The 144,179-nt window shown below is 42.1% G+C and overlaps 1 protein-coding gene across 1 annotated transcript; it reads left to right on the top strand.

The window, feature by feature from the left end:
• Nucleotides 1-27,103: 27,103 nt before the first annotated feature.
• GATA5 (GATA binding protein 5) lies at nucleotides 27,104-82,957 on the top strand. The gene is made up of 6 exons (XM_089661559.1): nucleotides 27,104-27,850; nucleotides 58,910-59,079; nucleotides 78,709-78,834; nucleotides 81,161-81,245; nucleotides 81,468-81,589; nucleotides 82,092-82,957. The coding sequence occupies exons 1-6, from the start codon at nucleotides 27,325-27,327 to the stop codon at nucleotides 82,236-82,238; spliced, it is 1,176 nt and encodes a 391-aa protein (XP_089517685.1). The 5' UTR covers nucleotides 27,104-27,324; the 3' UTR covers nucleotides 82,239-82,957.
• Nucleotides 82,958-144,179: the final 61,222 nt, after the last annotated feature.

Raw genomic sequence — 144,179 nt, 5'->3', positions numbered from 1 at the left:
ACGTCTGACCCTTACTTCCCCAAGCACATGTACACCTGGGATCCCAAATCATGGTCTTTACTCACAATGTCCTAGTAAAGCTGCCACTCACTCCAGCTTCCATGTGACCCTCTTCAGTGAGGAAGAAAAAGGAACCTTCTCCAGACCAGATGAAGCCCTTCAGAAAAAACTTTTAGTTAAATTTCTTCCAGGCTCTCAGCTCAGCATCTACTGAGGCCCAACAGCAACTCCTCCAACACACTCTAGCTGTCCTCCAGGGACAGGAGCCCAAGGAGAAGATGAACCCTCCTAACAGAGGAAGAACACTCCACCCAGCAGAGCCAAAGAAAAACTAAATGTAGCCTGACTGGAGCGGGACGCTACATAGAAATGGAGGGGGGGTAGACAGTCATATTTGCAGGCTTTCTTATTTAACGCTGGTAAAGCTACAACAATTGATGCCCCTTCCACCCTACGGCCTAATGTACACATGAACTCCTCCGGACCTTTAATTCTCCTGCCTGCAGAAAAACGCTAAACACTGCCAAAATGTGTGTACATGGTATCGTGTCAATGTTTGTCAACGGTACCATGTTTACCCGCGTCGGACATTTATTTATTTGATTGGCCAGAGTATTTTCCATTACCATGAATAAACACCCAAACACTAAACACAGCTAGCATTCAGACACATTTACGTGTATTTTTTGGCCAGAACTTCCTCTCCTGAAAGTGATTCTTCTGCATTCAGGGGAAGAGCGTTTAACTGCCCCTAAACTCTGTTGCTGCTAAACTTTGGTAGAAGTCTATGTACATGGACACAGGCTTTTATTGAGTTGAGTTCAAGGGCTTTGGCAGGAAAAAAAAAAGGGCAAAAGCTCCGAAACTCACATTTAGGAGCAGCAGTGTACATGAGGCCTACTGATGTTATTCAAGTGCAGTGTAAATCTCTTAAGTCTTTCCCCAAAAATTGTTTGAATAAAGTCAGCTTTGAAATGACAACATATTTCAAGTCTACTTTCTTAAAGTTTTTTTTGCTGGTGCACATTAAAAGTGTTCCTAAACCCCGGACCCCGCATTCACTATATCTGGTCTATATCTGGTCTCCCACAGTACACAGAACATGGAAATGCCATTATTTTAGTAAATACAAACTGCTAAATACCTTTTCTCATCAGCAGTTAGAGCAGTCTTGTTACTTCTATCAGTGTCCAGTAGAGCACATGTTAAAGCTTGTAGGAGGAGTTTTCTTTCTGCTCTAGGAGGATGCAGAACCCCTGGCCTCTGTCTGGACAGTGCTGATTGGCCCTGTGGTAATCACATGCACTCTCCGAAGAAAGAAAAAAATTCTCTCTAGCAATACACACCAAACTGAGCATGTGCAGAAAGGCTACTGGTTCAGTCGGTATCAGGTGGTCATTTCAACAAGAGGAGGGGCAGAGAAGACAGGATCAAACAGCGTTTTTACACAATGCAGAAGATGAACCCCTTAGGTTCCACAGTGAGTATAACAAGCATGCTTTATGCAGGGGTGGCCAACCTGCGGCTCTCCAGCTGCTGCAGGACTACAAGTTCCATCATGCCTCTGCAAGTCAGTAACTTCCCATCTTTGCAATGCCTCATGGGAAATGTAGTTCCACAACAGCTGGAGAGCCACAGGTTAGCCACCCCTGCTTTACTGCATATACAGACTGATTGTACTGTTGTGGGTTTAGTAACACTTTAATAACTATATGGCTGATGTCTGATCACAGCAAAGGGGTTTTCCATCTTTTTTATAAAAATTATCTCCTGATGAGTACAAAAGGCGGCTGCCACTGCATGCCAGCTGGTAGTGTCTGTAGGCATAATATATCACCCAGATCACCAGCAATGAATTATTCCTTCTAAGGATAGGTCCATAGAATGAGTTGTGCAATGCTCCCCCACTCAAAAGCAAAGACAAACAGATGTATAAACTAGTTTCTCTTTCTCACTGCACCTCACTATTGTAAAAGCTGCTTACTGAATGCTTGTAATCCTGTGATGTAAGCATGGGGCTTGTGATGTTCTCTGGTGGCCAGTCAACAGTATTTCCCAAGGCATTCAGTCATCAATGTTAACCGGATTTAAAAGGCACAATGTTGTAGACATAATGGTGAATGTAATTGTGGTTGGCATACTGTACAGCACTAATGTCTGCTTGATGGCTGGAGTGGAGATGCTACCCTAGACTTTGCATGGGGAGGGGGGGTTACGCCTTAGTTTACTGCACTGTGCTCTCCTGCTTAGTGTGGTCAGTTTTAATAGGAAAGCAGAGGGACTGGCAGGAACACCGGGGATTTCACACAAAGGAAGCAATACAAAAACAACTGTCAGGGATCCCCGCGGCGCTGGTCCCGGCGCAGGCGCAGTGCGCCGCTCTCTGCAGGGACGCGGGCACCAGTTCCTGGCCGACCGTGGCATTCAGGCTTGCGCATGCGCAGTAGGAACCGCAGTCGCGCGCCGGGCACCAATGACAGCGCAGGGCGCGATATTTAAACGGCCCTGAGCTGTCATTCAGTGCCTTCTGGTCTCTTCTGCATACCTGTACCTGTGATCCTGTTTCCTGTAAGTTGCTGACCCGGATTGGACCTGACCCTTGCTGTATTCTCCCACACTGACCCCTGGCTTGCCTGACCTCTCTCCTGGATGCCCCTTATTAGATCTGACCTCCTGTTGCTGACCTGGCATGTGACCCGACTATTCTCTGCCCGCTGCTTTGTACCGCACCGACCCCACTGTTACCGACCCGGCTTGTCTGACTTTGCACCTGCTCATCCATCCATCCCACCGGGGTCTCCCGACCTCCTCACATCAGGCTCTTCCCCGTGGGAGCCCCTAGCGAATACCCCTACCACTGACAGGCGTACTCAGGAGCCACGACCTGGTCTCAGGGTACTCCAAGTCCATCCCCACCATCAGGGGCTCTGGTGAACAAGTACTCTGGGGCTTAGATTCCGTGCTCTGGGATTCCGTGCTCTAATCAGTGGAGTGCTAGTGGTACCGCCAGGCGGTCCCTTACAACAACAGGTTACTTTTCCATACAAGTACATGGTACAGCAGGCACATATCAGGAATATGAAGTGTTAGGTTTACATACTTCTAAAGCATATCTAAACCTAAAAACAAAGGTGTAATAAATTACAGCTTACCATCCTTAGATGTGGTGTTTCTTCATTACATGGGGGTTAGCCCTTTACAGATTATTCCATTGTTTGTCCTTTCAGTTCCACTCACAGGAACTGTATCTCTGGATCAACAGATATTTTCCGTAGTTGCCAAATATGCCTGAAAAAATTTAAACTAGTACAGCCACCACATCTAGGTCTAAGAAGCTGCAATATATGACATTTTTGTTCTTAGATATCCTATAGCATTGCTTTCCTGATGATAATGGTTGCTATGGGTAACCATAGGGGCGGACTGACAACTCTTGGGGCCCCCCGGCAATAGGGGATCATGGGGCCCCTGTGTCCTTGCCCAAACTCAAAAAAGCCTATGAAAAAGGTACCAGGGGCATCTCATGGGGCCCCCTACTGACCCCGGGCCCTCGGGCAGTGCCTGAGTTTCCAAATGGTCAGTCCACCCCTGATGGGTAACTACATGGGTATTGCAAAAACATTTTGTGTATAAACAGGGACCCCTTATCAATGCCCTTCAGCAATCTCATTTTTATTTTAAATACACTGGATGACAGATATATTTGCATGTCATCCTAAACCCTGAGCCCTGGAATGAGAAAAAGCCTGCATTTTTATAGATTTCATTATCAGAGGTCGTAATTTTTGCCGCTGTTGAACATAAAGGAGAGTCTGGGGCCAAAAGGACTTGTCTCTCTTGGATAAAGGGCCAGTAATGGTACATAAGTATTTCTTTCCTCTCGTCTCTTGCCAAAGCCTGACAGTCTTGGGGTCACTCTGGGGCCACTCACTGTATTTATTAGAAATGAAATTTCCCATTTAAAGTACTTTCTGGCTGGAACTCTTGCTGCACACTTAATGAATCTACATTTGGGATTTTGCTGGGCGATTAGAACAAATCTATTTGTTTAACATTTCATTGGCACGAATGCTCCCCCTTTTAGTTCAAACTGAAATCGAGGGTTAGGTTCAGCGGATGGGTTCATTTGTCAAAAACTACCCACACACAAGGGAACAAACAAAGTGTTCCTACAACTATATTTTAAACAGTATACCTATGTGCATTTCAGTACAAACACTTCAGGTTTTCAACAGGCAAATCTCTATTCTGAACTAACATTTCCATCTAGTCAAATCAAATTTATGCCTAGTTATCTTGGCCTAAATTTTGCAAGTACAAAATTCAAACATGCAAACTCGAGGCAGGTGGTACCGTGGCATGGCATCAACATGGCCGCGCAATTGTCAGTCAAAGTAACGCAGTGCTGTATTGCAAAAAATGGCCTGGTCAGGAAGGGGGGGAGTATATCCTCTGGAGGGCGAGGGGTTAAGACTAGCATTCTGACCACCACTGTAAAGGTTTGCATTCTTCCCCTTGACCAATGGGGGAATTTTCCCCATGGACCCCCTATGAAATGAAATTTTTAAGGGTTCCTGGAGACCTGAAAATTATTTTAGGGGTTCCTCTGGGATAAAAAAGTTGAGAAATGCTTCTCTAGCTTATCATGTTTTCTGAGCGAGCGCTTATTTTGAGTTCAGTTTTCAAATCATATAGTTTAGGCGCCAATTTCCCAGAGCTGTAGGAATTTGGCACAGGCAGTGTAAGGATTGGGCACACGGCATGGGAGACTTTCACTGCTGATAAGGTAAGAATTCATTGATAGTTAAGCTGATAGTTTAAGGATTACGTGTTGGGGAAAAGTTAAAGCAACCCTTTTCTTCACCAGTGTTTACAGAAAGCATTGCCAAATACCAATTGTTCAGCCTATAAACAACTCACCGATGCAAGATTACTGAACGGAATCTCTCTTACAGTCTGTCCCCGATACGCCGCTATTCTGCTGTTGGGCTCTATCATATTGCCTCTCGGAAAGCAAGAGTAGTGTATAGCCAGAATGGTATTTTGGGTCAGTGTCCAGCGAAAGTGGTTATGGATGGAGATAGGTCTTTAGCTGTGAACTTTTTTCAGATCTGAAACCGCGCTGGATCATCATCTTCACCATACTCAGATATTGTTTGGCTGGAGTTCAGCTTTGACACTTAATCTGACCCTAAAACCTAGCTGTTGGCGTTGCTTTAAGTATATAAAACTAACATTTTGTTCATTTTGGAAGGATTCAGTAAGGGTGAACCCCACCAGGTTTGTGTGCCTTCTGTGGAGATTCACATATTGGGGAGTTTTCCCTTTATTGCCTGTCCTTTAGACCAGCCTCTCTCAACCAGGGTGCCTTGAGGTTTCTTCAGGGGTGCCTTGAGGTTTCTTCAGGGGTGCCTTGAGGTTTCTTCAGGGGTGCCTTGAGGGTTCTTTAAGAGTGCCTTGGCAAAATGTCTAAAAATTGCCCAAAACTTTTATACAAGTCAGTGGGTGGAACAAGCCTGCCTTTTAGTTACACAAAGCCACAGGTTTTCATTGTGCACCATTACGACCTTCTAGCCGCCAGAGTCCTGACAACCAATGACATCATCAGTTGATAAGGAGGATGTCAGCTGCCTGCACAGCATCCTAGTTTGACCCTCCCCTGCCCCTCTCCATCTCTGCTGGGGTCACATTAGCTCAGTGATGGAGAAAAACTGAGGGAGAAGAGAAACATTGGAATACTAGTCAGTACCAGTGTGCAAAAGTGTATTTGTTTTGGAAGAATAAATCACCTCTAATGTTGGGTGTCCTACATGTGTGGATGTTGCTGCATTCTATAAAGCTATTAGAATAGTTTTTCACATTTTAGAATCGGGTGCCTCAAGACTGTCCATAATTTTAAAGGGTGCCTCGGGACTGTCCATAATTTTAAAGGGTGCCTCGAGACTGTCCATAATTTTAAAGGGTGCCTCGGGACTGTCCATAATTTTAAAGGGTGCCTCGGGACTGTCCATAATTTTAAAGGGTGCCTCGGGACTGTCCATAATTTTAAAGGGTGTCTCGGGACTGTCCGTAATTTTAAAGGGTGCCTCGGGACTGTCCGTAATTTTAAAGGGTGCCTCGGGACTGTCCGTAATTTTAAAGGGTGCCTCGGGACTGTCCGTAATTTTAAAGGGTGCCTCGGGACTGTCCATAATTTTAAAGGTTGCCTCGGGACTGTCCGTAATTTTAAAGGGTGCCCCGGGACTGTCCATAATTTTAAAGGGTGCCTCGGGACTGTCCATAATTTTAAAGGGTGCCTTGACTGAAAAAAGATTGAGAAACATTGCTTTAGACACAACTGGATTTAAAAAAAAAAATTCCAAAGTGGGGAAAATCCCCTGTCAGACAGCTGTCACTTGAATAAATGTCCCCTTTGAAGGATTTCTCTTCTTCTCCTGTGTTAGTGATCTCCCTTACTTTCAGTACCAATGACAGTGGTCTCTAAGACACTTAGGGGCTTATTTACTAAAGCTGGTTCACTCAGAATCTCGTGCACTTCTGCATGGAAACCAATCGGCTTACAGGCTGTAATGCTAATGAACAAGCTGAGGTTAGAAGCTGATTGGTTACCATGTGCAGGTGCACGAGATTCTGAGTAAACCAGCTTTAGGAAATCTCCCCCGTAGAATGAACCACCCTAGCAGGGACACACACAGCAAGAAATAAAATCCTAACGGGTCCTAATCCTTCTCTTCTGTACCCGACACTAAAAAACAAAAATGTTTTGGGTCTACACACACTTTGAAACCTATCTCTAGCACCAGCGTTTCCCTGGTAAAATAGTAGCAATAAGACTGGAGTTTCATACTTGCATGATTGCGTTGTCTCTTTAAGACCATCAGTTGGGGCTTTTGGGGTGGCTTTGCAGCCTTCAGACATGTATACAGTCTTGATGGGGAATATATGATGTGATCTCTTGCAGGACTGTTTGTAGATTTCAAGTGCTTTTCTGAGAATGGGGAAACTATAATATGAAAGATTTCAAGTAACTACTTCTACACTTACTATTGTTTTTATTTCACACAAGAGTACAGAAGAAGTAGAACTTTTCCTGCCAAAAACAAACGTACAATCTAATGTCCCTACCACAGTCATCCATGTTCATCCATTTACTAGAACCTATGTGGGTGAAGATAAATTAACATCTACATGTTTTTGAGTGGTAGAAAGATATGAAGGCATCTTGGAGGAAACACACAGTAATAAGGAAGACATCTAAATTAGGGGCAGACTGGGCCGGTGGGAAGGGGAGCAACTGCCTCCGGGCCACTCTGATGCCCCGTAAAAAGGCTGCACCCCTTCCACTGTAGACATACCTAAAGGCTTTCTGGTGAAGAATAGTAAAATGTCCCCGCCAGTGTCCTACCAAGTGCGAGATGAGGACTAGGACAGAAGGCAGGCCGCTCCCCTCCCCCTGGTATGAGTGGTGTACACCGTGTCTGAGCAGAAGCCAGATCTGTGCCCCACTGGAGCCTCCCCTGGCCAGCCTCAACTGAGCCACCCCCACTCCCACCTGCAGCCCCTGGCCAACCCCTGCGAGCCAGTTCGGAAATCGGAGTTGGTGCAGCAGGCGTTGTGCAGCCTGACCCATCCAATGGGCAGAGAGTACCTGGAGCGGAACTTTAGCCTGGGATGGGAGTCAGGAGGAAGTAGGGAAGAGGAAGAGCAGGAGAAGGGCTGAGTCACTGCACCATGGGCCTCTGGGTTGTACTTGCCCGCTGGGCCAAAGGTTGGCAATCAGCCCCTGATCCCAACTCCACACAAATAGGTCATCAGTGTAGTTTGAACCCGGGACTCAATCTCTGCAAGCCAAGAGTGTTCTATCATACCTGACTAGATGAGTTTTGATGCCCTTCCCAGCACAGCCACAATTCTGGTCATTGGACACTGATACATTATCTCATGGTGCTCTGGATGGCAGTCCTACATGTTGCATTTTTTGGTGTGTTGACATTGAGTTTGGCATTCAAATCAAATAAGATAAACACCTTCAAAAACACAATAGTTGATTTACTAAAGGTAAACAGGCTGTTCACTCTGCAAGAGAAATTGCATTTTGCGAAGGAATTTTCCTCAGAGCTTAGTGAGTGAGGTGAATCTCTGCCGACGTCCATCATCTAATCATGTCCAAGCAAAAATGCTGCTTTTTTATTGTCTTTGTTGAATGTGATTGTGCCCTTTGCAAGCTAAACTTTCACCAAGATGTGGGGATGATAAAGTGCAACGTCCCTTGCAAAGTAAACAGCCTGTTTGCCCTCCAGAGGATTCCTCCCTCCCTCATCTTGACCAGGCCATTATTTGCGATACGGCGCTGCGTTACTTTAACTGACAATTGCGCAGTCATGCAACGCTGCACCCAAATGAAATTTACGTCCTTTTTTCCCAGGAATTGAGCTTTCTTTCGGTGGTTTTTGATCGCCTTTTTATTTTTTTGCGCTATCAAAAAAAAAGGTTGACAATTTTGAGAAAAAAAACAGTATTTTTTATTTTTTGCGCTATAAAAAAAAAGGTTGACAATTTTGAGAAAAAAACTACTGTTGATTTTTTTGCTATAAAACATGTCAAGTAAAAAAAATTAAAAAAAATCTAATTTCATCATATATTTAGGCCAAAATGTATTCTGCTCCATGTCTTTGCTAAAAACAAATCCCAATACGTGTAAATTAATTGGTTTACCTAAAAGTTATAGCGTCTACAAATGGCGGTATATATACTGGAATTTGTTTTTTTTTTTTTTTTTGGAATGGCGGCGATCAACGACTTATAGCGGGACTGCGGTGGGTATTCTGACACTGGGGGGAATTGACTGTCACTGACATCCCCAATGACACCAATACAGTGATCAGTGCTAATAAAAAGCACTGACACTGTACTAATGGCACTGGGCAGGAAGGGGTTAACATGTGGGGTGATCAAAGGGTTACCTGTGTGCTGTTTTGCTGTGTGTGCTTCACTGTGTAAGCATGCTGTTTTGTATTGCTCTGCTATGCAAAGCCATGCAAAGCAGTGTGCAGAAGCTGACAAGGGAGAGATCTGTATTGTTTACATACAGACCCCTCCACTGTCAGTGATACTCAGTGATCGCCGGGTACTGGCGGGGAATCACCAGCCGGGGACTCGGTAATCGATATTTGAGGCCACCAATGGCCCAAAGGCCTCCTACCCGTAAATGCTAAATCATATATGTGTGATTTTGCACAGCCCTGCCGCTCTGTAGCAGTATTTCTGCTATAGTGCGGCAGGCAAACTGTTAAATCAGCCCCAATTCCTTTCAAATACTTGTCAACACAGAGGGCATGCATGCATGTCCCTAAATGATCAATTGTATTGATGACAATGCATGAATATGATCATCAGCAAGGAATGCCTTCCCAACTGATTTGACTGATCTCTCCCATTGCAGTCATCAGTGACCATTTTTTCATCCTAGAATGTTGCAGTTCTCGCTCATGTATGTTTAATCTTTGAATAATTAAACAAGAATTATAAAAGAACTTTTGCAAGTAGCAAAAGACAATGAAATCAATACCAAGTATTGAGGAGATTATTGTAATATATATAATTTACATTTAATAGGTTAGACACTTCTGTCAGGTAAGTGCAGCTCTCAGTAGAAGCAATCTGGCCCCATACTGACCTCTGTCCAGTTCAGCGCTTGGCTTCCTTTCCATGTGACACACATGCCTTCCATAAAGGTAGAGTGAATGTTCCCAGCACCCAGGATTCTGGATCCTGGCCCCTCCTCCCGGGAGTAGGGGGCTCTGTGCTTTTCCACCACCTATAAATTAATGTGTGTTGGAGGTTTGCAGGGAGATAGCATGGTGATAGAGTGAAATGAGAGTCAGGGCTGGAAGGAGTCAGCAGTCAGAGAGGAGCCTGGCTCGCTCCCTGAAAGATTACTCACACTCCTCTGTGGAGCCCTGCTGCATTCCCAAAATCCTAACAGCTCCCTACTCCTCCTGCTCCTAATGAATCATGTTCTGTAACCTTTACCCCGGCCACCGCCAGGTTAATCTACCAAAATACACTCAGCACTCTACCTTCAAGGAGAAAGAAAGCTCAGACATCCCAAGACTTGTGCTCACTGTGGAAGCCAGCATGGGGCTGCCACTGGAATCATACAGTTTGCAACAGTGTGAGCACTACAGAAAATTGGATGTCAAAGCCTATATAGGGCAGCACAGTGGCTAAATGGTTAGCACTTCCACCTGGCAGTACTAAGGTCATTGGTTCAAATCCCAGCCACGGCACCACCTGCCTGGAGTTTGCATGTTCTCCCTGTGCCTGTGTGGGTTTCTTCCGGGTACTCCGGTTTCCTCCCACACTCCAAAGACATGCTGGTAGGTTAATTGGCTCCTGTCTAAATTGGCCCTAGTATGTGTATGAATGTGAGTTAGGGACCTTAGATTGTATGCCCCTTGAGGGTTAGGGACCTTAGATTGTACACCCCTTGAGGGTTAGGGACTGATGTGAATGTACAATATATATGTAAAGCGCTGTGTAAATTGATATATAAGTACTACTAATAATAATAATAATATAGGGTCATCAAGCCTTCCGCCGTAACATTCACTTTGGTGTTACTGCCTGCTGGTTTAGGGCTCCATGTATACGGGGTGTTTTGGAAAACTCTTCTGAACGATGGAAACTGATTGCTGGAAAACGTAGGTTAAAAAAAAGTCTATTTAGCCACGTTTGCATACCACATTTATGTGTGTTAGCCTTTAGAAGTGTTTTTAAAAGATAACCTCAGGAGCCCTTCCCAAATGCCCAGAATGCACTGAAAAACAGTAAAAAAACCAAACTATTTCAGACATTTTGCAAGAAATAGAGAGAGCAGAAGCAGAGAGAGCAGTATGTGTTGTGATGACCGGTCTTTTCTGGTTGTATTCACTATGGATCCCATCATGAACATAACCATTTTTCCCTCACGCAAAACCTGGAACTGACTGCGCTGGTGTGCCGGGTCCATTTGAATACATGGAAAACGCTTTGCATGCATTTCTGACGATGAAGAAAGGCTCTGGACAGCATATGGACATGGAACAGTTAAAAAACACTTCTAACTGAGTTTACAAGCATTTGGCATTTGAAACACCGGTAAAATCTACTCCTGAACGCAAGTTTGTTGCGTTCAAAAAAACGACTGTAAACTCAACTGCCTGTAAACGACTGTAAACAACGATGTGTACATGGACACATAGGAAAACATTAGAGAGAGTTCAGGGGCTGCTGATAAAAACGCTGAACAGCTCCTGAACGTCAGTTTATCAGCTGCAGTGTACATGAGTTTCATGTCCATGGGTATCTATGCTTAAAGGGGAACATTCACCTGGAAAAAGAGTGCTTGGACAATAATAAAAGTAACATGTTTTATAAATGTAATTGATGTTACAGTGCACTACAAGGCTCACCCTGGGTGTGGCTGTCTTAAATACTTTTTGTAGCATTGCAGGAGTCCAAAGCCTCTGTAGGTGTGAGATATAAAAATAAAATGTCTCAACAATATACATTTTACACAGCTGCAATAGCGGTAAGAACAGGGGCAGACTGACCATTTGGAAACTCTGGCATTTCCTGAGGGCCTGGGGTCAGTAGGGGGCCCATGAGATGCCCCTGGTACCTTTTTCATAGGCATTTTTGAGTTTGGGCAAGGACACAGGGGCCCCATGATCCCCTATTGTCCGGGGGGCCCCATGAGTTGTCAGTCCGCCATTGGGTATGAACTTAGTGTTACTAAACCCACAACAGTACAATCAGTCTGTAGATGCAGTAAAGCATGCTTGTTATACTCACTGTGGAACCTAAAGGGTTAATCCTCTGCATTGTGTAAAAAGGCTGTTTCATCCTGTCTTCTCTGATCCTCCCCTTCTTCTACTGTCCCCCAATCCATCTGGTGATAGAACAGAGCCTTGAGGGCAAGCTGCACATACTCAGTTTGGTGTGTATCGCCACAGAGTTTTTTTTTCTTGGGAGAGTGCATGTGATCATCACAGGGCCAATTGGTGCTGTCAAGACAGAGGGTCAGGGGTTATGCAGCCTCATAGGACAATCAGGGTAAAATGAAAACTTCTTCAAGCTGTAACCAGTGCTCTGCTGGACACTGATAGATGTCACAAGACTGCTCTATACTGCAGATGAGAAAAGGTATTTAGTAGTTTATATTTACTAAAATAATTGCATTTCCATGTTGTGTGTACTGTGGGAGACCAGATATAGTGAATGCAGGGTCCTGAGAGACCAGATATAGTGAATGCAGGGTCCTGGGAGACCAGATATAGTGAATGCAGGGTCCTGGGAGACCAGATATAGTGAATGCAGGGTCCGGGGAGACCGGATATAGTGAATGCAGGGTCCGGGGAGACCAGATATAGTGAATGCAGGGTCCGGGGAGACCAGATATAGTGAATGCAGGGTCCGGGGAGACCAGATATAGTGAATTCATGGCCCTGGTTTTAATAACAATTTAAAACTTGAAGTAATTTCTTTAATTTGTCAACCTGATGTACAAAATCTTGCATCATATATATGACAAATTCCCTTTAATAAAACAATGTACAGATCAAAAGTGAAGAACTGAACTAATCTAAAGTAATATATACTTACATGATCTGGACTAATTGGTATCGCTCCAGACACTGAGCCTCTGATCCAACGTGGATACATTGTGTGTCGGCAAAGGAGCCTGTCTGTGCTCCTGATCAGGTAACTAGAACCTTCAGGGGCCCTGTTGCCAGAAACCATGAAGGGTCCCCCTGACCCCCGGCCAGGGCCCCTCCCTCTGAACTCAGTGGTGGAACTCCAGGGCCCAGTCACAAATGCGACCTTTGTGACTCTGGTAGTTCCACCACTGGTGTCAGTAGTTTTTGGGGTTTTTTAAAATAGTTTTTTACCATTTTATTTTACTTACAATATAATTTTTATAATTTCCTTTTTACTAGTTTTTTAGGAGCTCCATTGGGGGGCTTTAGCGAGATATCAGGAGTCTAAACAGACCTCTGATGTTCCACTTTTGAGACAAAGAAAGAAAATTGAGGACACAGCCTTCAATCTCCATCTCTACAGCCTCAGCAGCACAGAATGATTGGACAGGAATATCTCTGTACAGAGCTTCCCAGTTCATTCACAAACTGAAGCATAGTAAACACAGTTTACAGATTACTATGCCTCAGTTTTGAATGAACAGAGTCAGTGATTGGTACCGATCACTGACTGTATTCATTCAGAGAAGAAAAGGGCCAGTAAATGAAGTAATGATGTCATAAATGTGTAAGCTGCACTCTGTTACATTTTTGATATATACTTATATGTTTTATAAGTACACAAATCTTTTACACAGTTAATCATGTATTTATTAACACGATTTTTTTTTTATGTAAAGCAGAAGTTTTAAGGCCCTTTAAAGACAACCAGCTACCATTAGGCAGGAATCTGATTGTTCTGCTTTAAGGTAGAATTCCAGATTGATACAAGTGAAATGTTCAGTATTTGTTTTCTTATTTATTAGGGACACAGGATTCGGTTATTCTGTGACAATTGGGTTATACTGCCACCTCCAGGATGAATTGGATACGTCTGATCATGGGTGCTCTCTCAGGCTCCTGCAGACGGTCAGTGTTGCTGTCTGCCTGTACCTCTGATATGGGCACCAGTGTCCTCGCAGTTCATTGAGAACTACAAGCTGTCAGCCACAAAGACTGCCAGTACTTGTAGTTTATTTGTTCACAAAACTCTGTGATTGGATGATGCATCCACGTGGGCAGAGCCCCGCACAGCTGCGCTGTTTTCAAATTGTGACAGCTCGTGCGGGTTGAAGACCCCCACACTGTCACAGGGAGGGGAGGATCGGGAAGAAAACTGAAGGCGTGGAAACATGTTCCACCCTAAGAATGGGTGGAGCATGTTCCCAAAGGTGAACTTATCTTAAAGCAGAACTAAACCCACCAATTTAAAGTGGAGTTCCAGTTGAATAAAAAATAAAAGTCAGCAGCTCCAGAAACTGTATCTGCTGACTTTTAAAATACAGACACTTACCTGTCCCACAATCCAGCGGTGTCCTCACCACAGCTGGTTTCACCGGCAGTCTTCTCTCCCTGGCGCCGGCATCTTCGGTGTGGACATCCGGCTTTGACAGCCTGCGGCTTCACAGCTGGGTGCCTACTGCGCATGCGCGAGTAGCTCTGCGCTTTGTGAATGGCCCCGTAGTCTTCTGTAACCTGTCACGTGTCCCAGAACCAGGGGCGGACTGACCATTTGGAAACTCGGGCACTGCCCGAGGGCCCGGGGTCAGTAGGGGGCCCCATGAGATGCCCCTGGTACCTTTTTCATAGGGTTTTTTGAGTTTGGGCAAGGACACAGGGGCCCCATGATACCCTATTGCCCGGGGGGCCCATGAGTTGTCAGTCCACCCCTGCCCAGAACACTACAGAGCGGGAGGGGGGAAGACAACTTCCGCTTCCGATCGCCTTAGGTGATTGCAGCAGAAGTGGGAGCGGGTACCTGTCAAATCCCCCCCCCCCACACACTCCCCAAAGGTGCCAATCCTTAATGGATAGCGGGGGACAAAGGCTTAAAGTGGAGCTCCACCCAAAAGGGGAAGTTCCGCTTTAAGGACTGCTCCCCACTCCCCATTAAGGATTGGCACCTTTGGGGGGTGGGGGGGAATGGGTACCCAAATTTGACAGGTACCCACTCCCACTTCCGGTCCAATCGCCTACGTGATCGGAAGCGGAAGGTGTCCTCCCTCCCTGTAGTCTTTTGGGACATGAGACAGGTCCCAGAAGACTACAGGACCATTCATGAAATGCAGTGCTACTCCCACATGTGCAGTGAGTACCCGGATGTGAAGCCACAAGCTGCACAGCTGAGTACCTACACTGAAGATGTCCGCCTCCTGGAATACAGGACGGCTGGTGAAACGGGCTGCGGGGAACACACCGCGGGACCGAGGGACAGGTAAGTGGCTGTTTTTTAAAAGTTAGCAGCTACAGTTTTTGTAGCTGCTGACTTAATTTTTTGACAGGGTGAGTGGAACTCCACTTTAAAGAGGAACTTCCCTCTTTGGGTGGAGCTCCACTTTAATGGTTTCCCAAAACAATTACATTCAAGGCATGCTGTAAATGATAACTGTTACATTTGCAGAAGCTAAGATGGCAGCTTTCTTGGCTGTAAAGGATAGCAGGGTTTAGTTCTACTTAAACTGCAGCAGAGAAAAGTCAGATCTGCCTGGCAGGCAGGGCTGTGCTGTGTATCAGAGCTGTGGATATCTCAGGACTGGATGGACAGAAATACAAATACTCTCTCAAATGTATTATATCTGTGTGTTTAGCTTTACTTACTCCCTCTAGGTCTGACACTGCCTGGTGTCAGTGGAGCAGGGGCAACCTGAAATATATATAGTGTGTATGTATGTGTGTGTATATATGTGTGTGTGTGTATATATGTGTGTGTGTGTATATATGTGTGTGTATATATGTGTGTGTGTGTATATATGTGTGTGTGTGTATATATGTGTGTGTATATATGTGTGTGTGTGTATATATGTGTGTGTATATATGTGTGTGTATATATATGTGTGTGTATATATGTGTGTGTGTGTATATATGTGTGTGTATATATATGTGTGTGTGTATATATGTGTGTGTGTGTATATATATATATATAACATTTAAAATAAACATTTTTAAGATTAGATTTTTGGAAAGGAATAAAAAAACCACAGGAGTGCTGCTTGATATGTGTGGAACACAGCAATATAAAACTGACAAAGGTTTCAAACCTTTTCCTTTTTAAACAGAACACAATCTAGATTTTTTTTATCTCCTTCTGATGTTGTTTTTTTTATCTTCTTAAACTGTTTTCCATGAATTATACACAGACATTTCAAATGCATTTGGCATGAGTTTGGTGGGCTTCACATACTGTGTATGGAAATAGAAGCAAAGCATTAACTGATCCTAAATTGACCTTAAAGTGTATCTATGGACCTTTTTTGTTTTCGGATAGTTAAAACTATGGTCAGTTTATTTTTTTCTCTGTTGAAGAGATCTCTCTTTGCTCACTTTCCTGTAAACACATCAAATGAAAACACAAAAAGTGAAAAGAAATCTACAAAACAAAATAGAAGGTTTCCCCTTCATGTTCCAGTGACAAGTCACAATTTCTGATTTACCATTGTTTTATAAAAATAGAGAAGGCAAATCTTCCCAGTAAGGACAGCAATAAAGACATGACAGGGGGTCTAAGCTTGACCTATTATATACAAACATTAAAAAAAATGTTGACTATACGTACACTTTATATCCCACGTACATGAGACCATACTTTTTAATGCAGCAGTTTATGAAACATGTACAGTAGTAGACCTCATGGTAGAGTATAGGGGTTGATGAGCCTGGCTGAGTTGTGGCAGAAGCAAGCCATTTACCTAGTTATACTCCTCTCAGAAAGTAAATGCTTCTCTGTAATTGATGGGTAGGCACATCTGTGTTAATTATATAAGCTTTGGGGATTTTTGCCCCCATATTTTGGTACAACCTTTTACCCAGTTTAATCCCCGATTAGAATGCATCAATATCTAATATATAGGAATGATGCATTAATGTCTGCCAAGTCAGGTCTTTGCTGTGAGAAAGTTGTAGCTGTTTTCCCAGAACCTTTCATTTCAGTTAACTGACTGTACTGCCATGTCCACTGAATTCAAATATCTTGTATTGAGTATCAGAGTGTGTAACGAGTGCTGTTATACTAGAAATGATTTTCCACAACAGTGTAAAAATGATATCGGATCATTTCATTAATATTTTTCTTTCAGCGTAGTCTCATTTTTTCGTGACAATTTATGGGTTATTTTTATGGGTAGGACTGGGTTTGTTAGTAAATAGCTTTCGTTTATGTAGTAATTATATATAACAATGTAACTATACTATATATATAGTTATATATAGTTATAACAGAACAGTAAATTCAGTTGTGTATACTGTATACACTGGGAAATGACACAGGTATTCAAATGTATATTGGTTTACACGCGATGGCCGTTTGGTGTTTTTATCTGCCTGAGAGACACTTTATGAACCATTTGTCATGTAGAAGATTTATACGTTTTTCCAGCGCTTCTGTGTTATCATTTATGTAACTGTCCCGAAGATTTCTCTGTCTCTCCTGATCAATCCATCTACCGTTCATTCTTTCTTTATTTCTTTCTTTCTCTCTCTTTTCTTTCTCTTTCTCTCTCTTTTTCTTTCTTTCTTTCTTTCTCTCTCTCTTTCTTTCTTTCTTTCTTTTTCTTTCCTTTTGTCGTTCTTTCTTTCTTTCCTTTTCTCGTTCTTTCTTTCTTTCTTTCCTTTTTTCTTTCTTTATTTCCTTTTCTTTCTTTCTTTCTTTCTTTCTTTCTTTCTTTCTTTCTTTCTTTCTTTCTTTCTTTCCTTCCTTCCTTCCTTCCTTCCTTCCTTCCTTCCTTCCTTCCTTCCTTCCTTCCTTCCTTCCTTCCTTCCCCTTCCTTTCCCTTCCTTCCTTTCTTTCCCTTCCTTCCTTCCTTTCCCTTCCTTTTCTTTCTTTCCTTCCTTCCTTCCTTCCTTCCTTCCTCTTCCTCTTTCCTTTTTTCCTCTCTCTCTTCCTCAGTAAAGAGGATAATTCCATGGGGAGGTCATGTGAAGTCATGACCCCAGTGGGATCTACAGGGTGACTATTGCCTGACATTCTTCTACACAGTGACATGGACTGGAATCCCTGTTCGTGGACTAGAAGTCACAGCATGACCTGTCACCTGGGGGATGTATAGATCTATTGTTCTCCACCAGTATTGGGGCCGTACTTTGAACAGCGCATTTGTCATGTGTCGTTAAGTTAAGCAAGATTCCTATCTTTATACAATGAACAATCAGAAAGTCTACCCCCACATAGAAGGACCAATGCTTATCTTTTGTCTGTCTCCACACACTGACCATTGATGTCTGTCTACTTCCATAAACGGAGCAATCATGTCTGTCTGTTTACCTGATGTGTTCCCCTATAGAACGAGCAATGGTGCCTGTCTAACCCCATAGACGGTGCGATAGTGTTTGTCCCTATAGAAAGAGTAGTACAGTACGGCTACCACAATAGGCACAGCAATGTATATTAATAATGGTATAGGGAGCCATGTCTATCTGCATCTTACTTGTGCTCTCTCTTCTCTCTCTCTCTCTGTCACCTCTCTCTGTCACCTCTCTCTCTCTCTGTCACCTCTCTCTCTCTCTGTCACCTCTCTCTCTCTCTCTCGGTCACCTCTCTCCGTCACCTCTCTCTGTCACCCCCCCCCCTCTCTCTCTCTCTCTCTCTCTCTGTCACCTCTCTCTGTCACCTCTCTCCGTCACCCCCCCCCTCTCTCTCTCTCTCTCTCTCTCTGTCACCTCTCTCTGTCTCTGTCACCTCTCTCTCTCTCTCTCTGTGTCACCTCTCTCTCTCTGTGTCACCCCCTCTCTCTCTGTCGCCCCTCTCCCCCCCCCTCTCTCTCTCTGTCACCTCTCTCTCTCCCCTCTCTCTGTCACCCCCCCTCTCTCTCTCTCTCTGTCATCTCTCTCTCTCTCTCTCTCTCTCTTCTCTTCTCTCTGTCACCTCTCTCTTCTCTTCTCTCTGTCACCTCTCTCTTCTCTTCTCTCTATCACCTCTCTCTTCTCTTCTCTTCTCTCTGTCACCTCTCTCTCTTCTCTTCTCTTCTCTCTGTCCTCTCTCTCTTCTCTTCTCTCTGTCCTCTCTCTCTTCTCTTCTCTCTGTCACCTTTCTCTTCTCTTCTCTCCTCTTCTCTCTGTCCTCTCTCTCTTCTCTTCTCTCTGCCCTCTCTCTCTTCTCTTCTCTCTGTCACCTCTCGCTCTCTTTTCTTCTCTCTTCTCTTCTCTCTGTCCTCTCTCTCTTCTCTTCTCTCTGTCCTCTCTCTCTTCTCTTCTCTCTGTCCTCTCTCTCTTCTCTTCTGTCACCTTTCTCTTCTCTTCTCTTCTCTTCTCTCTGTCCTCTCTCTCTTCTCTTCTCTCTGCCCTCTCTCTCTTCTCTTCTCTTCTCTCTGTCACCTCTCGCTCTCTTTTCTTCTCTCTGTCCTCTCTCTGCCCCCCTCTCTCTCTCTCTCTCTCTGCTCTCTCTCCCTATCTCTCTTCTCTCTTTTCTCTCTCTCCCTCTCTCTCCCTATCTCTCCTCTTTTTTCTCTCTCTGTCCCTCCCTCTCCCTCACTCTCTTCTCTCTGTCCTCACTCTCTCTTTTCTCTCTGTCATCTCCTCTCCCTCTCTGTCCTCACTCTCTTCTCTTTCTCTATCTCTCTCCCTCTCATCTCTCTCTTCTTTCTCTTTCTCCTCTTCTCTCTATGTCCCCTCTCTCTCTCTCCTCTCTCACTCTCTGTCCTCTCTTTCTCTGTCATCGCTCTCTTCTCGCTCTCTATCTCTCATCTCTCTCTCTCTTTTTATCTATCACGTGTTGGTCTCTTTCCAGGACAGTACAACTTTGTGAGTGGCATTTCCAGATTCAGGGGTACAGAGCCTAGCCATCCACCTATCCATCATATATGCAGCCCCTTGGTATGGCTGTCTGCAGATAAACAGGCCAGGCTGATTAGATTAGCCTGTCTCCGGGTCAGTGGGGTATGATGTTGTCTTCTTCCTCCCCACTGTGCACACTGGGTGACCCGGGGCTCTCTCCCCATCACATGGCCCGTAGAGTGCTGGGTGACAGGGGACATCTGCTGTGCAATGACCTGCTTCATCACACTATCGTCCTGTAATACGCTGACAGGCTGATCATTCTGTATGGTCACACACGTCTATTGGGCAGAAGTGTCCTTATATGTGACATCCACCTGATTTTCATGTCATTTCAGTAGTTTATGATTTATAGAAGAAGATGAAGCATTCAAAGGAGTGGGGGAAATTTACTAAAACCTGAGAGTGCAAAATCTGGTGCAGCTGTGTATGGGAGCCAATCAGCTTCTATCTTCAGCTTGTTCAAAGAAGCTTTGACAATAAAACCTGGAAGCTGATTGGTTTCTATTCCGAGCTGCATCAGATTTTGCACTCTCCAGTTTTAGTAAATAGCCCCCTTTGTCTTCATTTGTGTAGGTCATCTCCAGTTTAGACTGGAATGTTCTCATGTGTATTCTTTATTTGTATCCAGTGGATGACATCTACTTTATGTGTAACTACAGTGATACCTGCAATACAAGGGTTCTATGTAAGAGAAATCATATTTATAATATATGTCTATATATAATCCGATTTTGCACTCTCCAATTTTAGTAAATAACCCCCAATTTTTATTTATTTATTTTTTAAGTCTGCGAACGTACGAAAAACCCGTAAGTGTTCACAAAAAACGTGCAAGTGCAAAACACCACACAAAAAAGTGCACTTAGGGGTGTGTTTTGTCCTTCCCTTAAAGGGGATGGACCTCTACCCTGATCCCCCGGCACGAAGCTCCAGACAGGGACAAGGTTCCCATGTGGTCCCATGTAAATAACCCCCAATGTGATATACAGAGAAGGGTGTATTATAAAAAGGTTATTGATATTCTACAGGTATATAAAGTCAAGAGAGCAGATTATGAAGACACTCTTCACATATTGAAGGAGATTTACTAAAACTGGATTACTCAGAATCTGGTGTATCTGTACATGGGAGCCAATCAGCTTTTAACTTCAGCTTGTTCAATGAAGCTTTGCCAATAAAACCTGAAAGCGGATTGGTTTCTCAGCAGAGCTGCACCAGATTTTCACTCTCCAGTTTTAGTAAATCAACCCCAATCATGTCCTATGAAGCAGAGTACATGGACAAAACACATTTTACTGAGGTCCTTCAATATCAAACAGTATACAAAGACAGCAAATGCCTCCCCTGTTCCATCTGAGGTACATCTCTGGTTCTAGTAGCAGCTGGAATGTGCTCTTCATTGTCATTACAGTCACTGATATTTTCATTTATGAAAATCTATATAATATGAATATATTTCCTGCTAGACTTGCTTTTTGTTTTTTTGTTTTTTTTTTAAGCGTTCGAGGTGTCTGAAGTTTACTGTAGGAAACAGTCCATAGGGTGCCGAGCCGACAAGTCAGAGACTGATACACACGTTATATCATAGAAATATGTCCAGGCAGTCACTGCAGGAATCTCCTGGAGACCCAAATCAACACTAATGTCTGATTACAAAATGTAAAATAAAATTAGTTTCCCATTTGAACCTGTCACTACTAATTCAAAAATACATTTTTTTTTTCTAAAAGAAAATGTAATATCTCATTTGTTACTATATGGATATATAGTAATATATATATATATATATATATATAGATAGATAGATAGATAGATAGATAGATAGATAGATATAGATAGATCTATATATATAATAAAATTATTATTTTTTATTTTTTATATATATATATATATATATATATATAAAATAAAAAATAATAATTTTATTATATATATAGATCTATCTATATCTATCTATATTATATATATATATATATATATATATATATATATAGACACACACAAACATAATATGTTGTTCCTGGACCTGAGCATGTGTGTCCCTTTCCCATTGTCGCAGTGTGTCCAGCAGCAGCAGGGGTGTTTGTTATTGTCTGGGTGACACTGTATCACTATGTATATATTGAAGACTGGCTTTAGTAAACATGGTCCAGCGTTCTGTTACAAATAAACAATCTTTTTCCTTGTGATAACCAGTAGAAAGGCCTTCAGACTGGCGCAGTGTGATCTCAGAGATGGCGACAGATGTCCTTCCCATACCTCCAGATCCCTGGATGACTGACAGTCTGGGACTAAAGGGGAGTGAAAGGTGGATGTGCTGCCCACAGCAAGCAGCCAAATCTGTGTTTACAATTACATTGGCATAAGGTGTCCTTTTATGACACAGAGAATAGCTGCGATTCAACGGATCTCAGCTATTCTCTGGTCATTCACAGTTTATAACACTCAGGAGATCCTGTCAGCCCTTCTCTGGAGATCTGTGTTCTCCGTCCAGATTCTCCAGCCCAGAGCTGGAGAATCAGAGGGACCGAAAACTAAGCAGAGATAATTTACCTCTGCTTAGTAAACTGATCTTTTACTGTAATCTGGAGAGATTATAGTAAAATGAGCCGTTTTTCAGAGTTTGTAGACCGTTATCCAGCGTTTGTAGACCGTTCTCCCTTCGTTCGGAGAACTGCTTCATAAACTGCATTCACAGGAGAACTGTGTTCTCCGAGAATGCCGGAGAACTGAGCAGCGATCTATTACCGCTGGTTCATAAATGGACACCTTGGTTAGTGAGTGACACAGATCTGAGTTTCATAAATCTCTATTGTGGCCACTATGACTGGTTAGTATCATGATAATCTGTGCTCTCATAGGTAGAGAAGCTCACCCAGATGGTGCAAAATATACACGGTGCTATTTATAATGAAATTATTGTGTAGTTAAGCAGGCCATACATTATACAATTTTCTTGAGAATTGTGCTTTAGATTGACCAAAAACCATATAATATGAGGTCAAACCTAAACAACACTTTCAATTGTATCCAATTAGACGGGCCCTTGCACTACATAGATGAAGGTAAATCTAAAGGAAATTGAACAGAAAATTGTATAGTGTATGGCCAGCCTAAGTGTATAATATTTGGCTTTTATCATAAAAAACGAATTGAATAGTACAGATGATCTGTTTACATTAGGGCTTAGATGCACATGGGTGATTGTCGAGGTGAGCATTCTCTGCTTCTGGAGATGTTTTCATTCCTTGGTGCTAAGAATGGAGCTGTGTGACCCGCGCCATGGTTACATGGATGGACGGATATACTTGCTGCTAACAATACTGTTTTTACAATGTGAAGAAAATATATAAAATATTGTCTGTTGTATGCAAACATAATCAAATGATAATATCGTTCTGAAAACCAACACTACGGGGCATAAATATGATGTCTAACACTACCTAATGAGACGAAATATTGATACATATGTCTAATTTATATATATATATATATATATGTAACACATTTGTAAATTACTGGATTTGGGTTTTATATGAACAAATATTTTATTATTTGTAAAAATATATATATTTTTATATTATATGTAAATGCACCCGCCAACAGTCAAATACTCAGTAAATACAAATATACATTTTTTTCATCACATCTCATATATATATATATATATATATATATATATATATATATATATACAAACAAACACGCCATAGGGTATACAATACTCAGACACGTGTTCTGCAATTTATGGTTAAGTTTTGTATTGTCCACAATTCTCTCCCCTATATGACAGATTCATATTGCACACATTCCCTTTAATGTACTTTCACAGTCGCTTCACATAATAAAACACTGCAATATATATTAACATCTCTATGATTGCACCGCTTATTGAAGTGCTATGTTCACATTATGGCAGATATGAAGATCTGTTATTGTACATTCTATACAGCCCCATCATAAACTGCAGATAAACCCACACATAAAACTGATGTATTCAACACCGAAATACAGACATTCACATCTTATTTTTTACCCGCTGCTAGAAATGTGTCCTCTTTATTCCATAGTGTATTCTGGCATCTTATACTACTACTGACAATTGATCTCCACACCATCCACCATAAATGAGTATATAATAATATTAATAATAAATAATAAATACGATTTTAATATATATGGAGAGAAAGAGAGAGAGCGTGCATACGATGCAGAGTACATATGACTAACTACTTTTTATTTATGTACAGAAGCAATATAAAGATCGGTAATTATGTACCCTGTAACCCTTATGCAACAAATAAGGTGTCACTTCACTGACGGTGTTGTTGTGTGTATGATATATATATAATTTTTTTTATTTTTTCGCTTTTTAAGGATTTTCAGTGTTGTACTTAGATTTTTTTTTTGTTCTCATTATTACACATTTACACCTTACACTGTGGAGGAGTTTTATTAAAACTGTAGCAGTCGGAATTGGGAACAGCTGTGCATGGTGGCCAATCAGCTTCTAACTTCAGCTTGTTCACTTTAAGCTTTGGCAATGAAAGCTAGAAGCCGATTGGTTTCTTTGCACGGTGTCTATCTGATCAAGTCTCAGTAATTTCCCCTTTTGTATATACTTGTATATGTAATACATCATGATACCATAATAAGCTGTATACATTGCACAGTTGTACATCTGTGTGTCCTTAGAGGGAGAAAATGTATTGTGGGGTCTCTTTGACATTACTATATATATATATATATATATATATTATACTGATTGTAATATGCTATATACATTGCACGGTATGCATTCCAGGGAGAAAGTGCATTGACATGACCATCTTGCTATATATATATATATATATATTCCTATACTTAATATACTATAGACGTTGCACAGTGAACATATGTGTGTCCTTAGAGGGAGAAATGCATTGTGGGGTCTCTTTGACATTACTATATATATATATATCTATATTATTATATATATATTTTTAAACACTGCCTGTAATATGCTATATACGTTCCACGGTGTACATTCCAGGGAGAAAATGCATTGACTTGACCATCTTCATATATATATATAATTAATATGCTGTATACGTTGCACTGTGTACATTCTGTATGTGTCCTTAGAGTACAATGTGGGCTCTCTTTGACATTGCCATCTATACAATATACAGTATATATATATATATATATATATATATATATACAGTATACTGATTGTAATATACTATATACATTCCACAGTGTACATTCCAGACAGACAGAAAATGCATTGACATGCCCATCTTCCTCTATATATATATGAACACGATCGTATACTGGACATGCTGTATACATTGCACTGTGTACATTCTGTGTATCCTTAGGGTAAGAGTACATAGTGGGGTTTCTCTGACACCCCCCCCCCCCCAGCCCCCTGTAGGAAGACACAGTGCCAGTGGGTGCCAGTTGTCAGCGTGTTGCTCTCTCCATGATCGCCCATAGGGATGCATAGCCTGTGTCAGCTCAGTTCACCAATCCCCAGGGACAGCAGGTCCTACCTATCACGTGACTCTGCCCATACAATTGCCCTGCTGTGAAGTCTGCCCCAGTCACTCGCACTCCCAGGTCAGCGCAGCAGCAGCAGCAACAAGGCGTCTTCCTGAGGACTCTCACCCGATCCGGGCGTCCTCCCTGCAGGGTGAGCAGCAGTGGGATCCTGGGCCCGAGCTCTCCATCTCCTGCAGGGCCCCGAGCAGAGTGAGTACCTCTCTCCCCCCTGCAGCCCCATATCTAAGCAGCTGCCCTTATCTGTCAGATAAAGCAGGGGAGGCAGATCCGGATACAGTGCTGGAAGATCAGCAAGGACACTGATTTACACCGCAGCCGCCTGATAATCTGCCGCATAATGACGGATGGATCGCTGTTATCACAATACAAATGTTTGCGCTTGATGCACGATTTATACCCCGTGTTATCAAAAGGCTGGAAGCCGCGTGAGTACAACAGAGACCCAGTGTCCCCAACACAGCCAGGCGGACTACACCTCTGCCAGCCGGAGACATCCTTATCATTTGGAGGCAAATTGTCATTTGCAACCATTCTCCTTGCTGGTTAGGAATGGCAATGTCTCGTCAAGCCATGCCAGGCATACAGAGAATGCCCACACGTCCCTGTCATGGGCCCTGGATTCGTGATTTCATTTTCTGAAGCAAATTGCAGCATTTACCAAGCATTCCTCTTTTGTAGGGGGTGACCATTCAGCCATGACAGGACTGAACGTGTTTGATGTCCTTTCATCAAGGACAGAATGCCCAAACCTTGGCATTATTTTTCTTTTTCCAGATTGTGGTAACTCCAGGGCAGGCTATCCCTGCAGGGCCTAGACTTCAGTATGCCATTCATGGATAGGATACCCAGGTCCCCCTGGGATGTGTCCTTGAAGATATGACATAAAAGGAAAATGTATGTCGTATTTGATACCTGGAAGGGCAAACTTGCGGCTCTGAGCTTGCATTTGTTATTTACACTCTACAGATAAATATTTGTGGCAATCTTTTTTTGCCCTCAATTATGGGTCAGCCGAGGCCTTCTAGTCTGGGTGGGGGGTAACAACCTACATGTCCTACCAGGGGAGGAGTACCCAGTGCTCTTAAACTGCACATCAATTACAATTTGCTAACCCCCCCCCCTCCCCCCCCCCCCCCCCATTGACGGGTAACTCAGAATCCTTCAGCTTTGGAGGAACCAGGTGCTTAGGGTCTGAAAGGCATGCTTTGAAACCCAGAATTGTCCAGATTTGGGGGAGCTAGAGATCCGAGGGTGCTCAGGGCTGGGGGAGCATCCTTGTAACCCAGCTTCGTACAGTTTTGGGGGAACCTAGAGATCTGAGGGTGCTCAGGGCTGGAAAGGTTTGTAACCCAGAATTGTTCAGTTTTGGGGGAACTAGCGGTCTGAGGGTGCTCAGGGGCTGGAAGGGTTTGTAACCCAGAATCGTCCAGCTTTCGGGGAACCTAGAGATCTGAGGGTGTTCAAGGGGCTGTAAGGGTTTGTAACCCAGAATCGTTCAGCTTTGGGGGAACCTAGAGATCTGAGGGTGCTCAGGGCTGGAAAGGTTTGTAACCCAGAATCGTTCAGCTTTGGGGGAACCTAGAGATCTGAGGGTGTTCAAGGGGCTGGAAGGGTTTGTAACCCAGAATCGTTCAGCTTTGGGAGAACGAGATCTGAGGGTGCTCAGGGCTGGAAGGGCACCCTTGTATCCCAGAATCAAACAGTTTTGGGGAAACTAGAGATCTGAGGGTGCTCAGGAGCTGGAAGGGTTTATAACGCAGAATCGAACAGTTTAGGGAGAACCTAGAGATCTGAGGGTGCTCAGGGCTTGGAGGGCACCTTTGTATCCCAGAATCAAACAGTTTTGGGGAAACTAAAGATCTGAGGGTGCTCAGGGCTTGGAGGGCATCCTTGTAACCCAGAATGGTCATGCTTTGGGGAACGTAGATATATTAGGGTGGTCGGGGTGTGAAAGGGCATGCTTGGATGTGTGGAGTGTGTGCCCTGCGATCTGAGTGTTGGGTGTATTGTCCCCCAGAAGTCAGTTCCCTCCCCCTGCAGAGTTTGGAGTGTCTCGTTAAGTTTCCTTCTCTCCGCACTGTTGCAGGTAACTGTCCTCTGCAGATCTGGAGGAGGGATCCCCGCCTGGTCCTGGAAGAAGGGATCCTATCAGTCCTGGAAGCCTTGGGAGCTTTTATTTCCTTTCCTTCTTTTCCATCCTGCCATTGGATCTAATCTGCACTGAGAGAAGATGTACCAAAGCCTGGCCCTCACCTCCAACCACGGCCAGTCCGCCTACACTCATGACTCGGCCAACTTCCTCCACCCGACCACCAGCCCTCCGGTCTACGTGCCCACCAGCCGGGTGCCCGCCATGCTACAGCCCCTGCCTTACCTCCAGAGCTGTGAGAGTGCCCACCAAGGGCACCACCTGGGCAGCCATCCGGGGTGGCCACAGACGGCTAACGAGAGCCACGCTTTCAACGGCAGCAGCCCCCATACCCCCTCCGGCTTCACCTACTCCCACAGCCCACCGGTGGGCAACAACACTGGCAGGGAGGGAGCCTACCACCACCAGAGCCCCCTGATGCTGAGCGGGGGCACCCGGGAACAGTATGGCAATGCCCTGGTACGTTCCGTCAATGGCTCTTACTCCACGCCGTACCCCTATGTCAGCCCGGACATGACACCGACCTGGGCACAGGGCCACTTTGACGGCACCATGCTGCACACCCTGCAGGGGAGATCGGCCTTACAGGGCAGGAGATCCAGTCTAGGTAGGTATAGTCCAGGGTGGCACAGCCCTCTCTTTATAAAAAGCATTACGCATTATACTGGGGAATCAAACTGAATGTTAGCACTGGAATCATGGAGAGAAATCCTATGTATGAATCTACTATTCGTGTATGGAGATATTGCTTTTTATATCAGTTTAATCTCATACCTGTCATTGTACATTAGGTATAGAAGCATATTCAATTATTATTACAATCATTATTATTATTATTATTTGCAGCCTATACATCATGGTAATGTTGGGACTTCTGCTCTACTATTCCCCTGACTTCCCTAGTGCAGGATAATTGGGAGAAATCTTAGTCCATGTTATACCAGATACAGCCCTGTGCTTGGGTCATTGCTTATATTAATATAGAATGGGATTTTGTTTGCTATGTAAATCATTTTAACCTGATACCTGGCAATGCACAGTATGTATAACAGCACGGAGATTGTTATTATTATCTATTATGTTCATGTTAGGAGCTCTGTTGTACCATTCCCCTCACTCCCCCAGTCCATTATATTTGGGAGAAAGTGTGGTGGGACCCCTGGAAATCTCAGCCCCCCCCCCCCCCAACTCATTTAATAACAGATTCAGCCCCGTGCTTTGATCATTGCTTTTATTAATACACAATGACAGCTGTTTGAGTTTAGAGGATAAAAACAAAACATTTATCACTGTGCTGGCAGTGTGTGTGGATCCAGATTCATACATATTAGTATTTTTCATCAAGTTATTATAATCGTGTCTATACAACAAGAAGGCCAAGGTGGGCTGAATGAACAGTCCCCCCCTTGTATGACAGAGAGAGAAAGGAGGATAGAACCTATTACTGACAAATGTGATTTTGGTGTCCTTTTATGACACAGAGAATAGCTGCGATTCAACAGATCTCAGCTATTCTCTGGTCATTCACAGTTTATAACACTTAGGAGATCCTGTCAGCCCTTCTCTGGAGATCTGTGTTCTCCCTCCAGATTCTCCAGCCCAGAGCTGGAGAATCAGAGGGACCGAAAACTAAGCAGAGATAATTTACCTCTGCTTAGTAAACTGATCTTTTACTATAATCTGGAGAGATTATAGTAAAATGAGCCGTTTTTCAGAGTTTGTAGACCGTTATCCAGCGTTTGGAAGCCGTTCTCCCTTCGTTCGGAGAACTGCTTCATAAACTGCATTCACAGGAGAACTTTGTTCTCCGAGAATGCCGGAGAACTGAGCAGCGATCTATTACCGCTGGTTCACAAACGGACACCTTTTTGTTGTGTTTTTCTTGAACTTCCCTCCTAACCATTGGATACAACTAATAGTATTAGTATTTCCTCATTCCTAACCATTAGATACAACTATTGGTATTATTGTTATTATTTAGTATTAGTATTTCCTGCCTCCTATAACCATTGTATACACCTATTATTATTATTATTATTTAGTATTAGTATTTCCTGCCTCCTATAACCATTGTATACACCTATTATTATTATTATTATTTAGTATTATTTAGTATTAGTGTTTCCTGCCTCCTATAACCATTGTATACGCTTCTTCTTCTTCTTATTATTATTATTTAGTATTAGTATTTCCTGCCTCCTATAACCATTGTATACGCTTCTTCTTCTTCTTCTTATTATTATTTAGTATTAGTATTTCCTGCCTCCTATAACCATTGTATACACCTAATATTATTATTATTTATTTAGTATTAGTATTTCCTCCCTCCTAACCATTGGTTGTAACAAAGTATTATTATTATTGTTAATATTATGTAGTATTAGTATTGCACCCCTCCTAACTATTGGATACAACTAATAATATTATTATTATTTAGTATTAGTATTTCCTCCCTCTTAACCTTTGGATACAACTATTGGTATTAATATTCCCCCCCCCCCTCATAATCCTTAGATACAACTAATAGTATAATTATTATTTAGTATTAGTATTTCCCCCTCCTATAACCATTGTATACACCTAATAGTATTATTATGATTATTTAGTTTAGTATCCCCCTCTAACCATTGGATGCAACTAATAGCATTATTATTATTATTTAGTTTAGTATTTCCTCCCTCCTAACTCCTGGATGTAACTAAACGTATTATTATTATGTAGTATTAGTATTTCACCCCTCATATTGGATACACCTAATAGTAATATTATTATTATTATGTATTAGTATATCACCCCTCCTCACTATTGGATACACCTAATAGTAATATTATTATTGTTATTATTTTTTATTATTAGTATATCACCCCTGCTAACTATTGGCTGCACCTAATAGTATTATTATTATTATTTGGTAGTAGTGTTTCTTCTCTTCTAACCATTGGATACAACTAATATCTTGCAAAATGTAATGCTGACATTCTATAAAAAAGTGAGAACATGACATGTTAGAGAATCAATGATCACCTAAGATACATGTTATATATTGTACACGATCTGATTGTAACGTTGACCCCAGTAATCAGTAATAGGAAGAATAATGTAATGTGCAGTGTGATAGTAAGGGAACGATCAGTCGATTACAATGAAATGTTAATGTATTTTCTTACAGCTAGTAAGTTCCTAAATAGTTTTGCCGACAACCTCTGGTCACTTCAATTAGAATAAAGATTTCTGTTATTTGTTCGTCTAATAGAAGGCAAAATCTGACATTGATTTGTATTATTCTGTTATGATATTTCTCCACACAGGGTACAGGGAAACGTAACTAAACATTTCTATTCAAAGGTGTGTAGTTAGAAAACTAGCATACCCTGTACTTCTGTGGTCTCACCTATAACATTCCTGTATACCGCTCAGATAAAAGAAGTCGATCTCTCTCCTATATCATGGTGTCATTTAAAAACAGGAAATAAAAGCACTTCAAGCAAAACAAATTACGATAAACATGATTTTAAAATACAATTATGAAATGACAATGACATTCTGATTACAATATTCTAATCTCATTACAATGCCCAGCGAGTGTGTATACATTACATTAATTACCAATAGCAATCTCTCTGTACTTGGCCTTTGGCCTGATCATTTATATACCTACTATTGACATGCTAGTATTTCGGAGCAGATAATTTCTCCTATGTGGCAATGGAGGTATTTTATCTAACACAGAGCCCTGATAATATTCAGTTCCCGCTGACACCTGCCTGTCCCTGTGCTGTAAATACCCACAAATGTCTTCTTATCTCATTCCCAGCCTCTTCATGTATGTCAGGGGATTCTCTGCTTAAAGAAAACATTAATGGGGGTGATTTACTAAAACTGGATCACTCAGAATCTGGTGCAGCTGGGCATGGTAGCCAATCAGCTTCTAACTTCAGCTTGTTCAATGAAGCTTTGACAATAAAACCTGGAAGCTGATTGGTTTCTTTGCAGAGCTGCACCAGATTTTGCACTCTCCAGTTTTAGTAAATAGCCCCCTTTGTCTTCATTTGTGTAGGTCATCTCCAGTTTAGACTGGAATGTTCTCATGTGTATTCTTTATTTGTATCCAGTGGATGACATCTACTTTATGTGTAACTACAGTGATACCTGCAGTACAAGGGTTTTATGTAAGAGAAATCATTAGAAGCTGTAAAGAGTAGAAAAATATGATGGGGCTTTTATGCCATTCTAGAAGTATCCATCCATCCAAAGAGAGCCTTGCAACACCTCTCAGCTACTTAATTATCATATGGATGGATATTGCAATGATTGTGTAATAATGTCATGTACATTTCATACACATATAATGAAACCGGTAATATGTACCTATTATTATAATATGTGTGTTTTCTAATTACCATTCTGCATAGTGACTGTATTAATTGGAGAGACTTTGGAATTGCAACAAACATACAAAATAATAATTATAAAATTGACTAGTTGTAATAAAGCTGTGAAAACTAATAACTAGCTGTATAGATGTGAAAGCATATAGTATTATTATTATTAATAATAATATAATAATAAATCTGTAAAAACATACAATAATAATGATGATAATAATAATGACTAGCTGTGGTAAAGCTGTGAAAACATATAATAATAATAATAGAATTGTCTGGTTGTGGTAAAGCTGTGAAAATATATAATAATATTAATAATAACAATAGAATTTTCCAGCTGAAAGCTGTGAAAATGTATAATAATAGTAATAATATTAAAATTGTCCAGCTGTGGTATAGTTGTGAAAACATATAATAATAATAATAATAATAGAATTGTCCAGCTGTGGTATAGTTGTGAAACATAATAATATAATAATAATAATAATAATAGAATTGTCTAGTTGTTGAAAAGCTGTGAAAACCTATAATAATAATAATAATAATAATAATAGAATTGTCCAGCTGTGGTATAGTTGTGAAACATAATAATATAATAATAATAATAATAATAATAATAATAGAATTGTCCAGCTCTGGTATAGTTGTGAAACATAATAATATAATAATAATAATAATAGAATTGTCCAGCTGTGGTATAGCTGTGAAACATAATAATAATAATAATATAATAATATAGAATTGTCTAGTTGTAGTAAAGCTGTGAAAACCTATAATAATAATAATAGAATTGTGCAGCTGTGGTATAGTTGTGAAAACATATAATAATAGTAATAATAGTAGTTCCTCCGTCCCGGTTGTGTACATACAGTGGGTGGTGGGAGAAGTGGGTATTTCGGGTGGATGAGGAATATTCGTGGTTCGTGTTGGTGTCGGACTCATGGATCCTGTAGCACGGTGTAGATCCGTGTATTCCGTTGCTGGGATCGGAGGGACACATTCATAGAAGAGGTATTCGCTGCTCAGGAAGCGGCTGGATACAATGTAACAATGAATGGTCCTTCTTCTCCTGAGTGACTGTATGTATGGGGAAGACACCGGGGATCCCGGATATTCTCTGCTCCAAACCGCGGCTGGGCCAGGTCAGCTAGACATGCCGGGCTCCGCGAAGGTAGGCTCACCGCACACTGTAGTCCACCGGATCCCCGGCCTCTGTACCTTCACAAATCTTTACAAATTCACACTGAATACTCCCAATCTGGGCAATGTCACCGTCACCTAACAACACTACTACTAATATTACTAATAATTGTCTAGTAGTAGCTGTAGTAGTGTAAGTAGTAGTAGTAACAAAGTAGTAAATATTACTAGTGGAAGTAGCTATGGTAGTAACATAGTAGTAAATATCAGTAGTAGATGTAATAAAGTTAGTAATATAATGCATTATATTTTATGTTGTGGTGCAGCAGAATGTTGAATTCCTTTGCTGAATATACATTTAGCTTTCATGATACTATTCTATTGTGTTATTAATATACATAGACTATTACATAATAGCAGCAAAACAATTATATATATTATTATTATACAGGATTTATATAGCGACAACAGTTTACGCAGCGCTTTACAACATGAGGGCAGACCGTAAAGTTACAATACAATTCAATAAAGGAGGAATCAGGAGGTCCTGCTCATTAAAGCTTACAATCTAAAAGATTTATTACATTTATAATTGTATTGCCATTAGGGAATATGCTATGTATATTATTAACGCAACAACTATCTATCTATCTATCTATCTATCTGTCTGTCTGTCTGTCTGTCTGTCCGTCCGTCCGTCCGTCCGTCCGTCCGTCCGTCCGTCCGTCCGTCCGTCCGTCCGTCCGTCCGTCCGTCCGTCCGTCCGTCCGTCCGTCCGTCCGTCCGTCCGTCCGTCTATCTGTCTATCTATCTATCTATCTATCTATCTATCTATCTATCTATCTATCTATCTATCTATCTGACCCCTGATTGTCTCTAAACCAGATATATATATATCTGGTTTAGAGGCACTCAGGGGTCTTGCAGATTAGGAAAATGAAAAACAGGAGTTTTTTTATTGTCATCATTTCCATGAAGTTCAGTCTGTCTTTCCCAAAACCAGTTTTGGATTTATATGGATTTTTGTGGGTGAGCACCTGGGCTTTTATCTCAAACATAGAGTGCCGTGGCTACCTTCCTAAATAAATATATATATATATATATATATATATATATATATATATATACATATATACACACACACACAGTGGGGGAGATTTACTAAAACTGGAAAGTTCAGAATGGTGTGCATGGTGGCCAATCAGCTTCTAACTTCAGTTTGTTCAATGAAGCTTTGACCATAACATTTGGAATCTGATTGGTTTCTGTAAAGAGTTGCACCAGATTTTGCACTCTCCAGTTTTGGGAAGTAAACCCCTGTATATACTATTATATTGGTATTAGTAAACATATGAATAGTTGCTAATAAAGTGTATTATACTTCATTATATTTCACATTGTTATTCTGTAATGTTGAATTCCTTTAATGGCTGTAAAGGATTGTTGCATATAATGGTTTTAAAATGATTTATTACATGCTGGTAAAAATAATTCTAGTTGTCGTAGCTATTCTGCTATTATTATTATTCAGTGTGTAAATATTTTATAGGTTTTAATGTTACATTTGTGGTATCGTACTGAATGATGGTAATACTACTGTTACTGCTATTTGTATCAATACTACTACTAAATATTAATAATAATACTGCGGTGTATAACTGAGATTACGCAGCAGGGTTATAAACTCTTCCCATAGTTACCCCAATTTATAAAGTCGGGAATCTTACCCTATAAACCACTTCCAGTATTCTGGAGTTTTCTTTTTTCATTTATTAAAAAAATAAATAAATACAAGAAGTGAACTGAAGCAGACAGGTATTGTAGAGGGATGCAGGAACGCAGGATTATATAAAGAGTTTGCCAGAGGGATAAATACACATAGTTTAAGAAATAAATTGGAACCTTCTGTAGGTCAGATTAGGTTTATTCTTTCAGTGCCCACAAAGTGTAAATCCAGCCATACACCCGGCAATCTGAATGTACAACCTTTTCAAACTTCTTTAAAACTAAAACTTTGTAGCAGAAGCCTTATCAAACTCTCCACTTATTTGCATGTAGTCAGGCAGGCTCTCATACTGCATAGTTTTTGGTTGAAGAGATTGTTCAATCAGATTGCAAGGTATATAGCTACAGACTGTGCAACTATTAGATGTCATTGATACACCTTCAGATAACTCCAGTTAATTTTCATGGGGGGGATTAGTGATTGGAAAGAAGAAAACCTTGTGTGATGGTTGTTCCCACTTGGTGAAATGCGTATTTCTGTAACACACCACCCATGTGCTCTGTGTAGGCTAAAATCAAGCAGTCATCCAATGTGACCATTTGTGTTTAGGGGTGTGCTGGTCGGCACCATTGTCCGAGGACAGTCAGATTCTGCCTGCATGACTTTTCTTTCTTAGTGCCTATTAGAAAATAGTTATATCTGCTGCAAATGTCTTTGTTGTAGATCAGGGGTGTCAAAATGGTGCCCTACAGCCAGGGGTGGACTGACAACTCATGGGGCCCCCAGGCAATAGGGGATCATAAGGCCCCTGTGTGTTTGCCCAAACTCAAAAAAGCCTATGAAGAAGGTACCAGGGGCATCTCATGGGGCCCCCTACTGACCCCGGCCCTTTGGCAGTGCCCGAGTTTCAAATGGTCAGTCCGCCCCTGCCTCCAGCTCTTCCTTTTGGAGTCATGCTTGTAACTGTCAATCTTGCAATGCCTCATGGGACTTGTAGTTTGGCAACAGCTGGAGGGCAGCCAGTTTGACACCCGTGTTCTAGATAATTCCCCCATTATCGAATGGTCTAGCCATAGTGATGTCTTTGGATGAAATTAGGCAAGGCAGCCCGGCTATCCAGAGAAACAGGGTGATCTATATGCTGTTCAGCAGATTCCCAGAGATAAATGAGGAGGAGCTTAGGAGTTCTGAAACAGAAAGCTTCTGTAGCAGATAATGGACTTTATTTGGTGAATAAAATGTTATCCTGTGAAGAATAACCATCCAACATATTTATCAATAGTCAACAATAAGGGAAAGATGATAACTGAATCTGTCTATGAAGGGGTAGGCAATCCTTCATGCTCAAGCTGTTGTGGAACTTCAAGTCCCAAGAGGTATTGAAAGATTCTGATAGTCACAGACAGGACTCCCAGAGGCAGATGCATGATAGGATTTGTAGTTCCACCACAGCTACAGTATTAACGTTGCCTACCCCTGACCTATGAGACAGTGAGAGATGTAGGCACCCTGTCCTCCCGAGCCGTAGCATTCACATTTCAGTTAGACCATCTATGGAGGAGCAGCCATACACTGACACTTATATGCTGTTCTATAAGGGGAAAGAAGTGCAGATATTACCATTTATAGTGACATTATTTACACAGACATTTTCTATAACGCAGGTGACTTCTCTATACCGCGTACCATACAGGAACACTGCATGTTGTTTATTTTGCCTTCCAATCTCCTTAAGTCAAAAGCGACCGCAAACATGGGGCAGTACTTTGTATTGTAGTGTGTCTTCACAGCTCATTAGGGTCATATTTACATGGCTTTACTCAACACAACAATTTTCTTTGCATTGATTGTATGCGTAAAGCTGTTTGTGAAGTTGTCCAACTTCAAACAATGGTAAATTATCATGAAAGGCTTATAAAACATTAAGCACAACCTTTGCAATGTTTTCCTTTCTGTGTCTCAGCTCAGGGCCTTTGGATGCAACATTTTGTGGGATCTCCTAGGAAATATGTAAAGATGTTTTAGAAACAATTGAGTACTGTCCGTGATACTTTTTTTTTTTGCAATAACATACAATTTTGAGGACAAGCTTCCGGGGTATGTCCCCTTCTTCAAGGTCCAGGCAGTACTCAGACTAACATACAATTTTGAGGACAAGCTTTCGGGGTATGTCCCCTTCTTCAAGGTCCAGGCAGTACTCAGACTAACATACAGTTTTGAGGACAAGCTTTCGGGGTATGTCCCCTTCTTCAAGGTCCAGGCAGTACTCAGACTAACATACAATTTTGAGGACAAGCTTTCGGGGTATGTCCCCTTCTTCAAGGTCCGAGCAGTAATATTATTATTATAAAATTGTATGTTAGTGCAAATAAAAAAAGTATCACGGACAGCACTCAGTTGTTTTTGTCGCAAGTGCACTAATACGGCTACATTCACCTCAAGTAAAGATGTTTTAGGAATTTTATCTTCCTAAGGCTATTGTAGCATCACGTGAGTGTGGTGTCATAGAGTATTCTGAATCTGAATTAAAGCACTTCCCTCCTCCATTTTGGATGCAACAGGATTGATTTAGTAAAGGAGCAGAGACTGTTCACACAGCAGTGAGTGTTGCTAAATGAGATGAACACTTGTTGAATACTCAATCGTGAGCACGTATGTGAAATGGAAAAAAAGGCACATGATTGCATATTTAAAGTGAACACAGATTAGCCTTATTTACTAAGAATCACTTGGAAAACTGAATACACTTCTACTTTACAATGTGAACAGCCTCTACTTAGGTGTACGTTTATCAAGCAGCAGTAAATCACAGCTGCTATGTTCTCTGGCATTCTCAGAGGAGACAGCTCTTCTCTGAGTGCCTGTTTATGAAGCGGTGTAGATCACCTCTCCTGATGAGGAAAGAAGTGATCTACAAACGCTTTGAACTCTGGAAAACAGCTGTTGTTGCTGTAATCTCCTGAGATCTAGCGAGATTACAGTAACAAGAGATCAGTAAAACACACAGCTGTCAGTTTATTAAGTAGTGGTAAAGTACCTCTGCTGAGGTGACGGCTCTCCTCAGTACACAAGAACACAATGAAAAAAAATCATGTGTATACAGTATATACATATATATACATACGCACACAAATCACACACACATATATAAAAATATGGTTTGTGTATATATATAGTGGCAGTGCGGTATCCTGCCATGGTGGAAATCACGATGGAGACCCAGGATTGTCAACCATACAGGTTGAGAGGCTCCAGGCAGTTCTCATAATACAGAGGAAACTGGCTTATCAGTTTCCTCTTTGGTTTGTAAAGCCTGTTTGGGACCTGTAGCCTAGAGATTTCTAAGAGATTTGGGAGGGATGAAATCTTCAATCCTGGGCCCATATTTTGAGAGCAGCCAGCGCGCTGATTGCACAGGTGTGTGCAGGCCTTTTTGTGGAGGCCAGGCCATGATTCTGGGCTCCACCCCGGCAGATAGGAGTCAGGAGGGCTCCACCCCGGCAGATAGGAGTCAGGAGGGCTCCACCCCGGCACACGGGAGGTCTCTGTCTTGGAGTCAGGTGGGCTTCACCAAGGAGAGGTGGAAGCCAGACTAGCTGTGTGCGAAAACAACCTTGTGGAAGGAGTCTGTAGGAGACATATATAAAGCGGTATAGCTGAAAGAGCCAGAGGTCTGAATTGGTTTGATGTTGGATACCCCTGTGTGGGAAGCATTTGTGTTTCTGGAACTTTTTCTTTTAAATAAAATTGGGCAACAAGGCCCTGAAAGAAGCGAGTTGCTGTGTGCTTTAACAAGAAACGCACTACCATTCTGAAGCGAGTTCCCACAATATATACACACACACACATATATATATATTTATAAACTTTAGGGTTTTGGGGGTGTTGTGAAGGCCAGAGGGGCTTTCCCATTGTCTTGGAGGCTCTGAAGGAAGAAGAATAAAGTCCAAAAACTTCCACCTTCCTCAGATCTCCAGCGATTCTCCCTTCTCTTCCCGATTCTCCACTTCTGAACTGGAGAATCTGAAGGGAGAATTTTCACACCGATCGCCAGTGAAGGGTGGACATCGCTCCTTCATGCATTGGCTGTTTCTGTGTCTGTAGATTCTCTGTGTGCGGAGAAGATCAGCAGAGAACATGTTCTCTGCTAATCTTCTCTGTTTCATAAAAAACTAATGTACTGAAATCAGTTTCATAAACGGACACCTTAGTACAGGATTTATAGAATAAAGGTGTCTTTTTATCATGCAGCGGTAAATGACCACTGCTCAGTTCTCTGCCATTTTCAGAGGATCAGTTCTCCTCTGAATGCCTTTTTATGAAGCGGTGTAGATCACTTCTCCGAATGAAGAGAGAAGCGATCTACAAATGCTTTGAATGCTATAAAACGACTGCTGTTACTGTAATCTTGTGAGATTACAGTAAGCGATCAGTCAAACACAGTGTACTAAACCAGGGGCTGACTGACCATTTGGAAACTCGGGCACTGCCCGAGGGCCCGGGGTCAGTAGGGAGCCCCATGAGATGCCCCTGGTACCCTTTTCATAGGCTTTTGAGTTTGGGCAAGGACACAGGAGCCCCATGATCCCCTATTGCCCGGGGGCCCCATGAGTTGTCAGTCTGCCCCTGTACTAAACTGAGGTAAATTATCGCTGCTTCGTTTGCAGTTCTTTCAATTCTCAAGCTCTGGGCTGGAGTATCTGGAGGAAGAACAAACAAATAAATAAATTATGCATCATGGTGAAAAATCTGTCCTTGTCCATGTGAAACGCAGCCTCACGGTAATAGTGCCAGAAAGACGGTTGTCATTAACTGTAACAGCCTCCTGTAACTCTAAATGGCATATGTCTGTATCTGCATAGATGGCCTCATTTCCTTTGTTATTCAATGGTTAATTAATCTGTTACACACAAAGCAAGAACACCGTATTGTAGGGTAAATGGTAATGATCTGGAATTTGTTTTTGCTTTTTACATTTGTGCTTCTTTTACCGAGTGATGAGTGAAAAATCTACTGAGATCAGAGAACTGAGAAATATGGAGGCTGCCACTGCTGACACCAACGATGGTGTTCTATTCTTTCCACTAACACCAATGATATGGCACTATTCCTCCACTGACACCAATGATGGGGCACTATTCCTCCACTGACACCAATGATGGGGTACTATTCCTCCACTGACACCAATGATGGGGCACTATTCCTCCCACTGACACCAAATATGGGGCACTATTCCTTCTACTGACACCACCGATTGGGCACTATTCCTTCAACTGACACCAATGACGGGGCACTATTCCTTCTACTGACACCAAATATGGGGCACTATTTCTCCCACTGACACCAACGATGGGGCACTATTCCTCCACTGACACCAAATATGGGGCACTATTCCTTACAGTGACACCAACAATTGGGGCACTATTCCTTCTACTGACAGCAACAACGGGGCACTATTCCTCCCAATGACACCAATGACGGGGCACTATTCCTTCTACTGGCACCAATGATGGGGCACTATTACTTCCACTGACACCAACGATAGGGCACTATTCCTCCCACTGACACCAATGACAGGGCACTATTCTTTCTACTGACACCAACGATGGGACACTATTTCTCACACTGACACCAACAATGGCATTCTATTCCTTCCACTGACACCAATGATGGGGCACTATTCCTGCAACTGACACCAATGATGGGGCACTATTCCTTCCACTGACACCAACGATGGTGTTCTATTCCTTCCACTGATACCAATGATGGGGCACTATTCCTCCAACTGACACCAACCATGAAGCACTATTCCTCCCACTGACACCAATGATGAGGCACTATACCTCCTCCTACTGACCACAGGTGCTTTGTAATTTTGTTACTCCCACCAACACCCGGCATTTCTTACTCTTGCTGGCCACAGTCCGACCCCCCTAAAATCTGAAGGGTAGTAAACTGTCCCTTTGTTTAGAATGTTTGCAGGCCCCTGAGCTATATAGCAGAAAGAGCTTTAGAATTCTGAGCAAGTATTCAAAATGTCCTCTGTGACAGTGTAGTCTCAGTATGGACAGTGTAGTCTCAGTGTGGACAGTGTAGTCTCAGTGTGGACAGTGTAGTCTCAGTGTGGACAGTGTAGTCTCAGTATGGACAGTGTACTCTCAGTGTGGACAGTGTAGTCTCAGTGTGGACAGTGTAGTCTCAGTGTGGACAGTGTAGTCTCAGTATGGACAGTGTAGTCTCAGTGTGGACAGTGTAGTCTCAGTGTGGACAGTGTAGTCTCAGTGTGGACAGTGTAGTCTCAGTGTGGACAGTGTAGTCTCAGTATGGACAGTGTAGTCTCAGTGTGGACAGTGTAGTCTCAGTGTGGACAGTGTAGTCTCAGTGTGGACAGTGTACTCTCAGTGTGGACAGTGTAGTCTCAGTGTGGACAGTGTAGTCTCAGTGTGGACAGTGTAGTCTCAGTGTGGACAGTGTAGTCTCAGTATGGACAGTGTAGTCTCAGTGTGGACAGTGTAGTCTCAGTGTGGACAGTGTAGTCTCAGTGTGGACAGTGTACTCTCAGTATGGACAGTGTAGTCTCAGTGTGGACAGTGTAGTCTCAGTTTGGACAGTGTAGTCTCAGTGTGGACAGTGTAGTCTCAGTGTGGACAGTGTAGTCTCAGTTTGGACAGTGTAGTCTCAGTGTGGACAGTGTACTCTCAGTTTGGACAGTGTAGTCTCAGTGTGGACAGTGTAGTCTCAGTTTGGACAGTGTACTCTCAGTATGGACAGTGTAGTCTCAGTGTGGACAGTGTAGTCTCAGTTTGGACAGTGTAGTCTCAGTGTGGACAGTGTAGTCTCAGTTTGGACAGTGTAGTCTCAGTGTGGACAGTGTAGTCTCAGTTTGGACAGTGTAGTCTCAGTTTGGACAGTGTAGTCTCAGTGTGGACAGTGTAGTCTCAGTTTGGACAGTGTAGTCTCAGTGTGGACAGTGTAGTCTCAGTGTGGACAGTGTAGTCTCAGTGTGGACAGTGTAGTCTCAGTTTGGACAGTGTAGTCTCGGTGTGGACAGTGTAGTCTCAGTTTGGACAGTGACAGGCTAACTGGAAATGTCTCTCTGCTTAGTGCTAATGACATGCCAATGTTAGTCACCAGCTGCAGTGATCTTTTTCCTCTGACCGTCACCCTTTTTCCTGATCCAGAACTGCGTGTTGTCCAGTATATACATATGACTTTGGGATAATGAGGAGGTACATTGGCCATACACGGTCAGACCAATCTGTCTTTGATAATCATGGCTGACTGCCTTTTTGTTCTGTTGCTTCACTTAGAAAAATTGTCCCCTAAGGACCTTTCCATAGTCCGCAGTGTGTACACAAGTCATTTGGCTGCCTGGCTCTCATTGCTGAGCTGGAAACTTTGCTGGCTTTGACAGGTGGAGATAAGTGAACAGCTACAGGTTTGGTTATCAGAGAATGATCACTGCAGGGGAGTAATTGACCCGAGATATTAGCCATGTCAAAGTGATCAGTGTGCAGAGTGAGGTTACACAAGGCAGCGGACAGCTGTGATTCCCTCATCAGGATTTATATAGTCAGGCCCTTCTTCAGCTCACTGTTTGCTAATTGCACCCTATTTTTCCCTGGAATCACCTGGGAGTTGTGTGATCAATCCCTGTCAGGGAGCAGGGGTGCTGGGTGCAGGGCCAATACAGGCAGTAGTCATAGGCTGTGCTTTTTATTCTTTGCTATTATACTGCGCTTTACCACAGAAACCGAGTATTGTCGTCTGCCTAGTACACATGATGAGACTATCGGAGGAATGATCATCCATCTTTTTTTGCATGCTAGTCTCATATCAAAAATGAAGAGATTGCTAAAGCTACAAAAATTCTCATTAGGCAGAATACAACTTCCCGCGATGATGTAATGTATTCTTTAGTTTCCGAGCATGTGTAGTCTTGGTTGCTCGATTTTTTTTGGACGAATACTGTACTGATTAAAAGAAAATAGTTTCTTCTGTTATCTTACAAGAAAATGTTTTGTGCTTGTCCCTTCGGATAATTTCTCATGAACTGTCCTGATCAGCTCTCAAAAGCTGTGTACCAACGATTAGATTATCAGACCGTCAAACCGAAAAAGGCCTTTTTTTTCCTCCTGATTTTCTCATCCTGTGTACTCGGCATTATAGAAGACTCACCATTTGTTTTTCCTTTCTTAGGCTACGTTCACACTAGCCTTGTTTTCAAGCGGCAGAAAGGTGTTTGGGAAGCGTTTTTACCGCTTCCCAAACGCCTCGGACAATTCAGCCCATTGCAGCACATGGTGCTGTTCTAACGGGAGCGGTAGAGTCATGGCGCGTCGCGGTGTGGCAAAACGGACGCCTCTGGTCGAGTCAGGAGCCGTTGAAGCCTCCTATTCTAGTCTATGGTGCCGCTCTGCAAACGCCCGGCCGGCGTTTGCGGTGCGGTTGCGACGCAGTTGCGGGGCGTTTGCGAAGCAGTAACACCATCCAAACTTCATTATAGGCGTTTGTGGGGCGTTTTTAACGCTTGGACTGAGCTGCGCATGCCGCGTTTGCAGAGCGTTTGTGGAGCGTTTGCCGAGCGTTAAAAACACTCCGCAAACGCCGGACCAACGCTTGCCAAACACTATAGGGGCGTTTGGCAAGAGTTTGTAAAACAGTCAGGTGTGAACGAGCCCTTACTTCTAAGTTATTTTGTCTCCCTCACTTCTCTTTTTTTCTCTTTCCTATCTTTTCCTTCCCTCCCTTCTTTCATTCCTTCTTTTTCTCTTTCTTTTTCAATTCTATTATTCTTTGTCCTTTATACTCCCTTTCTATCTCATTTCTATCAGTTTTCCTCTTTTTCTTTCCCTTACCTTTTTCCTTTCCCTTCCCCCTTTCCCTTCCCTTCCCCCTTTCCCTTCCCTTCCCCCTTTCCCTTCCCTTTTCCCTTCCCCTTTCCCTTCCCTTTTCCCTTTTCCCTTTCCCTTTTCCCTTCCACTTTCCCTTCCCCTTCTCTTTTCCCTTTCCCTTTCCCTTTTCCCTTCCCCTTTTCCCTTCCCCTTTCCCTTTCTCTTCCCCTTCTTTTCCCCCTTTCCCCTCCTCTTTCCCTTTCACTTTTTCTTTTCCCTTTTCCCTTTTCCCTGTCCCTTTCCCTTCCCCCCCCCCCCCCTTCAAGCTATCCTCCTTTTTTTTCTCTCTCATTCTTCCTCTTTTTTTTTCCTCTTTCCTTCCCAATCACTCTAGCCCTCAGTTTTTCTTTCTCTTTGGAATATTTTTTTTAACAAATGACGCTACAGTGTACTGTTGTACAACAATTTCAACTTTTTTTTTATTATTTTAAAATTACGATACCACTGCTAAGTAATACACTGTGGAAAATTCATGCTGTCACCTGTCAGTTCAAATCTCTCCTATATGTTGTAGACAGCCTGGAATATTAAATGCTGGAGGTATTCAACATGGAGGTGTGTAGACTGAATTTAGGTTTATGTTGTGTCTTTATTCTGAACTGTGACATTGAGCAGCTATAAATCTAAATGTTCTCTTCATGGGATTACTGAATTTGAATTTGAGGGAAAGGAGAGGTTTAAAGGTCATCTCAGAAGCTCCTGTAGGTTTTGTTAAGATAATCCTTCATATCTGTCCCATTGGAACAACAATTTCATTTGTAAAAAACAAAAATGTAAGAGGAAACCCGTCATAAGACAATATACCGCCATCACTGCTTCTTTTTTTTTTTTGTAAGAAATTGTTAGATTCTTGGCTGTTAAGCTCGTCCTGTGAGGTCTTTTATGTGGATGGTTTTCCTTCGTATTCCTCCTGTACATTATTAGCGTGTAAACTGAACAAGGCCGCAATCTGATCATTTATCGAAACAACTCTTATATCATTTTTAGCTGAGCTATCTAAAAAATGTTTACTTTCAACCGTATCAGTCAAAAGTTGGAAAGATGCAATACTGTAAACACACACAAATATACAAAAGCTACTATAGTCTAAATCAGCGGTTCTCAACCTGGGGGTCGCGACCCCTTTGGGGGTCGAACGACCATTTCCCAGGGGTCGCCTAAGACCATCGGAAAACACATATTTCCGATGGTCTTAGGAACCGAGACACCGCTGCTCTGTCTCGCGATCTGTGGGCGGGATGATATGCTGCCCCTGTAACCTGGCCACACCTCCGGGATCACTCAACAGCTCCGCCTCCTCGCCGCTGATTGGCCACCGGAACTGTAGCTCAGGAGAGGCACACAGGCGGCCAATCACTGGCGAGGAGGTGGAGCTTGGAGAGGAGGAGCCGAGCGGGAGAGCGCGCAGATCGAAGAAGATCGAGGGAGCTGCAGGACCGAGTGAAGAGGAGAGAGGCCAGAGAAGGAAGACAGCTGACAGGTAAGTGCAAATTTTGCTTCTGCAGGCTGTAGATGGGAGAGGGAGAGAGCGAGCCCAGGCTGGAGCAGGGGTCAGCAAGGTAAGTATCATTGGTGTCAGTGGGAGGAATAGTGCCCCATCATTTGTGTCACTAATACCAACGATGGGGCACTATTCCTCCCCCCACTGACACCAACGATGGGGCACTATTCCTCCCCCCACTGACACCAATGATAGGCACTATTCCTCCCCCCACTGACACCAACGATGGGGCACTATTCCTCCCACTGACACCAACGATGGGGCACTATTCCTCCCACTGACACCAACGATGGGGCACTATTCCTCCCACTGACACCAACGATGGGGCACTATTCCTCCCCCCACTGACACCAACGATGGGGCACTATTCCTCCCCCCACTGACACCAACGATGGGGCACTATTCCTCCCCCCACTGACACCAACGATGGGGCACTATTCCTCCCCCCACTGACACCAACGATGGGGCACTATTCCTCCCCCCACTGACACCAACGATGGGGCACTATTCCTCCCCCCACTGACACCAACGATGGGGCACTATTCCTCCCCCCACTGACACCAACGATGGGGCACTATTCCTCCCCCCACTGACACCAATGATAGGCACTATTCCTCCCCCCACTGACACCAACGATGCGGCACTATTCCTCCCACTGACACCAACGATGGGGCACTATTCCTCCCACTAGCACCAATGATAGGCACTATTCCTCCCCCCACTGACACCAATGATAGGCACTATTCCTCCCCCCACTGACACCAACGATGGGGCACTATTCCTCCCCCCACTGACACCAACGATGGGGCACTATTCCTCCCCCCACTGACACCAATGATAGGCACTATTCCTCCCCCCACTGACACCAACGATGGGGCACTATTCCTCCCCACACTGACACCAATGATAGGCACTATTCCTCCCACTGACACCAATGATGGGGCACTATTCCTCCCACTGATACCAATGATGGGGCACTATTCCTCCCACTGACACCAATGATGGGGCACTATTCCTCCCACTGACACCAATGATGGGGCACTATTCCTCCCACTGACACCAATGATGGGGCACTATTCCTCCCACTGACACCAATGATGGGACACTATTCCTCCCACTGATACCAATGATGGGGCACTATTCCTCCCACTGACACCAATGATGGGACACTATTCCTCCCACTGACACCAATGATGGAGCACTATTCCCCCCACTGACACCAATGATGGGGCACTATTCCTCCCACTGACACCAACGATGGGGCACTATTCCTCCCCCCACTGACACCAACGATGGGGCACTATTCCTCCCCCCACTGACACCAACGATGGGGCACTATTCCTCCCCCCACTGACACCAACGATGGGGCACTATTCCTCCCCCCACTGACACCAACGATGGGGCACTATTCCTCCCCCCACTGACACCAACGATGGGGCACTATTCCTCCCCCCACTGACACCAATGATAGGCACTATTCCTCCCCCCACTGACACCAACGATGGGGCACTATTCCTCCCCACACTGACACCAATGATAGGCACTATTCCTCCCACTGACACCAATGATGGGGCACTATTCCTCCCACTGATACCAATGATGGGGCACTATTCCTCCCACTGACACCAATGATGGGGCACTATTCCTCCCACTGACACCAATGATGGGGCACTATTCCTCCCACTGACACCAATGATGGGGCACTATTCCTCCCACTGACACCAATGATGGGACACTATTCCTCCCACTGATACCAATGATGGGGCACTATTCCTCCCACTGACACCAATGATGGGACACTATTCCTCCCACTGACACCAATGATGGAGCACTATTCCCCCCACTGACACCAATGATGGGGCACTATTCCTCCCACTGACACCAATGATGGGGCACTATTCCTCCCACTGATACCAATGATGGGGCACTATTCCTCCCACTGACACCAATGGCGGGACACTATTCCTCCCACTGATACCAACGATGGGACACTATTCCTCCCACTGACATCAGTGATGGGGCACTATTCCTCCCACTGACACCAATGATGGGACATTATTCCTCCCACTGATACCAATGATGGGGCGCTAGTCCTCCCACTGATACCAATGATGGGGCGCTAGTCCTCCCACTGCAAAATTACAGTTCTGAAGTAGCAACGAAAATAATTTTATGGTTGGGGGTCACCACAACATGAGGAACTGTATTAAGGGGTCGCGGCGTTAGAAAGGTTGAGAACCACTGGTCTAAATGAACAAAATGATTTCTTTTAAATGGAATGTGTTGTAGAATTATTTATTTCAGGTACTTATATATAGCACTGTCAATTTACACAGCGCTTTACATATATATTGTACATTCACATCAGTCCCTAACCCTCAAGGGGCGTACAATCTGAGGTCCCTAACTCACATTCATACATACGCATACTAGGGCCAATGTAGACAGGAGCCAATTAACCTACCAGCATGTCTTTGGAGTGTGGGAGGAAACCGGAGTATCCAGAGGAAACCCACGCAGGCACAGGGAGAACATGCAAACTCCAGGCAGGCAGTGCTGTGGTTGGGATTTGAACCAACAACCCTAGTACTGCCAGGCGGAAGTGCTAACCATTTTGCCACTGTGCTGGCTATAGTGAGGGGGGGGGGGGGGGGGGTTATGTTCAGCCAGCCCTCATTGGTGGTATTGTTGCCCCTGTAGATTTATCCTGCTGAATTTGGTAGGAGGTTGATATGTTTATCCTATGGCTTTAGTACTTACCTGGAATAAGCACGTCACCAGAAGTTCTAACCTGTGGTGACTAATTGGGGTTGACCGGAAATCACTAAGCAACTCATTCACTCCCTTATTATATCATGATTTGACTACTGTAACTCCCTCATCGGCTTTCCTCACCGCAGGCTATCCCCGCTTCAGTCTATCTTGAATTCTGCGGCCAGACTCATCCACCTTTCTAACCGCTCCGTATCCGCCACCCCTCTCTGCCAATCCCTCCACTGGCTTCCGATTGCCCAACGGATAAAATTCAAAATCCTAACACTGACGTATAAAGCTGTTCATAACACTGCCCCAAACTACATCACCGATCTGGTATCCAAATACCACCCAAAACACACTCTCCGCTCCTCACAAGACCTTCTACTCTCTAGCTCCTTGGTCTCCTCCTCCCATGCTCATCTCCAGGACTTCTCCAGGGCTTCCCCCATCCTCTGGAACTCCCTACCCCAATCCATCAGACTATCACCTACTCTGCCCACCTTTAGGCGCACCCTGAAAACCCATCTCTTCAGGGAAGCCTACCCCGCCCTCAGCTAATTACTGAACTCCTCCACTCTTCCTACCACTCCATCCCCCACAGCTATTTCCTCCTGTACCACTCTCCCCTCCCTCCTAGATTGTAAGCTCCAAGGAGCAGGGCCCTAGAACCCCTCGTGTATTGTATTGTTACTGTACTGTCTCATGTATTCTCCCATTATAATGTACAGCGCTGAGAAAACTGTTGGCGCTATACAAATCCTATATAATAATAATAATCTAGTAAAAAAGTAAAGGCTGTTCACTGAACAAAGTAAATGTTCTCTGCACAAAGTGTATTTTTACTTTACAAAGTAAAAATTGTTAATTAATGTGAACCTTTGATCACTTTGAATGTCCAATGAGGGATTTTTTTTTTTTCTAAAACAAGATTTTTGTAGCACATGACTGGGTATTTGAAGTGAAGATGGCTTCAGTTTATGACATTCGTTTTGCAAGCCGCACATACACTTTACAAAATGAACATTTGCTTTGCTAAATTATCAACGTACAGTTTACGCTTTTAACAAATCAACCCCAAAAGGTATTGAAGCCAAAAGAGGATCATGACAACCATGTAGCTTGCATCTTCCAGTATTTCTATCCTCACAATTAGAAAGCATGAGGATGACTTCTAAGGGGTGAAATGACCTAGAGGCCTTGCGCTGAAAATGTCAGGACTGGGCAGCAATAATCTGACATCTGCGGGTAATTTCAGAATTGCATATTTGTTATAATGGACTGCAGGGGCGGACTGACCATTTGGAAACTCGGGCACTGCCCGAGGGCCCGGGGTCAGTAGGGGGTCCCATGAGAGGCCCCTGGTACCTTTTTCATAGGCTTTTTTGAGTTTGGGCAAGGACACAGGGGCCCCATGATCCCCTATTGCCCGGGGGCCCCATGAGTTGTCAGTCCTCCCCTGATGGACTGTAATGAAAAAAAAAATCTACTAGGCAAAGATTGTTTTGGTGTTATGTGTACAGAGCTGCGGAATATGTTGGTGCTATGTCACTGATTAATCAAATTTTGTGTGCGCAGAACACACTGTCCAGGCCTCTTCTCATTCATCTCAGTGTCAGGGTCGTCCTCAGACTGGAGGATGCTCAGAGATTGTTTCACATTGACTGGGGAATCTGCCCCCTCCTCCCACTCCCATGGTCTGTCATATGTCAGCCGCTGAGGCTGGGATGATAGATTTGTATTGTAGGAGCTCACCGAAAACTGTGTCCGAACCCTGAGCTGCGAGCCATGAGCATTCCATCAGCTCCAGCCTGCCTGTCGCCAGCAGTCAGCGCCGAGAAACTATGTGATGGAGTTCAGGAAAATTTCCAAGCCCCCTCCTCCTTTTATCATCTTACAATAACATTGGAATAATCTTTTATTGTCCAGCTCTGGGGGGGGGATGCCGAAAAAACACAAGCCATGCGGTTCTTAGACGTAATGGAATCGGACGAGATAGAGAATCAACCAGAATCACCCATGTTGGCTTAGATGAAGAAATCTGCTAACAGTGCGGAGATCCTAAGTTCGCCAATGACTTACAGTCACAAACCTAGAGTGCTCATGGTTTTGTTTATGGGGTTCTGGAGGCAGTGGCGTCCCTAGGCAGGTGCGGGGGGTGTGCGCCGCACCAGGTGACACCGGACCCTCTCCATGAGCTCCATGAAAAGGAAAGTTTTAAAGCAAGCCAACGATCCCCGCAAGACGGATCGGATCTGCGGATTGAGCATAATGGATCGGAGTCCGATCCTTTATTTTCCCCAATCCGCAGATCCCATCCGTCTTGCGGGGATTGTTGGCTTGCAACCTATACGGGATTAACTGAACTAGGTAAGGCTGTGCAAGATTCGGGACTTGTCTGTAACCAGGAAATGCGGCCGCGATAGCAGGAACCTCCTCCATCTGACATCACTTCTCGAGCATGTGCAGACCGGACCCGTGATCAGTTAACCCCGTATAGGTTGCATGCCGACGATCCCCACAAGATGGATCGGATCTGCGGATTGACAATAGTGGATCGGAGTCCGATCCATTATGCTCCCCAATTCACAGATCCGATCCATCTTGCGGGGTTTGTTGGCTTGCAACCTATACGGGGTTAACTGATCACGGGTCCGGTATGCCCATGCTCGAGAAGTGATGTCAGATGGAGGAGGTTCCTGCTATCGCGGCCGCATTTCCTGGTTACAGACAAGTCCCGAATCTTGCACAGCCTTACCTAGTTCAGTTAATCCCGTATAGGTTGCAAGCCGACAATCCCCGCAAGATGGATTGGATCTGTGAATTGGGGAGCATAAAGGATCGGACTCCGATCCATTATGCTCAATCCGCAGATCCGATCCATCTTGCGGGGATTGTCGGCTTGCAACCTATACGGGATTAACTGAACTAGGTAAGGCTGTGCAAGATTCGGGACTTGTCTGTAACCAGGGAATACGGCCATAGCAGGAACCTCCTCCATCTGACATCACTTCTCGAGCATGTGCAGACCGGACCGGTGATCAGTTAACCCCGTATAGGTTGCATGCCGACGATCCCCACAAGATGGATCGGACCTGTGGATTGGGGAGCATAATGGATCGGACTCTGATCCATTATGCTCAATCTGCAGATCCGATCCATCCTGCGGGGATCGTCGGGAGGGGTGACACCAAGTGTTACCACACCAGGCGACACCAACCCTAGGGATGCAACTGTTTGGAGGCATGTGACCTGGCCGCAAACTGGCATTGACACCATAAACCTAAATGCTTAGCCAAAGTGTGATGACTGTCATCTCCTGTCTGGGACCACCTTTGTGCTAGAGCAGTGGTAGCCAATTAAGACTTTCATGGGCCCAATACAGTACTCAAACTACTGGCGTTTGTTATAGGAAACATTATCTGCTCACCCTCTAGGAACATAGTACACTCTTTGTACTTATTAAAAGATAAGAATACTTTAAATTTGTAAGTTCCCAAACTGGTTGTTTAATAATATAGTAAAACACAGCAGAACTGAGAGTAATTGCAATGAAACTCCGAGACATGGGAGATATGTTGTCCCATCACAGGTGGCCTTCTCTGAGTAATTCCATAGGAGACACTACAGGCAGTCTCAAGTAGCTTCTTGCAGCCCCGAAATGGCTGAAAGATAAAAAAAAAGATGCATTGACCCTAGGTTCACATCTGTGCGGGTGGTGCCGCTGCGGATCCGCGTGAAAATGCGTGCAGCCACACCACCCACACAGACAATTGCGGATCCGCGGGCGGGTACCATTAATTCTAATGGCACGCTGCCAGCACTGGAAAACACAACCGTACTGGGAACCGAGGTTCCCGTGCGGGCTGCGTTTTCCAAAGTAGTGCAGGGACGTCTTCCCTGCGTGTCATGGGCACGGGAGTCCATTCAAATGAATGGGCTCTCGTGCCCGTGCAAAACGCAGCCCACACGGCCACATAGACGTGAACCGGGGGTGAAGTTTGGTTAGAAGTTTTGACACATTTGTCTGTCTTTCCTTCACATGACATTTTCCCTAGACATGACATGTCAACATCTTGATTTGGCAGGATCAAGCAGCAAGCTTGCATCTATTGCAGAGCGTTTGACTCTGTTTGCGTCCGGGGAAAATGATCTGTTGAGTAGGTTAAACCTGAGTAAACCCGAGGTGTGAATTCTCATTCAGGTAAGAGCATGCCTGCATATCTCACCAGCCTTCACTGTTATGACTTCTGATCCAACCAATGGGTTGCAAGATCTGTTAACCCCGTAGTGATCTGCAGGATCAGCTTCAGCGGTTTGCAGCCTGTAAGGGATTAACTGTGGCAGCTCTGTACTAAAGTCGGAGATCGGCTTCTTCGGCCTGAAACCAGCACATGCGCAGTTCCTTCAGGGGATACATATCTTCGTGGGTCGGGATACTCATTTTACTGCTACACTGGCACTGCTCCTTCCTCTCTGGAGGGGTGACACCACATGTTACCGCACCGGGTGACACCAACCCTAGGGACACCTCTGGTTGTATCAGGCATCGATCTTCCCCATGCCATGTATGACAATCCCAACAGGATCAACACTGGAAATCCATGGCAATGTCAACATATGCAAGGCATAGATAGACCAATATGGGAACTGTAGATAGGGTTGCCACCTCATCCCTTTAAAAGCAAACACATATTAATGACACGGGTTCTGGGGCTGATTTAAGGTGGTAATTAAACTCACTCAGTGCCTTATCTGCATTAAATCTGCCTCAGAACCCGTGTCATTAATATGTGTTCGCTTTTAAAGGGATGAAGTGGCAACCCTAACTGTAGATGACAGAAAATATACCATTCAAGAAGAAATTTAATCCACATGCAGATTATTTTTAATTCCTAATACATTTCAGCATTGACAATTGTTTGATTGACATAGCAGACTTCTCTCACTTCAAGAAACGTATCGGTTGTTTGCCAACCTGTGTGTGAGTCACTGATCAGCCGCAGAAACACAGAAAAAGTGCATAGGCGTTTTTACCACGCTTTTGATGCATTTCCTGAGTGTTTTTAAGGGACACGTAACTTAAAAACTGTACCAAAAATACTTCTCAGAGGCGTTTTTGAGGAGCTTTTCAGTCGTTTTTCAGGCGTTTTCCATTGATTTCAATGGGAAGAGGCGTGTTTTTGGGGCAATTTTTTCAACTCCCCAAACATGCCCCAAAGATGCTTCAAGCAGGAGTTTTTACACCGCAAGCGCAACGCCTCAGTGTGAACACATACATAGATATAAATTCACATACACAGGGAAGCATTTTTCATGAGCCTTTCAGGCGCTTTTTTTTAACACAAAAACACTTGAAAATCTCTGCAGTGTGAAAGCAGCCTTAGCCCGGGTTCACACTGATGCGGTGCGGAATTTGCAGCGTTTTCTGTGCAAATTTCCACACCGCTTCACAATCGCACCCCGTTCATGCGAACCGCTGCGGGTGTGTATGTCAAGTCAACAACCCCCCCGAAATTGGTCCACAAAACATGGTGTGATGTGCAGAATCGGTTCACACCCATGCGGTCCCATTCTAGAGCGGATCCAAAAAAGGGTCCTGCATGTTTTTGGTGCGTATTTGTCTCCAATTGCACCGCACACAAATCGCATGTGATTTGCAGAGGATTGCGGAGCGGTTCCTGTGATTCACCACACCACAGAAGTGTGATGTACCGCACCACAGAAGTGTGATGTACCGCACCACAGAAGTGTGATGTACCGCACCACAGAAGTGTGAACCCGGCCTGAGAATCAGAACCTGACAAGCTCTTCGAATCTCCCCAGCTTATTTGTAGGTTTTTAAAGGCATATTGTAGTTTGTTTACCTGACCTTTTACATTGATGCATTTCTTCATTCTTCAACCCCCCCCCCCCCCCCTTCCAAATGTATCAGAGTGCCATTGTGCAGGGGGGGCTAGTGGTGTATCACTCACACAGAGGAATACATGTTAATGAAGGAGCACTTGGCCACAAAGTACATTCTTCATGTAGCACACAGAAAATATTGTCCTTCTGTACATTAGAGTCAGGTCAGCCCCTTCACCCAAATAGTGATTACAACATTCAGCATTAAGTCGAGTGCAGCTGACATGTGACAAGATGTGAATGCACAATGTGTTCAGGGAGAGGTTGGAGTATTACGGTTATTAAAGCCGTACCTAGAAACACACTTCTGGATAATCTGACAGTTGCCACATCTACCTCTAACTTCCACAAGCCGCCTCAGGCTTTTAAAATGACTCCTGGAGAGTTTTTGTACCTATTAATATCTTTTTTAAATGTACCAGTTGCATAGCAAAGTCCTTCCGTTTCTGTTTGTTAGGTTATGCTATCCTCGCTTTATATCTTTTCAGTGTGGTAAGGAGTACAGTCTTAAGGTGTGTTTATTTTTTCAAAACATTGTTTCTGTGTATAATGATCGCGTGTACGTGGAGGTAGCTATACATGTTTATTACATATGCAGGCTCTGCTTCCTGCTTTGCAGTCCTGCACAGTGGTTGTGCTTTGGGTGAACAGCAGTGAATACCTGGGTTTCTAAGGCAAAGAAAGTATAGGGAAACCTGTCTGAGAGATACTTAATAAGGACGATAGATACATTGTTTAGGATTTGGGACTCGTACGTTGTAGTCCCTCCCTACGGACCCGACAGGCACTCGTCAGACACAGGGGCGGACTGACAACTCATGGGGCCCCCAGGCAATAGGGGATCATGGGGCCCCTGTGTCCTCGCTCAAACTCGAAAAAGCCTATGAAAAAGGTACCAGGTGCATCTCATGGGGCCCCCTACTGATCCCTGGCCCTCGGACAGTGCCCGAGTTTCCAAATGGTCAGTCCGCTCTTGGTCAGACATATACATTATCGCATATGTGCACACAAAGTAATACATATATACATATTTGTTATTAACTACATATATTTTATCCCAGTTTGTGTATAACAAGATCCAAGGCCCTGAGGAAGCAGTTTTACCACGAAACGCGTCAGCATTCTAAATTAGGAGCCTAGGACTTCATTCACACTTGCACGACTGTGAGTGCAACTTTCATGTGCATTTCATGCAACTTTACACTCTCTGGCACTCAAGTCACAAGAAAGTTGCATCAAAGTAGTGCAGGAACCTTTTCAAAGTCATTGTGACTTTAAGTAGCATAGGTTGGAACGTGTGCCATTTAAATCACTGGGCTGCGACTTGTCATGTGACTTTTATTCCAAAGTCACATGACAAGTTGCACTAGTGGAATCAGGGGCGGACGGACAACTCATGGGGCCCCTGGGCAATAGGGGATCATGGGACTGCTGTGTCCTTGCCCACACTCAAAAAAACCTATAAAAAAAGGTATCAGGGGCATCTCATGGGGCCCCCTACTGACCCCGGGCCCTTGTGCTTGAATGGTCAGTCCGCCCCTGAGTGAAACAGAGCCTTAAAATGAAGCTTTGTTTTAGCTTTAGATAGAATTAGGAGTGGTAAGAACTCCTGTCAGGGTCCCAGTGACAGGGACTGAAAGGGTGGAAAATCCAAAATGTTGAGGTGTCACAAGAGCATAGGCATTAGATCTACTTTTAATATGTGAAAGAAGGTAAAAGATTCTCCTGAGTCCGTATAACATTAGCGTCAAAATGTCTGTGCAGATGATGGTAAAGTACCCCCCAGGATTGTCATACGTAGGATGTGTTTTGGGAAAGCAATAATGTACACAAAACCGGTGACCACCGTGAGTCAGGAAGAGGCAGTCCTAGACAGAATTGGGCCAGTTGGGGCACATTTGATCAGTGTGAGAAAAGCTGTCTGAGAACAAATGGCTTTTGTTGGCTGTAGGTTGTTTCACTTTTTTTCTGTTGACGTTAATATCTGGATGTTATTGTATCAGTGTGTCAATGTTTCATACTTCATGAACGATTCATCTTCATACAACTGGTGAAACTTTCATAACAAAACATCGATTTTCCCAGGAAGTGATCGGGGGGACGGCACATCACCTTGGTGTCTGAGTATATTCTGTCCCCCTCCAAATGTTGAGACAAACTTCAGAATGGCATTTGTTTGCCGTGTACACCTCAGTCTAGCAGACGCAGAAATGTTATTTATGGCTGGTAAAACCGCCGCCAAAATGCAGCCCAGGACTTACGGCCGAGGAGCAGTTCTGTCTGCCTGAAAGAAAACTTTATAGCATTCCAAATTACAGCTTTCATAAATATATTTGCCATTTTTCATTTCTTGAAAGGAAAAAGGGGAGGCTGCAGTCAGATTTTGGAATGCACATGTGAAAGCGATCAGCATATTGTAAATAAACTTATCAATGTGTTAATGAATTCAAAATGTTTGTTTGTAAAAGTATAGGCAGCCAGGAGAAGTGTGTACTACTTACATACTGTGCTGTTTGCTTGCTTAGCTTTGCTGTACAATGGCCATACCTTAGTGATTGACTTATCTCACTGCAAGTGTACCCAGCAATCTGTGTTCTCCAATCAGAAATACCTGGTAGCCACGTGATCAAGGCTGCTTCAGAATTAGGTCTTGTTACGGAGAGCTTGAAAGTGTTTTTTTTTGTTCTACCCATGGCAAGCAAATTGTATTTTTTCCTATTAGTAGATTAGTATTGTGGTATTACGTGCTTTGTTCATTCAGGTTTAGTCTGAATTTGAATGTCAGGTCCTCTTTGTCCTGGTTTCAACAACTCCTGGGCTTGTAAAATACTGCAAGGATCAAAGTCTTGTGTGTATCACCCATAACAGCTAATCAGGGTATATCTTGCACTGATGTGACTTCAGTCAAATTCATTTATCTGGTCTCTATGTGCTACTGTACTTTGCACCTAGGGACCATTCTCACTACAGGCGGACCTCGGTTTACGTAATTTTTGGTTTACGAATGAAAATCCATTGAAAATAATGCCTCGGTTTATGAATTTTTGGTGCAATACGAAAGGATTTATTGGTTTTCAATGCATTTACGATTTTTTTTCAATCATGTCCCTGTATAGTACTATGCCTTTAAAGTGCACTTTAAAAAGAGTTTTGAACAGATAAGACTTTTTTTACTTTTTTCTGACCTCCGGAACGGATTAATTAGTTTTCAATGCATTTATTAATTTTTTTTTTGATCATGTCCCTTTATGCCTTTAAAGTTCACTTTATAAAGATTTTTGAACAGATAAAACTTTTTTTGACTTTTTTCTGACCTCTGGAACGGATTATTTTCTTTTCAATGCATTTATGAATTCATTTTAATCATGTCCCTGTATAGTATTTATTCCTTTAAAGTACAATTTATAAAGAGTTTTGAGCAGATAAAAATTTTTTTTACTTTTTTCTGACCTCCGGAACGGATTATTTGCTTTTCAATGCATTTATGAATTCATTTTAATCATGTCCCTGTATAGTATTTATTCCTTTAAAGTGCACTTTATAAAGAGTTTTGAACAGATAAAACTTTGTTTGATTTTTTTTCTGACCTCCGGAACGGATTGATTGGTTTTCAATGCATTTACGAATTTTTTTGCAATACGAACGGATTAATTGGTTTTCAACGCATTTACGAATTAATTTTTAATCATGTCCCTGCACAGTATTTATGCCTTTAAAGTGCACTTTATAAAGAGTTTTGAACAGATAAAAGACTTTTTTTTTTAACTTTTTTCTGATTAACTGGTTTTCAATGCATTCCTATGGGAAACCACATTTCAGTTTATGAATTTTTCGCAATACGAAAAGTCCTGCAGAACGTATTAAATTCTTAAACCGAGATACGCCTGTATTGTGTTACATGCCTTGTTGCCACATGATGCCATTCATTCTGAACGGCATCCCAAGCACCTTGCCAGTGGACTGACACACCTTCTGGTCCAATACCACAAATGCTATATGCACCTTTTTGTTGGGTTTGGACCCCCACTCAAATGATAGGGCTGCCATAATGCAATGCATGTTAACATGTGGCATAACGCAGCACAATAGTGTGAATTTGTCGTTTGTGTTTGCTTCTGTTTTACTTCACACAACAAGGAATGTTTCATTCAGCTTTCATATGCTTTCTTGTAGCCTTTACCTCCTGCATGTTTGTATCTTTCTATGGTCAATTTGTTTCTTTCAGAAATGTATTTGTATCATCAGTCAGACAAGTTCATTTTTGTTAAAGTGGTTGTAAACCCTTCCATATACCCAGTGAAGGGACTATCCTCAGATGATACACACAAGTGAAACAAATCCACCTACGTAAGTTGTACCTGTTTATCTGCAGTCTTCTCTTCTCTACAGCAACTCAAAGTGCTGAATTTTTAAAGCTTGTCTGAGAGTTCAGAAAAAAGGAGGTGGAGAGTTAAAATTACACTCTGCAGAGCTCAGTGAGGAGAAACCTGAGAGCTGATTGGCGGAAAGACGCACACCCCTCCACACAGCTCACAGGAACAGAGCTGAAGCCTGTCAATCTGCTGGTGGTCTCTCCCCTGTCGCCATTTTTGTCTTGGTGTCAGGAAAACTTGTCAGAAGTGATTCATGCTGAAAGCAAAGGAAAGGGGCGGCAGACAGAAATGACAGTGCTCTGGATTGAGACAAGTACGCACTATAGAGAGATATGCTTCATTCATATTTCATGTCTGAGGTTTACAACCACTTTAAGCATGGGATTCGGCAGATGACCCAGATATTTTGGTAGAAGCAACTAAAGTGTTTGGTATCAGAATAAAAAAAAAAAAACAACGCTGATGATAACACAAGTTTGAAGGAACTTCCATAGGAAATGATCAGTTTTTGCAAGTGACCGTTTATCTGCAAGGGACAAACCAAGGCTTGCTGTTGCCATACTAAAGAACATCATGATACAAGCATACATTGGTAGAAAGCTATTGTAATTACAATCCAGTGAGCAGTTTGCTTCTTGTTGTCTCACCAGTGAGGAGCTGAGTTTGTGGTCAGTGTTGCCATACCTACTGTACATACAATTTACTGTGCCCGGTCTTCCTCCAGAGATGACATACAGCAGTGTAGTGAAGATCATCTTTCATTAGTGGAGCTGAATTCTATATTCTTGCCTCAGACCTGCACATTTTTTGAGCAGCAACAGAAGTTCAAATCCTTCTAGATTACATATAGGGACACCATGGAAGTGAGGTGATCAGTAAAAGAACAAATGATATTTTAGATACAGATAGTGTTTCACTTAAAAGTGCAATCTGCTGGAAATGCTGTGACTTGTCCTGTAACATCTAATCACTGTAATTCTCCACAGAATTCCTCGAAGATTTCCATGCTGAGGGCAGGGAATGCGTCAACTGTGGGGCAATGTCTACACCTCTGTGGAGACGAGATGGCACTGGACACTACCTGTGTAATGCTTGCGGACTGTACCACAAAATGAATGGAATCAACAGGCCACTTGTGAAGCCTCAGAAAAGGCTGGTAAGAGAACCCCTTAAATTGCAAGAAAATGTGTAGATAGAATTAAATGAAATTCAATGTTAGTGATATGTCACACAGATTTTAGTTTAGTGCTTAGATATCATAAAGAAAGCCTGTGAGAAGATAAACATGGGGGCTTCCATGATTTGTTTTGAAGGCATAATCTCTGTGGTTGTCACCCTGACCTTTGCTTCTAATTAAGGGTCACAGTTCCTGAGGGTGGATGATTGTAGACACTGCAGTAAACTGCTGTCTTCACAGACACCAAGGTGTCAGCCTTTCTTAGGGAATGGTAGCAATAAGTAGTAGAATTTTAGTTTCATTCAGTTGGTTCTTTCTCTAAAGCTGGCCATAGATGGATAGAATTTGGAAATCCAGCTCATTCCGTTGGTTCTTCCTCTAAAGCTGGCCATAGATGGATAGAATTTTTAAATCCAGCTCATTCAGTTGGCTCTTCCTCTAAAGCTGGCCATGGATGGATAGAATTGTGAAATCCAACTCATTCAGTTGGTTCTTTCTCTATAGCTGGCCATATATGGATATCATTTTGAAATCCAGCTCATTCAGTTGGTTCTTCCTCTAAAGCTGGCCATAGATGTATAGAATTTTGAAATCCAGCTCATTCAGTTGGCTCTGTCTCTAAAGCTGACCATAGATGGATAGAATTTGGAAATCCAGCTCATTCAGTTGATTCTTCCTCTAAAGATGGCCATAGATGGATAGAATTTGGAAATCTAGCTCATTCAGTTGGTTCTTCCTCTAAAGATGGCCATAGATGGATAGAATTGTGAAATCCAACTCACTCAGTTGGTTCTTTCTCTATAGCTGGCCATATATGGATATCATTTTGAAATCCAGCTCATTCAGTTGGTTCTTCCTCTAAAGCTGGCAATAGATGTACAGAATTTTGAAATCCAGCTCATTCAGTTGGCTCTGTCTCTAAAGCTGACCATAGATAAATAGAATTTAGAAATCCAGCTCATTCAGTTGGTTCTTCTTCTAAAGCTGGCCATATATGGATATCATTTTGAAATCCAGCTCATTCAGTTGGTTCTTCTTCTAAAGCTGGCCATAGATGGATAGGATTTTGAAATCCAGCTCATTCAGTTGGTTCTTCCTCTAAAGCTGACCATAAATGGATAAAAATTTGGAAATTCAGCTCATTCAGTTGGTTCTTCCTCTAAAGCTGGCCATAGATGGATAAAATTTGGAAATCCAGCTCATTCAGTTGATTTTTTTCTCTAAACCTGGCCATAAATGGATAGAATTTTGAACGAACATTTTTAGGAAAATCTTAGCTAAATTTGTACGAGAACTCTCAAAACATTGGAATGTCTTTTGAAAATTTTTGTTTGCTTTTAACATTTGATTTAGGAATAAATGGACTTTACCAAATGAAAACCACATACACTGTTAGAAATTCTTTCTTTTTAGAAAAATTTTCCATCCTGCTCCTTTTTGAGCTTCCTCATCACTGAGGTCGAAAACAATTTGACCCATCAATGGTTAGAAAAATTAACAGACTTTCTCAGAACATTCTTTTGATTTGAAACTCTACCCACTCTACTGGGCGGCAAAGTGGCTTAGTGGTTAGCATGTCTGCCTAGCAGTAAATGGGTCATGGGTTCCTCCTGCATGGAGTTTGCATGTTCTCCCTGTGCTTGCGTGGGTTTCTTCCAGGTGCTCCAGTTTCCTGCCACACTCCAAAGACATGCTGGTAGGATAATTGGATCCTGTCTAAATTGTCCCTAGTATGTGTATGTATGAATGTGAGTTAGGGACCTTAGATTGTACGCCCCTTGAGGGTTAGGGACCTTAGATTGTCCACCCCTTGAGGGTTAGGGACCTTAGATTGTCCGCCCCTTGAGGGTTAGGGACCTTAGATTGTACGCCCCTTGAGGGTTAGGGATCTTAGATTGTACGCCCCTTGAGGGTTAGGGACCTTAGATTGTACACCCCCTGAGGGTTAGGGACCTTAGATTGTACACCCCTTGAGGGTTAGGGACCTTAGATTGTACACCCCTTGAGGGTTAGGGACCTTAGATTGTCCACCCCTTGAGGGTTAGGGACCTTAGATTGTCCGCCCCTTGAGGGTTAGGGACCTTAGATTGTACGCCCCTTGAGGGTTAGGGACCTTAGATTGTACACCCCTTGAGGGTTAGGGACCTTAGATTGTACGCCCCTTGAGGGTTAGGGACTGATGTGAATGTTCAATATATATGTGTAAAGCACTGCATAAATTGACAGCACTATATAAGTACCTGAAATAAATAAATTACCCATCTATGTCCAGCTTGACTATTCTGCACGGCTTGTATAGCCTGATTCAATGACTTTAGTCAGTCACCATAAATATATGGGTTGGCCATACAAAGCTTAATTTTTGGAAACAATGCAACTTATTTTAGCGCTGCTTACAACAATCCAACAATAAATGTAGGATTTTATAGCTTAGCAATCATAGGCACTTTCTAGTTCCGGAAGTGTCTGGCATTGCAAATAATGTTTGTTCAGCATGCTGAATACTTGAGACTATATCCGAAAAAGTCCTATGATTTTCCCAGCTTAGCGTATTTGGCATTAGGACATTTTACTGGAGAAAAATTCCTGCAGTGTTCCATTGCTTCTATTGCTGCTATTACTGTTAAGCGAGCTGCTTTTAGCCCTGACACGAGGCAGGGGAGGTGTCCATAGTACACCTTTGAAACGACAGTTGCTTTAGATTAACACCAAGAATTGCAGTTTTTTTTCCAAGGTGCTAGATATTTTCCCTATAGATTGATGTGTGAGGCTAATGAGGTTGTCAAAGGCAGTGATCTGGAAAAGCTGCAGTCTATAAAATCGCTTTCCTAAGTCCCCTCTGGAGCATTAGTGACGTTGTTATGAGCTTCTGGAGAATCCATCGACATTTAATGCGATGCAGCAAAGAGTGCCAACAATAGGCCTTGTATGAATGCGTATAAAGGGGGGGTTGTGTTGGATTTCTTTTATTATCTAACCTGTTGCCGGGAAGATTTTTAGGCATTTTTGTTGACAATATACACTGCGGTCAGATAAAAAATATTAAGTTGGAAAAATGGTGTTGCGCTACTTGCCCTAAGAATGAGTGAGCCTCAATGCAGAATGACACATAAAACTGCTGATAAGTGAGTGAACAATCCCATAAAACAGAAAATAAGTGAACAATCCACATAAAACAAGTAACTAGTGTGCACAATAATATTCACAGGAGTGCATCCACAGGATGTGTAACAAGTGGCAGCAACGTGGTCAAAAGGTGAAAAAACAACAAATGTCAGTGGATAAGTGACATAAAGGATAACATATAAAAACCAAAACCGCTGTCAATGTCAGTACAAAGTAGCATGAGGAAAAATGAAATGAAACGTGGCCAAATGGTGCCTAGAAAACATCAAGTGAATTGGATAAATAAGGAAAAAATTGTAATCAAATGGCAATATAAAAAGTGACACCAAACATAAGCGTGGCCAATAGGTGAATGCAATAACATGTAAACAATGCAATCAATGGCGAGAAAAAAATGGGCGAAAAAAAGTCCCAAAAAACAAATGATGTGTGAATCTTCCGCACAAAGCCATGTAGAATGCAGTAACCAAACAAAAGGGCAATAAAAAATATTTGTGTTCAGACCGGCTGAGGACAGTGACCCAAACTTCCATCTTAGCATTTCTCTTATTCCCCTGGATGTCCAGTAAGCCATGGCAGTCAGTATCCATGTTTTCTGAAAGACCCAAAATCTGAGTATGCTCAAAAATACAGTGTGTTTTCTGATTCATAACATCGCCCAGCGTAGTAGTATGAGAGGGAGGTTGCACGGAATTATGCAACAAAAGCTCCACCCATAAGAACTTTGAAAAACCTGCTTGAATCTTGCTGCATTGGAGAGTGTAAACCTCAGGTTCATTTTAAACTGAATGCACTTGCAGTGACAATGTTTTTTAGTTGGAAGTCTGCAGAACCTCCCATTTATGCAGACTGGGTCAAACAAATGGGTGAGATGCTCAGGCTTCAAAGATATATATATATATATATATATCTCAACAGGGCGGGAGTCAGCAACCTGTAGATTGCGATTTGCCAGTAGATTGCAGCCAGGTCACTGGCAGATCACGGTCTGGTGGGCTAGCTGACCTGCCATCCCAGAGCATCAACCAGAGTACAATGCAGAGGAACTTCTTGTACAATTGGAGCTGTAGACAGGAGCAAGAGGCGCGTAAGCCGATGCCTCCTCTGTAGTGCCGGCTCTTGCCCTATACAGAGTGATACCAACTGCACTCCGCCTCTCATCCCGGCTAGCATTCTCCAGAGTGGTGTCAGCAGCAGGAAAGTAGAAATCTTCAGGTCAGTGTGAAGCAATACACTGGGCATTATAGTATAGTGCTGCTTTCACGCTGATGTGGTGCGGTTTACCCACCCCGCGGGTGGAGTGCAGTGTACCTGCAGCTTTTCTGCAGGTTTGCTGCGATTAGCCATAGACTTCTATTATATTCTGTTTGGTGCTCTCCTGAATGCAGGAGTTTTGGTATGCTTTCAGAAAGTGCACCACACCTGCAGGATATAATAGAAGTCTATGGCAAAACACAGCTAACCCAGGAAAGTCGCAGATGCACTATGCTGCACCCGCGGTGCAGGTAAACCACAGCACATCAGTGTGAAAGCAACCTTATAAGGGGGCTCAGGACAGTAAGGGTTCATTTACGTTTGAAGTTTGGGGGCTGGTAAAACTACGTAGTTAAATGGAGAAGGTGTGGAGCAGCATTTTCTTCATGAAAAGTAAGCATTTCAACCTTTTTACTACTCTTTGTTTAATGATTAGCACTGGCAGCACTAGGGTGTTTGGTTCGAATCCCAACCAGGACACTACCTGCATGGAGTTGGCATGTTCTCCCTGTGCTTGTGTGAGTTTCCTCTGGATACTCCAGTTTCCTCCCATACTCCAAAGATATGGTGGTAGGGTTATTGGCTGCTATCCAAATTGACCCTAGTATGTATGCATTTGAGGCAGGGAGGGATCTTTTTTTGCTCCTCTGGGTCATCAACACAACTAGTTTCAGTGCTGCCTATGGAGGAGAAAAGAGCGAGGAAATGCAAGTAAGGTGCAAAAGGGGGAGTCAGTGGATTCCCCTTTGCAAGGACACTGTCACATGAGAGCAAGGTGACATTGTCTCTTTAAGGCCCAACTCAAGCCACACCTTTATAGATGAATCAGAGTGACTTGCCAGCCACAGGTGTGATAATTACTAGAGGATCTCAAACATGAAACACATAACTACAACTGTGTTGGAAATATCTACAAATATATGTTGCGCTCCTAAATACTTCTCAATAAATAATAATTAAATTATTACCATTAAATTAATTCAAATTATGATACAAATACCTAATAAAAGTGTATAAATACCAAAAAATATTTAAATAGATAGTTTCAACTAATCAATCTCCTCCAAATAAATATCAAAATAATTCCACATGAAATACTCCTCTAAAAAAATATTTTACCAAGTGCTCATAAATCATCTAAATCATCATGATTTATGAGCACTTGGTAAAATATTTTTTTAGAGGAGTATTTCATGTGGAATTATTTTGATATTTATTTGGAGGAGATTGATTAGTTGAAACTATCTATTTAAATATTTTTTGGTATTTTTATACACTTTTATTAGTTATTTGTATCATAATTTTAATTAATTTAATGGTAATAATTTAATTATTATTTATTGAGAAGTATTTAGGAGCGCAACATATATTTGTAGATCAAGCCACACCTTGTTATTTATTTATTTTTATTCCAGGTACTACTATAGCGCCGTCAATTTACTTCACAGGCACAGGGAGAACATGCAAACTCCAGGGAGGTGGTGCCATGGTTGGGATTGGAACCAACGACCCCAGTGCTGCCGCTGTGCTGGCTATGGTGGGGGGTTATGTTCAGCCAGCCCTCATTGGTGGTATTGTGGCCACTGTAGATTTATCCTGCTGAATTTGGTAGAAGGTTGAAATGTTTATCCTATGGCTTTAGTACTTACCTGAAGTGCTAATCATTTTGCCACTGTGTGTGGGGGAGGGGGGTTATGTTCAATGTTCAGCCAGCCCTCATAGGTATTGTTAATTCAAATGGTAGATTTTTATTGCTGTCTGTTTTCCATTTTCCATTGGATAGATTACTTTTACTTCTTATGTGTTCCTTGGAATAATTAAAATTTCCTAACCGTGACACAGACAACAAAATAATCTTGACTGATCTAGAACTCTAATTCTATTTAGACAGTCTCTTGCCACACAGAATTGCCACATTGGTGACCTCACTTTTCTCCATTGCAGTGAAGCACACACCCATTTCCAGCTTTGTAAAGGGACAGTAAAGGAGCAGTAGTAATGGGCAGACTGATTGTACCCAATACGGTTGTTGTATGACTTGAGTACAACCAGCACGTCTGATTATTTTACATGCGATTATTGCCAACAACTATAGCTGCTAGCAATAATCACTCTCTGTTCTCCCAGCAGGGATGGCTCTGCTCCCCCTTTTCCCCCCATCCCCACGCTGGAAGAACACAATTGCTTCATGGGAGGGATTCCCCCATCAACACTAACTGGTGACTGGGGAATTGAGCAATAAATTGCATCGTCTATGGCCAGCATTAGAACGCTGGCCTTTTCTCCCCTTTTAGACTAAATCCTGCTTTCCCACATGGAAGAAAAATATATTTTAAATATATATTAAAAATATTCTTCTCAAATATATCGACATATATTTGAAATACTACAATTTTGGCCATATTCAATATATTTCAAACTATATTTCAATAAATATATATTGTATGTTGAAATGCGTTTTTTTATTACAAAATATATGAAAAATATTTAGAAAAATCCATTTTCAAATATTCTGTATGTCTTTAAAAATACATTTAATCTACATTTTTGGAATGCATTTACAAATATATGTAAAAATATATGTTAAAATTACTGTTTTATATGTTAAAAAAAAAATCTAACGAATATATTTAAAAAATATAATTTTTTAAAAATATATTTTGTAATATATAAAAAAATGCATTTCAACATGCAGTAGTGTATATATATATATATATATTATGTGTGTGTGTGTATATGTGTATATGTGTATATATATATATATATATAAAATTTTTTTTTATTTCTTGAAATATATTGAATATGGCCAAAATTGTAGCATTTCAAATATATGTCAATATATTTGGGAAGAATATTTTTATGTGGGTTACGAGAGAGTAGTAAAGACACATACTATGAAAATGGTAGACCTTTGCAGCCCAGGTCTCTGTAACTTCAATCCAATTTATCCTGTGCACCGACGACCACGTTTTGGTCAATAAAGGGAAGCAATAGACGCCCTATGTACTGCTGGAGGCCACACAAGTGTGAACGTGGCCTCTACAAGTAATAGGCACATGATACAGACGGTTATGACTTGAACAGCTAATGAGTTAAGCAACGTTTGCTTGTCCCCTTGTATTACCTTATCTGTTATAAAGCTGTAGAATGTAGAACAGGTCCAAGAGGAAACAGAACATGTGTTCCATATAGCCAGCACCACTGTGTGCTTATTGTATACTGAGTCAATACAATAATCAGCAAACACAAAGTAGATCTATTACCAGGACGATATAAGGAAGAATACTGTGTCAGTGGGGAGACAAGTACTGTTTAACTAATACACCACAAACAATCCAAACATTATAGTAATTGGTTATCAAGCAAGCAGGTACAAGGCAGTTACATATGGGAAGGAATCGGTGGCATAGCTCAGCAGCTAGTGAAAGTCCTTCCTGCTAGATGACATGACCTGTTATGTAAATATGGCGCAGTCTGCGGGCCCTTCCTGTCAGCTTTTCAATAAAATAGATATGTACCATTGTTAGCAGGTAGGAAAAATAATTACCTCTGTACCAGCATAGTGTGCTCCAACTCCCATTGGTGTCACTTTATCATGTTGCTAATAATAAAACAGGAACTTTAAATATCATTTGCAGCCAAAGGAACAATGGAGTGAAACACAGTAAATGGGAAATATGAATGAATCATCAAGCCATATGATAACATAAATAGTACATTTTGCATCAGTTTTCTTTTATGCCCCTCTTACAAATAAAGGGAAGAAACAGAACTGTGTAGACCAGCAATCCATGAACTGCCATGAATAATCATCAGGTGGGTTGATATCTTCAAAGGGATCCTCTTGAGTTTGAAATATGGAAGCTGCCACAAGGGCTTCTTAAATAACCCAGTCCAAGGTAATATAGTAAATATTATTGGATTTATATTCAGAGTTACCAAACACACCATAGCCCAATCATGGAAGTCTCCCATCCTAAGCTCCCAAGATGGTAAAACAAAGCTAAATGGCACGACGATCAATGAGTTAACACCTATTTCATTAAAATAAAAACGGGGATCTTATGTATAGCTTTATCGCAGATTTGAGAGCCCCGAGTTATATGACAATAACCTAAAGGTTGCCCAACCCCCAGTGATGGGGGATTTCCTCTCCTGTACCTGTAAATCAGGGGCGGACTGACCATTTGGAAACTCGGGCACTGCCCAAGGGCCCAGGGTCAGTAGGGGGCCCCATGAGATGCCCCTGGTACCCTTTTCATAGGCTTTTTTGAGTTTGGGCAAGGTCACAGGGGCCCCATGATCCCCTATTGCTCGGGGGCCCCATGAGTTGTCAGTCCGCCCCTGCTCTAAATGTCTCTTCAACCCCCCCCCTCTCCAATTAGTCTTACTGGACTTGCAATTATCATTATTATACAGGATTTATGGCGCCAACAGTTTGCTCAGCGCTTTACAATATAAAGGGAGACAATACAGCAACAATACAGTTCAATACAAGAGGGATAGGAGGGCAATAGTTTTCCTTCTTAGCCCACTAAATCATTCTCCTTTCCTGTACTGTCTCTTATTTCTTATTGGTAATGTTGATTTAAAGAATTACTAAGTCCTCAACAGTGAGCTCAGTCTGTATATGTAGTAAAGCATGCTTGTCATACTCACTGTGGAACCTAAGGGGTTAATCCTCCACATTGTGAAAAAAGTCTGTTTGATCCTGTCTTCTCTGATCCTCCCATTCTTCTACTGTCCCTAATCCATCTGCAGCTGTAGTTGCAGTGAAAGGTGGTTCTACAAAATATTGACTCTGGCAGGCCGAATACAAATGCACACCACACTTTTCATATAACTACAGTTGCAAGAAAAAGTATGTGAACCCCTTGGGATTACGTGGAGTTTTGCATGAATTGGGCATAAAATGTGCTCTGAACGTCATCTAAGTCACAACAATAGAAGAACACAGTCTGCTGAACATAATACTACACAAACATTAGATGTTGCCATGGTTTAATTGCACATAACATGTAAACATTCACAGTGCAGGGAGGAAAAAGTATGTGAGGCCCTAGCTTAATGACTCCTCCCAGAACTAATTGGAGCCAGGAGTGAGCCAACCTTGACTCCAATCAGTATGATGATACTGGATGTGTTGCTGACAGCTGTCCTGCCCTTAAAAAACACACACCTGTTTTGCGTTTACTGGTTTCAAGAAGCACTGTCTGATGTGAACCATGCCTCGCAGAAAACAGCTCTCAGAAGACCTACGATCAAGAATTGTTGACTTGCATGAAGCTGGAAAGGGTTACAAAAGTATCTCCAAAAGCATTGATGTTCATGTGTCCACGGTAAGACAGACTGTCTACAAGAGAAAGTTTAGCACGGTTGCTACTCTCCCTAGGCGTGGTCGTCCTGTAAAAATGACTGCAAGAGCACAGCGCAGAATGCTGCATGAGGTAAAGAAGAATCCCAGAGTGTCAGCTAAAGACCTACAGAAATCTCTGGCACATGCTAACATTTTTGTTGACACATCTACAATAAGGAAAACATTAAACAAGAATGGAGTACATGGGGGGACACCACGGAGGAAGCCATTGCTGTCCATAAAGAATATTGCAGCACGTTTGAAGTTTGCAAAAGAGAACCTGGATGTTCCACAGCACTACTGGCAAAATATACTGTGGACAGATGAAACCAAGATTGAGTTGTTTGGGAAGAATACACAACACTATGTGTGGAGAAAAAAAGGCACAGCACACCAACATCAAAACCTCATCCCCACTGTAAAACATGGCGGAGGGAGCATCATGGTTTGGGGCTGCTTTGCTGCCTCAGGGCCTGGACGGATTGTTGTCATTGATGGGAAAATGAATTCCAGAGTTTATCAAGACATTTTGCAGGAAAACGTATGACCATCTGTCCGCCAACTGAAGCTCCGCAGAGGATGGGTGATGCAACAGGACAATGACCCAAAGCATACAAGTAATTCAACAAAACAATGGCTGCAACAACACAGAATTCGCCTTCTGGAGTGGCCCAGTCAGAGTCCTGACCTCAACCCGATTGAAATGCTGTGGAATGACCTTAAGAGAGCGATTCACACCAGACATCCCAAGAATATTGCTACACTGAAACAGTTTTGTGAAGAGGAGTGGTCCAAAATGACTCCAGATCGTTGTGCAGGTCTGATCTGCAACTACAGGAAACGTTTGGTTGAGGTTATTGCTGCCAAAGGAGGGTCAACCAGTTATTAAGTCCAAAGGTTCACATACTTTTTCCTCCCTGCACTGTGAATGTTTACATGTTATGTGCAATTAAACCATGGTAACATCTAATGTTTGTGTAGTATTATGTTCAGCAGACTGTGTTCTTCTATTGTTGTGACTTAGATGATGTTCAGAGCACATTTTATGCCCAATTCATGCAAAACTCCACGTAATCCCAAGGGGTTCACATACTTTTTCTTGCAACTGTATTTGTAAAAAAATTTGAAAACCATTTCTCATTTTCCTTCCACTCCACAATTATGTGCCACTTTGTGTTGGTCTATCACATAAAATCCCAATAAAATACATTTACATTTTTGGTTGTAACGTGACAAAATGTGAAAAATTTCAAGGGGTATGGATACTTTTTCAAGGCACTGTAGCATATATTTCAGCTAATATATATAGAACAATACTGGAGACCCTGCTTGGTAAAGCTATCCTCACTCTGTATCATTTGAAAAGGGTCATGCATTATTTTGATACTCCATTATTGATCTGTGTATTGGCATTGGACCATTGACCTGAGCTTGTATTTACCCACATTACTTATATATAAGTTTTTTGAGCATGAAAAAGGGAAGCTGCCATTGGTGGTTTTTTTGGGAGGTGCTGTCGTTTTTATCCTGATTACCTGGCTATGGAATAATGCAAGCCAGTCCCACAGACACTCTAACAAAGGGTTTCCCAACTAGGGGTCCTCCAGAGGCGGCTAGGGGTTCCTTGAGCAATTTCTGCCTCTAAGTCCAGCTGACACCATTAACCTCCCTGGCGGTATTCCCGAGTGTAGCTCGGGGAAAAGTTTCAGTACCACAAGCAGTAACCCCCCGAGCTACACTCTGGCTTACCATGCGGCGCTTCTCCGGGATCTGTTCTTCACTTACCTTGTCTTGTGCTCCCGCGATGTCCCTCCTGCAGTGTCCCCGGCAATGTCCTCTGGCGGATGCCGGCATCTGTCATCTGGGTTCCGTCCCCTGCAAGTGTCGGGACGTACGGGGATGGAACGGCGGGAAATTTGAAAATGACAAAAAGTGACATTCACTAATACACTAAATTCATATAGTAAAACATTACTGTATAAAACCATTTCACATACATTTTGTCCCGAGTGCTTTGTCCGGCGCCCTGCCTGCTTTTTTACCGTTCTTTCTGCCTGGAAACTGAGAAACGTCCATGGCGTCCAAAAAGCGTCCCTTTAGGTCAAAAGCAGTTTTAGACCGGCTAGAGAACAGCGATAGTAAATTAGAACCACTTGCAGAATTGAGTGATAATGATTCGTGGGGGAAATTTGTCATCAGACACTGAAAACGATTCTGCGACTTTGCTCAGCTATGTGCGAACTTGGCGCTATATGTCAAATTTCAGTGTTTTTGATTTGATTATATTATTGAATTCAATTTATTATTATTATATTATTATTTTTTATGATTATTTATTAAATTATAATTTATGATTTCGTGTTTCAAATTGTATCATACCCGGGATGTTTACTAGACTCTTGTTCGGACAGATTTCAGTGAGTTATTCCTAAAAATTACAGGCCTACAATAAAAAAAATACATATTTCCATGCAAAAAAATGTACCGCTTTGAGCACAGAAATATGGACATAATCAGACCACTAGGGAGGTTAATCTTTTTTGCTGTCTATAAGGGGGTAATTCTTCCCAATGACCACACGTGTAAGGAGCATTCTTCCCAATGACCATCACACTAATGTAATTAGTAATGTCTCCCAACCCTCGCCAAAAGGTTTAAATTCACAAGTCTCTACAACGTTGATCCTGCTCAGAACTTCCTCCGTTGTTTACAACGTTTTATTGCACTCTAGATGTAATGAAATATATTGTAGTTTACAACCCCTTCTCATTTTCACTGTTTTTATTTTCTCTTCTCTTTGAATACATTTTTTTTATTGAAAATGCAATGATAGACATTATTATTATTATTATTATTATTATTATACAGTATTTATAAAGCGCCAATGGTTTGCTCAGCGCTGTACATTACAAAGGGGGACAGAACATGTGACAGAACAATACCAATACAATGCAAAACATGAGAGGATCGAGGGCCCTGCTCTTTTGAGCTTACAATCTAGGAGGGAGGGGATGGTGGTACAGGAGGAGATAGCTGTGGGGGATGGAGTGGTAGGAAGAGTGGAGGAGGTCGGCAGGTTAGCAGGGGGTGGGGTAGGCTTCCCTGAAGAGATGGGTTTTCAGGGTGCGCCCTAAAGGAGAGGAGAGTAGGTGATAATCTGATGGGTTGGGGCAGGGAGTTCCAGAGGATGGGTGATGCCCTGGAGAAGTCCTGGAGGCGGGCATGGGAGGAGGAGTCCAGGGAACTAGAGAGAAGGAGGTCTTGTGAGGATCGGAGTGTGCGTGTTGGGCGGTACTTGGATATTAGGTCAGTGATGTAGTTCGGGGCAGTATGGTGGACGGCTTTGTATGTCAGTGTTAGGATTTTGAATTTGATCCGTTGCGCAATCGGAAGCCAGTGGAGGGATTGGCAGAGGGGGGTGGCGGAGACGGAGCGGTTGGAAAGGTGAATGAGTCTGGCAGCCGTATTCAGGATCGACTGAAGCGGGGATAGCCAGCGGCGAGGCAGGCCAGTGAGGAGGGAGTTGCAGTAGTCGAGTCGTGATATGATGAGGGAGTGGATGAGCTGTTTAGTGGTTTCTGACATTGTATCATGCATGTTCCCCCGAGTGGGAGATCTTCATATCACACAAATTACAGTCTAAGGTGGATAGACTTCTTCCGTGCTGTGTAGTTATACCAAGTTGGGAACACTGATAGCATGCAATGACTGCACAGAGAGCGAAAGGTTTCTGTGCCGGTGGGTAGTGTGACCACTACAATGTTAAACAGTCCTAAGGAAATGTTAACATAAAGCTACCAATCTTGCAGAGATAGATATATAAAGAGTAATGCAAGGGCTGAAAACTTCCATTTTCTGGATACAATTGTGTCCCAGCCTCCTTTCAGTTATGACCAGAAGCCAAGGCCATTGATTACATTTTCATTGCTGAAGATGAAGGACCATCCAGTATGAATTCCTGTTTTTCAGATCATGTGATCTATTGCCTAGGCTTTTGGGTATATGAAGAGCACTGAAGGGTGCTTTTAGCACCATTTTTCTCAGAAAAGATGAGTTTTTCAGACATTCTTATTGAACTATCCCATCATGGTGATTAAAGTCGCCTTCTATTTATTTTTGTTTGATCCTTTTTTTAGAGTATGATGCCTCTATGTGAAACAGAGTTCATTCATCCAAGTTGTTTAATACTAACGTTCACATTTACACGTATATGTATCAACCGGAGACAGTCCAGAAAATCATAATAGAACCTCATATTTGTTCGACCGATTCGCTGTGCTTTTTTAATATAAACAAGCGGCCCAGTTCAAAGTCAGAGAGCGAGGTTCTTGCAGACAAGGTCAGAACGTTGCCAGGGAAATGTGACCGGCCCCCTTTCGTTTAAAGTAAACTGAGAGGAAATTAGGAGTAAAATATGGTTGTTCTCCTGTCCTTGACAAGCCCCTGGGCCTTGCCATCGTCCATCACTAGCGCTGGAGATTTAGGGTTGAGGGAGGAACATTTGCAGAGACAATATTTTTGGAAGCAGCTAATGGAGCCTCTGCCTTTCTCTGCCTGTCTCCAGTTCTGGAGCTGCCAGTTGATGGAGGATTAACCCCTTCCTGGGTCCTGAAAGGCTTGCAGACTTTCAAGATAAAGATTAGAACTTTGTGCAAGAAATTAATCTCCTCTAACACACTGACACTTAGGGGTTTATATACTAAAACTGGAGCGCACAGAACAGGGGCGGACTGACAACTTATGGGCCCCCCGGGCAATAGGGGATCATGGGACCCCTGTGTCCTTGCCCAAACTCAAAAAAACCTATGAAAAAGGTACCAGGGGCATCTCATGGGGCCCCCTACTGACCCCGGGCCCTCGGGCAGTGTCCAAGTTTCTAAATTGTCAGTCCGCCCCTGGGTGAAATTGTGATGCGGTGCGGAATTTGCACAGAAACGGCTGTTAATTCCGCACCGCATCAGTGTGAACCCGGGCTTAAAGTGGACCATTAACTTGAAGCAAATGGCAAACAGGCAGGATTTTTAATGTACAGGAGCAGGGGCGGACTGACAACTCATGGGGCACCCTCAAGGGGCGTACAATCTAAGGTCCCTAACCCTCAAGGGGCGTACAATCTAAGGTCCCTAACCCTCAAGGGGCGTACAATCTAAGGTCCCTAACCCTCAAGGGGCGTACAATCTAAGGTCCCTAACCCTCAAGGGGCGTACAATCTAAGGTCCCTAACCCTCAAGGGGCGTACAATCTAAGGTCCCTAACCCTCAAGGGGTGTACAATCTAAGGTCACTAACCCTCAAGGGGTGTACAATCTAAGGTCCCTAACCCTCAAGGGGCGTACAATCTAAGGTCCCTAACCCTCAAGGGCGTACAATCTAAGGTCCCTAACCCTCAAGGGGCCTCCTACTGACCCTGGGCCCTTGGGCAGTGCCGCCCCTGGCACAGAATCTGGTGCAGCCAATCAGCTTCTAACTTCAGCTTGTTCTTTTCAGCTTTGCCAAAAAAAATGGAAGCTGATTGGTTTCCATGCACAGCTGCACCAGATTTTGCACTCTCCAGTTTCAGTAAATCAGCCCCAAAGTGCCCGTTCACATATATGTGAATTTGTTGCATTTGAAATATGTCATGTGACATATGAAATAATATTGGCTTCTATGGTGCCTGTTCACATATGGTGGAGTGCAGATTCAGTGAGAATTGAAATAGAGCCCTGTCAGTTTTCTGAGCAGTGTGGTCCAGCTCAGGTGCAAATTCAGGCTCTTTGACTTCTATGGGAACGCTTCTGAATCACATGTGTCATCAGTTGTAAACAGGATAAAATCCTGGCCTGATCCTGATATAAACCTGACCTGAACCGCTGATCAATTAGCCATGAAAACGGAGCTTCAATTTGCACTGCACATGTGTGAATCTACACTTAGTATTTGCTGATTGCCAAACCATTATGGAGTCATTATCAAGATGATGATTTTTTTTCCTTTTTTACATTTTTAAAAAAAAATTTTGTTTTTCGCTTTCAAAATTTGCTGTAGTGCTTCAGAGCTACAGTACATATGGGGTCATAAAAGGGTATTCACTGGGCCACTCTTCCCTTCTTAAGATGAAAGGGCTCAGTACATACAAACAGCTAGCAAGGTGTCTCAATGTATGATCTGTTCTGATTTAATGAGTGGTGCTTGCAGTGTTTGGATGGCATTATTATTGATTTACTAAAACTGGAGCACTCAGAATCTGGTGCAGCTGTGCATGGGAGCCAATCAGCTTCTAACTTCAGCTTGTTCAATGAAGCTTTGACAATAAAACCTGGAAGCTGATTGGTTTCTATGCAGATTTTGCACTCTCCAGTTTTAGTAAATCCCCCCCAGTGTCTCCAGTTTGATTCAATGGCTGCTTTTGTTCAGGACAAGCAGGAAGTCCAGTATATAGGAAAACAGTAGACCCAGTTCTAATTATATTCATGGGTTTGTGTGAAACTAATTTATGTTGTATATAAAAACGAGAATGTCTTCATTAATTTTATTGTGTACTTGTTTTTTGGTTGGGGATAGTTTTTAGTGTTGCACAAACTTCCTACTTCTTGTTCCCACAATAAATTTGAATTCGATAAATCCAGACCAGACCCAAATGGATGGGTTTGGTCAACTCAGGCAAAATAGTCATTAAAGGACCTCCTGTATAAAAACAAAAAGGAAGAGAATTAGAGATATTGACAACAGTACCCAGATTCAAGCAGCCACAACTCTGCTATGAGAGAGGTCATACTTGCTGATGTTCTCTATCTGTAGCAGGGGCGGACTGACAACTCATGGGGCCCCCGGGCAATAGGGGATCATGGGGCCCCTGTGTCCTTGCCTACACTCAAAAAAAGCCTATAAAAAGGTACCAGTGGCATTTCATGGGGCCCCCTACTGATCCCGGGCCCTCGGGCAGTGCCCGAGCGCTCGAATGGTCAGTCTGCCCCTGATCTGTAGTGTTTTCCAGAATACATATGTAAGAGATTGGCTTACCATACATATCAATGTGTTAAAGTGGATCTAAAGCCTGAAGGTTTGTACATTGTACATTCTATACATGAAGGTAAAAAACCTTCAGTGTGCAGCTCCCCCCTCAGCCCCCATTTATACTCACCTGAGCCTGATCCTGATCCAACGGTGTGCATGAGAGCAGATGCTTTCCTGGGTCTCTGCCTCCTCATTGGCTGAGACACAGCAGCGGGAGCCATTGGCTCACACTGCTGTCACTCACAGCCAGTGAGGAGGGGGCGGAGCTGAGCCGCGGCTCTATGTGTCTTATGGACACATAGAACAGGGCTCAGCGGTGAGCATGCACCATTGCCTCCATAGCAATCGGCTTGCTATTGGGTCACTTGTCAAAAGGGAGGAGCCAGAAGCGCCAGCGAGGGACCTGAGAAGGAGAGGATTGGGGCTGTTTTGTGCATGGTAAGTATGACATGTTCCAGGTCTTCCTCACCACCAAGGAGAAAAGGGTAAGGTTAAATGATTGGCCCACTTAAAGTGCATGTAAAGCCAAAACTAGAGCTCTCTGTCAGTGGGACAGAACGTGATAGAAAAATCCAATATTTTAGAACCATCACAGGAACAGGAGGTGAGAGAAAGTCTTCTAATGGGGAATACCCATTCTGAATAGAGCTGTTTAAGAGTGGAATTTCTGTCTGTTTGTATAGATTTACTCTCACTTCCTGTTGCATCTCTGGGACAGGAAGTGAAGGAAAATCTCCCCAACAGAACACAGGCAGCAAAACTAAAGTGACCACGGTTGCTCCCTGCTCTATAAAACAAAAACAACATGAAAGTGTTGACTATGCTTACACTTTGCTGTCATTTCAAAACTCAATTTTATTGTTTTAAAAACTACAGCTTTCATTAAACTATTGCCAGGACAGGACAACACGTGAAAGTGAAGGTAAATTTCTCTAAAGGGGTTCCAGATAGCGGTACCCACCTGACTGGGGTTCTATCCCTCTTCCATTCTTTCCAAAACTAAGAAAAGTTCTTACTGACAAACACTTTAATCCTTTCCTTCTGTATCAACACTTAAAATGAATCGCTGATTGTACACTGTAATGTCACGGAGAACTCCTTGACAGAATTCCCAGCTTTAACTCTGCTGCATTCTCCGTACTATAAAATGCATAAAAACACACAAAAAAGGCAGTGAGATCCCCGTGTGATGGCTGCAGCAAGTCCTTCTTTGCTGTTTTAAGTTGCCTATTACAAAAATGCCTCCATACAGTTAACAGATTAACGTCACACCATTCTTCATTGCTATAAAGTTACGCAGGGTTACCATAGCAAAAACGCAAGAAAAAAATGAGGTGTGATGATGTTGCACAGCCATGGCTGTAATTTTTCCCTTTTTCCACCATCTTTCTTTCCACTTTCGCATTGCGAAGTGACACATTCTCATGAACAAGTCCACTAAATCAGAGTTAGCCATGTTGTAATGCGGCTTTCAATGCATCTGCTATGATTTGTTGCTTGGTTTAGGGCGACGTGGTGTTTTTAGACCAGTAAAGCACTTTTTATGTTAAAGTAGATGTAAATCCTTACTGGATGACATTTCGTTTTCCCCATGTATCATAAATAGTTGTCATGTTTATTTTTCATAAAATACTGTTTTCATAATTTTTTTTTTCATCCTTTTTGCATATTAGTCCTGCAGGTCTCCTGCACCCTCTTGTGACCATTTCGTGTCTACCTGTACTTGCTCCAGTGTTGCTTGCATATCATTGCTCTAGGCTGTCCTGATGATGATGACAACAGTGAACCATACCTGTGCAACGTGTCAGGATGACAACGCAGGAGCATGTTTGGAGCAGGGGCGGACTGACCATTCGAGCACTCGAGCACTGCCCGAGGGCCCGGGTCAGTAGGGGGCCTCATGAGATGCCCCTGGTACCTTTCATTGGCTTTTTCATAGGCTTTTTTGGGTGTGAGTGAGGACACAGGGGCCCCATGATCCCCTATTGCCTGGGGGCCCCATGAGTTGTCAGTCCGCCCCTGGTTAGGAGACAGTTGTTCCCACATAACAGGAGGTGCATGAACTCTGACCTTCATGGCGGGGTCACCAGGTGTTATTCTACTGAAAACTACAGAGTAAAAAGTAAAAAAAAGTCTATGACTTTCCCAATCTATCTCCACTGGGTTTGGGGACTCACTGATTTTTAGACTTGCGGGAGAAAAACTTTCTTCTTCCTTCTTGATCTCCAGCTGACTGATTTCCCTTCCTTTCCTCTCCCTCTTTCTCTGGTTTACCCTCTACCTCTATCCTCAGGTTAAATGAAACGCCACTGTCTGGCTGCTAGTACCTATTGTTTGATCTCTCGGGCATGGCTCCCGAATCATAGAAGCCGCGTTGGAACCTTGGTTTCTAGGCGGCATTGTACTGATTGTAAAGTTTTAAAATGTTTTATCATTGCCATCTCACTTTCTTGGTTGTTTATTTCATGGCTTGTGCGGGCAATAAGTTGTTTGTACTAACCAGCGTTTCAATAAAATTCTTTGACAAAGAAAAAGTTAAAAAATTATAAAAAAAAGTTAATGTTTATAAGAGATTTAAGTTCAATCTGCTTTGCTTGAAACAGTTGTCAAAAGTGCCTTACATGAAAGCATCTATGTTTCTCCTGGCAACCAATAATCTTTTCTTTTCCCCCCAGAGCACATTAACAATTTTAAGGAATAATTTTATTAATTGTGAAGGGAAATAAAATGAATTCTTTCAGACACTGAGCACCATTAGGTCACTTGTTTTAAAGTGTAATGACAGTATAAAACATGTTTCCAAAGCATGCAAATTCCAAACTACAAAGAAAGTAACAGAAACACCTCAGTGAGTTATTACTTTCTCTCTTCCTGCAGTCTTCCTCTCGACGTGCTGGACTCTGCTGTACAAATTGCCACACAACTACCACAACCTTGTGGAGGCGAAACTCAGATGGAGAACCAGTGTGCAACGCCTGCGGCCTTTACATGAAATTACATGGGGTAAGAATCTGTGTCACAAGAGGGCTTTCATAGCATTTTACTGGCAGTGGTCTGGATGGCTGGAATATATAAAGCATCTTGGTAATGACCATGGACTTTTCAATAAACAAACCTGACACAGTCTAATTTGTTTTAAAAAGCAGAATGGAGAATGCTTGTGTTGTGAGATTGAATGTCATAAGAAACAAATCCATATTTCTTCCCCGTATTTATACATGGTGTTTAGCGTTGTTTAGAAGATCATCTAGACCAGCCTTCACTTAATGGTGGACCGCAGTCTCGATCTGGACCTACTGACAGCCCAGTCCAGACTTTCGGCCCACCACTCTGCTGTGCTGGATCCTCACTAACCTGCAGTCATTGTTTGTTAGGATTACTGGCATCATAGCAATCAATGATGTCGTGTGTGTGCCCCACCCCCTGCAGCACACTTCTCCTCCCAATTCCAGTCCCCACCTGGCTCTAATGGAATCTACTGATCTATAGTGAGACTCTGATGGGGAATCTGGAATCTACTGATCTATAGTGAGACTCTGATGGGGAATATGATGTGTGGAGACAATCTGATGGGGGAAACCTGATGTATGGGGGTACTGTGATATGGGAGCACTATGATGCGGGAATCTGATATGCGGTGGCCTTCTGATGGGGACACCTGATGTAAGGGGGAACCCTACTGAAGACACCTGATATGAGGGCACACTGATGGGGGAACCTCATGTATGGTGATGCCAGATATTATTTATTATTCATTACAGGTACTTATATAGCGCCGTCAATTTGCACAGCGCTTTACATATATATTGTACATTCACATCAGTCCCTAACCCTCAAGGGGTGTGCATTCTAATGTCCCTAACGTACTAGGGCCAATTTAGACATTATCCAATTAACCTACCAGCATGTCTTTGGAGTGCGGGAGGAAACCCGCACAGGAAGAACATGCAAACGCCAGGCAGGTGGTGCAGTGGTTGATATTCGAATCAACAACCCTAGTACTGCCAGGAGAAAGTGCTAACCATTTAGCCACTGTGCTGCCCACTGCAAGGGGGTACTCTGATGGGAGCAGCTGAACTAAGAGGTACTTTAATGGGGATGCCTTATGTAAGGTGGTTCTATTTGCTTTTACTTAAAGAGATTTGGACCTCGGCTCAAAGAAAATTCTAGCAATCAGAACTCCTTGAATTTTAATTAATTTCCCCTAATCTAGACATTAGGAAAATCAGTTATAGTTTTTCTCATTGTTGATTGGGCTTCCTTGTGGAAAAAAAATGCAACCCAGCTCCAGTCACCTGTGCTTCCTTATGCAGTCAGTGTAGAAGCCACAGGGAGACACTCTTTATAGATACATCTATTCCATCTACTGTAACCAAAACCTCTGTTGATAGTTTAGACACTGCAAGAGCTAATGTTGCCGATCACACGAGAATTTCCTGCCTGACACTTTTGATTTTTAGATTACAGTTTGTCGAGTTGGGTGGTGCCGGCAGTGCCACCCATAGATCAAATTTCAGCCAATTAATTAGGAATTAAATGGAATTTGAGCCATATATCACCAGCATATCACTATTTAACCCCGAACATTGTATAAAACTTTCCTAATCAGTGCTGAATATATCCTCTTCAACTAACAAGCTGAGATATCTGTGCAAGGACATAATGATCAGGAGCATTCAAAGTGGTTGTAAAGGCTACAGGTTTTTTTACCTTCATGCATGAAGGTAAAAAACCTTCTGTGTGTAGCTCTCCCACAGCCCCCCTAATACACGCTTAAGCCCCCTCTTGATCCGGTGATGTGCTTGGGAGTCTTGGCTGTCCCGGGTCTCTGTATCCACATTGGCTGAAACACAGTAGTGGGAGCCATTGGCTTCTACTGCTGTCAATCACAGCCAGTGAGAAAATGAAGAGAGAGTGGGGGTGGGGCCTAACCATGACTCTGTGTCACTTATGGATGCATAGAGTGGGGCTCGGGAGTGAGCACGCACTAGTCAAGAGGAAGGAGCCAGAAGCAGCAGCAGGGGAACTAAGAAGGAGAAAACCGGAGTTGCTGTGTGCAAAAACATTACACAGAGTAGTTAAGTATGACATGTTCTTAAAAGGAAAAAACCCTAAACCTTTAATATCATTTTAAAGCCTCAAGAACTGAGTTTGACCTGTTTACAGAACTTGAGAACAGGTTTGGGAAACAGCTATAACTGTAGGCAGAGCCAGGTAAAATTGTAAAAAAGGAGAGAGAAAAAATAGTCACTGAATTGTTAAACACTAAAATCAATGTTACCTCTCACCCCCTATAGAAATGTTTTAAAAAATTATCCTTTTGCTTTAGGTTCCTCGACCTCTAGCCATGAAGAAAGAAATCATACAGACACGAAAGAGGAAGCCCAAAAATGTTAAGGGAAAGAACTCCACAGGTAATCAAAGATATCAGACTATCAAATTAATCTTCAAATACTAAAGGGCTCTTCAACACACAATAAAAGGTGCAGTGCCCTATTGTGACTGTCCACTCCTTTCTTTTCTGAGCATTTAATGTCAACTGTCCAGATTGGTCCCCTGATGCACTTGTACAGTATATGTGGTATTTTGTAGCTGTTGGCATTCCATCTCTAATTAAATCTGGTATGCTTTTCTAGGGTCATCAGCCTCGGCTAATACCTCACCGTCCTCAGTTACAACAGACACTACACCGGTATTAAAAACAGAACCCGCTCTCTCTGTACAGTACTCGGGGCAGGGAATGGGAGCTGCTTCCCAGGTAAGGCACCCAAATTGACAGATGGTGGCTTTCTTTATTCTCATTAACAACTTTACAAGTTTACCTTGTACATCAAATTACATCTGAAATTTAAATGCTATGACCAACATAAAAAAACCTTTCCCTTCCTTCAATCAATCTTGTAATTTCATGATTATTGTTATTATTTTAATGTGTAAATATGTGAGAGCAGCCGCGTTGTACAGAAATGACTATAAATCATGGCTGTGATAGCAGAAAAATGTACTGCAAGTAATAGAAATGTTATATCCTTTTGCATAAGGAACAGAGGGCTGTATATCTAATTAGTAAAAGAAAAGTGATTTTAAAATTTGTATTAATAAAATAACAAAAGCATGGTGGTTCGCACCCATAGCCGTACCCAAATAATGAATGTTTCATTATGGGATCACACATGAAATATGGTCAACTATGGTTGTTAATCTGCTCCACTAGCATAATAGCATAGATGGTCTCATGTATTATTTTGTTTTGTTTATAGGGTCAAACAGATGATCTTGTACCTGGGTCCCATGAGCTAAAATTTATTTCAGATGAATACCCCTTCAGTCAAACTGGCTTGAGCCAACAGTCAGGAATCAATGTTCCTCTTCGTCAGGACTCATGGTGTGCACTAGCGCTTGCTTAAATTAAAACTACTTTGGACCAGAGAGACAATTTTGTCTGAAGTAGACATGTGCCAAAGGGGGTCTCTCCTCAAAATACTATAAAGCAAAACAAGATGGGAACTTAGGGGTTACAATCAGTGGCTGCAAGTCTGGAAACCTCAGAAAGAACAGATGTTGTGGGTATGATGTCTGGTGTTCCCAGCATCCTGCATCTCAGGAGGAGAAGACCGCTTTCCCTGAGGAGGATGTAGCATCTTGTATGAGATCCAGAAGGTGATGGGACAGGGTCAGTACAATCACAGATAACACAAAATAATTTACATTTTGCCTTATTTGAAAGCCTTAAATTGTCTCGGCTACAGGGGAATCTTCTTATCCAAAATCCTTGACATCCTCGACAATCAAAAAAAGAAACAAAAAGTTGGAACTGGAGATTATCAAATGTCAAAAACACCACCTCAGTCCTTGGGAAAAAATAAAAAGACAGCATTCCTAACATAGCCATTAAAAAAATATATTTTGCCAAGTGCTAATTACTTCCCTTTTCATACCTTAAGTGCAATTGGTTTCACTTTCTAATGAAGAGTGAAAATATGGCGCAGAGATGAAATTATTTTATCTAACTATTGGCACAAAGTCGTGTGCACTTTTTATCTGTAAATTACATGTTTTTATTCAGTTAAGGTTTATTGTAATAATTGATGATTTATAAAATGCCAGTTTAAGGCAAAACTCAGAATGTGTAATAGTTTTTTTGTGTGAATTTTTTGGTTAAAATTTTAAAGAGAATGCTATCCAAAGCATAAACCATGGAGTTCTTTCTTTGGGTTTGGTATTTCGAAGACCTGAAAAGAATCTTTTGTCATGTGGCATGTGCCAAGGGTGCTGCTGGTTGCCTTGTTGTTGTATTGAAACCATTGAAAATGTTGCTCTTTCAAAAGAAATTCTGGATAACAGGATGTAGAAGAATGGAGAAATTCTAACGACAGTCGCCTTTTCTGTTGCATAAGTGCGCCTTCAATAAAAATGTTTTTCCTGACATAATGGCTGAAGACGCATGCAGGGCAGGTGGGAAAGAGATTATCCTGTGAGGTGCAAACCTTGATCTAGGAAACTTGTTTAGTATGGCTTTGAGTGTGTCATTTGTTGTGAGCTCAAGGAGCAATTTCTGTGCAAAAATTTTTGGCAAGTGTGAAAAAATGCAATAACTTATGTATGCTTTCAGAAATAGACATGTTAATCATTTTATTTTCATCAATTAACAAAATGGAAAGTAAATGAATAGAAGAGGAATCAAAATCAAATCAGTATTTGGTGTGACCACCCTTTTCCTTCAAAACAGCATCAATTACGTTCTTCTAGGTACACTTGCACACAGTTTTTGAAGGAACTCAGCAGGTAGGTTGTTCCAAACAGCTACATATCTTCTGTGGATGCCTCAAATCCGTCTGTCTCTTCTTGTAATCCCGGACTCCATGATATAGAGATCCGGGCTCTGTGGGGGCCAAACCATCACTTCCAGGACTCCTTGTTCTTCTTTACTCTGAAGATAGTTCTTATTGACATTGGCTGCATGTTTGGGGTCATTGTTCTGCTGCAGAATACATTTGGGGCCAATATCACGCCTCTTTGATGGTATGGAATATCTGCCTATATTTCTCAGAATTTAGGACACCATTGATCCCGACCAAATCTCCAATTCTATTCGCAGAAATGCAGCCCAGAACTTTCTTCACTGTTGCCTGCAGACACTCATTATTGTACCGCTGTCCGGCCTTTCGGTGAACAAACTGCCTCCTACTACAGCCAAATATTTCAGATTTCCACTCAACAGTCCAGAGGACCTACTGCCATTTTTCTGCACCCCAATTCCTATATTTTCATACCTAGGACATGGAAACAAGGCTAAGCTGCCCAACTAAAGCCTTGTACAAACAATGAGAATATCAGACGATTGATCGTCGGGTTTGTTTTTGCATGCTAGTCTGATATCGACAGTAAGGAGGTTACTAAAGTTTCAAAAATTCTTGTACGACAGAATAAAAATTCGGAAGTGATGTAATGCATTCGTATTGTATTTTCGGACGAAAACTGTGCTGATTAAACGAAAATCGCTCAATCTGGAATCGTACAAAAAAAACATCCGTGCTTGTCTCTCCAATAATTTTGAACGAAAGCTGTATACTATCAGATTATTGTACGATCGCTTCGAAAGCCGTATTTTTCGTATGATTTTCTGATCGTGTATTACTAAGCTTTCAACTTTTGCACAGTACTGTATATTTCAAGATAAGGCCATTGCTGGATGAAAGTCAGTCCTTAAAAAAAATCTCTTTGTTACCTTTATTCTCTGATTTCTTCTTTCTTTACTTTTCTATCTGCAAATAAAAAGCAGATTGAAGGAGGCCAAAGATTTAAAGGTTGCCTTTTTAGACACCAACAAACCCATTTTTGTTGTTTCTGCTTGATGACTAGGCGTTTGCTAGTGGTAGTGGTGGCTTTAGCTCAGATGTCAGAGCAAACTGAAGTCCAGTCATTTGAAGGCTTCAGCGTTCCTCAGTGGAATGAGGATTATCCATAAAGTAGAGTTCTTTGAAGATTGTTTCTAGGCCCTTCATTACATATTAGGGCTCCAAGGCTGCAGACAGGATTCAATGCAGGACCTCGGACTGATTTATAGTGTGTAGTTAGTTTGTTTTTTTGAAGCCCTTGGGAATAGGATGTTGCCTGAGAAAAGCTTCTCCAGCAGCAAGCAGTTTTTTTTTGTCCAAACTGCCTCCAGACAGACCTCTGATTTGCAAAACGTACTCTCCGTACATACAACATCTAAGCATGTTCTAATGTGATGTGACACAAAGCATCATAGTTGTTTTTTTTTTTTCATTTTTGTTGCTTGACAGCCGTGTGCTGTGAATGTGTCTCTTTACCGTCTGCACATTTGTATCATTACCTGTCATCCCCCCACGATTTCTCCTGCAGATAAAAGTCGCCTCCACACTTTCACTAAACGACTCACTAAAAGAGACCTTCAAAAGGGCGACTACAGCTTCTTATCCATTTTATTAACTGTGGAAGAAAGAAAGCAAGGCCCTTCCAATCTCAGCCTTTGTCTGACCTCTGCACCGGTGAAATAGCTGGTTCTGTTTTCAGGACTGAGGATGTAATGCACATGGAAAGGTGGATTGCACTTAAAATTTATATGCCTGCTCTCACTCCGCAGGATAAATCAAACTGAATTAAGGTTACTAGTCACAAGAAATTAATGGCGTTTTTCTTTCTTTTGGCTCCAAAGCAGCCTTGCTCTGAAAACTTTTTTTTCTTCTCGAAGGTTGCTATGAAATATAGTGTCACCATATTTTACAATGACAGTGTTTCGTCTTGCATGTTTGTGCCTTCTGTTGGGGACAGTGTAAATCCATTTTTAAATGTTCAGTGACAAATACAGCATAATTACACAAATAACGGTTTCCCATATGGCTGTGCCTTTTTCTTATACGGGCGGCACAGTGGCTAAGTGGTTAGCACATCTGCCTGGCAGTACTAGGGTTGCTGGTTCAAATCCCAACCACGGCACCACCTGCCTGGAGTTTGTGTGTTCTCCCTGTGCCTGCATGGGTTTCTTCCGGGTACTCTGGTTTCCGCCCACACTTCAAAGACATGCTGGTAGGTTAATTGGCTCCTGTCTAAATTGTCCCTAGTATGTGTATGTATGAATGTGAGTTGGGGATCTTAGATTGTACGCCCCTTGAGGGTTAGGGACTGATGTGAATGTACAATATATATATGTAAAGTGCTGCGTAAATTGATGGCGCTATAGAAGTACCTGAAATAAATAAATATCCCTGACATATTTCCACCCTGCAGAGATCCCCATTTTTAATCTGTCCTTGGTTTTCTCAGTGAACTGCTGACAATATTTACACCAGTGACCATGTTAGGGTTGTATGATTTTTACGTAAATCATACTTTTTTGTACACTTTTTTTTTTGATCAGTTCTTTCTTGAAATAGTACAGGTTTCTAAACTGTACATGGTTTCTTAAAAAAAATATTTGTTTTACAAATAAATATTTGATAAAGGGCAAATCCATTACACTCAGTTGCCAAAGTTTGCTGGTTTTCTGGTGAGCCCAGCACTGTCTACGTGACAAGAAGCACCCTGCTAGAAGAGAGTAGTGGTGTATCTCTCCTGTGCGAGCCATTCCGTATAGCCTATTCACACGTGCGGTACGGATGGAAGCTCAGGTTTCACAGCTAATTGACACAGTAGTTGCTCAGCGGTTCATGTCAGGTTTACATCAGGTTCAGGACAGGATTAGGTCAGGATTTTATCCTGTTTGCACATGTGCAGTTTAGAAACGGTTCCCATAGAAGTCGATAGCCTGAAAATCGCACCTGAACCTGTCCGCACTGCTCATAAATTGTACTGGATGATTTTTCAAACCGCACTGAATCTGCACCTCTAGTGCACCGGACATATGTGAACAGTCACCATAGGCAATGTTATTTCACATGTCATGCAGATTGGATGCGGTTCAAACCACATCCAATGCACATGTGAACTAGCACTTAATCTGATCTTTCTGCTAGTCAAATAATAAATTCACATTTTATAACGTATTATACACATTATAACATATTTCATTTTACACCCGTATTCAGGGTATAACATGTCACTGCTGCAGCTGCCCCCGTGCCTCCCCATCCCCCCGAGTCTCTGCTGTGACAGCATGCTGGGGATCTTTTCCCCATGCCTGCTGTCATGATTTAAAAAAGACGTGGCCATGTGGGGCCCTGCCCACCTGTCCGCATTATTAACTCGGAGTTCTGTGAATGAGGGAACTACAACTACCGGCTGCGTTTGCTACAAAACTTCAGTTGCTCTATGTAGTCCATAGATTCACTGAACTCTCTAGGTAGTTCATTGGTTCTTCCTGTCATTGTGTAACTGCCTGCTCGTATGAGGCATCAGCTTACACTGACAGTCTTCAAGAGCCCCGCATTGCACCCATGATCTGCTGATCACAGGTACAAAACTTTACAGGCTCTCAATGAAAAAAAAAATACATTCACAATTTTTACCTACAAAAAAGATGTTCATTTAATATTCTTTTTTAAAAGGTTAACTTATCCTTTAAATCTATTTCATAAGATCCGTTGTCGAAAAAAAAGATGCTCTTTCTAAAAGCTCACCACCTACTGTCTACCATTATGAAGTCTGGATATGTATTAAGTAATGTATAACTAGCTAAAGTAACATAAACCGTTTTCAAAATGTTAAGTTCTGCTCTTGAATTAAAAAAAAAAGAAAGCTATGCGACATATAAATATTTCTAACAAACAAGAGGCTATTCATATAGGATAAATTGTGTGATAAATGGTATTAAGGTCTTTGCAAAAGGTAAGGTTTTTACAGTAGAGTGACTTTAGTATGTGTATGTATAGAAAATAAGGTGATAATTGAAGTTTCCTTTTATTTCTGAGGATGACGAATTGGTAAAAACAATTGTGACAGAGAGTATATCAAGGTCATACAGAGGGATGCAGTCATCTAGTGACCCTAAATCCTTATCAACAGGAACAGCAGAAGACAATCTTTAGGAGACAACGTATACAGGCAGTAATACAGACCATTAATACCACAGGACAGCTTGTTCAGGTACTTATGCAAACCATGATTACGCAGTACAACAGTACAGAGAATGGTACAGACCATTATTACTATATGAAATTTTTTTTCAGGGAGTAGTACACACAATGTTATTACTACAGGTCTTTTTCCAGGAATTATTACAGACCATACATACTACAGAACAACTTGCTCAGGTAGTAGTGTAGACCATTAAAATGGGACATCTTGTTCAGGCAGTAGTACAGACCATTAATACCATAGGACAGCTCGTTCAGGCAGTAGTACAGACCATTAATACCATAGGACAGCTCGTTCAGGCAGTAGTACAGACCATTAACACCATAGGACATCTTGTTCAGGCAGTAGTACAGACCATTAACACCATAGGACATCTTGTTCAGGCAGTAGTACAGACCATTAACACCATAGGACATCTTGTTCAGGCAGTAGTACAGACCATTAATACCATAGGACATCTTGTTCAGGCAGTAGTACAGACCATTGATACCACAGGACAGCTTGTCCAGGCAGTAGTACAGACCATTGATACCACAGGACAGCTTGTCCAGGCAGTAGTACAGATCATGAATACCATAGGACAGCTTGGTCAGGCAGTAGTACAGACCATTAATATTATAGGACATCTTGTTCAGGCAGTAGTACAGACCATTAACACCATAGGACAGTTTGTCCAGGCAGTAGTACAGACCATTAATACAATAGGACAGCTTGTTCAGGCAGTAGTACAGAACATTAATACAATAGGACAGCTTGTTCAGGCAGTAGTACAGAACATTAATACAATAGGACAGCTTGTTCAGGCAGTAGTACAGACCATTAATACCATAGGACAGCTTGTTCAGGCAGTAGTACAGACCATTAATACCATAGGACAGCTTGTTCAGGCAGTAGTACAGACCAATAATACCATAGGACAGCTTGTTCAGGCAGTATTACAGACCATTAATACAATAGGACAGCTTGTTCAGGCAGTAGTACAGACCATTAATACCATAGGACAGCTTGTTCAGGCAGTAGTACAGACCATTAATACCATGGGAGAACTTTTTCAGGCAGCAGTACAGACCATTAACACCATAGGACATCTTGTTCAGGCAGTAGTACAGATCATGAATACCATAGGACATCTTGTTCAGGCAGTAGTACAGACCATTAATACCATGGGAGAACTTTTTCAGGCAGTAGTACAGACCATTAATACCATAGGACATCTTGTTCAGGCAGTAGTACAGACCATTAACACCATAGGACATCTTGTTCAGGCAGTAGTACAGACCATTAATACCATAGGACAGCTTATCCAGGCAGTAGTACAGACCATTAATACCATGGGAGAACTTATTCAGGCAGTAGTACAGACCATTAATACCATAGGACAGCTTGTCCAGGCAGTAGTACAGACCATTAATACCATAGGACAGCTTGTTCAGGCAGTAGTACAGACCATTAATACCATAGGACAGCTTGTTCAGGCAGTAGCACAGACCATTAATACCATGGGAGAACTTATTCAAGCAGTAGTGCAGACCATTAATACCATAGGACAGCTTGTCCAGGTAGTAGTACATGCCATTAATACCATGGGAGAACTTATTCAGGCAGTAGTACAGACCATTAATGCCATAGGACAGCTTGTTCAGGCAGTAGTACAGACCATTAATACCATAGGACAGCTTGTCCAGGCAGTAGTACAGACCATTAATGCCATAGGACAGCTTGTTCAGGCAGTAGTACAGACCATACCATAGGACAGCTTGTTCAGGCAGTAGTACAGACCATTAACACCATACGACAGCTTGTTCAGGCAGTAGTACAGACCATTAATACCATGGGAGAACTTTTTCAGGCAGTAGTACAGACCATTAATACCATGGGAGGACTTTTTCAGGCAGTAGTACAGACCATTAATACCATAGGACATCTTGTTCAGGCAGTAGTACAGACCATTAACACCATAGGACAGCTTGTTCAGGCAGTAGTACAGACCATTAATACCATGGGAGAACTTTTTCAGGCAGTAGTACAGACCATTAATACCATGGGAGGACTTTTTCAGGCAGTAGTACAGACCATTAATACCATAGGACAGCTTATCCAGGCAGTAGTACAGACCATTAATACCATGGGAGAACTTTTTCAGGCAGTAGTACAGACCATTAATACCATAGGACAGCTTGTTCAGGCAGTAGTACAGACCATTAATACCATAGGACAGCTTGTCCAGGCAGTAGTACAGACCATTAATACCATAGGACAGCTTGTCCAGGCAGTAGTACAGACCATTAATACCATAGGACAGCTTGTTCAGGCAGTAGTACAGACCATTAATACCATAGGACAGCTTGTTCAGGCAGTAGTACAGACCATTAACACCATAGGACATCTTGTTCAGGCAGTAGTACAGACCATTAATACCATAGGACAGCTTGTTCAGGCAGTAGTACAGACCATTAACACCATAGGACATCTTGTTCAGGCAGTAGTACAGACCATTAATACCATAGGACAGCTTATCCAGGCAGTAGTACAGACCATTAATACCATGGGAGAACGTATTCAGGCAGTAGTACAGACCATTAATACCATAGGACAGCTTGTCCAGGCAGTAGTACAGACCATTAATACCATGGGAGAACGTATTCAGGCAGTAGTACAGACCATTAATACCATAGGACATCTTGTCCAGGCAGTAGTACAGACCATTAATACCATAGGACAGCTTGTCCAGGCAGTAGTACAGACCATTAATACCGTAGGACATCTTGTCCAGGCAGTAGTACAGACCATTAATACCATGGGAGAACTTATTCAGGCAGTAGTACTGGTCATTATTTTTACTGGACAACCTTTTCAGACAGCAATACACACCTTTATTACTGCAGAACATTTTTTTCCCAGGCATTATTACAAATCCATAAGAACTACAGAGCAACTTGCAGCAGCAGTATATACCATTAATAACATAGAACAACTTGTCCAGGCAGTACAGACCAGTACAAATAGAAGCTAAATAGGACAAACAGTAGTACAGAAACCACAGCGTGATCACATAAGCTCATGTATCATTTACAGGATGTTGACAAAAAAAAAAAAGTAGGCTCTTGCTACCAAGGTTGCAGCTTCTCCATGGTCCTGTGTCTCTGTGGGCCTAAAGGCCACTTGGAAAATCTTATTTAATACTAATGGTTATATGTGTGTTTGGTGCCTGAGGCATATTTAAATCACCTGAGCCCTGATGCAATATACTGTATGACTCAGGGTCCTACAAGACCCATATTGGATAACACATGCGCATTTCAGAAAACACCTTGCCAGTAAACGGACCATAGGGATACTTCAGTAGGTGCATTGGAAGAAGGATATAGACATTTGTGAATTAGACCCATATATGGACATTCCTAATCCTAGATTACAGTGGAGAGATGGTCTCGTTTAGATGGTTTCTACGCAGTAAATATATGTATTTATGTCACCAAAACCCATTTAATGTTGGCATGCTGGTGACATATATACTGGCTGTTGAAGATGGTGTCCTCTGCCCTGTTGATTTTTGCACTATAAAACTTTATGGTCAAAGAATGGATAGGGCAAGTGCATCGTATGGTTCCAAGCAGATGTTCTCACAGGAACATCTCCCTTCTTCTCTAGGGATTGCCAAAAACTTGTTATGTCAGGAGGGCCAAGATTATGGTATGTACTGAAGCATTCAGGAGATTTTTTGTCCTGAGGGTGGTCAAAGCGTTCCTCCACATTGGACTGCCTGTAATATCTATGGGTGGCTTGATCAAGGAGACTGCAGACAAATTTGCATGATTGTAGAATAATTTTTCACCGGAAAGATTGCTCAGCAGCCAGATTGTGCATGCATGGCTGATCACCACCTGAAGGCAACTTCAGGCCAAATATATTCCTTCAAATGACCCCATGACAGGAGGAGGGAGGGAGATTAGGATATTATCAGCCACAGATACATTTTATATTCAAGGTTCTGGCATTTAGGATCTCTGCATAACCTACAACCAACTGCCACTGCAGCTCCAATACTTGTTTGTGCTACTGTGTGCTGCGTGCCCTACCTGCACGATTATTATTTTTTTATGAGTTCCATTGTAGCTGCACAAAGGTCACCTCCCCTGGCGATTTTTACATTTTAAAGACTGTCAGCCTTTCATTTCTGCTCCACAAGAAAATTGCTTGTCTTGGAAGTATGTGATGCCTTTGGTCTGGTAAGACGGTCTGCAGTGCAGTGGTCGTGATCTCTGGACCCTTTATTGATGAGGACATGAAAGGGCTGCTGCTTGTACTAGCTGATATTTCTCAGTTTGCTAGCTCTGAGCTCAGTGTTTGCAGAGGAGTGAACTTTACACTTTAGCTGTCAGGTACAGGGGGAGGTCACCAGGTGAACTGGAGGAGAGTACTTAACCCTGTCAAATCCACTGAGGTTAAATACAGGTCCACGGTAGTAAACAGTCCTTGCCTAAATTTAAGTAAACCTGTGAGGACACAAATCTGGGAACTGCCATTTCTGACTTTAAAGCTGCAGGCTCTGAGGCTGCCATATTGATTACAGCTTCAGGATAGCCATGCGGGATGTGAGCTTAGACTGGCATTTTGCAGTTACTGACTCACTAAGTAATAAAGCCAGGATGAGGTTGGTGTGTGGTCTACAAATAATCTGGAAAGATATGCCGATTGTTTTTTGCCATCTAAAGTTGGTGCAAAAACATGAGCACATGTGGATTGGGTGGGATTATCAGTCTTTCTTTCCACCGAGCAGGCCATTGCTAGGGTTTGGAAGCAACCAACCTTTTCCTTGGTAGAAGTAAAACATTTAGACACAGTGATCATTAAAAACCTATCTGCCATTTTCAGCAACACAATACCATGCTTTCTCAAAGATGGGTCACCTTGGATCTCATGGCCTGCTAGCATTGAAACCCAACACTGATGCTTTAACTCCTGTATAATTTATAGCGTATTTTAGTGCCTGAATAAACCTCCTCACACTCTGCCACCACTATCTGTCTTTGTTTTTGTTCTAATACCCTGCAACCCCCTACCCCATTGCCCCTCCCCCCGTTCTCTCCTCAACCACCTTCCCATTCATCCTGTGTCTCTAACAAATCCTATGTTCCTTGCTAACCACCTCTTGTTTCTTGGTTACATGTTCTCTAAACCTCCTTCCAGGCAGGAAGGCCTAACTAGGGCCTGGGCCCTCCTGTAGATAACCAAGCCCTTATTTCTATAGAGTACGCACATGTTGCCACTGTCCCTATGGCATTGACGGACTGACCATTTGGAAACTTGGGCACTGCCCGAAGGCCCGGGGTCAGTAGGGGGCCCCATGAGATGCCCCTGGTACCTTTTACATAGGCTTTTTTGAGTTTGGGCAAGGACACAGGGGCCCCATTATCCCCTATTGCCCGGGGGCCCCATGAGTTGTCAGTCTGCCCCTGCCCTATGGCATATATGGAATCAAAAGTTAATTAAATCAAATCAACAGGTTAGTTATACAGAATTAAGGTTAATAATTCTGTCTGCCTAAAACTGCTCTCCTTCACAATCGGTCGTGTTGCTTGTATTTGCATGCACATTTCTTTATTCTACTGTTCAAAAGCCAATTCTCAAACTCCAAAACTCTCATGTGAAAAGTGTCAAAAATCATACCCAAAAGCCTATAACTAATTAACAACCCTAATGCTCAACCTAACCTCACCCCTGTTTACAGGAACCCTATCCCTTCCTCTAATCATTAACCCACAGTCTAACTTCTAAACCTAATCCCTAAACATAACCTTACAATAGCCGTAATCCTAACGCCAATATTACTCCCGTGCCTAACATTATCTCCAGCTACAAAAGTAAAGCCAAAATATATCACCTATAAACATTGAGGCAAAATAGAATTCGGAGGCAAAAAGCCTACAACAAAATATCTGCACCGAGTACAAACGGTCAATATATTGAAGAAGTTTGGACAGTGGTAACAATAGAAGTGAAACTAGTAGAGGGCAGGTAAGGTGGCCCAAAACTTCTGTATTTTATAAAGCTATCTCTACCCTTTGTCCAAATGGTGTATCTGTGCTGTTTTTGTGGTAGTGTGTGTGTTGTGTATGCTTGCTATATAGTGTCATACAAAAGGGTATTTATTATCGGCAATAGCATGTAGTATTTCATTTTCCTTTTGGGGATACAGAAAGACAGGGGGAAGGGAAGGGAGGGGTTACACAGGAAACAAACATTTCAGCAGAAGGTGATCCACAGAAGCCATTGATATAAGTCTATCAGAGCATTCAGAGTACATTAAGTTATGTACAGATGATTCATTAATCTGTGTACAATGTGTCATATTATATACTGTCAGTCCAGATTTATTTTTAATTTTTTATAGGTACTTACATAGCGCCGTCAAATTACATATATATTGTACATTCACATCAGTCCCTAACCCTCAAGGAGAGTACAATCTAAGGTCTCTAACTCACATTCATACATACACATACTAGGAACAATTTAGACAGGAGCCAATTAATCTACCAGCATGTCTTTGGAGTGTGGGAGGAAACTGGAGCACCCAGAGGAAACCCACGCAGGCACAGGGAGAACATGCAAACTCCAGGCAGGTAGTGCCGTGGTTGGGATTTAAACCGACAACCCTGGTGCTGCAATGTGGAAGTGCTAACCACTTAGCCACCCAGATGTGCATGAGCTTTACAATGGAAACCTCTGTCTAGGAGATGAATGGGTATGTATGCCATAGCACTTTTTTTTTTCTGGGAGTTGATTCGATATAAGGAGGAGTACCCCTTTAGTCTTTGAGGTTTGCGAGGTGCTATGATAAGCCACAGAGGGGACCGGGGCAGACTGACAACTCATGGGGCCCCCAGGCAATAGGGGATCATGGGGCCCCTGTGTCCTTGCCCACCCTCAAACCACACCCAAAAAAGCCTATGAAAGGTACTCAGTGCCCGAGTGCTCGAATGGTCAGTCCGCCCCTGTCTGGGACTGTATAGTTGTGGAATTTTATCAGCAGCAAAATACATCCCCTGCAGGAAGATCATAGGAACTTTAGGCTTTGGAGTTTGCGGAGCAGTTTGGACCATTTTTCCGGGATATTCAGTCCCTTGACGTTGTAAGATATGAACTGTATGGTTGAAATTTGGCTGTAGGAGAGCATGTCCCCCCTGAGCACCCAGAGAATCGGCAGGGTTGTCTTTTCAGTACATAAATCTGCACAATCGGACTGATGATTATTATTATACAGGATTTATATAGCGCCAACAGTTTGCTCAGCGCTTTACAATATAATGGGAGACAATACAGCAACAATACAGTTCAATACAAGAGGGATAGGAGGTCCCTGATCCTGGGAGCTGACAATCTAGGAGGGAGGGGCTAGTGGTACAAAAGGTAGTAACTGTGGGGGATGGACTGGTAGGAGGAATAGAAGATTCCATTATTAGCTGAGGGCAGGATACAAGGGTATGTGTATATGCAATGATCATTTTGTATTTTGATCATTTGGCCTCCATGTGTGTGATTTTTGTTGTGCCTTATTTAGAGATACATCATCACCAGGCCAACCCTTGAATTGTGCAAGGCCTTGCAAAGTCATGGCTTTGGATCTGCATTTGTCTGAGTTTTTTCTGCCATCTTAGGGGCTGCCATACATCTATCACTCGAGTCATCATATTCAGCTCATGCATTTGTAGACCATGGACATGGCCATTTGGGACAACACAGCGGGAACTCAAAAGTCAAGTGCAGGTCAAACAGACTTTGGTATGTTGTATACTATTTTTTTCTTCCTAAACATCATACTAAAATTTCCAAGCAAACGTGGAGATTCCTGGGACCCAATTCTGTCCTTTGGTGTTTAAAGCATACACTGCCTACAGATGGTCAGAACCTTGGTGGAAATAACTGAAACCTTTACCCATCTTAAAACTGAAATCTGTGCATTGCTTTCTCACCGTACAACACCACCCCTCAGCCATATGTACAAGTGGAGTGGCAATATGTCAATATTTGAAAATAGAAAACGCTATTCTGAGTGACCGGCTAAGCCAGAAATGTGTTATGACATTTATCATGGCTGTAGTGTGAGCAATTTCCTGTCTTTTGTGTGTTAAGTGGACGCTGTGTATGAGCACATCCGTGAGGATTAATGGCTTAGTGGGCAACGTGGTAAAAAGAATTTACAGAAATAAAGCTGCAGCTAGGCTCTCGGGGTATGACAATCCTATCTTGTCGTATTTACTAAATTGAATTATGTGAATGTGATTAGTACAATACAGATATTCTTATGAATGTGTGTTCAAAGCCTGCTTCTATTTATTGTTTGTCATTTTACATGAGACAGCCATATTTGCTCGTTACCTGTGCAGAATCTGTTTGCTGCTTCAGCTCTGGTTCACTGATGCGGTGCGGAATTTACACACCCGCACCACATCAGAATCGCACCCCATTCATGCGAACTGCTACGAGTGTGCATGTTAAGTTAACAACACCCCGAAAGCGGACCTCAAAACGCTGTGCGATGTGCAGAATCGGATCACATAGGTGTGAATACCCATGTGATCCGATTCTAGTGTGGACCAAAAAAAGGGTCCTGCACCTTTTTGGAGCGGTGCGATTAGAGCCATACAAAATGTACGGCTCCAATCGCACCGCACACAAATCGCATGTGATTTGCACAGGAATGTGGTGCGGTTCCTGTGCGAATCACATGTGATATACCGCACCGCATATATGTGGACCCAGGCTTAGAGTGTTTTATAGTGTGTGTATTTAAGTGCTTCTCTCACTCAATGCAAAACTAAGCAGTCCTTAAATTATGCAGTTTTCTTTCCTACCACCACGGGTGGAAGGAAATAAAATTGCTAGATTCCTGTAGCCACACAGTCAATATAGATGGGGAATCCCTCCCGCAGAGGGATTGTGTTCTGCCGGTGGAGGAGCCTTCCTTGTCAACAGAACACAATGATCACTGCTTGTAGCTTTAGCCGCCGGCAGTGATTGCATGGAAAAAATCCGACAGGCTGGTTGTATTGAAGTCGATCAATAGACTTCAATACAATCAGCCTGCCCATAGATGGATTGAATCTCGAGCGGACCCTGCTGAACCGACCAAGATTCTCTCCATCTATGACCAGCTTTACTCTGTATGATCCAGTCGAAAACCACTTGAAGCCTAGACAGCCTAGTATGTCATTGCATTTTCACATGGACGGACCATTTACACTGTTGCATTTTCAATTTAGAAAAATCCCTAGTGAGATCCTTTTGCACTTACCCTGTTACAGAATCGTAAAATGGTAACAGCTGTCAGCACAAGATAAAAAACGCACCGTCATTTATTTGACACTATGGCGTTGTAATGCACAAGTTGCAACGTGCTGAAATGTGTCCAACTTCCCCATAACAGAAATCATTTCTGTTCCCATCCAAGTGCTACAGTGAGGTGTGTTTTGAAAAATTCAGTATACCATTTTTTCCCTGCGATTTAGTGCATTGGAAGGTCCATAAGTCAATGGAAGTACATTATAACACATTTTGATGCATTGCCAACAAGTAACAGGCCTTGATTAATGACTGTTAACCCTACGTATGTCAAATTCAAAACCGTGCATCAAAACGCATGTCAACGCAAAAAGAAAAGGCACATTGGTCCTTGACAACACACCTGCCTAATGCTAAGGAAAAAATGCACCTAAATGATCTAAAAGGGCCCTGCCAGTGTTTTAGCAAGGAAACTAATGGTATTGTCTGACCTGTAGACACTGGAGTGAGACTATACAGATCTGTACATATGTGACATAAAACCAAACTACAAATGCAAAAATAACATGAAACATATTTTAAGGCTGTTTTACAAGAACTCAAAACATGCTGAAAATAAACTATAGCTTTGATTTAAAGTATTACTAAACCCACAACAGTACAATCAGTCTGTATATTCAGTAACGCATGATTGATATACTCACTGAGGAGCCTAAGGGGTTAATCCTCTGCACTGTGTAAAAATGCTGTTTGATCCTGACTTCTCTGATCCTCCCCTTCTTCCAGTGCCCCCTTCTTATCTCCTGATAAGACGTATTGTGTGGAGACACACTGCACATGCTTAGTTTGGTGTGTATTGCTAGAGAGTGCGTGTGATCAGCAATGGACCAATCAGCACTGTCCAGACAGTCAGGGGTTCTGCATCCTCCTAGAGCAACATGAAAACTCCTCCTACAAGCTTTATCCAGTGTTCTGCTAAATACTTCTGCCTAAGTGCAAGTCGTTCTCGCCTAGGTGAGAATTAATGAAGAGTGGGTACCTCTCAAAAAAAAAAAAAATCAAAGGTGTTAGGTCACTGGGTTGGGAATTGAATAGGCAGCCCCAGGGGCAGACTGACAACCCATGGGGCCCCCGGGCAATTGGGGATCATGGGGCCCTTGTATCCTTGCCCAAACTCAAAAAAGCCTATGAAAAAGGTACCAGAGGCATATCATGGGGCCCCCTACTGACCCCGGGCCCTCGGGCCCTGCCCGAGTTTCCAAATGATCAGTCCACCCCTGGGCAGCCCTTTAATTTTTGAGCGAAGGAGTGAAGGTACACTTTTTAAAATGAAACACCCACCAGCAAGAGCTGACCCTCCCCCACACGATCCAAAACAAAAAGAAGTTTTTCACTGAAGTTCTACAATAAAGTGCAATTGTACCTAATGCAAAACGGTTAGAAATGACACCGTTACTAATAGCATTCATAATTATGTATGGAAACGTTCCCAAATGCCAACACTTGTTCTTCAGGATCATTTCCCTTGCAAACTCTATTGTACAATACATGTACCAGGCTCGCCGGAGATAAGAAAGTTAAAACATAACTTTTTCTTAAATCAAATTTCTAAAATGTTATCCCATGATTGTGTTCTGCTTGTGCGCTTCATCAAGGGAAAAAACATTTTCACACCCCGTGCATAAAGTGAAATATTTGCCATTTGTGTAAACGTGCCGATAAACAAGTACTGATGATCTGATCATTATTCGGAACAAACAGAACATTGACAGGCATAATTATACCAGGCAGGCATGGAAATTCATACTTTGTAGCAACACCCTGGATTAGACCCAGGAGAATGCCTGAATAGTCAGTCAGGAATATCCATCTCAATCGTCCTTGCAAACAGGTGACTGCGGAGGTTGCTTGATTGACTATAGACCAGTGGTCCCCAAAATGCGGCCCGAGGGCCAGATGTGGCCCTTTGCTTGCTTTTATCTGGCCCTTGGGGCACTATTTCATCCACTGATACCAACAATGGGATATAATTCCCCCCACTGACACCAATGATGAGGCACAATTCCTCCCAATGATACCATCCATGGGGCACAATTTCACCCAATGACACCAACAAAGGGGTCCACTGACATCAATGATGGGGCACAATTCCTCCCAATAACACCAACGATGGGGCACAATTTCACCCAATGACACCAACAAAGGGGCCCACTGACACCAATGATGGGGCACAATTCCTCCCAATGACACCAACGATGGGGCACAATTTCACCCAATGACACCAACAAAGGGGTCCACTGACATCAATGATGGGGCACAATTCCTCCCAATAACACCAACGATGGGGCACAATTTCACCCAATGACACCAACAAAGGGGCCCACTGACACGAATGATGGGGCACAATTCCTCCCAATGACACCAACGATGGGGCACAATTTCACCCAATGACACCAACAAAGGGGCCCACTGACACCAATGATGGGGCACAATTCCTCCCAATGACACCAACGTTGGGGCACAATTTCACCCAATGACACCAACAAAAGGCCCCGCTGACATCAATGATGGGGCACAATTCCTCCCAATGATACCATCCATGGGGCACAATTTCACCCAATGACACCAACAAAGGGGCCCACTGACACCAATGATGGGGCACAATTCCTCCCAATGACACCAACGATGGGGCACAATTTCACCCAATGACACCAACAAAGGGGCCCACTGACACCAATGATGGGGCATAATCCCCCTTACTGAAATTGTACAATCCAAACGCACACATTCCTGCATTTCAAATGGCTGTGTGTATAAGTGGGTGGTGCAGCGACCATCGACTGGAACCGAAATTGAATCAGCAAGGGAGAATGTCACCAGCACACTGAGGATTATCAATATGGGTCCAAAAGTTTTAATTAACTTTAATGAACAATCACATAGTTACAGCAAGGCAATGTTTCGGAGTCTCGCAGGGCCGTCACATGCCTGATGAAGGGGTCCTGCGAGACTCCAAAACATTGCCTTTCTGTAACTATGTGATCGTTCGTTAAAACCTTTGGACCCATATTGGTGATCCTTGGTGTGCTGGTGACATTCTCCCTTGCTAATTCCCCTTACTGACGTAAATGATGGGACACTATTCCTCCATATACCAAATGTGGGGCACAATTCCTCCAAATGACGCCAATGATGGGGCCCAATGACACCAACGATGGGGCACCATTCCTCTCACCGACACCAAAGATAGGGCATTGTTTTTGCTCCACTGACATCGGGGCCTTTTCTACTCTCAAAAGCCATAGTCCGGCCCTCCTAAAGTCTAAACTTGGCCCTTTGTCTAGAACGTTTGGAGACCCCTGCTATAGACATATCATTTTTCCTGATCTGAATATGGATGCCAGATCTCACGAGAGGCTTGTGGCCAACATAATTCTGACATGTATAAAAGTTGCCACTTTTTCTGGTAAAGAATACTAGCCTTCGTATCTTTGGTCTGTTACAGGCATTGTTAGCAAGTCAAGTGTGTACCATACAGGGAGCAACTGATTCTGTACAGCCTACTATTCTGTTATTATTAATTATGTTAGATGCCATACTGGGCAAAAGGAGGCACCAGAATTACCTCTGTAAAGGAGAAGCTGCTCTCCATGAAAAGCTTTGTGTGATTTATTCATACTGTATATTTAATTCACATACTGTTATACCCGTTCTACAAGCACTAACGCGTTTCACTCCATCTGGCGCTAATTTGTACTTTGAGGATCATGGGTTGACTTAAATCATGGCCTAACAGCATGCACCTGGATCAAGTAATATAATCAAGACATGTCTACAAGCTGAAATGGAGGCTCACATGATATGACGTGAATGCTCAACTGCAGATGCCAGACACACACTGCATTTTCTGTCTGGTGGGCAGTGGTGTATTTGGGTTTTGTGCTGCCCTAGGCACCACTAGAAATTGTCTGCCTACATGACAACGACTCCCTCCCCCTTCTCCCTCCGATGGAGAGAGCCTGACATTGACCAACAACACCGCTGCTACCTACCTGGGAGAACCTTCCACTACCCCTGCCTTCCCTGCCGATAGAGAGAAAGACACTCATCTTCACATCTCCCCAGGAATGAGAGTCAGGCTCTACATACACCATCAAGCAGCCCGGAGCCTCTCTCGGATCCCATCTGGTTCCCACAGTGCGTGTGTTCCTTCTTCCATCCCTTCTTCTGGGGGGAGATGCTGCCCCCCTGAAAAGTGCCGCCCAAGGCAAGTGCCTTGTTTGCCTTGTGGTAAATATGCCCCTGCTTGTGGGAGCATGTTATTACACAACTCTCTGAAATGTTGCTAATCCTTCTAAAATGTTATGAAAGACAGAAAAAGTTTCAATAACATGTAATCACTTGAAAGCCAAAACGGCTTGCTCAACCATTCTCACCTCTATCATACTCACCACAATGCCACCTAAGGCCTCATGTAGACTTAGCAGCTCCTGTGTGCCGAAGCCGAAAATCCCCGGCACTTTTTGGTGCCCTGGACCCGCACATGCCGCCAATGCATGGAAATGTCTGTAGGTAGCCGTGTTCGGATCAGGGGTGGACTGACCATTTGGAAAATCAGGCACTGCCCGAGGGCCCGGGGTCAGTAGGGGGCCCCATGAGATGCCCCTGGTACCTTTTTCATAGGCTTTTTTGCGTTTGGGCAAGGACACAGGGGCCCCATGATCCCCTATTGCCTGGGGACCCCATGAGTTGTCTGTCCGCCCCTGATCATACTATACAATAATGGCTTCAATATACTGTATTAATACAACATATACTCAGTGTTAACCTCGTCTTATTATTGGGTCATTGAATGATCATTATTAGAGATGAGCGAATCGAACCAGGCGAACCGGAATTCGAGTCGAATTTCAGGAAATATTCGATTTGCGGCGAAACCGAAATTTTGCCTACTTCGGGTGCGCGAATCGAACATTTCCCGATCAGCCGGCAAAAGTGTCCCTGCAGTGAGCTCCGCTATTTCTGACAGTTCTCTGACAGAAGGAACACATGTTTAGCGGTTGAAACATTGTATCTATTAGTTTCCATTTAGGATACAGATGTTTCAACCGCTGTACATGTGAAGCAGCTGTGAGAGAACTGTCAGAAATAGAGGAACTCTGCACATACACTTTTTGCCGGCTTGGAATTATTCTTCTTTTCATCCTACTTCTTCTTCTTCTTCTTCATCCTCATCCTCATCCTCTTCTTCTGAGGATGAGGATGAGGATGAAGAAGAAGAAGAAGCAGTAGGATGAAAATAAGAATAATTCCAAGCCGGCAAAAAGTGTATGTGCAGAGTTCCTCTATTCTGCAGATACACTTAGAGGAGCTCTGCACATACACTTTTTGCCTGTTTGGAATTAATCTTATTTTCATCCTACTTCTTCTTCTTCTTCTTCTTCTTTATCCTCATCCTCAGAAGAAGAAGAAGAGGATGAAGAAGAGGAAGAAGAAGTAGGATGAAAATAAGAATAATTGCAAGCCGGCAAAAAGTGTATGTGCAGAGTTCCTCTATTCTGCAGATACACTTAGAGGAGCTCTGCACATACACTTTTTGCCGGCTTGGAATTAATCTTATTTTCATCCTACTTCTTCTTCTTCTTCTTCATCCTCATCCTCATCCTCAGAAGAAGAAGAAGAGGATGAGGATGAGGATGAAGAAGAAGAAGAAGAAGAAGAAGTAGGATGAAAATAAGAATAATTCCAAGCCGGCAAAAAGCGTATGTGCAGAGCTCCTCTAAGTGTATCTGCAGAGCTCCTCTAAGTGTATCTGCAGAATAGAGGAACTCTGCACATACACTTTTTGCCGGAAACCGCTGTATGGAGGGAATGTCATGGAACTGTCAGAAATAGACTATTAATGACAGTTCTGGGACTGTCCTTCCATACAGCGGTTGAAACATTGTATGTATTTGTTTCCATAAATGGATCCATTTATGGAAACAAATACATACAATGTTTCAACCGCTGTATGGAAGGACAGTCCCAGAACTGTCAGAAATAGTCTATTTCTGACAGTTCTATGACATTCCCTCCATACAGCGGTTGAAACAGCTGTATGGAGTGAATGTCCCAGAACTGTCAGAAATAGACTATTTATGACAGTTCTGGGACATTCACTCCATACAGCGGTTGAAACATTGTATCTATTTTTTTCCATAAATGACATTCTGCAGATACACTTAGAGGAGCGCTGCAGATACACTTTTTGCCGGCTTGGAATTATTCTTATTTTCATCCTACTTCTTCTTTTTCTTCTTATGAGGATGAGGATGAAGAAGAAGAAGTAGGATGAAAATAAGATTAATTCCAAGCCGGCAAAAAGTGTATCTGCAGCGCTCCTCTAAGTGTATTTGCAGAATGTCATTTATGGAAAAAAATAGATACAATGTTTCAACCGCTGTATGGAAGGACAGTCCCAGAACTGTCATAAATAGTCTATTTCCGACAGTTCTGGGACATTCACTCCATACAGCTGTTTCAACCGCTGTATGGAGGGAATGTCATGGAACTGTCAGAAATAGACTATTAATGACAGTTCTGGGACTGTCCTTCCATACAGCGGTTGAAACATTGTATGTATTTGTTTCCATAAATGGATCCATTTATGGAAACAAATACATACAATGTTTCAACCGCTGTATGGAAGGACAGTCCCAGAACTGTCATAAATAGTCTATTTCTGACAGTTCTGGGACATTCACTCCATACAGCTGTTTCAACCGCTGTATGGAGGGAATGTCATAGAACTGTCAGAAATAGACTATTAATGACAGTTCTGGGACTGTCCTTCCATACAGCGGTTGAAACATTGTATGTATTTGTTTCCATAAATGGATCCATTTATAGAAACAAATACATACAATGTTTCAACCGCTGTATGGAAGGACAGTCCCAGAACTGTCATTAATAGTCTATTTCTGACAGTTCCATGACATTCCCTCCATACAGCGGTTGAAACAGCTGTATGGAGTGAATGTCCCAGAACTGTCAGAAATAGACTATTTCTGACAGTTCTGGGACAATCACTCCATACAGCTGTTTCAACCGCTGTATGGAGGGAATGTCATGGAACTGTCAGAAATAGACTATTAATGACAGTTCTGGGACTGTCCTTCCATACAGCGGTTGAAACATTGTATGTATTTGTTTCCATAAATGGATCCATTTATGGAAACAAATACATACAATGTTTCAACCGCTGTATGGAAGGACAGTCCCAGAACTGTCAGAAATAGTCTATTTCTGACAGTTCTATGACATTCCCTCCATACAGCGGTTGAAACAGCTGTATGGAGTGAATGTCCCAGAACTGTCAGAAATAGACTATTTATGACAGTTCTGGGACATTCACTCCATACAGCGGTTGAAACATTGTATCTATTTTTTTCCATAAATGACATTCTGCAGATACACTTAGAGGAGCGCTGCAGATACACTTTTTGCCGGCTTGGAATTATTCTTATTTTCATCCTACTTCTTCTTTTTCTTCTTATGAGGATGAGGATGAAGAAGAAGAAGTAGGATGAAAATAAGATTAATTCCAAGCCGGCAAAAAGTGTATCTGCAGCGCTCCTCTAAGTGTATTTGCAGAATGTCATTTATGGAAAAAAATAGATACAATGTTTCAACCGCTGTATGGAAGGACAGTCCCAGAACTGTCATAAATAGTCTATTTCCGACAGTTCTGGGACATTCACTCCATACAGCTGTTTCAACCGCTGTATGGAGGGAATGTCATAGAACTGTCAGAAATAGACTATTAATGACAGTTCTGGGACTGTCCTTCCATACAGCGGTTGAAACATTGTATGTATTTGTTTCCATAAATGGATCCATTTATGGAAACAAATACATACAATGTTTCAACCGCTGCATGGAAGGACAGTCCCAGAACTGTCATTAATAGTCTATTTCTGACAGTTCCATGACATTCCCTCCATACAGCGGTTGAAACAGCTGTATGGAGTGATTGTCCCAGAACTGTCAGAAATAGACAGAAACTGTCACAGAACTGTCCTTCTTCTCATCCTTCTCCTTCTTCTCATCCTTCTTCTCATCCTTCTCCTTCTTCTCATCCTTCTCCTTCTTCTCATCCTTCTCCTTCTCCTTCTTCTCATCCTTCTCCTTCTCCTTCTTCTCATCCTTCTCCTTCTTCTCATCCTTCTCCTTCTCCTTCTTCTCATCCTTCTCCTTCTCCTTCTTCTCATCCTTCTCCTTCTCCTTCTTCTCATCCTTCTCCTTCTCCTTCTTCTCATCCTTCTCCTTCTCCTTCTTCTCATCCTTCTCCTCCTTCTTCTCATCCTTCTCCTTCTCCATCTTCTCATCCTTCTCCTTCTCCTTCTTCTCATCCTTCTCCTTCTCCTTCTTCTCATCCTTCTCCTTCTCCATCTTCTCATCCTTCTCCTTTTCCTTCTTCTCATCCTTCTCCTTCTGCTTCTCCTTCTCCTTCTCCTTCTTCTCATCCTTCTCCTTCTCCTTCTTCTCATCCTTCTCCTTCTCCATCTTCTCATCCTTCTCCTTCTCCTTCTTCTCATCCTTCTCCTTCTTCTCATCCTTCTCCTTCTCCTTCTTCTCATCCTTCTCCTTCTTCTCATCCTTCTCCTTCTCCTCATCCTTCTCCTTCTCCTTCTTCTCATCCTTCTCCTTCTCCTTCTTCTCATCCTTCTCCTTCTCCTTCTTCTCATCCTTCTCCTTCTTCTCATCCTTCTCCTTCTCCTTCTCCTTCTCTTTCCTCATCTCCAAGGGCATTTAAATTAAAGGTACAGTGTTCTGCACTAATTTAAAGGCTCTCTGAAGCCTAGAAACCCTTTTTATAAGTCATCTTCGTAGCGAAGAAATTCGCATCGAATCGAATTTCACACTGGAATTCGCCGAATCAGCCGAATCGAATTTTTGAGAAATTCGCTCATCTCTAATCATTATAAACCTGCTGCCCCGCATCTACATGTCCATGCATGTATACATCCTGGACTATCTGCAACACTTACATCTGGGGTGATGATGCTGAAAGACTAGCTTCATATGTTCAGAGTGGACAATGGAACAACTGTTGTAGATAGTCCAGAATGTATACAGTACATGTATGGTTCCATGGACATGCAGATGTGGGACAGCAGGTTTATAATGAATATTCAGTGACCTATTAATAAGACGAGGTTAACACTGAGTATATGTTGTATTAACATATCAAAGTCAGTATTGTATAGTGTGATAGACATGAGACTGGCTGATAGTGACGTTTTGGCTTTTAAGCGATTAGAACAAAACCTTTTCTGTCTTTTGTAACATATTACAAGGATTAGCAACATCTCAACATGCTCCCACCAGATATAAACTATGGCGTGTGTCTGGCATGTGCAGGTGAGCATCCGTGTCATAATATATGAGCTTCCTTTTCAGCTTGTAGACATATTTTGCTTATTTTACTTGGTACAGGTGCATGATGTTAAGTCCTGATTTAAGGGCTTTCTCACCCCATGATTCTTGTGCAAATCCAGATGGAGTGAAACGCGTTAGACTTCTAGGATAAGTGGAACAGTTTGTGTACTGAATATTTGAATAAACACACACAATGTTTTAAATGGAAAGCTGCTTCCCTTTTTTTTTTTCTTTTAGTCTGAAAGGGGAATTTATGAAGCAGCCAGCGATCGCTGGGAGTCTGCAGCCAGAGTGAGAGGGATGTGTGCCTGGAGTGGGACTGAACATTCTGCTGTGCATAATATTATCTCTTATGGGACTGCTGGAAAGTCAGCTTTTATTTTATATGAATTATTTATTCACTATTTATATATATATATATATATAGATAGATAGATAGATAGATAGATAGATATACAGTATATCTATTTATTCACATTTTATTGTTTTTATTTCTGACTTTTGTAATTGAGATTTTTAAAAAACAAAAAACCTGCGTCAAAAAATATTAAATTCCTAAACCAATGCTGCTGCTCTTTGTTGACAAACCATCAAACAAAATAAATGAAAATAAAAAAAACACGCTGCAAAAAAAATTAATTATACATATAAATAAATAAAATCACAAAACTTAAATAAAAATATATAAAATAATGTCCAAATAAAAGTGCAAACAATAAAAGTCCCAATCCAAAAAAATGAAGATATCCTAAATCCAATGTGCTCCAAAGAAATAAATGAAAAAAGTGCCATATGCAGAAAACTTCAGTGTATTAACACCATCCGTGATAACCAACATATACTGCACTCACAAATATAGTAGACTCTCAGTGATTAAGAGTCAAATACGCTTTGTGGATATTATATATCCTGCCAATAGGGGTTTCCACTGCTTAGAAGAAATTTCCAATAGAAGGATTTCCCACATAATTCGATCTGTTATAGACACTCACTTGCTTTAGCTGCTGGCAGAGGTTCCTCCCCTGAGTTACTGACTAAAACAGCAGAGCCAGAATTTGCAGTGACAATGGACAAACTATCACTGGAGAAGAATCCTGACTAGTAGCTCCTATGCGCTCCTCAGATTGTTGACTTTTATTGTTTGCACTTTTATTTGGATATTATTTTATATCTTATTTTATATATTTTGTATTTGCATTTTGTGATTTTATTTATTTATATTTACAATTAATTTTTTTGCGCTGTTTTTTTATTTTCATGTAATTGAGATTTTTGCTTAGCGCAGTAGCAAGTTATGAAATGTTTTATTATCTTATTGATATCAATACAGCAGCTATACATATACATATGTTTGTTTAGTGGGTATTGTTAGGTAGAAAGCTGAATTTACTGGTCAACGTTTTCTATTACAAATATCTTTCCCCTCCACATCACCTTCATTTCCAACATCTGACCTGATAATCTGCTCAAATGTTTACGTATTTATCAAAGTATCTCAAACTTCATGCAAACTACACTCTTGCCATTTGTATCTGGGCTGCAGTGGAGTGATGGCTTGGAGTTCTGAAGCTCTTGGATAAGTCGTCCTCTGTGTAATGAGACAAGCTGGAAGGATATCAATGCCACAGCTGGCAAGATGAAAGAAGTCACATTTCTGCAAGTGATGGATTTTTGAGAAATGGTTTTCTATCAAAGCGTCACTTGCCTGCTCTGCATTGCAGGTTCCCTGTATTGTCGCTGTTTTTTCTCTGCTGCACGCTCTGCATGGGCCAAGGGCAGAAGGCGGGAGTACATCTCAGATTGTAATGTTGCAGACAGACTTGTACAGCACACTTTGTTTATCAAAGCGTGCAAAGCAAGGACTTTTTGCCTTGCCCTCTGCAACCATTTGCATTGCATAGAATGCAATATTCGAAAATAACTTCAGCACAGTGGCTAAGTGATTAGCACTTCCACCTGGCAGTTCCAGGGTCGTTGGTTCAAATCCCAACCACAGCACCACCTGCCTGGAGTTTGCATGTTCTCCCTGTGCCTGTGTGGGTTTCCTCCAGGTACTCCGGTTTACTCCAAAGACATGCTGGTAGGTTAATCAGCTCCTGTCTAAATTGGCCCTAGTATGTGTATGTATGAATGTGAGTTAGGGACCTTAGATTGTACACCCCTTGAGGGTTAGGGACTGATGTGAATGTACAATATATATGTAAAGTGCTGCGTAAATTGACGGCACTATATAAGTACCTGAAATAAATAAAATAACTAAACTTCAGGCACTTTGCTGCTGAGCTGACATATGGAGGCTTTACTTGCATAGTACTTTCTTTGCATTTTATACAAAAATGACATTTAAATTATAAAGGTTGGATTGCATTTTAGATTTTTTAGTAAATATGAAAGTAGATCTAAACCATTAGTTGATGCTTGTACTTCAGGAGCACACACCTTATTCAGTGTCTGGTACCAGTATGAAATCTCCTTTGGCAACTCGGAGGAACCTCAAGCATATAAAATGTTGTACATCCACGGGTCTTAATTTTGCAAAAGCATTGCAGTTCAAAACAGTCAAGTTCCAATTTCACATAGCAACGTTTTGGACTATGTCTAGCCCTTTATCAAGCTAGGAGCAAATTGCTCCTAAGTCCCTAGGTCTATGACATTTAGTTTGCAATAATAAAACAATTTTAATGTGTCATTCATGTTTTTTCATAAAATACCACCTTTATGGGAGGTGCTGCTGATCTTCACCACTTCCTGTCTGTATGCCAGTGTTGGCTGCACATCATTGTTCTAGACCGGTTTCCTGATAATGACTATGATGGACCATGCCATTACTCTGTGTGTTAGCACAACTGCTTCTAGTCTCCACCAGGGCGCATGTGAAAGGGGGACAACGCAGAAGCACAAATGATAGACAGGGAAAGAGCATTGTCACCCTATAACAGGAAGTGTCTGAACCAGGACTTCCATGACAGGATTACCAGGAATTAGGTTAGCAAAAACTGCAGTTTTCAAAAATATTGAAGACAACTTTTAAAATGAAATGAACATGTTATGATATTTTAGTAATTGGGTTGAAATCTACTTGAACTTAAAAAGCGAAAAAAAACTACAACTCTGTTTGGCCATACTATATTCTATATTGCTTAACAGTTTTGTGAATTTAAAATTATATACAAGGGGGTCTACAAAAAGTTTCCACACTTTCATATATATAATAAAGTTTTAAAAAAGTGCGGAAACCTTTTGAAGAACCCTCGTAGTATTTGCATTACCAGGGCCTTGTAGTTATAAAAAAGAACAGTACATATTGGCCATAGCAACAAATTCTCCCATTTTATTCTCATTACAGTAGAAACCCTTTTGTGGGCAGTTAGTTTGCTATTAGCTGTTAGTTTCAACAGACTGATGGAAGGATAGAAAATGCCAGATTTTTATATATTTAAGTTATTTTGAAATTGCAAGGACAAAGCATGTATTTAACATACATGTGCATACACATTGTCATGACAAAAAGCTGTGGTGGCTGTAGACATGTTTTGACATGTTAAATAGACAGTCAAGATTGATTGATAACAGGGGACAAATATCAGGAACTCAATAAAAATAACAGAACAATAATAGAATCAAGCCGTAAAAACACTCTGGTACCTTTAATCAATTAACCGAGTTGTATTGTCAGCGACCTTCACAATTGTTCAGTAAAAATAAAAAATGGAAACAAAATAGGTTAGACCAGAAAAAAAAGCAATGCCTGTCCTGGAGGAGAGAATTGGTATCTTCAATAGACATCTAAAAAAGTTTTATAAAAATGGGGTGGGGGATGGAGTATAGGGGCCTACAAAGTTTTATAAAAATGGGGTGGGGGATGGAGTATAGGGGCCTACAAAGTATTATAAAAATGGGGTGGGGGATGGAGTATAGGGGCCTACAAAGTATTATAAAAATCAGGTTGGGGGAAGTATAGGGGCTGACAAAGTTTTATAAAATTTAGATTGGGGGGAGTATAGGGGCTGACAAAGTTTTATAAAAATCAGGTTGGGGGAAGAGTATAGGGGCCTACAAATTTTGCTAAAAGTTGGATTGGGGGAGGGTATAAGGGACTACAAATTTTTATAAAAATTGGGTTTGGGGGGAGTATAGGGGCCTACAAATTTTGCTAAAAATTGGATTGGGGGGAGTATAGGGGCCTACAAATTTTTATAAAAATTGGGTTGGGGGAGTATAGGGGCCTACAAATTTTTATAAAAATTGGGTTGGGGGGGAGAATAGGGGCCTACAAATTTTTATAAAAATCTGGTTTGGTTTAGAGTATGGGGCATAGAAATTTTTATATAAATCAAGTTGGGGGGGAGTATAGGACCATACAAAGTTTTTTAAAGATCAGGTTGGCGGGGAGTATAGGGGCCTTGGGGAGTAAGCATTGGGAAAAAAAGAGAGATTAGGGCCTTGGAGCAATGAGGAAAAGGAAATGTGAGGGGTAGGTAAAAGTATGGAAAGTGGTGATAGAAGAGGAAACTCTCTATGGTATCAGATCATCTTCCGGAGACATACATAAAAGTTAGTTTGTTTTTGAACCCATGGTTCAAGGGCCAACTATAATTGCTATGTATTCATTGGAGTGAAGATATGTGTTCAAATAGAACCACCTACGTCAGAAAATGTCTTCATTGCCCTCATCCATTGTGGACAAGTCTTCCATGCGCTTTGGGTGAACCATTGTGACAGCTGAGGAGAGTCCCCAATTCACAGCGATGCTTGCTTTTGCTATATTGACTAAAACACTGAGCAGTGACTGCTGATATGTCCGTTTTGGTAGGTTATTATGATGTAGCAGGAAGAAAGAAGGTTCCCAGAAGTCAACAAAGTCTGTGAATCTCTGTGTCATATCAATGATTTTAAAAATGTCAGATTTGAACTTCTGTCTTTGTCCCCATCGTAGTGACAGGAAGTGAAAGGAAATCTCTCTAGTGGGGACATAGTAACTATCCATGTCTTCCTGTTCTCTTTACCGTATCTCACGTTTTTTTCTTGTTTTAAGGTCACGGAGACAGAAAGTAATGGGAGATCTCCCCAATAGAGTCACAAAGCACATTAAAAACTGAGTGAGGGTTTAGCTCTTTTTCGCACATTCCAAAACTATAATTATTTTTGTCTGGAGCTGGGCTTTAATCATAAAAATATATTTTTATAATATAGTTGTGTTTATTCACATATATCCTTGGAGATAATAATGGTTCATTAACACTGCAGTAAGGCTAGGAAGTATAAAATGTCTCTGGGCACTGATGTTCCCAGTTCTAAGTTGATGGCTTTCACTTTGGTTTCAAGGCAAGTTTTACCATCAAGGCTAAGAAACTTCCTAGGTTTGGACTATATAAAGTAGCGTCATCAATCTGACTTCTGCTCTGTTCACATGTACTGTATGTCTTGTAGAAACTAGTATTTATTTTTAGCCCAAGTATCAGAACATAGTGGTGTTTTCTTGTGAAGCTACAATGTTCCCTGCCGCTATTCCCAGTAAATATTATTCATTTCTCCTCTCAGAGGAAGATGAGGTGACAGTTTCCGATTGCCATTAATCTTCCAGGTTATTTTCTGACGCTGTCACAAGTCCTATTCACTGCAGTTAAATGAATGTGTTCAGCTTCCAGCAATTCATCTTGCCAAGCTACAAACATTGCACCATAGTTGTGGCTTGAAAACATCATGGGGTTTATTTACTAAAGCTGGGGAGTCCAAAATCAGACTCCCTTCTGCATAGAAACCAATCAGCTTCTAACCTCAGCTTGTTCAATGAAGCTTTGGCAATGAAACCTGGAAGCTGATTGGTTTCTATGCAGAAGGGAGTCTGATTTTAGACTCTCCAGCTTTAGTAAATAAACCCCCATGTATCTGGCCATACATGAGAATCACCAGGTGATGGAAGAGGCTTTGGGCTTAGCAGAACCATCTGAGTGTTTATTCAGGGTAAACAGAAAACCTTTTCCGCAAGTCTACCTGTAGATTATACATATGACCAGCCATTTAGGCTGAATCAGTTTCTGCAGATTTTATAATAACCACTAGGCCTACAAAACTGACCACGCATGGTAGCAGATTTCTTTCTAGGCTTCATAATGGGGATTCTCGATCCTATAATATTTTGCACTCCATATTGTAACAAATATTTTTCAGGCACTTCTTGGTTTATTTAAAGAAAACGTTCACTTTAGAAAAAAAGATAATAAATGCCTTTTTTGCAGATAAAAAAATTGTACATTTACTATTTTACATTTTTTTGATCCTGGAAAGCATTGCACCAACAATCGGCAGATCACTGGTGCCATACAGAACTTCTGCACACTGTCAGTGTATCTGTGTGCCCGTACATCCCGTACAGACAAGCAGACATAGTCTGACAGGAAAACTCAATGAACTATCACAGGGGCATGGTAGTTCAATGAGAACTGCAAGCTGACAGCCGCAAAGGCTGTTGGGATTTGTAGTTCATTCATTCACAAAACTCTGTCAATGAGCAACACATCCGTGTGGGTGGAGCGCGCTGTTTTCAAAAACTGACAGCTAGAATGGGGAACTTCTCCCCATGCTGCTGTCACGGGGGGATTGGGCTGTGGCTGCAGCAGTGGGAACTTGTCACATGTTCCACCCTAAAAATGGTGAGATGAGAAAGAGGAGCGGATAAACTTCTTGGCAAGGTTCTCATCTATATATTTCCAGAGACCTTCCAGCTCAAGTTTTGATAGCAGAAGGATTCGTCCGAGGGGTATTTCTGCCCCTGGAAGCAGTTCAATCGGGCAGTCATGGAACCAATGAGGTGGCAGTATATCAGCCTTTACTTGTTGAATATGTCAAGCAGGCAGAACAGACTAACTGGAACCTGATACTGGTTGATCAAAGAGGCATGCAGGAGGACTGATGGAAGTGGAGATGCCACAGTGCTGGAGACAGTAGCTAAATGAGAAAGTGATCTCTCCTCTACACCAATCAATTTGCGGGCTGTGCGCCTGCAGCCAGGGTATCCCCGGGATGGCCTGGAACATAGGAGACCTGATGACATCAAAACAGATGGCGCTTTTGGGAAGTAGCAAGTCTCAAGCAGAGCAGAGATCGGGAGAGGAGCCAGTTCAAAGCCAGGGTCAGGTACCAAGTGTGGATGAGAGCAAGCGTGGTCAGGAGGATAGCTAGGGTCATACACAGGAGACAGTCCATTAAGCAAACCAGGGTCAGATCAGGAGGCAGCCAGGAACCTGGTCCAGAGGCAAGCCGTGTTGTTAATGGGTAGCCACAGATGCAAAGGGTAACACAGGAACAAACGCACTGAAGAGCTGAAGATCAACCGGCAATCACAGAGTGTGACTGATGTCCTTAAAAAAGGCGGTAATCTGGACTGGAAGCATACATGGAATGTGTCTTCTGCCGCGCGCCAATGCGTCTTCATGCCACCATTGTATGCCAGTGCACATCCCTGCAGCCATGTAAAGTGCTGGCAGGAATGCCATGTCTTTGTGTGCTTCTACTGTGACCAGTGCCCTGACATCAGGTACCTACACTAGTTGCTATTAAAAATATATTTTAATGATTTTTTAGGAGCTGCATCTATCATTGGCTGATGTTAATGCTCTTTTGCATACATATGTGCTGGAAAGGAATATGTTGAAAGGGGAATGGGTTGACCTTGTGATTGTCCTGCTGCTTCTTCATTGTCCAACTAACAGGCTGGTTATGTTTTCTAGACAAAGCAGAACTGTTGCTGCTCCATGCAGAATGACCAGAGGTGTCTGGATCACAGGACTGGCTGAACAGAACAGCAGATCCTTATGTATCTGTATGTTTAGCTTTTTTCTGACGTTCAGCTTTAACGTGCATGGGAGTTTAAGCTTCTGCAGCATTTTGAAACAAATAGAGCAATGAAAATTGATTTTTAGGTCTCTACCTGTTTGTTTCTTTTTCAGACTCTTTTTATTCACTTGCAGTGAGAAACCCACTACTTCCTTTCCTGAAGGAATCTTCTTGCAGTGCTTTGGGTAAGTGTTTTCCCTGCTGCTGTGTACAGCTATAAGGCAGGCCATTAGAAAACAGTTCAAAATGCGAAGACATTCTGAATATCCTCACAGTTCTATAAACGTGCACTTGGCTTGACTGAAGACATGTATTTTGGAGACAATGATTATAGCTGGTCAATACAGTAACAATGGAAAGGTGGTTTTGTAATAACATAAAATCTAATGAATGGCTTGTGTGTAGCAACTATAGATGATATATTAAACTATATGTGAACCCTTACCTTGCAAAAACCCAATCAGTTTAACATAGAAATGCAACGCAACACGTGTGTGTGTGTGTATATATATATATATATATATATATATATATATATATATATACTTTTATTTATATATATATATATATATATATATATATATAAAAAAAACGTTTGTTTCTTTTTTATAAGTAGCTGCATGACCTCTGTTCCCTGCTGCATAACAGTTGGGTGTGGAGACTGCAGGGTGGTGTGTCAGCAGATGGCATAGAAACAGCAGAACAATGATCTTCCCCGCACAATTCTGACAGGCAGGCTGTACTTCCAGCACATCCAGAAAACTGAGCACGCTGGGAAGGATGTGCTTCCCTGCCTAGCATGGTTAGTTTGAAATAGGAAAGCAGGGGGACTGGCAGAATTAAAGTATTTCACACAAAGGAAGAAATACAAAGAAAACAGGTTACTTTTTAACACAAGTGCATAGTACAATTGAGACATCTCAGAAATATTGTATTTTATTTTTCTGTTTTTACAATTCCAGGTCAGTCTACCAAAGTTGGTATTTCAGATAAGAGGGGATTCTGGTAAATCAAATTACCCACTGAATCTCTTGAGGGCTTTACTGGTGGAATCGTTTTGCTTTTGTATCTGTCCCTTTCCAGGTCATAATGTTTCATTTCTTCTGATGCAATAAATACAAATACAATAGGTAAACAAAGTCTTTTCAGCCCAATAATGGCAGGATGAAACCATTGGATAATAGGAGCTCTTTGGAAAGCCATATGGCTGCATTGAAGGCTGAAGTAGTCTTTGTGAAGCTGGGATTGGTTTGGCGCATAAAGAGTTAATATATGTTTTCCATCTCATCTGACCATTCAGTGTAGCTCAGATCCCATTGTACTAGATGTTCTTAGCTTTAATAATTCCCACCATTCTTCCTGCAATGGTCCTGGCGCTGTGCAGCTATTCCTGGCACCAGGAGGCAGAGGAGAATTTATGGTGTAGCTATATTAAGGGCGGCATCGCGAACGACAGTGTATTATATGGAAGTGGGCATGGACATTACAAGTCCGCCATTAATTAGAGACAAGCTTTTATTAGCCAACACTTGTCTCAGCTGATAAATGGGCATTTCCCCTTGCGTGTTGGAGAGTATTTTTGAGCGGCAGGGAATGTGGATGCTCAGTGTGCTTCCTCTAAAACAAATTGTTGAAAGATTTAATACAATTCTGCGCAAACAATTTCACCTTCACAAGAATGGGCAGCTAAAGAGTTTCCTGTATGTGTATTGCTGTTAGTGTCAGAGCTTCCCGAGGTCAAACTCTTACAGGCAATCTACAGAGCAATTAAGACTTTTTCTTTTTTTTTTTAGCACAGTAAGGAATGTAGTACAAAATTGTTTTGTTACAGAATTAATTCATATGTTTCTGGAAAGTATTTAAATAGGTAGTTATATGTCATATCCCTGTCTTATAAAATAATGATATATATATATATATATATATATATACACTGTACTATATATACATATATATATATATATATATATATATATACACACACACACTCACCTGCGAACTGCCTTAATTCTTCGTGGCATAGATTCAAGAAGGTGTTGAGAACATTCCTCAGAGATTTTGGTCCATATTAAAAAGAGTTTCTGTTGGCTTTCTATCATCTTGAACCAGTCTGCCCATTCTCCTCTGACATCAACAAGGCATTTTCAACCACACAACTGCCACTCACTGGATATTTTCTAATTTTCAGACCATTCTTTGTAAACCCTAGAGATTGTTGTGCGTACAAATCCCAGCAGATCAGCAATTTTTGAAATATTCAGATCAGCCCGTCTGGCATCAACAACCATGTCACGTTCAAAGTCACTTAAATCCCCTTTCTTCTCCATTCCAATGCTTGTTTTGAACTTCAGCAAGTCTTCTGCACCACGTCTAGATGCCTAAATGCATTGAGTTGCTGCTATGTGATTGGCTGAGTGTAGATTTACTGTATATGTGTATAGCCAATGAAAAGCAGTTTCACTTCATTTTGACTGCATTCACTGTGATAGTGGTGGACATATTCCCAGTGGCAATGGCAGATGCATTCATAGAAGCAATGGTAAACATACGGTAGCAATGGCAGATACATTAATTGAGACAGTAGTGGACACATTCACAGTGGCAGTGACAGATACATTGAGGCAATGATGGCCACATTCGCAGTGGCACGGGCAGATCAATTCATAATGGCAATGGAGGACACATTCACAATGGCAGTGACAGATGAATTGAGGCAACGGTGGACTCAGTCACAGTGTCAACGGTAGATCAATTCATAAAGGCAATGGAGGACACATTTACAATGGCAGTGACAGATGAAATGAGGCAACGGTAGACACAGTCACAGTGGAAGTGACAGATGAATTGAGGCAACGGTGGACACATTCACAGTGGCAACGGTAGATCAATTCATAAAGGCAATGGAGGACACATTCACAATGGCAGTGACAGATGAATTGAGGCAACGGTGGGCACATTCACAGTGGCAACGGTAGATCAATTCATAAAGGCAATGGAGGACACATTTACAATGGCAGTGACAGATGAAATGAGGCAACAGTAGACACAGTCACAGTGGAAGTGACAGATGAATTGAGGCAACGGTGGACACATTCACAGTGGCAACGGTAGATCAATTCATAAAGGCAATGGAGGACACATTTACAATGGCAGTGACGGATGAATTGAGGCAACGGTGGACACAGTCACAGTGGCAATTGCAGATCAATTCATAAGGGCAATGGGGGACACATTCACAACGGCAGTGGGAGATGAATTTCACAATGGCATTCACAATGGCAGTGGAGGACAAATTTACATTAACGATGGCAGATGGATTAATTGAGGCAATGGTGGACATATTCGTTGTAGTGAAAGAGAAAAAAAGGCACAACACCAGGAAGAATCTTCACAGGAGTTTATTGTCCTAGAATTGGACAGTGTTTTGGTCCTTGGAGATCACAATTGTGCTTAGTGCTGGGGAAAAACACTCTCCTGAGCTCCCCAAGCGGTTCACTATGCAATTGCTTTATTCTTTTCTTGGAACATTTTGGTTACTATAAGGGAACCTTTCATGAGAAATATTTCTGTTCTTTCATTCACAAACCACTATCAGAAGATAAGCTTGTAAAGCTAATTCTTTAAGTGAATGACACAGAACATGTATGTAGCTGGTAGAGATAGGACGTCCGACCTGTAAAAACCAAAGAAGCCAAAGGGTCACCATGTCAAACTAGCAACTGTCATCTGTCTAAGAAGGTCTAAAATGGTATATAGAGCATTCATGTTATGACAAGTTTCCTTTAACCTGAACCCATGAATTGTATTGACATTCTAGTCTGGAACTGCACCTTTCTAAATGTCGAGGGGTTCCATGAAACTACTGGCAGTGGTGGGCACATTCACAGCTATAATTCATTTCCTATGGTATTGAGTGACACATTCTTTGGAACATTTGTTGACATATTCATTGAGCTGATAAGTTGGCCACATTTTTTGTAGCATCCACAGATGCATTTTGCATAGTAGCAATGGGCAGATTGACTGTAGCAATGCAAAACCAATCCCCAGTACACCTAGCTCTCCTGCCATTATTCTCATTCACTTTTCACCCTTAATAGCAACTTCTGCCCTTTCAGTAGTAATTGTCATAAATTAAACAACATGACATTTTAATTCAAACAAAATGCATGTGGTTTTTTTGATGGAGAAAAAAAAAATCTCTTAGTTAAAATGATTCCATGTGTTAATCACACGACCAATCAGGCAATGGTGGCAAGCAATAAAGTGGACCTGCTGTTAAAAATCAGACGTAACATGAATTAGTAAAACAGACATCAGCATTGCCACTTCAGCAGGTAAAATGGCAGGGTCATTATTTAAAGAACAGGAATCAGCACAAATCTCCAATGAATGTGTATAGCAACCTAGTTGGAATTGTTTGATTCTACAAAACTAGAGATTCATATTGAGAGCTTCCATCTCACCAAGTCTAATTAACTTCACCCATCTCTCCTATAAAGCAGCTGTCTCTGTAAATAGCAAAAATAATGGCTTCCATATCTCTGCTCTACACCCTTGTACTTTCAGTTTTTGATGTGTAGTATGTGATTCTATATATTGGTACAGCTGCAGAATATTTGTACTTTTTTAAATAAAATATCCACCTTGGCTCTAAGTAGGAAGTAGCTCTGTATACAGGCAATGCCACAATTATGCTGGGGTCTTGTTTCCTCCACTGGTAAATGGAATATTGATAATAGGATGTTTTTGGTCAATTGTACTGTCATCTTCTGGAAAGTTCCATGCCGTCTCTATCCCAAAATAACTTGATGCTACTATATATAACTTCCAATTGTTGTTTTCCTGTGGTACTGGTAATATCCTGTGTGAGAGAGGCTGCTTCTGTGTGCCTACATCATGTACTAAAGTCTGTTGAAGGTAAAAAAAAATGCAGTTACTGCCTATGTGCAGTCTTTTGACCGCAAGGGGAATTGGGTCATTTCCAGATCTCACGGAACCCCTGCTATATCTTCATCCCAGATGCATCAACATGACAAGTATGTAGTAAAAGTATAAAGAATGTTGTGAAATCAGCATATATGACACCCACGGCAGGTAATTTTTTGACACCCCCATGATAAAATTAGCTTTGGTAACAATCATGAAAGTAAGCAAAATAAAAAAATGATCTAGTAAAGACTTATGAATATTGTAATGCCACTTTGCCTCTTTACATTGGTGATCAGTGGGAAAGTGTCCCTTTATTTTGCTGGTCACTGCATGTTTTCATTGGTACCTCTTACTGGATATTGATGTGTATTATTATTATTTATCAGGATTTATATAGCGCCAACAGTTTGCTCAGCGCTTTACAATATAACAGGGAGACAATACAATTCAATACAATTCAATACAAGAGGGTTCGGAGGGCCCTGATCCTGGGAGCTTACAATCTAAGAGGGAGGGGCTGGTATTGATGTTTATTGTAATTCCCTCTTGCATTGAGAAATGCCACCCCTCCAATCAGCCAAAGAAATCACTGGTAACATTTGTAGAACTATATACAGTGGGGATCGAAAGACGCCATTTTTTTGTTTTCTGTTATTTTGAAAGTGTAAATGATGGAAATAAAATCTAACTTTTGTTGACATCTTATAGGAATGTCTAATCTGTAATTTGATGCCTTTTGGAGATTTTTCCATCTTTCCTTGGCTTCTTTATGCACATTAATACAAATTTTTAGCTGGGGTGCCCAAATAATTAAGTCTTCGATTATATTTTTGTAACCTACTTCACTAAAGTTAATTTTTTTTTTTTGTTGGTTGCTATAGGCAAGTCTTTATCCAGAGGAAGCTGCTATTCCAAAACTCCAGAACTTTTCTCTTTTTGTTCTACATTGTCAATGCTGATCATTTCTTTTTTACTTCTAACTGTGCCATACAGTCTATTATAATTTAAGCCATGTTAACAGTCATTCATCTACTGCAGTATATGCAGTCTAGATGTGACCAGGGTAATGCAAGCAATCCTATTAATATAATCATGTCAACACCTTAGACCACAGGTGTCAAACTGTGCCAAACTACAAGTCCCATGATGCATTGCAAGAGTGACAGTTGCAAGCATGACTTCCAAAGGTAGAGGCATGATGGGACTTTTAGTTTCGCAACAGCTGGAGGACTGCCAGTTTGACAGCCCTGCCTTAGACCATGCATATCTCATAGATCTACATATTTTACAACACAGTGATTATCTTTTACTGTTAGCTTTCAATAAGAGTCTATCATTCAGTTCAGAATCATCTAATTCTCAATACTAGCTTAATAAGGGCTATTATATTCAATTTTGTAAATTCGCCTACCAGTGTTAATTTTGTCGACTAAAATATTTTTGCCGACTAAATTAAAACTATTTTAGTCGACTAACATATGACTAAAACTACAGTAAAACAATTCAGATGACTAAAATACGACTAAAACTAAAATGGTATTTTATTAAAAAGACTATGACTAAAACTAAATCGATATTTGATGTCAAAATTACCACACTAGAATAAGTAGAGGGCATCTACTAAGGCTGCTGCAAGGAAAAGAAATAAGAAAACAGCTTTTCTTATATTTTTTCCTAAAGTGGAGTTCCAGCCATTTTTGTATTTATTAAAAGTCAGCAGCTAAAAACTGTAGCTGCTGACTTTTAATAAACACACACTCACCAGTCCCGGGGTCCAGCGACATGCTCACCCGTGCCGTCCCTTCTCTCCTTCTTCTCTCTCTGGTACTGGCATTTCAACTGTGGGCACCAGGCTGTGCCAGCTTGCGGCTTCACAGCTGGGTGCCCAGTTCGCATGTGCAAGTCACGCTGTGCATCCTGATTGGACCAAGGGGGGGCGAACTTCCGTCTCACTTCACCGCAGCGAACTGAGCCGGAAGTTGGAGCGGGTACCTGTCAAAACCAGGTGTCCACTCCCCCCAAAAGGTGCCAAATATGGCAGTGGAGGGGGGAGGAAGCAAATAAGTGGAACTTCCACTTTTGGGTGGAACTCCACTTGAATATTTAATGTTGGTAATATATTCAGATAATATGTGCAATGGCATTACAGCCAATAGAATTTACAGTTTTTTGGCATTTTTATATTTTAGAGTTGCACTTCTATTTGTCAAAAAGGAATATTTTTGTTTGTTTATGAAATGTGGTTTTATTTATAAAGACGTTATATATCACAATGGCTAAATCTGTGTCTGTAGTTCAAACCTTATTGCCATAAATAATAACATTTTATTAGAGTTTTACTCCAAGAATATATAATGAGTTTGGCAATTCTAGAGAAATGCTTATATAATGTATTACAATTTAACTAAACCCATTACATTTTAGTCGTCTAAAATGTATTGGAGATTTTAGTTGACTAAAATATGACGAAAACTAAAACAATTGAGATGACTAAAATACGACATAATGGCATTTTAGTCAGAAGACTATGATTAAAACTAAATTGAAATTTGAAGTCAAAATTAACACGGTCGTCTACAAGTATATTTGTGGATCGTGTGAAGGTACCTTTAATAAACCTACAAAAAAAAACATGAAAAGAACATCCAAACTCTGTGAAGATAGTAACCCTGGAAGCCACCAGGCCAAAGTCATTTGGAATTTTTTATTGTCTTTGGGACTTATATTAGCATTTCTGTTTGATACTTTATATTGTAAAGCGCTGCGCAAACTGTTAGCGCTATATAAATCCTGTATAATAATAATACTTTATTTTCTTTTGAAAACCACAGTTGTTCTTTATATTAACAAAAGATTAAGCAGTTCGTCAAACACTTTCATATTAGATACAGGAGGATGCCTGCTGAACCTTGCCATCGGGGACCTGTGTTTAGATAATAAAGTCTAATGTGGTATGGTTCACTACCACATTGCAACACAGTAGCCATATTTGTCTTGCGCATAAACTACCTGTTTATTTCCTTGGACCCCCCTTGACTTGTTATTTCAAGAAGCTTATCTTCAGAAGCAGATTCTGGGCAAATCATTCCATCCAGACATAGCCAGAGACACTGACATTCCACACCAGGATGGAGACTGAAGATGATGGTCCAGTACAGGATGTAGGCTGGAGCCTCAGTGAGCAGACACTGGACAGCAAGGCACAATAAACTGTCATTATCCCACCTAAAAATAAACATATACATTACATTATGGTGACCAGGGTAAGACAATGGCTGTTTCACCAACTCTACGTAAGCATCTCAATTATAGAATAGTTAGCTATTGTTGCCACTGATATTAAAAAAATTTCCAATCATACTTTGCCGATCAAGATCTAAGACCTAAGTCAGTTACCATAATATCTTAGAGAACAAAGACCACCACAGCACCATTGGAACATATTTACTAAATTGGATTAGAACATACGCATTACAGTTATAAATGCACCTCTATAAGCTTAGCAGCTGCTATCTACTATATGTCAGCACATGTATCTGCTTGGCTGGAGGATTTTGCAAACCTTGCATTCATAAATATACTGAAAAGGCAGAGGTTCAGCGAAGGACACAAAGCTGACCCTGGAGCAGGGGCGGACTGGCCATTTGGAAACTCGTTCACTGCCCGAGGTCAGTAGGGGGCCCCATGAGATGCCCCTGGTACCTTTTTCATAGTCTTTTTTGAGTTTAGGCAAGGACACAGGGGCCCCATGATCCCCTATTGCCCGGGGGCCCCATGAGTTGTCCGTCCGCCCCTGCCCTGGAGTAAGTCCTTTTCAACTTTCCTTAGGTAGCTGGATAGCAGACAGGTCAACAGGTCTGGGAAGATCTTTAGGCATCTCCAGCAGATGTGGCCTTCCTCGTGTGCTTATAGGTAGCTGGTCTTTGTTCCTGATATATTGAGTTATTGACCTTGGCTGCACATGGCAGCTTTCAGGTATGCCTAACCAGTGACAGCCTAGGTTAGAGACACTAGGTAGAGCTAAAAGTGGGCCCTAATTGGGCGCAGGAATCAGTCTAGACCAGGGGTGTCAAACTGGCGGCCCTCCAGCTGTTGCAAAACTACAAATCCCATCATGCCTCTGCCTTTGGGAGTCATGCTTGTAACTGTCAATCTTGCAATGCCTCATGGGACTTGTAGTTTGGCAACAGCTGGAGGGCCACAAGTTTGACACTCATGGTCTAGACCAGCAATGGGAAAACTACGGCCCGCGGGCCGTATACGGCCCGGCGGACCTTTTAATCCGGCCAGCGGAGCGTGATACTGTCAGGATGGCTGTCAGGATGTGTGTAGGCGGGGCAGCGTGACGAACGCGAGGGGAGCTAGGCTCCTCTCACAGTCCGCCCTGAAGACCGGTGTAGCATGAAAATCTGTCTCCTATGAGGATCTGTCCCCCTCGACGTATCTGCGCATGTGCCGGAGATCGCCGATCGGCTGCTAATGCCTGAAACTGGCACATGCGCAGATACGTCGAGGGGGACAGATCTTCATAGGAGACAGATTTTCATGCTACACCGGAACGGCGAGGGAACACGGAGAGAGGAACGCGCGGAGCAAAGGTAAGTGAATTGACACAGGGGGGACTTGGGGACTTAATATGGGGGATGAATTAATATGGGGAATGAATTACTATAGGGGGGATGAATTACTATATGGGGGATGAATTACTATATGGGGGATGAATTACTATGGGGGATGAATTACTATATGGGGGATGAATTACTATGGGGGATGAATTACTATATGGGGGATTAATTACTATATGGGGGATGAATTACTATATGGGGGATTAATTACTATGGGGGATGAATTACTATATGGGGGATGAATTACTATGGGGGATTAATTACTATGGGGGATGAATTACTATATGGGGGATTAATTACTATGGGGGATTAATTACTATATGGGGGATGAATTACTATATGGGGGATGAATTACTATGGGGGATGAATTACTATATGGGGGATGAATTACTATGGGGGATGAATTACTATATGGGGGATGAATTACTATGGGGGATGAATTACTATATGGGGGATGAATTACTATATGGGGGATGAATTACTATGGGCGATGAATTACTATATGGGGGATGAATTACTATATGGGGGATGAATTACTATGGGGGATGAATTACTATATGGGGGATTAATTACTATGCTTACTATGGGGGAATATTACTATACTTACACATACACATCATTCATCTACTCTTGGTCCGGCCCCCGGGTCCAATATATGAACCCATTGCGGCCCTCAAGTCAAAAAGTTTGCCCACCCCTGGTCTAGACCGAGAGGAGTATCTAAACAGAAAAAGTACACTAAGACAACTGATCGGAAGACAGTCAACCAAAGGAAGAAATAGATAAGAATTAAATAGATCAGAATGAATAAAAACATAAGGGATTACTAGAAGCATTCAAAGGCATTTTTTGAGCTGTGCCACAGTATATTTCAGTCAAAATAAATTAACTGAAAGATAATTTAAAAATGATTACAAACGAATTGCATTAAATTAAAATAAAATTTAAGCACTGCTGTTGTCTTTTTGGAACATAGACCAACTTAGAATATAAAGTTATCAAAAGACAGCGCTGCGCTACAGTGTATAATTTATCCTAATATCAGCGCTCATGAATAATGTAATTTTCAATCTCATTCCACATGCATTATGGAGCAATATGCCCTGGCAGTACTAGGGTCGTTGGTTTGAATCCCACCCACTGCACCACCTGCCTGGAGTTTGCATGCTCTCCCTGTGCCTGCGTGGGTTTCCTCCAGGTACTCCAGTTTCCTCCCACGCTCCAAAGACATGCTGGTAGGTTAATGGGCTCTTGTCTAAATTGGCCCTAGTATGTGTATGTATGAATGTAAGCTAGGGACCTTAGATTGTACACCCCTTGAGGGTTAGGGACCTTAGATTGTACGCCCCTTGAGGGTTAGGGACCTTAGATTGTACGCCCCTTGAGGGTTAGGGACCTTAGATTGTACGCCCCTTGAGGGTTAGGGACCTTAGATTGTACTCCCTTGAGGGTTAGGGACCTTAGATTGTACTCCCTTGAGGGTTAGGGACCTTAGATTGTACGCCCCTTGAGGGTTAGGGACCTTAGATTGTACTCCCTTGAGGGTTAGGGACCTTAGATTGTACACCCCTTGAGGGTTAGGGACCTTAGATTGTACGCCCCTTGAGGGTTAGGGACCTTAGATTGTACACCCCTTGAGGGTTAGGGACCTTAGATTGTAAGCCCCTTGAGGGTTAGGGACCTTAGATTGTACGCCCCTTGAGGGTTAGGGACCTTACCTTAGACTGTACGCCCCTTGAGGGTTAGGGACCTTAGATTGTACGCCCCTTGAGGGTTAGGAACCTTAGATTGTACGCCCCTCGAGGGTTAGGGACCTTAGATTGTACTCCCCTTGAGGGTTAGGGACCTTACCTTAGACTGTACGCCCCTTGAGGGTTAGAGACCTTAGATTGTACGCCCCTTGAGGGTTAGGGACCTTAGATTGTACGCCCCTCGAGGGTTAGGGACCTTAGATTGTACGCCCCTTGAGGGTTAGGGACCTTACCTTAGACTGTACGCTCCTTGAGGGTTAGGGACCTTAGATTGTACGCCCCTCGAGGGTTAGGGACCTCCTTAGATTGTACGCCCCTCGAGGGTTAGGGACCTTAGATTGTACTCCCCTTGAGGGTTAGGGACCTTAGATTGTACGCCCCTTGAGGGTTAGGGACCTTAGACTGTACGCCCCTTGAGGGTTAGGGACCTTAGATTGTACGCCCCTTGAGGGTTAGGGACCTTAGATTGTACACCCCTTGAGGGTTAGGGACCTTATATTGTACCCCCCTTGAGGGTTAGGGACCTTATATTGTACGCCCCTTGAGGGTTAGGGACCTTAGATTGTAGGCCCTTGAGGGTTAGGGACCTTAGATTGTACACCCCTTGAGGGTTAGGGAGAGATGTGAATGTACAATATATATATGTAAACTGACAGCGCTATATAAGTACCTGAAATAAAAAAATAAATATATATATCAGAGTGCCATTGTGCAAACCCTATTAATTCCAATAATTAATATAAACAATACGTGCAATAAAAATATATTAATGTAATTAAAAAAAAGTCTGTGCAAGTCCATATACAGTATATTTAAACAGTCCCAGTATAATAAATCAGTCCCAATATACTAAATAAAGATGAAATTGTTTCTTTCTTATCAATTCTTCTTTCTTCCACTACACCATTGTTAAATTCACCACCAAAAATACCAGATAAACTTACCAGAGGTAAATGCTGGTGCTTTATGGAGTAAATGTTGGTGCGGTGTTGGACAGTGCAGGGGCGGACTGACCATTTGGAAACTTGGGCACTGCCCGAGGGCCCGGGGTCAGTAGGGGGCCCCATGAGATGCCCCTGGTACCTTTTTGGGCAAGGACACAGGGGCCCCATGATCCCCTATTGCCCGGGGGCCCCATGAGTTGTCAGTCCACCCCTGGGACAGTGCCACCATCTCTAACCTGAAGAGAAATGAAAAAAACCCTCTAGATGTGGGACTTTAGAGGCACAAGTTGCATACACATGTATATAAAACAATTAAAATCTTTATTGTACAAAATATAATAAAATCACATAGTAGATGATCAGCGGTTATAAAGGTTTAACCGCCGATCATTTACTATGTGATTTTATTATATTTTGTACAATAGATTTTCATTGTTTTATATACACGTGTATACCACTTGTGCCTCTGCAGTCCAACATCTTGAGGGTTTTTTTTTTTCAATTTCTGTGCTGGTGCATTATGAACCAGCTCACAGCGCATTCCCTTCTGGAAGCAATGATCCGCAGACTCAGCAAAATCCTATGCAAACTCTCACGGCCACCAATTTATATATTCAACAGGAGGAGAGAAAAGCTTGCATAGTATAAAATCCTTAAAACTTCTTTTATTTATAAAAATCAATCCAAAAAACTCACATTTCGATGTGTCTCCACTGACACAAATGTATTAGTATAAACATAAAACCAGGCTCGATCCAACCGCAAATCCTGGCAGGGACTGATGTTCGGACTTATGGCCGGGGCTATGTTTATGCTAATACACTTGTGTCAGTGGAGACACATCCAAATGTGATTTTTTTGGATTGATTTTATTATTTTTAGCACTTTTATTAAGTTAATTTATTCACGGTAGGGCAGAGGTGTCTTTTGATAACTTTATATTACTAGAAGCATACTCACCTAACAATCTGGTTCACATTAAAAACGGGAGAGAAACAAGGGCCAGATTCAAGGATAGAATCTTACGAATATCCAGGAGTATCCAGCAGAAAAAAAGATGTTCAGATCTGGTGCATGAACGCATCATACAACACATTCTGTGCATACATGTTTGTATGTCATTGTGTAAATGGACATCTGCAGCTAGAAAAGCACATTTGCATGGCTAGTAGTCATTAGCACTGGAAATGCACAAGTGAGCTCCATGACAACTTAAAGTGATTGTAAAGTTTCAGCTGTTTTTTTATTAAAAAAACAAACATGTCTATACTTAGCTACTGTGTGCGGTGGTTTTGCACAGAGCAGCCTTGATCCTCCACTTCTTGGGTCCCCTCCCCCGGAACTTCTGGCTCTGGGGGCACTCGTGTAGGCTCCCTCCCGAGCCCCGCTGCCTGCCTGTGTCTATTCCTCATCACAGAGTTTGACAGCAGCGAGAGGAGGAAGAGAGCTGCTGCTCTCATGCACAGTGCTTGATTGTGATGGGGTTCAGGTTAGTATGGGGAGGGGAGGCAGGGGCGGACTGACCATTTGGAAACTCGGGCACTGCCCGAGGGCCCAAGGTCAGTAGGGGGCCCCATGAGATGCCCCTGGTACCTTTTTCATAGGCTTTTTTGAGTTTGGGCAAGGACACAGGGGCCCCATGATCCCCTATTGCCCGGGGGCCCCATGAGTTGTCAGTCTGCCCCTGGGGGGGAGGCTTAAGGCTTCAGAACCACTTAACAATGATTGAGCAATATTTGAATCTATTCAGTTTATCGTAACTCTTGAGACTTGTAAAATTGAATGTACCCCATTGCAGCATACTTCTTACCTGGTTCCTGGAGGGGTCTGAAGCCTCTCATCACTTGATTCTGTAGTGAACAACCTCCTGCTATTTTTGCAATGTTAATCGGGCTTGTAGAGAGCGTGGTGTTGATCAAGAGACCACGTTGGCTCCATTATGATATTGTGATTTAGCTGGAGGGTCAGCCAACTGTTCAGCATGGAGGATGAACAATAGTGCCATCTAGCAGGATATCATGCAGAATATTGATACTTGAAATATACATATCTTCAAGATGTGTGGGCATTTGTTACAAATTAAACAATCTTGGTGACCGGTGTTAAAATCAGTGAATCTTTTTCTGCTAGTGAATCTTTTTCTGCTACTGAATCTCCAGGACCCAGGTCTGTCTGTGGAATTCAGGAACCTTTAGATACTATAGACTATAGTCTGCTATCATGTTATCTTGGAGCAGTTTATTGCAGGCAGTGTTTGTATCTGCAGATAGAGGCTCAGCTACGTTCAAGGTCTTCTGTAATAACAAAGAACAACATAACTGGAAACGTGGCACTCTGTTACCTGCAGTCACAGCTGCTTCACTGCCAAATGTGCATTCTTCCTACAAACACAATCAAGGACATTCTACTGAAACATCTTATTTATTAAGGCAAAGAACAGTATGCAAAGTGCAGTAACCCAACTACAAACTTTTGCTGTTCTTGCTTCTCTTAACTTTATAAATCAGTAGTCCTCATGCACACGGGACGTTATTACAGCGGCTGTTTTTGGCTTTTGACATTTTTTTCTACAGCCAGTAAACCCCCCAGCATGTTATCCTATGTGTCAGAGGCATAGCTAGGGGGGATACATATGTACCCGGGCGCCAAGGTACAGGGGCGCCAAAAATGAGGCTTACAGTCCTACGACGATCCAGTCCAGGAGGCGCTGCTGGAGGAGGGGTAGAGAGGTCCGCAGGTCCGGTGTCTTCTTTTCCCTGGACGCGATGTGTGGGCGGGATGACATGCCGCTCCTGTCATCTGGCCACACCCTCGGGATCACTGGACAGCCTATGGCAGCTTGTACCTCCCTCTGCAAGCTCTGCCTCCTCACAGTCCCACGACGATCCAGTCCAGGAGACGCTGCTGGAGGAGGGGTAGAGAGGTCCGCAGGTTCGGTGTCTTCTTTTCCCTGGACGCGATGTGTGGGTGGGATGACATGCCGCCCGTCATCTGGCCACACCCTCGGGATCACTGGACAGCCTATGGCAGCTTGTACCTCCCTCTGCAAGCTCTGCCTCCTCACCGGTGATTGGGCACCAAAACTGTAGCTCAGGAAAGGCACACAGGCGGCCAATCACCTGCGAGGAGGCGGAGCTTGGAGAGGAGGAGCCGAGTGGCAGCGCGAAGTGAAGAAGACAGCTGACTGGTAAGTGTGCCGTGCAGATGGTGCTGCTGCAACCAGGTATGCTGGCTGTGGATGGAAGAGGGAAGGAGCCTAGACTGGAGCAGGGGTCAGCAAGGTAAGTGTCACTGGTGTCAGTGGGAGGACTAGTGCCCCATCATTGGTGTCACTGATGTGACTAAACGGGGAGGGGGGCTGGGGCACCAATTTTTTAGTTCGTCCCAGGGTGCAAAATATCCTAGCTACGCCTCTGCTATGTGTCCATGCATAGACTGTAATCAACGTTTTGCTTTTTGGCTGAAAAAAAAAACCCAGGACTAGTGGGTCTCTAGAGGAGTTTTTTAGGGTAAAAAAAACGCTAAAAAATGAAACCACCGCTAATTGCGTCAAAACGCTCCTAAACGCTAATGCAAAAATGCTAAAAAAAAGCTGTAAAACTCACGTTTTTTACGTGACTTTACACAGCTAATGCTACCAGCGTTATCAAAACGTCCCGTGTGCATGGTGGGGGCTTAGGCTTTGTGCACATTGGGCCCTTTTTACAGCTTCTGTTTTTGGCTTCTGGCATTTTTTTATACAGCCAGTAAACTCTCCAGCATGTTATCCTATGTGTCCATGCACACATAGACTGTAATCAACGTTTTGCTTTTGGGCTGGAAAAAAACCCCAGAAATAGTGGGTTTCTAGAGGAGTTTTTTAGCTGTAAAAATGCTCTAATGCTGAAAAACGTGGCAAAATGTAACCCAAAAATTCTTTTTTTGGTAAAGAAATGGTAAAAAACACAAACGCAGAAAAACGCCACTAATCACGGCAAAACGCTGCTAAACGCTAATGCAAAAATGCTACAAAAAACTGTAAAACGCGCGTTTTTAACGTGACTTTACACAGCTAACATTACCGGCGTTATCAAAACGTCCCGTTTGCATGAGGGCTTAGGCCTTGTGCACATTGGCCTTTTTTTACAGTTTCTGTTGCTGGCTTCTGGCATTTTTTCTACAGCCAGTAAACTCCCTAGGATGTTATCTTATGTATCCATGCATACATAGGCTTTAATCAGCGTTCTTCGGCAGGGGCGTTTTCTGGCTGGGAAAAAAACCCAGAATTAGTAGGTTTCAAGTGGAGTTTTTTAGCTGTAAAAATGCTCTAATGTTGATAAAAGCTGAAAACGCTATAAAAACCACAGCTATATGAGTGTTTTTGAGCCTCAAGCCTTTTGTGGGAGTATAATTTAGCTAAAAAATGCTAAAACAATGCAAATGCTGAAAAAAGCTCATGGAAAAGTACTAAAAAGTGACAAAGCTCGTGTTTTTCATTCAGCATTCTACAGCTAATGCTACGAGCATTTTTATAATGTTCAGTGTGCATGAGGCCTAAAACACTCATATGTAATACTTTATTATAGTACAGCTACCAAAAAATGCTTCTCATTATGTTCCCTTTTTTGTTCTGCCATTTACAGACTATACTTTTATACCTTTACTTTTTGCATGTACAAAGTATATTGTTTTTTCTTATATTTAGTGGTCCTCAATTTTCTCATCTAACTGGTAATTGTGTAAGCCCGATCTTGCTTGCTAGTTTATTCCTCTGTTACCAAGCAGTAATGAAATCCTGCTTTTCAGGTTGTCCCAACCTCTGGCAGAAGGGTTCTACTTATCAGGAACTATTTCCTAAGGAAGTGCAGCACAGTCTTAAAGTATCACTAAAGGCAAAACATTTTTTTTTTGTTTTGGATAGAGTGGAGAGGGATCAGAACACTTGTCAGTTTTTATTGCTGTCTGTTTAGGAGATTCACCCTCGATATTTGTTCTGTTTACCATTATCATTGACAGTGAGAGTAAAAGAAAATTCCAAAGTTGGGGTTGTCCCTAGAAAAGGGGGGAATCTTCCAATGGGAACACTGATTCTGGTGACCTGGGGATCCCCAAGGAAATCCCTTAATTTTCAGGGATTTCCTCCCACTTCCTGTTTGGCTATGGTACAGGAAGTAAAGAGAAATCTCTGCAATCTTAAAATCTTCCCTAGCGCTATACAAAATGAAAAAAAAAGTTTTGCCTATAGTTCTACTTTAAGCTGTCCATACGGTAGTAGATTTTTGTTATATTCAGGGGCGGACTGACAACTCATGGGGCCCCCGAGCAATAGGGGATCATGGGGCCCCTGTGTCCTTGCCCACACTCAAACCACACCCAAAAAAGCCTATGAAAGGTACCAGGAACATCTCATGGGGCCCCCTACTGACCCTGGGACCTCGGGCAGTGCCCGAGTTTCCCAATGGTCAGTCCGCCATTGGTTATATTATATACACAGTTGCTGATATACTACATTTTTCACCAAAGTGTTCCATTAAAATATATTCCAAAAAAGAACTCAGAATTCCTTTGTCCTTTTGGAAATTCATATTTATTTACATCAATAAGGAAGCATTCTCTAAAGTCTGCCTATGCACTCTTTGTATTACAAATGCATATTTCAAATTCTAATGAGAAAGGAAGATATTACTTTACATATTTAAGTCATTTGTATACAGTGTTTTTGGTCAACCAACCATCCCTGCCCCCGCAGCCAGCAGGTAGGGTTCTAGGGTGGGCTGACATATTTATCTGCACTTCTTTGTTGTTATACTTTACAGGGTACAGGGTGGTCATTTGATCCTCCGATGTTCAGCTCTATTTAGAACACACAACTCTGAATATTTCGGAGGAGGGACTCACCCCCTCCATGTAACTAGTTCAGTGTTTCTCAACCTTTTTTCAGTCAAGGCACCCTTTAAAATAATGGACAGTCTTGAGGCACCCAATTTTATAATGGGGCGCCTCAAGACTGTCCATAATTTTAAAAGGACACCCCATTCTAAAATGTGAAAAACTATTCTAGTTTTATATAACGCAGCAAAAATCCACACATGTAGGACACCCAACATTAGAGGTGATTTATACTTCCAAAGCAAATACACTTTTGCACACTGGTACTGACTAGTATTCCCATGTTTCTCTTCTCCCTCAGTTTTTCTCCATCACTGAGCTAATGTAACTCCAGAACTGATGGAGAGGGGTGGGGGAGGGTCAAACTAGGATGCTGTGGAGGCAGCTGACATCCTCCTTATCAACTGATGATGTCATTGATTGTCAGGACACCGGAGGCTAGAAGGTTGTAATGGTGGACAATGAAAACCTGTGGCTTTGTGTAATTAAAAGCCACCCACTGGCTTGTGTACAAGTTTTGGCTATTTTTTTAGACATTTTGCCAAGGCACCCCTGAAGAAGCCTCAAGGCACCCCAGGGTGCCTGGGCACCCTGGTTGAGAAAGGCTGAACTAGTTTAAAGGGCTTTGTATGGGGTGTCAATAAGGTTCTGTATATAGCTGGGCATTTTGAATCATGGGCAGAATCACTGCAATTCTCCCCACGATTTCAAAACATTCCACTAAAATGACAGGACCTCCTGCTCCTTTTTGGGGCTACAAGCATTGCAAGATGTGGTTTCCTGCAATAGCAGCGCGATTTATCACGTGACAATCGCGTCAGAACCGCACCACGTTTTTAGGCGCCATTAAAATGAATGGCATCTGAAATTCACGTTGTGCAATTTGTCATTTTAGCAGATCAATTTGAAATTGGCACAATTCCACCTGCGATTCAATACGTCCAGGTGTGAGCAAAGCCTTAGACCTTTCTTGGACCTTGTTCTTTGAGTGGCACCATTTAAAGCTTTCTAAAATACCTGCAGGGGCACCTGCTGGGAGGTTCCTAGACCCCCCCAGAACTTCATCCACCAATTTAACCTAAGGAGTTAAAATTGGGGTGAAATTCACTTCAATTATAAAATCATGGGCTAACTGAATACATAAACAGGAATGTATTTTTCATATGATTGGATAACGAAACTCTTACCTGTAAACCTTTGGTAAATCAGCCTCAATGTATGGGCAAGTTCTTGGGAGTCAAGGCATCAGCATTGTCTTGCTGGGAAAGAACTCAGTGTCTTCATGTGGAGAGGGTAAAGACGGTAGGTGATAGCTGAAGTTCTGTAGTCCAGCAGGCATGAGCATCAGACACCGCGTTGCCGACCTCTTAATATTGGGGGTTTAGCAATGCTAATTGGGAATTCGCTGCCGCATAGGCACTGTGTTGTCTGCCCAAACAGGATGACCGTAGCTCAATGAATTTTTGGCAGATCAACAGGTATTTTTCTCTACATGCAGCATTTTTTAATGGGATAAAACAAAAGGAAAGTGCATGTAGTTCAAAGATGTACCACGTGTCTTTTTTTGACAAGAAATACGCTTTAACCAAAAACTTTTATAGTTACCCTCTAATGCGGTGCATATGACTCTAAATGCACAACATTCTTACAATGTTACAATCAATAGTAAACAAATCAAACTGAATTCTAAAAATATTAAATTATAAATCATAAAATCAAACTGAATTCTAAAAATATTAAATTATAAATCGTAAAATCAAACTGAATTCTAAAAATATTAAATTATAAATCGTAAAATCAAACTGAATTCTAAAAATGATAAATTATAAAAAGTATACATTATAAAAATGTAAAATTACTGTATATATTTTATTCACGAGAAAACTAAATTGCAGATTTCACAGTAATGTAAAGGTTAACCAGAAGGGCATAAAAGTTCAACAGTCTTTCCTATGAGCATCTGTATTATTACCCCAATACAGAGTAATGCAGAGATCAAAGGTTTTGCTAACGAAATAAAAATAGCTGCCAGTAAACCAAAGTGCAGTCAGGTCTAAGTGAGGTTTCATTAATAAACCCCCAAGTGCTTGTTTAGTTCTTTACTAGGAAATCTTCCAGTTTTCTGTACTGTGGAAGACAGCTGTTAGCACAGACCGGGACAGAAGATCTACAGAATAACTGGGGTATCAAGCTGATCATTAGATGATTATTATTATACAGGATTATATAGCGCCAACAGTTTGAGCAGCGCTTTACAAAATGAAAGCAGACAGTACAGTTACAATACAATTCAACACAGAAGGAATCAGGGGGCCCCGCTCATGACAGCTTACGATCTAAAAGGTAGAGGATAAACTGTTGAAGAAAATAAAAGTGTAGTTGTTAGGTGGAGGCAGGATGGGCTTCCCTGAAGAGATGGGATTTCAGGGATTGCTTAAAGGTGGCTAGAGTAGGAGATAGACGGACAGATTGGGGTAACGAGTCCCAGAGGATGGGAGGGGCTCTGGAGAAGTCCTGGAGGCAAGCAGGGGAGTAGGCAACGAGAGAGCTAGAGAGAAGGAGGTCTTGGGAGGAGCAGAGAGGAGCTGGTTATTTATTATCCCACAACATACCTGCACAAAGCTACAATAGACTGTAAGGATTTTGAAGCTATCAGGAATCCACAAACTTCTGGTTGAAAACTTTGCAGGTACCCCACCAAAAAAAGAACGACCTATAACGTAGCACATGGCCTTTGTCACTAGTAAACTGTGTCAGTTATTTGCAGCAATGAATAACCCATCCATAGCATATGTTTTGGAACTGTTAGGCACCACTGCCATTTCTGTGCAGGAAAAGATAGCTTGTTTTTGTATGTTTTTTAATTAATTAGTTTATTTTGAAATGTGGCTTTGGTACATGTCCTTCATGTCAATGTCTTCTTTCTCATGTCTGGTGTTTGCCAGTAGGTTTACTATTAGCCCTGCAAATGGTCAGAACTGAATAATATGATTGATCTCCATGTACTAATTTTAACTATTAAAATTTATAAAAAAAATAAGAAAAAAGATTGACCTCCATGAACTTCTTTTGGGCATTTCAAGCAAGTTTTGTGAAATTGTTCCAAATCCAGGCAGATTCTCTTAACCCTAATGGCATGTCAGTGTGGGGGTTTTGAGATCAACCTAAAGGTATCCAGTACTTTTCCCATGCAGGCAGCACAACTCGTTCACTTTAATACCCCCCCTCCCCATCAGACTATACTAGACTAAACTTTTTGCTCCCATTCCACTCCATTCATCTGTCACAAGCAAAGAAACACAACCCTGTCTGAGTCCAATTTCAGTCTTCAATCAAAGTTTACACAGGTCTGATTGTGTTCCCACCTCCATATGAAAGGTCAGGGACAATCAAAAGGACATGGGGTGAACCACTTGCTCCGCCATACCAAGAAGTGCCAGGTATTTTCTTTGTTTCCAAGGGCAGAACAATGAGGCAGGGAAGCAAAGAAAAAATGAGTACGCACTGGTATTAAAACATTGGGTCATGCCAACATAGTGCCCTTTGATGGGATTTTATTGTTACCTGTTTGCTCATAAGGGAGATTTTTCTACCAATTCATTGCTAGGTGTCAGAACAGGAAATAAAGCAGATCTTCTCTTCTTTTTACTAAAACTGAAGAGTGCAAAATCTGGTGCAGTTCTGTATAGAAACCAATCGGTGTCCAGGTTTAATTGCCAAAGCTTAATTGAACAAGATGAAGTCAGAAACTGATTGGCCACCATGCACAGCTGCACTAGATTCTGAGCCCCCAAAACTTCAAACTGTATTAACTCAAAACAACAAGAAAAGTTTTGGCTGCTGTCAGGGGCGGACTGACAACTCATGGGGCCCCCGGGCAATAGGGGATCATGAGGCCCCTGTGTCCTTGCCCAAACTCAAAAAAGCCTATGAAAAAGGTACCAGGGGCATCAGATGGGGCCCCCTACTGACCCCGGGCCCTCGGGCAGTGCCCCAGTTTGCAAATGGTCAATCTGCCCCTGGCTGCTGTCGAGCTTTACACTGGACCTTACCACAAAAACAGAAGATGTGCTATGTTATAGGAAACATTTAATAATGTTCAATATGCCCCAGCAGTACCCTTAAATATTTTCCTTTTGCCTTGACTTCCTGTGAGGGTGCCTAGATACTCTTGTACTTTAGCCTCATAGCTGTACACCAGCATTGCGTGAGCTAAAGCTGGCCACACACTAGTAGAATTTATAAGGAATGTTCATAGGAACGTTCATATGAACATTCTCGATTCATTCAATGACTTGATGAATGTTTCTTGAAAGTACTTCAAAATTTTGTTTCTTTTAACAATCGACTTCGGAATTAATGGATTTTCCTGAACATAAACCACATTCATTGTTAAAAATGTGTTTGATAAAATATTTTACATCCAACTTCTTCGAATTTTCTTCTCTCTGCGGTTGATAACAAACATTGATTCAACCCTACAGACAATTAGAAAATTAAAAGAATGTTCTTAAAATTCTATGGCGAGCTTAAGGCACTTCTTCCTCTAACTTCTAGTCTCAGGAGATTTGGAGTGAGATTTGCTGACTACTGAGCTGCTCACAGCTCTCCTTGCTGGAAGTTCTGACACATGGAAGCAAAACCCTGCCTCTAACAAGATGACCGCTTCCACACAGAGACATAGTGCAGGACAAGGCATGGTAAGTCAGTAATGGGGAAAGATCAACTGCAAGGAGAACACAGGCAACACTAGCCTTATGTCCTCTGCCTGCCTTTTTGGGCACAGCTTCCAGAGTTCAGTTCCTCCTTATCCTTTCCCAGTACATAACAAATCTAGCGAAGAATATCATGTTAATGGATACCCAGTAAAACAAAATACTTAAATAATTTAATTGCCTTCTCATATACAATGTTTAAATTGGTACAATATATATATAAACAAGCTTTAAGAGGCTATGTTGAAGATGTATTTGCAGAAAATATTATCCCCATAATTCTTTACTTTGTTGTGTAATATGTGAAGATATTTGGAAACTTTGGAGACAGGGTCAAGGCAGGTCAAATAGTTCTGAGAGATCTGAAACATACCGAGCCTAAAACTCAAAGCTACCTGAGTGTTTTAATACAGTCCGCCAGCTGGGCAAAATTCAGCATTCAGTAATAAAAAAGACATCAGTACCTTCTTACATGTATGTATGATGTGACAGTAAAGCCAATGGTCTCCATTAGAGTTTAGCCTTCCACAAAGCTCACTTGCAATGCCAGGATTTCTGTGAATGTCATAGAATGCTAGATTTGAGCCGATATACTCATCCAAGTTTAACCCTGTTGATCTACTGGGAGTAGGAGGTGTTGAACTGTGTACTTATTGAAGGTGAAACTAAAATAGATATAGTACAGTGAGCGAGCTTTGTCACTCTAGGACAGGACTAATAGTGGGAAATAGCCTGGAAATAGAAAAAGAATGTATTCACCGCATTTTAGGATTGGTACGCTGCAATAAATTATATTTTTATTATTGGGTTTATATACACTTCAAGATTTGCTGTCTTATAGGGAACATCTAAAATGTTAAATGCCTAAGCAGTGCCATGGAGGATTTACATTTTGTTCTTGAATTGCTAATAAAATAGCATTTCACGTCTTGTGCCAGGACAATCCCAGCTTAAAGCCTCATAGATCTATATTTGCTATGTGGGATTATCTAACGCACTGCTGCACCTGACTGCTAGTCTCACAAGATTTGAAGTGAGATTTGGTTATGTCTGTTCTGCTCACTGTTGTTATTGCTGGTGAGGAAGCTGTCAGAGCAGAGCAAGAATCTCCCTGCTTCTGGTTTATCTGCTTTTCTGTACCTGTGTTTTCGGAGCTTCTCCTGCTGCCCCACCAGTTATCAGAGGGTAGTTTTAACATGGGGAAGCATATCCCTGCCTCTATCAAGATGGCCACCTCCACAGAGACACAGTGCAGAACCAGGCATGGTGAGTCAGTAAATGGGGACCAGCTGCAGGGAGTATAAACCCATGTTTAACCAAACCTAATGGGAAGCCATCAGTACTGGCCAACGTGGCCATATTAGGTCAATTATGCTATGAGCATTCCTGCCCCTTTATGTACATGCAGCTGTGGGGCCAGCGCTGACAGCTTACTTACGGGTTCAGATCAAACCCAAGCTCATCCCTGCTAGTGACTAGTTCTTTGGCTGCTGCTTGCCTTTGTTTGGGCTCAGGTTCCATAGTTCAGGTCCCCTACATTTATTTTTTATCTATTCCAATAAATAATTTCCGAATCTACACATCCAATGCTTCTGCAGCAAAATGAAAGGTAATATTGTCTCATAATCAGACCTAATCAGTTCAGTTTAATGGAATAGTGGAATAGACTCCCTCAAGAGTTGGTTCTGGCCAGCTCAGTGGATTGCTTTAAAAAAGTCCTGGATTCTTTCCTGGATACACAGAATATAACTGGATATAACATTTATAGGTAAAGTTGATCCAGGGAATATCCGATTGCCTCTCGGGGTATCAGGAAGAAATTTTTTTCCCTGCATGAGCAAATTGGATCGTGCTTTGCTGGGTTTTTTGCCTTCCTCTGGATCAACGGTGGGTGTAGGATTATAACTTTTTTTTTTTTTTTTTTTTAATGGTTGAACTGGATGGACTTTTGTCTTTTTCAGCCAGACTAACTATGTAAGTTTAGTGCTGTTCTTTTTTTTTTTTCTTTGTTGGCTTTGCCATGTCAGCTTTGTAAATTGCTATATATTCTAGATAGAGTCTGTCCAATCCTGGCCCAATATTGCCATACCATCTAAATATAAAAAAGTGATGTGTAAGGGTTTTGTTTGTTAACGTTGTCACAGTAGTAGTTCTATGGAGCGTGATGCTGGATGGTTATGTATGAGGGCTCTTCAAAAAGTTTCTGCACATTCTTAAATATATACAGTATATATATATATGTACAGAAACGTTTTGAAGACCCCTTGTGTGTGTATCAGGGGCGGACTGACAACTCATGGGGCCCCCGGGCAATAGGGGATCATGGGGCCGCTGTGTCCTTGCCCAAACTCAAAAAAGCCTATGAAAAAGGTACCAGGGGCATCTCATGGGGCCCCCTACTGACTCGGGCCCTCGGGCAGTGCCCGAGTTTCCAAATGGTCAGTCCGCTGCTGGTGTGTATATATATATATATATATTGAACTAAAATCGTCTTTAAATATTAAATGCCTATAAGTTTTTCTCAAAGGGCAGAGTACACTGCGAAAATATTTGTCCCTTTTTCAATATTAGGCTGCCGTATTAAATTTAGTTGTATGCATTCCATTATGGGAGGCTGTCATTCTTTACCCTGAGCTGCTGGGAATGACACACTGAAAGTTTTCCTGGCATCCACCCCGGAGTCATTAGTGTGTTGTGTTAAGTGTCTCAGACCTCAATTAAGCCCTGATTGTTTCAACACATTAACTTAATGAGTTTATAACCAGCACAGTCCCAGCGGCATCCACGCCAGTGGAGTCACAGAGGGGGTTCAGATTGTCCTGAAACGTGTAGGTCACAAGGACACAGGACTTCCCTGTCTAGGGTCTTGTCCCCTATCCTATCACCTTCCAGTCTACCACTAAAAGCCCTTTTCTGCAACTCTGCAAAATAGAACTTCCCTCTTTACCCAGTCTATAGACATTTTATTTGTTTTATACTTTTGTTGTAGCACGTAGAGTAGATGAGTGCAGATATTTCCCACATGGTACCTTTTGTATTTGCATTGGCCATTTCAGCACATTTATTTCAGCATTGATTTCTTCACATACATTATTTGGCAATTACATGCTTTCTGTTATCAATATATTAAGGCATAGATATGTTTTGTTGTATTAACGTGTTAGCGCAAACTACACAATATCTGTGTTGGTTTTATGGCTGTTACAGGTAGAATGTGTTAGTATGTTTGGGAGTTACATTAAGGGTTATGGTCAAGTTTTGGTTTTAGGCTGAAGGTCAAACGTGAGGCTTTTTATAGCAAAAAACTAGTTACCTGGCTTCCTCTGGCTTCAGTGATTTGTGAGCCACACCCTTAACTTAGTTGTTTTCGACCTTTTCAACACAAATAAATACTTTTTTTTTAAATTAATTTTAGGTACTTATAAGGGGCGGACTGACCATTTGGAAACTCGGGCACTGCCCGAGGGCCCGGGGTCAGTAGGGGGCCCCATGAGATGCCCCTGGTACCTTTTTCATAGGCTTATTTGAGTTTGGGTAAGGACACAGGGGCCCCATGATCCCCTATTGCCCGGGGGCCCCATGAGTTGTCAGTCCGCCCCTGGTACTTATATAGCACTGTCAATTTACGCAGCGCTTTACATATATATTGTACATTCACATCAGTCCCTAACCCTCAAGGGGGGTACAATCTAAGCTCCCTAACCCTCAAGGGGCGTACAATCTTAGGTCCCTAACCCTCAAGGGGCGTACAATCTAAGGTCCCTAACCCTCAAGGGGCGTACAATCTAAGGTCCCTAACCCTCAAGGGGCGTACAATCTAAGGTCCCTAACCCTCAAGGGGCGTACAATCTTAGGTCCCTAACCCTCAAGGGGCGTACAATCTTAGGTCCCTAACCCTCAAGGGGCGTACAATCTAAGGTCCCTAACCCTCAAGGGGCGTACAATCTAAGGTATAATCTTCCTGTCTCTTAAAACATTTTCATATCTACAACTCCTGATACATTAGTGTGATGGTCAGCGAGAAGAATGCTCCTTACGCTTGTGATCATTGGGAAGAATTAACTCCTTACAAATAGCTAAAAAGATCAATGGTGTCAGTGGGAACTTATCTGGGAGGCAGAAATTTCTCATTGCTCCAGGAACCCCTAGTAATCTCCGGAGGAACCCTAAAGTTCCATGGAACCCTGGTTGAAAAACTGACACTGACATTGAATCAAATCACTGACATTGTGCTAAGATTGCTACAAATTGCTAAATGATTTTTGTAATTCCTGATTTATATTTGTTTCTGCCCTAATATCCTTAATTGTGACAGACATGGCTTCCGTCTCCCTCTCTTATTAGGAAATTCTGTTTTAGCTACAGTCAAAGTACAGTAGTATATTGTTTAGCAGAGCTGTTTACTTAAGGAAATTGACATTTCAATGAGATTGGCAGCCTAGAAGTGCACTAGATGTTCAAGTGATTACATCCTCTATGGTGGTACTGGAAGTCACTACAAGGTCATCTGTGTGTAGAATGCATCTGACCTCACAATGGCTTTAGTTACACTATGTAAGCCAGCTATCATGTGAATGGACGAACGATTAAATGTTCAAATACACATAATTCTTAATGGTAAAGTATTTGCACATTAATTACCTCTACTTTTACCATTTGACCTCCAGAAGTTTTACCCCTTCATGACCGTTCCATTTTTTTGTTATTCAGCACTGTGCTACTTTACCTAGCAATTGTATCATCATGCAAGGGGCATACAGCCCATAACTTAGTCATGCAGGCAGGAGGGTGTGCTTAGCTGAGAAAGCCCCTCCCCCCGAAGCCTCCTGGGATTTATGACATCATTTGCCTAGGCAAGAAACCAGGAAGTACCTGAAGAAATATAAAAAAAAATCAAAACAAGTACATATAATATACCTTACTATCTATTTACAAAAGCTAGCAGCATAAGAATTGATTGCACTTTAACCCCTTCGCGCCGGCGCCTCACGGCCCTTTAAGGGTTTCAGAAGGCGGGGCGGGGTGTAGGGTCATGTGACTGCTGTGACACGGCGGTCACATGATTGGGAAAGGTCTCGATCGAAAGAGGAGATCGGGACCTTTCCGTGAGTACCAGACGTGTGCTGGGAGCACGCTGGGAGCACGCAGGGCGCACGCTCTCAGCAAATATATTCTTTTTTAATAGAATGCAAATGTGTAGGCCCAGACGCCGGGAGGCCGCACATTTGCGTTCAGCCAACGTGAAGAGGTTAACTAGGTAAACAAAACTTAGCTCAGTCTGTGTGTAGCCCACTGTGTCACTCTCTTGGAGTTGGATGCCCCATATATTTATTTCAAATGATGATTGGGTGAGCACGGCACATGCTTTGGCTTTGTAATACACCCATGAATAAGAGCAAGCATCATACATTTGATTGGTCAGAAGTGGGAAATTCTAGATAGAATATCTCTTCGTTGGCTTCCCCATGTGATGTAAGAATCACAAGCATGGGATTCAACTGGCCAGCGAACAAAAAAAAAAAAATAAATATGATTTTTTTTTAAATGAAATTGGCCTTTAACCCCTTAACAGTGTAATAGTTGCAAATGATACTTTGATCTCCTAACTGGCAAATATCAAGCCATGTAACTCTGGACAAATATATATTTAGAGAGGTCAGAATGTTATTGCCTCACATTGATTATCTCCAGATTTATTGTTTAGCATCTGTACAGTCCGTTCTTTTGTTTATATTGGAGAATTTATAAGTTAAGGCTATAGGCAGTCTCTTGAAGTGATTGCTTTCAGATTTGATGTTGTTTCACAGATTACAGGTCCATTGTTCGGAGCCCTGTATGACAAAGGGTTAGCTAAACATTTTGGATAGATAAGGTGCCTCCGCTGACAGCTTCTAGACCCCAGTGGTCCAAGCAGTATCTGTGCAGCTCCATGATAAATTAGGAGATTTTTGAAAGAGAGCCTGAAGACGCCAGAGAGGGCAGGAGGAGGATTCAGTGATTGGCAGGAGGATTCGGAGGATCCCACACACAGGGGGCCGTTATCTCTACGCTGGATGTAAAAAGCCAAGATGAGCTAGTGAAAGTACAATGCCAAGACTGTAGAATAAAAACACTCCTAATTATTTTTGCAGTGGGACAATTTTTGAATAGTACTGCTTAGACCTTGAAGAAGGGGACATACCCCGAAAGCTTGTCCTCAAAATTGTATGTTAGTGCAAATAAAAAAAGTATCACGGACAGGACTCAATTGTTTCTGAAACAAAATCAAAAATTAATGAATATTGGTATGTTCTAGCAAACAAGCACATTACTTGCAGTACTTTATAAAATTTATATATCTATAGGATACTTTTTTATTTATTATTATTTACAGGATTTATATTGCGCCAACAGTTTACGTAGCACATAAGGGCAGACAGTAAAATTGTAAACAAATTGTATAATTTAATACAGGAGGAATCAAAGGGCCCTGCTCGTTACAGGTTACAATTTCTTCTCCTTTATTACAGCTAGAATTACCCCTGTGGTGTTGTATATGTACTCACACTAATGTGTACATTTGTTGCCAGTGCCTGCTAAATATGTGTAGTTTTATCAATTATTGGTTTGAAAAAAAAAAAATATAATAAATAAAATAACAAAAAAAAATGTTTTTTTGTTCTATAAAACTATCATTATGAATTAGTCAATAAAAGCAATGAGCTCATTTTATGAGTATATGATTACTTTTTTACTAATATTAAATTACACATCATGAAAATTAAATAATTCAATTATACAACAATAGTATTAATAATAAAATGCAAAAAATGTTTTGTTTATTCAATCAGTTTTATTCAATGTAGGTAAGTACCGAAAGCATTTACATACATTTAAATATAATAAATTATAGAAGTAATTCTGTATTGTATATTTAAAATAAAATCCATAGGC

The sequence above is a fragment of the Staurois parvus genome, unplaced genomic scaffold, assembly GCF_062004578.1.
Source record: "Staurois parvus isolate SC_StPar_1 unplaced genomic scaffold, SC_StPar_1.0 ptg001349l, whole genome shotgun sequence".
NCBI classification, from domain to species: Eukaryota; Metazoa; Chordata; class Amphibia; order Anura; family Ranidae; genus Staurois; species Staurois parvus.
This window is presented reverse-complemented; position numbering and strand designations above follow the sequence as displayed.

Coding starts and splice junctions, on each gene's coding strand:
- GATA5 (XM_089661559.1), top strand. CDS start 27,325: ATGTACCAAAGCCTGGCCCTCACCTCCAACCACGGCCAGTCCGCCTAC. Junction 78,835..81,160: donor TTTACATGAAATTACATGGG/GTAAGAATCTGT, acceptor CTTTTGCTTTAG/GTTCCTCGACCTCTAGCCAT. Junction 81,590..82,091: donor GAATGGGAGCTGCTTCCCAG/GTAAGGCACCCA, acceptor TTTTGTTTATAG/GGTCAAACAGATGATCTTGT.